This window comes from Podarcis raffonei, chromosome 2 (genome assembly GCF_027172205.1).
Source record: "Podarcis raffonei isolate rPodRaf1 chromosome 2, rPodRaf1.pri, whole genome shotgun sequence".
Classification (NCBI taxonomy): Eukaryota; Metazoa; Chordata; class Lepidosauria; order Squamata; family Lacertidae; genus Podarcis; species Podarcis raffonei.
Window position 1 is genome coordinate 36,814,069 of NC_070603.1, and position 144,179 is coordinate 36,958,247.

At 44.3% G+C, this 144,179-nt stretch overlaps 1 protein-coding gene, 1 long non-coding RNA gene and 1 other non-coding gene across 5 annotated transcripts in view; 2 read left to right on the plus strand and 1 right to left on the minus strand.

Moving 5' to 3' along the window:
• Positions 1-7,034: 7,034 nt before the first annotated feature.
• On the minus strand, positions 7,035-73,859 carry CYGB (cytoglobin). 2 transcript variants are annotated; one of them, XM_053376021.1, is made up of 4 exons: positions 73,231-73,859; positions 35,684-35,915; positions 33,540-33,671; positions 7,035-8,024 (listed from the first exon to the last, which is right to left on the minus strand). In XM_053376021.1, the coding sequence occupies exons 1-4, from the start codon at positions 73,371-73,373 to the stop codon at positions 7,950-7,952; spliced, it is 582 nt and encodes a 193-aa protein (XP_053231996.1). In that variant the 5' UTR covers positions 73,374-73,859; the 3' UTR covers positions 7,035-7,949. The 2 variants fall into 2 exon arrangements, with proteins under 2 accessions (XP_053231996.1, XP_053231995.1); XM_053376020.1 differs by having other exon boundaries at positions 33,508-33,671.
• Positions 73,860-138,318: 64,459 nt separating this feature from the next.
• Positions 138,319-144,179, plus strand: part of LOC128407535 (uncharacterized) — a 9,333-nt gene continuing 3,472 nt past the window's right edge. For both annotated transcript variants that reach the window (XR_008328825.1, XR_008328824.1), the window contains exons 1-4: positions 138,319-138,394; positions 138,703-138,798; positions 139,851-139,994; positions 142,533-142,588. This is a non-coding gene — a long non-coding RNA (uncharacterized LOC128407535). The remainder of the gene's footprint in view (positions 138,395-138,702; positions 138,799-139,850; positions 139,995-142,532; positions 142,589-144,179) is intronic.
• Positions 139,694-139,774, plus strand: LOC128409687 (small nucleolar RNA R38). The gene has a single exon (XR_008329298.1). It is a non-coding gene; the product is annotated as a small nucleolar RNA R38 (small nucleolar RNA).

A 144,179-nucleotide genomic window follows, 5' to 3' on the forward strand; every position in this document is an offset into this window, starting at 1 on the left:
GGGGAATTTCAATTCAGTTCACATTCAAGAGCCATATTTCGAAATTCACACTTCTCTGAATTTTGCAATGCAATTAGCCAGCCAAGTAATGTGCACGAAAATGTGCGCACAAAAAGTCAACTGTTAGTGTAAATGACATGCAAATATGCATTATGTTAGGGGGAATTGCTTTGCAAAAAATGTGCCTGTTAGGAGAAAGCACACTAAAATGCTGGTGAGTTTTAACCACTACACCACACTGGATCTCCTTTGGGTTTGATCCCTTGGATACATTCCTTCTGCTTGCCTCCTGATCTCCTGTGTCAATCCAAGAAGCGCCAGATCTCTTGTCTGCAGGCCACCAGCTGGGAACCACTGCTTTAGGTGATTGTTAGTGGTATGTCGTAGTGATATATTTTTTTAAAAAAATACAAATTATGGTCACCGTACTAATGTCTCTTTTAATGAACCACTCTGAGCACAAATGTTTGGGTGGAAAATGTGACACATATATATAAGCCGCAGTTGTTATCTGCTTTGATTTGTTTGCTTTTCAGTATTGTTTTGTTTTTGTACTACTGCGGTTTCTAATTGCGGCAAACAACTCTGAGCAATGTGAAATGCATGGGAAGAGCAGGGCAGATATAAATCTCCCAGATCAAATGAACCAATAAACATCCAGCCAGAAGAATTGTCCACTTTGTCGAGCCTCCTGGGCCCAGACATTCCACAGAGTTAGTGTTGCACAGCCCACGAGGAAGGAATATGGACAAGAGCTTGGGTTGTGCAGGGTCAATGTAGTGGCTAGCTATTAAGACTTCAGTCATCATTGACACCAGCTCCTCAGAGAAAGGACTGGAGAGGGAATTGAAGACAGATAATATTTCTCATCCCACATCATCATCTCACATCTATTTGTTTTTCCAGAATTCCTGTTTTTGTTCTTATATGCTTTTCTACTATCTCTTTTCTGGTCTTGTGCTATACTTTTGTTTCAATTATATTGTTTATTATGTTGTGTGTTGCTTAAAGTTTTTCTTATTTAAACAATCAAGCTGTTTATAAATGCTTTTAAATAAAACAAAAGAGATTAGGTGTGCAGAATCTGTCACCCTCCCGATGTTATTGGACTACAACTGCCATCATGCTTCACCATTGGCCATGCTGGCTGGGGTTGATGGGAGATGGAGTCCAACAACATCTGGCGGGACACAGATTTCGCCATACCCATTTTAAATGATCAGTGTGTTCAGGACAGCCGAAAGGAGGTACTTTTCTCACAGAACCCACCATTAAATGACAGAATACACTGGCAAGATCTAGTGGTGGCCATTAGCTTAGGTGAATTGGAAAAAAAATGATTAGGAAAAATTAATAGAGATAGGTCTATCAACAGCTTGTAAGTCATGAGGGCCAAGTGTTACTTCCATAAATTAGAGCAAATATATGGAGTGTCAATCAAAGTTCAGGGCTGTTGCTTTCATGCTCTGTTTGTGAGTTTCCCAGAGGCACGAAACCAGCCATGCTGGACTAGATACAGACCCTTCCTCTGCTTCAGGAGGAGGGGAGCGCGTTGCTACCTTCTTAAGGGGTTTGGCATTTAGGTTCAAGACTTAAAAAGTGGCTGTCATCCAAGCAGATCCTTCTGTTGTCAAGTTTCCTGCTCCTCCCCTCCCTCTCTTCCTCAGCATCCTTGCCCTTCTGACAGTCAATTATCCCTGGCTGTCTCTTTGGAAACAAACAATGCAAAGGTGAAAGGAAAGAGGGGTAGCAGCCTAATCTAGCAGGAGCAGCTGAAGGACTAAATAATTACCTTCTGTCACTTCGCAGCTGCTTAAGCAATTATGGGGTGGGGGTGGGATTGCCAAAGTGGGTTGGGGGGGCTGCCTCTTTAGGCTGCTGCATTGTGGTTGTGACTTAATATTGCACACAGAACAGGAAGGAAATAGCTTAACCCTTTATTCTACAAATCCATCCAGCTTTGACTGTTAGGCAGCCTGGAGTAGTGGTCAGCTGTTTGCCACCCATGCCTTTGTTTCTATTTTACTTTATTTTGGAAAAATATATAAAAAATGGCTTGATGGGGGAAAAAAATCTCTATTGTGCACAAAACAATGAAAAATACTTCAATAATGCACAGATAAAATCATCAAAATTTTAAAGGAAATGCAAAATTATGTATCTGGATGGGCTTGCTTAATTTTTTTTAAAAATTTTTTTAGCAGGTGTCTAAAGCAGTATAATGGGGAGCCTACCTAATGTCACTAGTCAGGGAGTTCCAAAGCATAAATGCTACCATACTGAAACGTCAACACCTTACGGATGTGGGCTGGACATTCTTTGGTGACCACTTGCAGCCGAGTAAGATTGTCTTCCATACACATGGTTTTAACCATGAGTCTGTAAGTGACTGTGGAGGCCAATTCTGGATCCACACGTCCTTACACAGTGGGGACATTGGTTTCCAGGCAGGAGTTGATCACAGTGTGGATTTGCCAAGTGTGCCTTCCTCTTAGCACGTTTCTCCCTTGCGTTCTGAGTTTGAGTGTCTTCAAAGCCCATGGCACCTTTGGTAAAGGCTGTTCTCCAATTGGAGCACTCGCAGGCAATTGTTGGTGTTTATATTACATTTTTAAAAATTTGCCTTGAGACAGTCTTTAAACCTCTTTTGCTGACCACCAGCATTACACTTTCCATTTTTAAGTTTGGAATAAAGTAGTTGCTTTGGAAGATGATAATCAGGCATTTGCACAACATGATCAGTCCAACAAAGTTGATGTTGAAGAATCGTTGATTCAACACTGGTGATCTTTGCTTATGGGCTGAACATTACATGGCACTTGGCATGCCTACAATATGTAGTATTGCACTCCATAGCAGTGACCAGAGGAGAAATGACCACTGGAAGGATCAACGCTATGGTGCATGTGCAGCAGCACAACCAGACACTTTCATCTGCCCCAGCTGCAACAAAACATGTCTCTTCTGTTTCAGTCTCTACAGCCACAGCAGGCGCTGTAACTCTCCCAACAGTCTGAGTGCCCTTGATGGTGCAATCTTCCATTGTCTCTTGAGACAGATGGAGGCCAACAATAATTGGCATGTATGGAGTAAACTGGTCCAAAGCTGGTTAACAGCTGGCTGGTAAAGAGTTCTTCTAGAAAGTTAAATATTATGACGAGGCTAGATGGGACCTGTAGCCAGGTTTCATCTTGCTCTCTGGGTGCCCCCCTCCCCAGCCATCAGCTATTCTGCAGGGAGAGGGAGAGGCTTTGACATTTTGCAGTTGGGCTCCTTTCTCTGCAAGAAGATCCATTGCAAAGAATATATTGCAATGAAATTGATCTTGAACTAAATGGGTTGTTGCCCTGCACTCTGCCCTGTGACTCTGGTTATGAAGAGAGACTGTTATGGGGCTAAACTTTGAAGAAGGGCTTTTGCATAGCTAAAGAGGTGGCCAAGTACGTGTGATGAGTTGCCACAGAAACATAATAGTTGGCAATTGTTCTGGAAAGGGAACTTGCCTCTCCTTCTCCCCTTCCCTGGCTGATGGGGATGTCATCAAGGTGTGAAAGATGAGTATTGGAACCAGGTTGGAGACCTGACTTGTTTTTAGTGAGGAACCAAAGCTATGGTATTGAAAGCACCCTCAGCTGATCTGAGAACAGGATCTGTTGGGTGTGTTGATACGGTGAGCCTCCCATCTCATGCTATATATGTGCAAATAAGCCTTATATTACTGAAACGCCATCAGTTTCCAGTTCATTCCAAAGAAACAAAACCCAAGGTCTGTGCTGGAACCCTCTCATCTCTTAGCAATTAGAGTGTATGTTACAAAATATTTCAAAGACCCTGGAAGAAGTTCGGGGGTGCATCCAGTTGTAAGATGCATAAACTCTGCTGCTTCTCTTCTGTTTTATGGCTGCAGAGATATGGGTCCCCACAAGCATCTGTCAAGTCCAAGGCAGAATGTCCATTATGTGGACCTTTGGACAAGCCTAATGTCAAGGGTTACCAACAACTTACTTACATGGTGTGCATTGTGTGCAAATTATATATATATTCCCCATTCTTCTTCCAAGGAGCTCACACATGGTCTCCCACCCAGACATTGCTCAGGGCCACCCCCTTTAACTTCAGCAGCCCCCTTGCCTTCAGACCACAATGCGGCTCATGACCAGCTGCATAAATTTATTGCGCAGTAAATAAAACATTTGGTTTTTCTCTAAAGTACCACACTAGTGGCAGGGACTTCCATGTTTTCTGAGCCCTCGTGTGTTTGACACCTGTGGAAATGCAATCACTCTCCCCCCCCCCCAGATACGACACACATTGTGATTGCTTTGTGGCAAGGAAGGAGTCACAGCATCTTCTGAATGTTTTGAGATGTTTGTGACAACAAAAGGCGCTGTTCTCCAACTGCATCGTTTTTAAAAAACCTTCCTTTTCTTTTCCTCTTCTTCAGCTCCTGTGCAGGAGTGCTCAGCTAGTGATATTCAAAACCACCACCAGAGAAAAGTGATAAAAGGGAAAGTGATGCTAATTACCACAGCAACTTCTTGCTAGTTTATGAAACATTTTCTTGGCTGAGCAACTGTTGGTTGCACTGGCTCATCTGACTTTCCAATCATTTGTCTGTAACAGGATAATGCTCTCGAAGGCTGAACAATTTGGTATGAATGTTAGGGACACAGTTGTATATTTCAGGTTTGAATGCCAGTTCATATTTCGCACCTGTTTTCATGGCAGGAATATCTATATATTTCTCACACACTATATCTATATCATTTATATTTATATGAAATAGCTGCCTTGAATTGTTTAAATATTGAAATGAAAGTCAGTTTGGAACCCACTCTGCAGAGATGACGCAAACCACCCAGCCTTTCAATTTCTCCAGCAAATGCCCTGACATCCGAATCACCCTGGGGCATTGTGGGAATCAATGGCCAGAACTGCAGTCCAGAAATGTTTGGAGGACCACAGATTCCCCATCTCCACTCTTAAGGATCAGAGCATTTGAAAATAATCATGTGCAAGCCTTGGTGTAGAATTAACAGTCACAATGAGTTAGCTGCTCACCCTTGGGTTTGAAGAAGAAGAGTTTGGATTTGATATCCCGCTTTATCACTACCCTAAGGAGTCTCAAAGCAGCTAACAATCTCCTTTCCCTTCCTCCCCCACAACAAACACTCTGTGAGGTGAGTGAGGCTGAGAGACTTCATAGAAGTGTGACTAGCCCAAAGTCACCCAGCAGCTGCATGTGGAGGAGCGGAGACGCGAACCCGGTTCACCAGATTACGAGTCCACCACTCTCAACCACTACACCACTGGGGTTACCTTACCTTACCTTACTATATGATGTTGCACTATATAGGCAGACTCAACAAACACAGAATGGTGACACTTATAACAAGGAACACATGTATAAAGATTAAATAAAACCACAAGACAGCATATTGGCAGCATACATTGTCATACAAATAATGCAGAGGAAAATTACAACAGGGATCCATCGGTACGTCGGAGAGTAAACAAGAGGATCTAGTACGATAAGGAGGAAAACGTTCACAAATCACTTTTCATAGCACCAAAAGCCTATTTTATAAAATACACGGTTAAATCATAGGTATTAATATTTATTTTTTTATACAGTGCCATTTGGGGGGTGGGGGGTGAATGGCAGTTTTAACAGACAATTCAAATGATAAAACAGCTTCCTGCCCCCCCGAGGGACCCTACTGTTTAGAACAGGCTTAGAAGGGATGGAGTTGACTGGGCGAGAGTCAGCAAAGAGCTACATCCAATTGTTCCCTTACCTTCTGCTTACATAAACGAATACCTAGGCTGCCCTTCTGCTGCTCTTAATTTTCTACCTCCGGTTTACAACAGACAAGATGATGTCCATACATAAGAGTTATTTTGCTTTTTGCTTTTCATCCTTGCTTGGCTGTTTCTTTCTCACGTGTAATAAAATCTCTCTCGTCAAAAGTACATAGATAGATATGGATATATTAGACAGAGAGACAATCACTTTCTGTTAATGGAAAATATAACAGTCAGGCTTTTTCTCATTGCCATTAAAAAGAGAGAGAGAGAGAGAGAGAGAAGCCAAGAGATGTTATGGGGGTTGGAAAATTACATTCTGAAGTATATTGCTTAAAAGGCTAACCAGTTACTGTGTATGTCTCTCTTCCAAAAATACTATCTTTTTCTGCTTTGAAAATTAACTTTAAAGTACATTTAGATTGTGGCATAGGATCATACTTTAATTCTGGATCAGCTTCAAATCTCAACTGCAAAGGTCATAGCTTTTGAATAAGGCTATTTTTAAGGAAGTGGCCTGCTAATGCACTTTTGTCCTTATCTGATCATGTTGTTGTTGCTTAATATGTAAATATTAATAAAGTGGCTTGCTGGTAGGATTGCCAGCTTTTTTTCTTTCTTCTTTTAACAACACCTGGTCTTGTGTCTTTAAAGAACAGACTGATTGGCAAACATGATCAGGGGACAATGTTCATCTCCATGCCATGAAGAAACATGTCACCTGCTGATTTTTGCAGATCGACTTTCTACTGAAGGCACAGGAGCAATCAAGCCAGGTGCTATCTCTCCCCCCCCCCCGGGTCAGATGTCAACCTTGATGGAATTCAGACATTGCACCATTCAAAATCTGATCAGCATGAATTAAAAGGAAAAGAATGAAATGTTGATTGTGGCACCGAGCCAATCCTGGTGCTAACTCTGAAGCAGTTATCCTATGCACAAAGTTCATGAAAAAATCCCATTCACTTCCATGGGAATTATTCAGCTATAACTGTCCATAGGGTCAAGGCCTTAATATGTGACTATGATTGTAATTCTATGCATATTTGATCCATACATGTGATAGAACTCAGAGGGCCTAGAGTCTGAGCTTAGAAGTATAGAATTGGCCAAAAATAATGATATATATTCTCTCTCTCTCTCTCTCTCTCTCTCTCTCTCTCTCTCTCTCTCTCTCACACACACACACACACACACACACACCATGAGAGAATGTCTTAGGCCTCGTGAGATGTCTAGAAATGCATGTATCAACATATTCTTTTAATATATCTCATTTGGTTTTTGGTTACACTCGCTTTACGTATTCAAGCTTTGGCTAAATCTCGTCGGAAAGACTCTCCTGTAATCTCATGACTCCTGGAGTTGGATCTGTGAGGGGGAGGAAACACTAGATAATACAAGACTCACGACAAAACAGTGAGCGTTGGAAACACTGTTGATATAATTCCAGAGAAACTCCAGCCTAGAGGAGTTAACAGCAGAGATAAGCAGGAATGATAGACAAGACTAGAATTTGACCCATAGTTAAGATTTTGCAGAATCTAGGCTATGTAATGCTGTGATCAAATGCATCTCCTAAGGACGTGGCTCTGAATGGATCATGCGGATACAATTCTGGACCTAGGTCCTGCAAGCACTTATGCACACGTCATCTAGTGTTCTGAATAAAACAAGGACACGGTTACTCATGAGTGGTGCGTGAGCACAAAAGTGCTTGCAAATGCTAGAGCTTTAAATTCTCACCTTAAGTACAAAAGATGGAAACAGACAGATTCAGTGCCATTTGATGGAATGTCCTCTGCAAGGCAGACAACAATTGTAAATCTCCAGAGCTATAAACATGTATGAGCTTTTAACAGTCTTGATCTATTTTATATTTATTTTTCCCCCTGGGGAAATTAAAGATATTCCCTCCCCACCCCCGTCACAGTGTACATGATTTAAATTTGCCTGTCTATACTTCGGGGAGAGTGCTTGTGCACAACCGGCCTTCTATAGCTTTGCTGGCCTTTGCTATAGAAATCATAAAGCACTTCCACTCACTAATATGTACACGGGATGTAATTAAAGGAGACAGATGTAGTTCTCTTGGGTGCTATCATGTTCCGGTGCCAGTTTTTTCCTCATGGAGACAGAGCATTTCAGGTCTGCGAGAGGGGCTCTGTCACTTTGCTGATGCTCCTGCCGCCGCCGTCACCGCCGTCACCTGGGGGCTCCTGAGGGAAAAAGCAACAGAGATAACCCGCTAGTGTGATTCAATTTTTTAGGTTTCCTCTTGATCAGGGAAGGTGATGGGATGCAATGTCCCTTCAAGCTAAGGTGCGTAAAATACAGTTGGTACCTCAGGTTACAGACGCTTCAGGTTACAGACACTTCAGGTTACATACTCCGCTAACCCAGAAATAGTACCTTGGGTACTTCAGGATGAGAACAGAAATTGCGCGGCGACGGCAGCGGGAGGCCCCATTAGCTAAAGTGGTACCGCAGGTTAAGAACAGTTTCAGGTTAAGAACGGACCTCCAGAATGAATTAAATTCTTAACCCAAGGTACCACTGTAATTTCAACACCTCAACATTCCATTAACACTTATAAATAAATGTTAATACCAAATCTCTCTCTGTCTGTGTATCTATATCCACACTCAATGCCAATAATCAATATAGGGCTGACAATATACTCTTACCATACGAAGAATCTATTATTGTCATTATTATCCATGTTATATCTATTTTTCATAAATTCAATCAATGGTGGCCATTAACTTCTAACATTTTCCCTCTCTTTTTCTTCCCTCACATAGTCGAACCAACTGTGAGTTGATGCATTTCTGCCACTTTCTAAACTTCAACTAGCCAGTAGTTTTGTTCTTTCAGTTTTGGGCTGCTAACATATGGACAGGTTTTCAGTTCCATACCAATTCCTTAAGTTTAATTTGGCCATGTAAATAAACCCCAGGAAATTATTAAAGGGTCCCAAGTTATTACACAACGTCATTATACATTAACATATATTAGGGCTGCCATATGTCTGGAATTTCCTGGACATAGCCGGGATTTGTCCGTCAAAAACAGTGTCCAGGTGTAATTTTCAAAAGTTGAAGTGTTGGTTTTTGGGTGAATTGTTGCAAACTTTGGCAAAAACGCTTAACAACTTTTGTGTCCCTATTTTCACTTTCGGAAATATGGCAACCCTATCATATATCACAGTGTGATTAATCTAGTCACTTCTTCCCAGCGTTCCATTATTATCTAATGTCTTTCTTTCCTCAAGGAGAAGGAGGGGTGAGGATGGCCTGTGAATTAAGATCTGCTTTAGAGATAATCTTTTGGGTAGCCCTGCCATCTAAGGCTGACCATGGTCCACGACTGAGGAGGACACCTCAGATGTGGCACTACACTTGTGGCAAAGGGTTGCCTGACAGGAAAACCTATTTTTTCATTCATTCCCACCCCCACCCTCACCCCTGGCCTGGCTTTTAAACTTAAATATAATTTAAAGTTACATTTCTTTTCATTGGGTGGTTTTTAATGCTGCCTTAATTAAGTTAATATTATGTTTTTCATGGCTTTCACATAAGAATGTAAGAAAAGCCCTGCTGGATTGGATCAAAAATCCACATAGTCTAGCAGTCTCTTCTGTGGTAAACTTTTCTTTTTTCTTAAATTGAAGACTGGTATAAAACACTCTTAAAGCAAACAACATACTCTCCAATATTTCTCTGATGAAAATAGGAATAATAATAATAATAATAATAATAATAATAATAATAATAATAATAATATCCCACCCATCTGACTGGGTTGCCCCAGCCTTCAGATGTCTTCTAAAGGTTGTATAGTTACTTCTGTAAATCCGGGATTGTCCCTGGAAAATAGGGACATTTAAGAGGGTCTGAAACAAGGGTCTGCTACTGTTTTTGAAGAGAAATTCCCAAACTGCGAACTCACAAACTGCAAACAGCACAGTCCTACACACGTCTACTCAGAAGAAAGACCCAATATATCTGTGGTATTTTTCTCTCCCAGATAAGTGGATAAAAGTTTGCAACTGTTTTCAGTGGCCTTCTCTAGATTTAGCACAACTTATGTACTATTTTACTCCTTCATTGTGAAATGCAGAATGTTACAAGTTCAGCTGGCCAATTTGTAGCACGGGAAGGAATGGCTTTAATCAACACATCATATATCTACAAATCATGAGGGCAAGTTTATTATGAATTCAAGCAAGAATATTTCCTTTTGGAAGGGAACTGGTGTGTGTGTGTGGTGAGGAGGAGGATTAAGGAACTCGCTGAGTCAATTAAAACTACAGGTTGATTGTTTTATTATATTTGGAGACTCTGGGATCCCTTGGGGGCTGTTGGCAAGAGATCTGCACAAGGGGAGAAATGGAATTTTCCATGCTCCATCTCTCTGTGAAATGAGAAGATTGATGCTGTGTAATTTCTGGTCATTAACCCGCTTTCTCTGTTCAGGAGGACAGAACAGGAAGTGCGTAGCTGCCCAAGCGCCACACACAAAAAACCCCATCTTTTTAGTGACTCTTTAAAAAACACACCAAAAAACGTTTCTAGAAATTATGCTGAAAGCTGTCCCTGGATATTTGCCCCCCATATTTCAAATATATGCTTGCTTCCTCGTCTATACCCTTTGATTACCTCCCCCCCCCTTCTATTTAATCCATTTGCTGCCAAACGTTGGGGAATTAATCTTAGTCCAAGCTGACAGTTTATATTAAGTGCTTCTCAAGATACACAATATTGCTCTGAGCAGACGAAAAAGAGACAGACGAGGCCAGTTCACATTCCTGCCCTGGTATCACTGCAGAAAACCAACCTTCCTTCCTTCCTTCCTTCCTTCCTTCCTTCCTTCCTTCCTTCCTTCCTTCCTTTCCTTTAAGAGGATGTCTAGAGGAAAAACCCCATTGACGTAAGCTATTGGAGCTCTGCTTTAATTGAGGAAGCCCAACCTATTTATGCTGGCTATGGGTCTGGCTTTTTACACCCCACTTTTTTCTCTAAGGAGCTTACGCTGGCATACATGGTTCTCTCCATCCTCATTCAATCTCCACAACAACCCTGTGAGGTAGGTAAGACTGAGAGGGTGCGCTTGGCCCCAGGTCACCCAGTGAGCTTCATGGCCAAGTGGAGATTCGAACCCTGATCCCTCAGGCTCTGGTCTGGCATGCCAACCACAATCCACATTGGCTCTCTATGGTTTTTGAAACTGCAGGTCCAACTCACGGTGTATTTATCATATGACTGAAATGCAGTGAGTGCAGGATTTCCATGGATGCCAATCAATAATTGACTGTTGGATGATCATGCTCATCCACTCATCTTAAACTTATGTCCTGCATAAATTAGCAATGAAGAGGGTGAAACTACTACTACTACTACTACTACTACTACTACTACTAATTTATTATTTATACCCAGCCACTCTGGGCGGCTTCCAACAAAATATTAAAATACAATAGTCAGGGCTGCCTTCAGAGGTCTTCTAAAAGTCTGGTAGTTGTTCTTCTCTTTGACATCTGGTGGGACAGCGTTCCACAGGGCGGGTGCCACTACCGAGAAGGCCCTTTGCCTGGTTCCCTGTAACTTGGCTTCTCACAGTGAGGGAACCGCAAGAAGGCAATTTGCAAGGTAAATCTAAATCTGCTGGGGGGGGGAAGCAGCTGAGGAGAGTTTCAGGGGGAAACAGGCTGGCTTTTCCTGAAAGGCTTCGCACATGCATTTGTGTGTAACATGTAAAAAGGTAAAGGTAAAGGATCCCTGACAGTTAAGCCCAGTCACAAATGACTCTGGGGTTGCGGCGCTCATCTCGCTTTACTGGCCGAGAGAGCCAACGTTTGTCCACAGACAGTTTTTCCAGGTCATGTGGTCAGCATGACTAAGCCACTTCTGGTGAAACCAGAGCAGCGCACGGAAACACCATTTTCTTTCCCGCCGGAGCGGTACCTATTTATCTACTTGCACTTTGATGTGCTTTTGAACTGCTAGGTTAGCAGGAGCTGGGACCGAGCAACGGGAGCTCACCCCATCGAGCAGATTCGAACCGCCGACCTTCCGATCGGCAAGCCTAGTAGTTTGCCCTTAATTCCTCCCAACTATTCTTTTGTGTCCGCCACTGTACAGTTCTTGGCAAATGCTCTGCAATCCAAACAAAGAACGCAAATTGGTATATTTATGCAATGCCATTTGCATGCTTTGTTTAATTTGCAGAATTTAGGTTTGCAGGTCAAACAGAAACAACTATTTTTAGTTTAGAATTCTAAGTACAAGCCTGAGAGCACTTGAATGTGACATTCTCTTACATGCCGCAATCGCTCTATTATACGCAACCCATCCTAACTTTCACTTTTTAGTTTTGTTCTTACTTGTATCTTCAGAGCAAAGCAAAATGGGTTCAGGACGACGCACAGCAGTAAGGTGATCCCCAAAACCTCCCATAACTGATGTGTCTATACTTGAGTTCTGGTGAGTATTGATTTTAACATCATTAGCAGACCCTCCAAGTACAGTGGTACCTCTGGTTACGTACTTAATTCGTTCCGGAGGTCCATTCTTAACCTGAAATCGTTCTTAATCTGAAGCACCACTTTAGCTAATGGGGCCTCCCACTGCCGCCGTGCCACCGCCACGCAATTTCTGTTCTCATCCTGAAGGAAAGTTCTTAACCCGGGGTATTATTTCTTGGTTAGTGGAGTCTGTAACCTGAAGCGTATGTAACCTGAAGCATATGTAACCCGAGGTACCACTGTATCCCTATTTCCCAGGGACAGTCCCAGATTTACCAAAGCCGTCCAGGTTTCTGATCTGACCCCAGATTCTCCTGCTTTTCCTTAGAATATCCCTGTTTTCCTTGGATAATTGTTGAAGGGTAATAATAATAATAATAATAATAATAATTTATTTATATCACACCCATCTGGCTGGGTTTCCCCAGCCACCCTGGGCTGCTTCCAAAAGAATTTTAAAATACAATAGTCTATTAAACATTAAAAGCTTCCCTAAACACGGCTGCCTTCAGATGTCTTCTAAAAATCTGGTAGGACGTCCCTATTTTCATCAGAGAAATGTTGGAGGGTATGGAGTTATGCCCAAGCCAAGGAGATAAGTAACTATGCCAACTTTATAAGACATTTGAAGGCAGCCCTGTACAGGGAAGTTTTAAAAAATGTTTTATTATATTTTTATATATGTTGGAAGCCGCCCAGAATGGCTGGGGCAACCTAGTCAGTTGGGAGGGGTATAAATAATAAAGCTGTTGTTGTTGTTGAATAGGACGCCCCTATTTTCATCAGAGAAATGTTGGAGGGTATGCAATAGGTTAACTATTTATTCTTCCCTTTAATCGGGGTTCTCAGCTTATGTTGTACTTGACTGAGGAAAGATGATTAAAAACACAACTATCTTTGGACCCCACCAGATTTCTTTTTCATTCATGGTGATTTGCATATGATTTGCCCATGATGGCACAGGGACACGTTTATATGCCATCCCATAACTCAAGCCATCTCTTGGGGATGCCCTAGCTTAGGACCTCCTGCATAAAGCTATCCATTGCATAAGATGGTCTACAAATCCCCTAATCCCAATAAACTGTACATGCAAACTGGGTTTGTTTTATTAAACGAAGTGGTGGTAAATCAATCAATCAATCAATCAATCAATCAATCTAAAAGTGCTGTAGGAGTTATGAATATCAGGCACCGGTCCAAATTCCAAAATGCTGTGCCTAATAATTAGATAATTTTGTGAACCATATGTGGTTCCAACCGAGATTGACGACTTGGATGACCATACTTGCTCTTGTCTCATGACAGGTTAGCGCAGCAAAAGGGGGAAAAAATAGAGAGTGCCTGCATATATATCGGCTTCTATGGTTTGGTTTGGTTTTTAAAGCAAAGAGCCCATCAGAAATGGCAGGCTGCCCTTGGACAGTAAATCAATAACAGTCCTGCAAACCAACATGACTACATAAAAGTGCTTTGGAGGGAGTGGGTAGAATGGAATGAACTACAACCTACGCAAAAAATGAAATAGAAGAAGAGCTCAGTAAGGAATACATCACCCTGATCTTTTATTCCAGGGGTGCCCAAACTTTTTTCAAAAGGAGCCAGATTTGATGAAGTGAACATGCGTGAGGGGGGCCAATCAAAGTTGTGGAGCTTTTTTTTAGGATTTTACCCCAGGACATATACTGCCACAAGGGCTGGATCAGATCGACTGGCGGGCTGAATTAGGCCCCCGAGACGGACTTTGGACATGCCTTTTTTATTCCCTGTCACTTAAGAAGGCCCACTTTACGTGCTCTCTATTTATTGATGCCTAATGCCAACCTAGCAGTTTGAAAGCACGTCAAAGTGCAAGTAGATAAATAGGTACCGCTCCGGCGGGAAGGTAAACTGCTCTGCTTCCGTGCGCTGCTCTGGTTCGCCAGAAGCTGCTTAGTCACATGACCCGGAAGCTGTACGCCGGCTCCCTCAGCCAGTAAAGCGAGATGAGCGCCGCAACCCCAGAGTCGGTCACAATTGGACCTAATGGTCAGGGGTTCCTTTACCTTTACGTTTAATCAGTCATCAGCTTAGCTTTCGGATGAATGGCTTTGCCAATCCAGAGCATGGATGCACATTCCTTGTCTGTGAATCCTCTTCAGCCCACTCTCTGTGGTTAGCAGCTCTGGGGGATGCACACTAGTACATGCAGCATTGCTAGCCAATAGGCAGGATGTCATGTGTGGGCAGAATATGCCTGGGATGCAGAATTTTGTGGCGGAGATGATAACCGCGTGAAAACATGTGATGCGAATTGACCTGATCCTAGCTGGATTCAAACCAGTGCTTTATATGAGAACAATTTTCAAATTGCTAATACAGGCTCCCTGGAGCCTTCTTGTTCCCATCCATACAAAAGTCCTGCTGGCCACAGCCATTCGGGAGAGCTTTTGATGTTAATCTGCTTCCTCTTTGTGTTGAAATTATACACAGGATGTGGTGAGGACCCCAAGGATTGTGTCTGCATATTAAGCACATTCATGTATGGAAACGCTCCCCCCCCCTTCAGCCTTACAGGGATAAGTGAAAAATCAGGTTTAACTGGATAGTTACTAATGCTGCACAGCTTTTTAAGCTTCCCTGATGGTTCCTTCAAGATGTTGTTGTTGACTCACTCACTTGTTTTGGCTGTACAATCTGTTATTGCATTTGCAGAAGACAAGATCGGGGACACATGGGGAAGGAGAACAAAACAAGCGATCACTTTTGAATTCCTTTGAGCCACTAATTCTCCTCTCCTTGCAAAAAAAAAAAAAAAAAATTACGGAGGGAATTCTGCTGCTGAAGGAATGTAACAGGAGCTCAGATCCTATCTGGGTAAGATAGGAATGACTGGAGTGCTTTGGGGATGTGGCAAAGAACTCTTGACCAAAAGCTATCTTCATCCTAGAGACTAACACTTAAGGCAGGCATAGGCAAACTCGGCCCTCCAGATGTTTTGGGACCACAACTCCCATCATCCCTGACCACTGGTCCTGTTAGCTAGGGATGATGGGAGTTGTAGTCCCAAAACATCTGGAGGGCAGAGGTTGCCTATGTCTGCCTTAAGGTTATAGAGTCACTGACTTGAGAAATCGTGTCCTCCAAATCATGGAGAGCCACGTGTTGCGGTGAGATCACCAAACTGCCTTCTTGCTGCTGGGGCGGGCCCGTTTGGATGACCTCCTTGCCTCATTGGTCGCCCCTTTGTTACTGGGGCAGATTTCTGTCGGTTGGGGTTTGATTGGCACATAAGGGGCTATTTAAGGGGCTACACGTGGTGAAGTACTTCCTCTTTCGCATTGTGTAGCGGATCTCCCACCCTCCCTCCCTATAATTTTAGGTTGTGTTTTTGGCCTTGCTATGCCTGTCTAGGGGTCGTCTGTTTTGGGAGCAGGGGTCTGGTAGGAATTTTGCCACTTGGCTGATTGGCTGGTGCTATTTGGTTTTTGCCTACCGTGTAGCAAATGGTCACAATTTTGTAAGGTTGGCAGTTAGGCATTGGTTCATTCTTTGGTGGAGGGGATTATGGATTGGCTGTGTCTGCCCCTCAATTTTGTTGCTGCTGCTAGGGAATTCCGTTAAAGGAATCCAGGGGCTCGGTTTGCTCTGTCTGATCCCCTCTCATGGATAGGGCCATGCCAGAGTTCCTGGGAACATCTGGGGTGAGCTAAGAGGCGGAAATCCACCTCTGTGCTCCCCCAGTATGTTTTCCCTTACTGACCTCTGGAGGTTCCAGTTGTCAGTCCTGTTCCTGCTGGTGCAGGTTCAGGTAGTCCGAACCAATGCCTAAGCAACCACTCACATGCTGTAATCAATAAAGTTGTGGCCAAATTAATGCCAAAAATCCTAAACAAATATTCTGTTTCCTGTGTGATTTATTTTGGAGGGGGTTTGGGGGTTTTCACACGCAAAAGGGTCAAAACGGCCATACACCTCATGCTGCCTTCAAGTTCATCCATAATAATCCTAAGAACACAGGAGGTTCTGCTGGACCAGACCAAAGGCTCATCTACTTCAGAGTTCTGACCCCATGACTGTTATCATATTGCTTCCTATACTGGAAGTATTTATTTCTGATATATATATATATATATATATATATATATATATATATATATATTTAATCATATACCGCTTGATTGTACAACAGCAACAACCTCAAAGCAGTACACAGCCATCATGACTAGTTGCCATTGATAGTATTCTCCTCCATGAATTTCTCTAAATTCCTTTTTAAGGCCACCCAAGCTGGTGGACAGGACGTGGGTGGCGCTGTGGGTTAAACCACAGAGTCTAGGACTTGCCGATCAGAAGGTCGGCAGTTAAAAAGAATTTGCCCACTAAGAGTAATAATAATAATAATAATAATAATAATAATAATAATAATAATAATAATTTATTTATACCCCGCCCATCTGGCTGGGCCTCCCCAGCCACTCTGGGCGGCTTCCATAGAAACCAAAAATACAGTAAAATATCACACGTTAAAAACTTCCCTGAACAGGGCTGCCTTAAGATGTCTTCTGAATGTCAGGTAGTTGTTTATCGCTTTGACATCTGCTGGAAGAGCGTTCCACAGGGCGGGCGCCGCTACTGAGAAGGCCCTCTGCCTAGTTCCCTGTAGCTTTGCTTCTCGCAATGAGGGAACCGCCAGAAGGCCCTCGGCGCTGTACCTCAGCGTCCGGGCAGAATGATGGGGGTGGAGACGCTCCTTCAGGTATACTAGACCGAGGCCGTTTAGGGCTTTAAAGGTCAGCACCAACACTTTGAATTGTGCTCGGAAACGTACTGGGAGCCAATGTAGGTCTTTCAAGACCGGTGTTATATGGTCTCGGCGGCCAACCCCAGTCACCAGTCTAGCTGCCGCATTCTGGATTAGTTGTAGTTTCTGAGTCACCTTCAAAGGTAGCCCCACGTAGAGTGCATTTCAGTAGTCCAAGCGGGAGATAACCAGAGCATGCACCACTCTGGCGAGACAGTCCGCAGGCAGAAAGGGTCTCAGCCTACGTACCAGATGGAGCTGGTAAACAGCTGCCCTGGACACAGATTTGACCTGTGCCTCCATGGACAGCTGTGAGTCCAAAATGACTCCCAGGCTGCGCACCTGGTCCTTCAGGGGCACAGTTACCCCATTCAGGACCAGGGAATCCTCCACACCTGCCCGCCTCCTGTCCCCCAAAAACAGTACTTCTGTCTTGTCAGGATTCAACCTCAATCTGTTAGCCGCCATCCATCCTCCAACCACCTCCAGACACTCACACAGGACCTTCACCGCCCTCACTGGTTCTAATTTAAAAGAGAGGTAGAGCTGGGTATCATCCGCATACTGATGAACACCCAGCCCAAACCTCCTGATGATCTCTCCCAGCGGCTGCATGTAAATGTTGAAAAGCATGGGGGAGAGGACAGAACCCTGAGGCACCCCACAAGTGAGAGCCCAGGGGTCTGAACACTCATCCCCCACCACCACTTTCTGAACACGGCCCAGGAGGAAGGAGCGGAAACACTGTATGACAGTGCCTCCAGCTCCCAGCCCCTCAAGACGGTCCAGAAGGATGTTATGGTCGATGGTATCAAACGCCACTGAGAGATCCAGCAGAACTAGGAAACAGCTCTCACCTTTGTCCCTAGCCCGCCGGAGATCATCAACCAGTGCGACCAAGGCAGTTTCAGTCCCATGATGAGGCCTGAATCCTGACTGGAAGGGATCCAAATGGTCCGCTTCTTCCAGGCGTGCCTGGAGTTGTTCAGCAACCACTCGCTCAATCACCTTGCCCAAGAATGGAAGATTTGAGACTGGGCGATAGTTGGCCATCGTGGCCGCATCTAAAGATGGTTTTTTACGAAGCGGTTTAATAACCGCCTCTTTCAGCAGGTCTGGGAAGGCTCCCTCACGGAGGGAAGCATTCACCACCCCACGAAGCCCATCGCCCAGTCCTTCCCGGCTAGCTTTTATAAGCCAGGATGGGCAAGGATCCAGGACACAGGTGGTTGGTTTCACTCGTCCAAGCAGCCTGTCCACATCCTCGGAGGTAACAGATTGGAATTGATCCCACTCAACTTGACTAGACAGAACTCTAGCACTCTCCCGCCCCGGCCCTGCTCCCACGGTGGAGTCTACTTCTTCCCGAATCTGAGCGATTTTATCTGCAAAAAACTTTGCAAAATCATTGCAGGAGAACATGTGGCCCGTACTGGGCCCCGATGTTGCAGGTGGTTCCGCTAAATTGTGAACCACCTGAAAAAGTCTCCTGCTGCTGTTTTCTGCAGATGCAATAGAGGCAGTGAAGAAATTCTTCTTCGCCGTCGCTATCGCCACTTGGTAGGCTCGACGTTGAGCTCTAACCTGTGTCCGGTCAGATTCGGAATGAGTTATCCGCCACCGGCGCTCTAGCCGTCTCAACGATTGTTTCATTGCCCTCAGATCCATGGAAAACCACGGGGCTGTCCAGGCTCCATGCAATTGGAGAGGGCGCTTCGGAGCCAAACAGTCAATAGCCCTGGTTAACTCCACATTCCAGCGGGCCACCAGGGAATCAGCTGAAAGGCCATCAACATGGGATAAAGCATCCCCTACCATTCTCTGGAAACCATTTGGAGTAGGAAGCAATGCCCTCACCCTGATCTGGCTTTGTGGCATCATCATGTAGCTTGATCTGGTTAGCTACATGCCACTCCTGGCTAGAGGGACGTGGGTGGCGCTGTGAGTTAAATCACAGAGCCTAGGACTTGCCAATCAGAAGGTCAGCGGTTCGAATCCCCGCGATGGGTGAGCTCCCGTTGCTCTGTCCCTGCTCCTGCTAACCTAGCAGTTCGAAAGTACATCAAAGTGCAAGTAGATAAATAGGTATCGCTCCGGCGGGAAGGCAAACGGCGTTTCTGTGCGCTGCTCTGGTTCGCCAGAAGTGGCTTAGTCATGCTGGCCACATGACCCAGAAGCCTGTACGCCGGCTCCCTCGGTCAATAAAGCGAGATGAGCGCCGCAACCCCAGAGTCGGCCACGACTGGACCTAATGGTCAGGGGTCCCTTTACCTTTAAGCTGGTGGACATCGCAGCCTCCTGTAGGAACGAGTTCCATAGTTTAACTGTGTGCTGGGGAAAGAAGTATTGTCTGTCTCAAATCTTCCAACATTCAGCTTTGTTTGATGGCCTGATTCAAGTATGATGAGAGATTGGGGGGGGGGATTTCTCTCTTTTATCAATATCTAGCTTTACCTTCCCAAATTATAAAGGCCCAAATGTTGTTAACACTTCCTCATGGGGGAAAGAGATTCAACACGTGTTTGTGACAAGATGGAACAAGATGGAAAACAGGATCTTTACAGCAACCTCTTGAGAAGCAGGAAAAAGCCTCATTCCTCTGAAAGGGGAAACAGGATGGTGACAAAACTCCTAGTGCATATTTGCACTTGGCTCCCTTTCTGAACACTCACAAGACCTGTCTACAAATGGGTAAAGCCTGGGGTGTGAGTGAGCCGCACTAGGGCTGATTCTCACTCCTTGCATACGCTATTCCTCTGATCTTTGTTCCACAGGGATTTCTCTGGTACTAACGTGGAATTTTGAGACATACATTGCTTGCATGCCCATCTGTTACTGCCTACAAAATAAATCTCTGACATTCTGAGGCCTCTTTTTCATGTCTTCCCAGTGCCCTTCTGCAAGGGACAAGGCGCAAGGAAAGGTGAATCGGGTTCCTTTTTCTCTTTTCTTTCTTTTCTTTTCTTTTTCAGCTGAGGTGCTGATGAATAACATGTGAAAACAGATGGCGGTTGCCATGACTTGTCTAGTGGAGCTGGGAGGGGCAGAGGCTAATTTTGAAACCACAAAATTAGATTGCTGCTTGATGCAAGGAGTTCTACGAGCATCAGAGGAGTCATCCTTGTTAGGTGAGGACTGAACCCCAAGACCATAACCCCAGAGGGGCTAAAGTATAATCTGACTCCTTTCCCTGGATCTCCAGCTAAGTCTACAGCCTTTTGTTTTTCAGAAATATAATCTAATATCAGTATTTCCCACTTTGCCCAATACACAGAAAGATATTGGGATGATTGGCACGTTCTCATTTTTCTAATTTTTTAAAATGGATTTTCATGGATTTTTTCATGGGATTATTTAATACATTGCCATGACATTCACAGCCACACTTTTGATTATATCTGCTTTCTAGGCATGGATATGAGTATTATTATTATTATTAATAATAATAATAATAGTAGTAGTAGTAGTAGTAGTAGTAGTAGTAAAGATTTATTTATTTATACCCTGCCCTGTGGGTGGCTCCCAACAGAATATTAAAAACATGATAAAACATCAAACATTAAAAACTTCCCTAAAAAGGGCTTCTAAAAGTCTGATAGTTGTTTATTTCTTTGACATCTGATGGGAGTAGGCGCCACTACCGAGAAGGCCCTCTGCCTGGTTCTCTGTTATCTCATTTCTCGCAGGGAGGGAACCACCAGAAGGCCCTTGGCGCTGGACCTCAGTGTCTGGGCTGAATGATGGGGGTGGAGATGCTCCTTCAGATATACAGGACTGAGGTGGTTTAGGGCCTTAAAGGTCAGCATCAACACTTTGAATTGTGCTTGGAAACATACTGGGAGCCAATTTAGGCAGTTTAGGGCTTTATGTGGCCGGAGGGCTCTTGGACCCTGTTGGAGCATTGGCCTCCCTCTCTAAGCCAAGCAGAATCCTCTCAGGCTTTAGGAAGGAGGCACCAGGGGAACATTTAGGGGACTCGACTAGTCCCTCTAGTCCACTGACTGCAACCACTATGGGGAAGTGTACTTCACCAACCTAAATTAGCCAAAGCATGCTGTATGCTAGATTGGCAAAGTGTTAAGGAGTCACTGAACACGCTGTAGCACCCACATTCTGCTCTAGGCTTGCTTCAGCTGTTCCCTATCCAGGGCCGTCTTAAGCATATGCAGCGCCGAGGTGTAAAGATCCATCCGGCACCCCCCGCGGTTGCCCAGTCCCAGGCACGCAGGAGGGCGGAGGTGGCCGGTCGGCGCCTCAGCGTCTCGCTGGCTCAGTCGCCCCAGAACTCGTGGCGCAGAGCCACCTGCAGCAGAAGAGCCCGCCGCGGCGCTCTGACTGACAGACGGGCTCTTTCCCGGACTCAACTCTTGGGCCCTGGACTTTCGGCCTAGTGCCTCTGAGAGCCAGCCGCCCGGGTGCCCCGAACCCCTACAGCCTATGGGTAAGACGGCCCTGTCCCTATCTCCAACTCTTTTGATCTTAATGCATACTTCCAACAACATGGGATATGTTTTGTTATGCCTTTTTGTGTCCGTGTCCCAGTTCATGAAAACAAAAAGCAGTGTTAAGAGTGCATGGAGGATGCTTCGTTTAGTATGCAGTTCATGTACAGAGGGTGTCATAGAGATCTGAGGGATTTCAGCAGAGCAAGAAAAGGTGTGTATATGTTTGCAGAGGCAGGGTGAATATCACCGGACAAGGTACCACGCCACTGCGCACAACACATCACCAAAGAGTTACATTTCCATCATACTGCTCCTTCTTTGTATGAAATGGGCTTTAGCAGGTTCTACTATAATTAGGAATGAACCAAATATGTGTAAATGATAATAATAATGATGCCTCGCTGGGCAACTGAGGATGGACAGTGAACACAGGTAAAAAGAATTTGCCCACTAAGAGTAAGGGCAGGAAGAAATGCCCTCACCTTGAACTGGCTTTGTGGCATCATCATGTAGCTTGATCTGGTTAGCTACATGCCACTCCTGGCTAGAGGGACGTGGGTGGCGCTGTGAGTTAAATCACAGAGCCCAGGACTTGCCGATCAGAAGGCCGGTGGTTCGAATCCCCGAGTCGGGGTGAGCTCCCATTGCTCGGTCCCTGCTCCTGCCAACCTAGCAGTTCGAAAGCACGTCAAAGTGCAAGTAGATAAATAGGCACCGCTCCGGCAGGAAGATAAACGGCATTTCTGTGCGCTGCTCTGGTTCACCAGAAGTGGCTTAGCCATGCTGGACACATGACCCGGAAGCTGTACGCCGGCTCCCTCGGCCAGTAAAGCGAGATGAGCGCTGCAACCCCAGGGTCGGTCACGACTGGACCTAATGGTCAGGGGTCTCTTTACCTTTACTCCTGTCAGTGCAGGAAGCATTGGCTGCCAGGCATTTTGGGGGTGTGGGGGTGTTATGACATCATTACATGAACTCCATGAACCCTGACTGGCTGGGATTGTGTAAAAATGGCACTCAAGAAACCTTTGATCATGCAGCAAACACCCCTCAAACAAGAGCAAACAAATGAGGGGGAGGGGGGAAACACATTACTAATATTTTTTAATGCTGCCAACCTTTTCATTGTTTGTTTAAATGCAGCTGCAATGTGCGAAAATATCCCAACCAAAGGAACAGGGTTTTGAAAACCCATGCAAAGCAATAAGGGCAGCCTCTTTCAATGGATGCCAGACAGAGTCTGGAAATTAGCAATCCTGATGGCTGTCAACAATCACAGTTTGTGTATTCATATGCAGGGTTCTTAAAAAAGTTGATTACCTATTTAACTACTTATTTCTAACAAAGTAAGATACTTCAGCTTCTCAGTACAGGTGATGTTTTGAGGAAATGTCTCAGATAAGTAATTTGTCTCAGCAGGTAAGTAATTTTAGTTGCATTGTTGGAATTGAGTCACAGCGCTGAACACCTGTTCAGAGGTGACAGTGCTGACTGAAAGCTGATTTGGAAGCCACCTTTTTCATTCATAAATTCATGATGAGTGATCAATATTCAGCTCTGAAGATCAAGAAGGGGAAAGCTATAATGGGGATCTGCTTATAATTTTCTGCAACACGGATTGTTAAGCACTTTGCACAATTAAAATGCTCTGTAATTAATAAATGCAGGCATCCCTCAAGTTTTCGGATAGCAGTTTCATGGGGTACCAGACTTTTTGGCATTTTAACTCTAAAATTAAAGTTGTAGTTGTTTGTTTAAGTGTTTTGTTTACTTACTAGATCTATGTATCACTTTTTAAGCTTGGACAGTTTTCAAAAAGTGTACATTGTACAGTATCAATTATTAACATATCTGAAAAACATAAATAAAAGTAGATGTAAAAGCAAATCAAGCCACACAGGGAAAAAGGAAAAAAGTCGAACAAGCCATATCCTTAAAAGTCCTAATCTCCGAAGGTCTGCTGAAAGAAAAACATAATAATAATAATAATAATAATACAGTGGTACATCGGGTTACATATGCTTCAGGTTACAGACTCTGCTAACCCAGAAATAGTGCTTCAGGTTAAGAACTTTGCTTCAGGATGAGAACAGAAATTGTGCTCCAGCGGCGCGGCAGCAGCAGGAGGCCCCATTAGCTAAAGTGGTGCTTCAGGTTAAGAACAGTTTCAGGTTAAGTACAGACCTCCAGAATGAATTAAGTACTTAACCCGAGGTACCACTGTAATAATAATAATACGCACAAGGACATGACAGAGTCCAGAGGCTTTTGCTGAAAAAGTATTGCACTTTGAAGAAGACAACCTAGTGAAATTGTTGTCTGCATATCTCAGTAAATGGATCAAAATCAGTATTTTAAGTTGGGCTCAGAAATAAAACAGTAACCAGGGCAGATGTTCTAGATTCAGGTAGGTAGCCATGTTGGTCCGACGCAGTCGAAATAAATAAATAAATAAATAAATAAATAAATAATAAATTGTCCAGTAGCACCTTAGAGACCAACTAAGTTTGTTCTTGGTATAAGCTTTCGTGTGCATGCACACGAAAGCTTATACCAAGGGTAAATGTTGAATATGATTCTAGTACCTAGTGCCCATCAATAGTCAACCAGCTTATCAGGGAACAACAGGTGACCTGTTGACCAATTTGTGAATCGTGAACTCCCTAGAATTTGTTACAAAATCTGATAAGAGTGGCCGAGGTTTTATAAGGGATGCATAGAAAGTCGTTGGCAGGCGAGTTGGGGCAGAAATTGCTGCTGAGAGTTTTAAAACCCATTATGACACACCATTCTATAAGAGCTGCCAAATACTAAATCTTCTCTCATCTCATCTAATGCTGCCATATGTCAACCGTCAATTTCAAAGATTGAGATCAGATCTCTTTGGGCATCAAAGACACACAGGAAGCATGTGGGGAATATATGGAAAATATTTGAGAATTCAAAGAGTTGGAATCCATCTGTCTCGAGAGACAATGGAGTCCGCCTCTGAGGGCGAAGCTAAACTGGTGGAGAATCACAGCACCCGCTGTGACTGCAGAGATCGGAAACTCATAATTGCTGCCTCACATGTTATTTTTGCTGCATTAGCAGCAGTGAAATGATCTCTCTGGGATGCAAGCCTGGGCAGTGTATATGGAGGTTCTGGGATGCCCAGATGGCAAGACACGCCCCACCCCGGACTCACTAATGTGGTCCAAAGGAAAGCAGAGCAATACATTGGGCACCAGCTTGGCTGCCGGAATTGCTGGAAGGAGGAGGCATACAAGGCACCTTCCGACTGTCCACTCCAGATTTGTGTAGGGTTTACTCATTAGCCTTTTCTTCTCCCCAAGATTTCCCGCAATTACAATTTCCAATTTAGCTAGGATTATGTGTGCAGGGTTCCTACCTTGATCATGGCTGAACTGAATGAGCGAAAACCCAACTTTGTTTTGCACAGTTAAAACACTAAAGAGAGTGCTGTAATTTGCTTGAGTAATCACAGCCTATGGGTTCTTGGACAATCCAATTAGTTCAAGTCAAAGTGTGTTAGATTCACGCCACAAGAACTATGCAAGGCATTAAGCAGAGTAAACATGGCATGATGCAATCTGTGACTTATCTACCGAGCACAGAGTGAAACAGAAGAGATAAATGGAATCTGGTTTCCAAGAATTTTCATTTTGAAATGTCTGTTGCTTATGATATGAGAAAGAGTGAGAGAAAAGGCTTAGGATCCAGATATTAGACCTGTATGAAACATGGAGCAGCTGTCTCTCTTTGTGTGTGCTAAGGGAGTACCACAACTTGAGCCAAGGTTTTTTCGTCGTTTCTGCTCTTCCCCCCTACTTTTAATTCCATTGGGGTTTTTTAAAAATGCATTCCAATTTTTCAGTTTAACTTTTGTGTTTTCGTGATAAATCTGTGAATAAGTCCTAAGTCTTTCAGACAGCTTTGGAAAGGGAGGAGAACAGAAAAGAGGACAGTCCTTAATTTTCACCATCTATATATTTATATAGATATATAAACCCCAATTTTAATTTTGATAATGTAATACTTACAAACACGTTTTTGTACATGCATATGTTTTATCTTAGTGGTAACCTAGTGGCATGTGTTTTGCTTATTAGGTTGATACACAAGGGATGGCAGCTGTAGACATCTGGATTCTATTTAGTAACAATTAAGTCTGTAAAGTAATAAACCAGTATTATCATTTTTTTATAATGTGTTTTTGAAGGCTAGAATTTGCTGTAGCAACTTGGCCAGAAACAGAAAAAAACAAAATGGTCAAGTCTGACAGGCTTACAATTATTTTTTCCACCTGACTATTTATCTAATTCTGATGCCAATGTGCCTAATTTTTGAGATTCCTTGACCTTGACGTCTTTCAGGCACCAAGTTTAGGTAGTAACAGATAATGTTGTTGTTGCTATGTGTGCCTAACTGGTCATCTGTGATGAATTCCTAAGTTTAATTTCAATGTTCTCATGTGGGAGCTGCCTATCCACAAATAAACTGGCTAAACCGTACTACTGAAATGGACTTTGCAGTGCTTTGAAGCCATCTCAGAAACTTAAAATGGTACAGCCACCAGGATGCTAACAGAGGGCAGAAGGTCTGAACCCATGATACCAGTTTTGTGCTAGTTGCATTTGGCTATATCAGAATGCTTACACAAGCCTTGGAGGCCCTAAATGGTTTAGTACTGGATTACCCAAGGGAACACCTGCAGCCATATTACCCTGCCCATAATCTAAGAACCTCATCTGTGGTCCTGCTTGTGTGTCCCCCAGTATTGTCAGTTAGACTGGTAAGCACATGGGGCAGGGTCTTTTCATTAGTGGCCCAGTAATTGTGGAACTCTTCCAGTTCACATTTGTTCTGTCATTCAAGAAGGTATTAAAAACTTACAATTTTCTTATTTCCTTAAAGAATGTTGGCGATCTAATTCAGTACCTCTCTTGCCTGTATCTACTCCATGTTCCATACACTGCCTGAGGTTCTGTTGTTCTGCGTATGGCTTTGTGAGGGCTTGGCCTGAAAAGCGATTAATAAATAACTGGAATTATAAATACCGTAAAGAATGTTCAAATGACTTGGTCATGGGGCCCATTGGGCAGTTCTTTCCCACAAAACCAGCCCCCTCCTTCTAGTGCGTTGTTAATTCCATGGGAAAGACCTACACAGTTGTTCCCCTGAAATACAGCTGGGTCTCACATCTAATGGGTACCCAAATCTCAGCTACTCTTGGATTCTGGAACCCTGCTGAAAAACTACAGGAGTCTTCTGGCAACACTCAATATTCTCTTTACTTAAAACTTAACATGTCAATAACTTCTCGGGTGATGGATGAAATGTCTTGGAGGTCCTACATGTCAAGATAAACTTTGTGTGTGAACATTTGAGGGAGCCTGCAGAGATCCTTGATATCCCGTTGTTTCAAACCCTTCTATCCCTGCTGTGAGTTTGGATGGAATTATAACAGGTTTTCACTCCACAGTTTTTCTTGGAAACATCTCAGCAGTGCAAACAAATATTCCATGAGAATATGGCGTTGGTTCAGAAGCACACTGAGATTCCCAACTAAATCCCCATAATGTTTTGGGCTGAGATCCTTTGCCCTTCTCTTAGTTCTTTATGGATTCTCTTGATATAAGCCTGGATTGGATAGTCTTTGAAGGAGGTACAGGAGTTGTTCTTGCGTCTGAAGATTGCAACTCTGCCTTTTCACTGGTGGCAGAGAACCCTAGAAAAGGACAGTCCCTATTTGCACTGGAGTCCATCGTTAGCTAAGCAAAGATGTTTAGAATTCCAGGTGGCTTGCTGTCAGGGTTCAGGTTTTCTCAGAGAATGAGCAAGGTGAGCAGGACTATCTCCACACTGCCAGTGACTCTGAACAGCCAATGGACCCAGATACCCCTGCCCTAATATTAAAGGTTCCCATACCAGCTGCCAGGGTTCCTGGACATGTCCCGCCATCTCTCCCATAGTCACAGGAACAGAGGTGATGAGGAGCCAAGCAGAAGCTTCAGCACCAACACCAAAGTGCCCCACTAGCTGCATGTGAAGCTACTCAGGAGGAAGACAGGAATCACTTGTCTGGATAAGGGCTTGGCCAAGAGCCAGGAAGGGGTGGAGCCTCCATTTCCCACTCATGAGCTGCTTCCTTGCTGAAACAACAGCTCTCATCCAACAGTTCACCTTCAGAACCTGGGGAAATGGACAGTTGAACACAGCTTTTCATTCTTTTTTCATATATAGGAATATAAAAATGGCAAAGCGGGGTCTTCTGCATCAGTATTCTGTTTGCTGTGATGGTCACTTACACATTGCCAAAATAGAAGAAAGGCATTGCCAGAAAAAGAAGAAGGGCAGAGATTTGCAGAAATAGAATATATGCATTGCCAAAAATAAGAGGACAAAGGAGGACAGAGATTTGCATAAAATTTGCATTTGCTAATGTGCAAATTTAGAAATAATTACTATAATTTGAATAGAAATGAGATGATAAATCTGTGTTGTTAAGAACATAGGAAGAGCTGTGCTGGAGGCAGACCAAGGGCCTATCTAGTCTTAGCATCCTGTTACTCACAGTGGCCAACAAGAGGTCTATGGGAAGCCTCTGGGCAAGACAACAGGACTCCAGACCCCAGCAACAGGTATTCAGAGGCATGCTGCTTCTGATTCTGGAGGCAATACAAGGACATCATGACTGGTAGCCACTGGTAGCCTTGTCCTCCACAAATTTTTGATGAAGGAGCACTCAGGCATCTGAACCCTTGACCCATCTGCCACCTGCAGTGACATACCACCCAAATACAGATTTTCCTCTTCATAAGCTGTTTGAAATAAAAATAAAAACAGCTTATGGAACAGATGTCATTCAGTTGTCAAATTTACTTTAATAATCTCCTGAGGACTAGAAATTTACTTAGAATTAAAAGATGGCATTTACTTCCCTCAAGAAAATCAGCAGAACCTTCATAAATACCCTGAAGACTGCATGCTCCATATTTTTGCCTGAACTGGGAGAGGCAAAATCTCTCATAAATATTCTCTCAGAACTGCTGGCTGAAATCAGTCATGGTGTTAATGACTTAAGTTAGGAATTTCTGGCTCTTTGCCTCAGAGAGAAGAGAGCACTTCCAGATATCATTGCTTCATTTATCACAGACTTCCATATCGTTCTGAATTGGAGCGCATGGCCTACTCTGGCTCAATGTCCTTCAGCTCACTAGACTATTTTATGTAAGCTAGCACTGGCCTCTCAGTGCCCTTGTCAGGCTGAAATTGTAAAGCTGCCTTTTTCTTCCTCTTCCTCTTCCTGCAGTTGCTCCCTGCTATGCCCTAGCTCCTCTAAGAGAACCATTTCCTTCCAGGGATACGACACCGACGAATGCTCACTATAGGACCGCTACTTTGCAATCTGGACACTGGATCTAAATTTTCAAGGTTGCCTTCAGATGACCCGTTTGTTCAGCATTCATCCTGATTTGTTTGCACAAAGTTTGCAGGGAGGTTAGATGACGTCGACTATTTATTGAGCATTCGGCCCGATTTGTTTGTAGAGAGGTTATAAGATGTTGCGTCAGCACAAACTTTCCAGTGCATTTTCCCATCACAGAACAAGTCCATTAATTTGCGGAAGTGTTTTCTGTGTGCGCAAAACCCTTCTGAGCATTTTAGTCTATAATGCATCCTTGATAGCGTAACTATGAAAGCCAGTTTGTTTCTGTACTAGCAAAAGGGGATGAAATCAGAGGACTCCAACCAGATTGATGGTATGGTTCCTTCTGACTTGAGCTGATCTTGAAGCAACCCAGGTCAGCGGAAACACTTCACACTTCCATTAGCTGATGCCTTGGAAGCAAGCACCATGTTTCCATGCAGTCAGTGTCAGCGTGCAAGGTCAGCCGGACTTAGGTCACTTGAGGCGCTTTCAGTGGACAAAAGTTAATGCAAGTGGAACAGTCCCCACACTCTTAGTTAATCTGCTGGAAGGACATTCCGTCAAACATTTGTCCTTCTGTTGCCTGTTTTGCTGCTAGAGATATAATTACAGTAAACAACCTTTCTTCTCTACTACTTTATCCATCCAGATCAATATTTGTATGAAAGTTGATGAGGATTTTTGGTAGGTTCCAGATTTGCAAGCAAAGAGAGTTAAGATCCCTATTCTTGTGTGAAACAAATAGCTAGGTAGAAAAGGCTAACCTCGAAATACAGAAATGAATTATCTGCGACCCTGAGAGGAGTGGTTTGGAGCCCAATTTTGTGCAATTTATCAGATTATCCTTGTATCGTGTAAACCCAAATTTACAAAGAAAAGCATTGAGATTGGTGTTGTTTGAGAGTAAAGTCATGTGGACTACACAAATTAAATGGGAATGCAAATAGCTGCAAATACACAGTAAAGTCATGCCTCATGTTACGTTTGCTTCAGGCTGAGCATTTTCAGGTTGCATCCTGCGGCGATCCGGAATTACCGGAAAGGGTTACTTCCGGGTTTCGCTGCTCGCACATGTGCAGATGTACAAAATGACGTCACGCGTATGCACAGAAGCAGCAAATCGTGACCCGCGCAGACATGGGTTGTGTTCCTTTCAGGTTGTGAACGGGCCTCCAGAACGGATCCCATTCGCAACCAGAGGTACCACTGTAAATTCCAGTGTGGACGAGCCCTATATCATTTGCAACTTTCTTATCACATTCTTGGATTACTGCCTCTCTTTTAAAGCAAAAAGGATAGCAGCAATCAAAATACAACATATAACGTTCAGCACCCAGGATTAACATAATATATAATGGGTAAGAAGGGTTTCCTTTCCGACAGATAAATGACCCCCCAGAACTGCTTTTCATGTATATGCGATTTTATATCATTTTATCTTGTTTAGAGCTTTGAAATTTTGTAATTGGTGTTTTTGCCTTGGCACTGGTCAGGCGTGTGTGTAACACATACACCCACAATAAAACAACTTGTACTTGTATGCCACTCAACTGTAAATAAAACCCTGTGTGTGTGTCATTAAAATAGTTAATCAAGGTCAAGGTTAAATCAAGGTGTGTTTTTTTTTTAAAAAAAATCAATATATGAATAAAAACAACCGCTAAAAATATATATTATAAACTAAAATTACAGATTAAAATGCACCTTAGCTTTATGGGTTATATTCAACACTCAACACAGTATGACTTATCTATTATTAATATTAATATGCCTTTTCTCCTGGGTGGGACTGAAGCAAAAATATTTTGGGGCAAAGGTAGAGAGAACCAAGGGTTCTTTATCTCCACAGAGAAAAAAAGCCAGTTCTTCTGTACATTCTCTCCAAGATATTACTGCTTTGCACACGTCTTTGTAGCATAACCTTGTAACATGTGAACTCAGAAGTAAGTCCTACTGTGTTGAGTGCTGTTTACTTCCAAGTAAGTGCAGACAGGGCTGCAGCCTTAATCTGGCTTTGGCTGTGAATAAGGAATTGCAGGATTGTTATTCAAGAAATAATAACCCAACTGATGTAGTAGATGCAGAAACACTATTTTGGTATCTCCTGCTTGTGTGACAATGTCCGTGTGCATTCAAGGCATCCTTGCCATTCCTATATAACTGTCAGAACAAGCAACACCTTATTTCCTTGATGTCTTTTTGACTTTGGACTCATCCACACTTCTCCTTATCCCTCCTCTTTCCCCATGGAAAACCCGCAGTTTACCACTGAATTACAACAAACGTCATCCAGGTTTTCTGCAGAATGATGCCTGTCCTGATTCAACAGTAAAAAGCAGATTTCCTGTGGAAAACAGGGCGGGGGGCAAATGAAAAACCTCTCAGACCATGCTTGGACGAGCCCTTCCTTTAAAGCCTAGCAGTTACTCACCCTTATTATAGTACAATGAAATGCCTTGCATGCTCATTTTATTGTTCCTGGGGAGGGGAGATAGTCCTTCACTATTACAGTGGTACCTCGGGTTAAGTACTTAATTTGTTCCGGAGGTCCGTTCTTAATCTGAAACTGTTCTTAACCTGAAGCACCACTTTAGCCAATGGGGCCTCCAGCTCCCGCCGCGCCACCGGACGACGATTTCTGTTCTCATCCTGAAGCAAAGTTCTTAACCCGAGGTAATATTTCTGGGTTAGCGGAGTCTGTAACCTGAAGCGTCTGTAACCCGAGGTACCACTGTATTGCTAAGGAAATGGCAGTCTTGTGCATCCATCTGGTTCTGTTAACAGGTAAACAGAAGAGACTTACTTCTGTTGGGTCGTTAGTCAGCAGCAATTGCTCTCTTACGGCACAACATCTACACAGATATTGGTGAAGGAAGTCTCCTGGCCTGCGATTTCCTTCCCTCGGAATCAGCCAAAGAATGACACACACCACCATTACAAACTTCGTCCCTAATTCCTGCAGCTGCTTTACATACTTGCCTGGCTAAACACCGAGTTTGCCTTCTATGAGCTGCTGAGTCACTGCTGAGGCTGGGTTGCCTCTGGGAGAATATCCAGAGCCTTGGCAAATCCCTTTCTGCATCAATCTGTCTGACTAAGCCTTTGTTCTAACCCAGTATGAATCAAGATCGGAGAGGGAATCCCAGCACGCTCTTCTAATATCCCTGAGCTCTTTATGAAAATAGGCCAGAACTGACACTCTTCGCCACCTAGACAGAGAGCTGAGGTGAATCACAGGCTTCAACAATTATGCAAGCAAATCACCGCCAATGAAGAAGAACAAAAATATCTCTGGGCTTGGAGAGAGACGAGGCTGGATGATTCAACAACGTGCAGGAGCTGCCTTATTATCTATGATTTACAGGCTAGGAGGAGTTTTGCTGTTGTTGAAAGGATGGTTTAATATTGAGCTAGGGATCTATCAGAGGAAAACTCAAGAATTTTAGAATCAACCTATGTATGATTTATATGCTTTCTTCATAATTAGAGACCAGAGACAGCACTTCCTCCTGGGTAGCCTGTGATTAGTAGAAGCCTTGCAAGATGTTTTAGTGATACCATGCCTGAGTTTGGGAAGCTCTGCAACTCTGTGGGATCAAACTGAAATCAAAGAGGGCCATAGCTCACTGCTGGGACATCTGCCTTGCATGCAAAATGTCCTAAGTTCAATTCCCAGCATCTCCACATACGACTGGGAGAGATTCCACCTGAAATCCTATAGAGCTGCTGTCGCTGAGTGCAGACAATACTGTGGTAGATGGACGATGGTCTGACTCAGTTTGAGGCAGCTTCCAAGAGCTAGCCATGATGCTGATGAAGCAGACGGGAGCCCACAAATGTTTATGCTGCAATAAATCTGTCCTTAAGGTGCCACAAGACTCCTTCTTGTTTTATGGATTTGGACATCCTGGCAGCTTGCCATCAATAGCAAAACGGTGGGGTCTAAAAGCCACCGCTGCACTACAGCTTCCCAGTCTGTTGACGTGCGTTCCCAGTGCTATACTAAGTGCTGATTTTGTACAGCAGTGGAAAAGCCGAAGCACAGAGAACATATGGAAAGAGTCCCTCATTAAAATGGTTCAAATATCAGAAGGGACAGTGAAGAAAACTGGCTAGCCTCCCTATGAGGACTGCCAAGGATGAAAGGTTAAGCATCATACTCCTCAGAGCATGTGCAGTTCACAGTCCTTGGGAGTGCATCAAAGCACTTCTGAATTCTTTAGATAACTGCATGCCTTATGGGTAGTCGGTACGAGATTACATTCAATCTTCTGCAATTAGGTTGCTCACAGGCGAGTTAGACCACATTGTGAAATCATCTCTGAACTACAAAGTGTTTTCCCAACTTTACCCTCTTCCCCTTATTGCTGTGGCAGAATCCTCGTCGTTAAGACTACTGAGCCTAGGCTTACAAATCTACTGGGAGCGCAGAGAGGGGTGGCATGTAGTGAGAGCTCAAAGCCTCAGAGGAAACCCCCAGCCCTCCCCAGCCCTGTTTCCCTGGTCTGCTCACATGGTGGAGTTTGGATACTGCACCCAGCCCACCTCCTTGTACGCGGCAGTCACGTGAGTGCAGATGAGGCTCTTCATCTTGGCCCAGGCTCTCTGGACCTCTGGGGAGGTGAATTCATTGGCGTAGTCTTCGGCAAGCACTTCCAGTATGACACCAATGAGAATCTGGGAGGAGAAGAAGTGGCAGTAATAGGTTAAGAAAGAGCCCCCCATATTTCCCCCTAACAAGAAACTTGTATCTATCTTTGTTGTGTCTCCCTGCCAGCGCAATTCCAATTTCTTCATTGGGGGTCTATGCTGTCCTTCCATATGCTGCTGACCAGGGCATCTTACCACATTTTAATTTCTTGTTTGGTTCTTATTTGTTTTGCTGATAATGTGTTTATTTATTAATTGCCTTCCGCACGCACATTGCAAAGCGATGTACAAAATATAATAAAATGAGCAAATAGATCGTTCTGGCTCACTTCCATTCTGCCTCTCAAATACCTCCCACCTTGATACCTCAAGTGAATTCATCTTAATCTATGTATACATCCATGTATACAAAGTGGAAGGAACCACCTCTGTAGAGGAAAGCAGGGCAGTTCAAAACTAGCACAACTGGCATGAAAATAAGAATTTAGTGTCCAAAGTCCATGCGAACATTTAAAAAGGAAATAGCTCCTGAGCGTTAGTGGAGAGAAACCTTAATCAAATGCTGATGACCACAGAACATAATTATAAATTTCTTCCATGATTGGAACTAGAATGGAATTTTGGAACCCCAAAAGAGTTAGATCAACAAACTGGGACTATCCCAAATTCCTATGCTTCTGAGAACCCACAACAGACTGTATCAGTGAATTTGTCTTAGTTGTTTTTGATTTGTATCTTCTGATGCAGTGTTGTACTATCTGAGTCCTATGTTTCTTCTACAAGTGTTTTTCTTCAGTTTTTATGTTTATATTTAATTATTGGATTTATTACATTTTTCTATACGTATACCTTATTGAGACATGCTCTTTGCAATACAAGTATTTCTTAAAATACATTTCCCCTGCCTATTTGCCAGAATTTTATATAGGCCACATCTGCACAAAAGTTTAATGTGCATTCAGAGCTCACTTGTGCCCGTATGCTTTTTCCTGGAGTTCACATGATATCCTCTTCATCCACATGCCAGCGCGCTTTTTTTTTTTGGCATTGAATTAGCATTTCCCAATCGCTGATAATACGACAAGGGAAATAAAGTCTTGCAGAATTTCACACTTTGCCCAATGGTGGACATAAACAATCACATTGTGTCTTCAGATGAACTCATGAAAGGATGGAATGTCCTGGCTGTCGACAAAAGAACATAAAAAAGCCTGTGGGGTCAGGCCAGTGGTTGACCAGGTCAGGCATCCTGTTCTCACTGAAGCCAGCCAGATACCTGTCAGAAACCCACAAGCAAGTTCCGAGCATAAGAGCACTCTCCCCACCTATGGTCTCCAGCAGCTGGCATTCAGAAGCATTATTCCTCTAGCAGTGGAAGCAGAGCAGAGCCAACGTGGCTAATAGCCACTGATGACCTTCTCCTTCATTAATAATAATAATAATAATAATAATAATAATAATAATAATAAATTTTATTTATTTATCCCGCCCCCCCCCCCCGGCCAAAGGGCAGCTAACACCAGTAAAATTACAATGGAAACATAATGGGGGGACAAAAAAACTCCAATTTAAAATACTGCTTAAAATGCAATTTAAAAAGCAGCCTTATTTTAAAAGTAGCCCATAAATCAAAACCGTAAGGGGAGGGAAGACATCAGGGTCTCAACACCTTTTTTTAAAGCCATCACGGCCTCCTGTGGGAGTGGGCTTCATCGTTTAAGTATGCACTTTATTTTTCAATTTTTATTTATGCAAATTTGATCCTTTGCAAACGGATGTATGTAATTTAAAAACAAAAAAGGTGTGTGTGTGTGTGTGTGTGTGTGGAATCACTAGCTAGCCAGAATCATAGCTGTCAACTTTCCCCCCTTTTTAAGGGAAATTCCCTTATTCTGAATAGGATTCCTCGCAAGAAAAGGGAAAAGTTGACAGCTATGGCCAGAATGGGCAACCGGCACAGAATCGCTGCTTTTTATCTGCCCTATTTGAAGTATTTCCCTGTTATCCATGAATGAACAAAGACTTGGCTTTCTCTTTACCTTAAAGTAGAATGGTTCGACTTTGTGCTTGACAGCATGCGCCTTGCCCACCAAGGCTAGAACGGAGGAGACCTTTTCTGAGTCGTAGATGTTCTCCACCACACTATTAATTGCCCCCATGACCCGCATGCCATGTTTACGCAGCTGTGGACTCCTCTCCATCTCTAGCGGGTCCTCCATGTGCTTGAATTGGCTGAAGTACTGCTTGGCAGACGGGAAGTTGACAAAAAACCTGTACGGCGCAGTTAAGAAGAGAAAGAAAATGGGAAAGCTAAGTCAACCTAAGAGATGTATGTTGAGTGTAATTGGCCCCCATCTGCACTATATGCTTAAAGCAGCATCATATCCGTTTAAACAGTCATGGCTTCCCCTCAAAGCATCCCAGGAACTGTTGTCTGTTAAAGGGACTACCTGCATACCAGGGCAGTGCTGGTGCTGAACTCTCATTTTTTTTTATTACCGTATTTTTCGCTCTATAAGACGCACCAGATCACAAGACGCACCTAGTTTTTGGAGGAGGAAAACAAGAAAAAAAATATTCTGAATCTCAGAAGCCAGAACAGCAAGAGGGATCGCTGCGCAGTGAAAGCAGCGATCCCTCTTGCTGTTCTGGCTTCTGGGATAGCTGCGCAGCCTGCATTCGCTCCATAAGACGCACACTCATTTCCCCTTACTTTTTAGGAGGGGAAAAGTGAGTCTTATAGAGCAAAAAATACGGTATATATATATATCCCATATTTTTCACTCTATAGGACGCACCCGACCATAAGACGCACCTAGTTTTAGAGGGGGAGAACAAGAAAAAACCTCTCCCTCTCTGTGCAGCGCCCCTTCAGCAAAGCGGCAGGAGAAACGGAGCCCCTTCCATTTCTCCTCCTGCTTCGCTGAAGGGGCGCTGCGCAGATAAGGAAAGCTGCGCAGCGCCTCTCCAGCGAAGCAAAGCCAGGAGAGCAAGAGGGATCAGTGCACACCGACCCCCTTGCTCTCCAGCTTCAGGGATAGCCACCTGAAGCCTCCAGAGCACTTCACGTTGCTTTCGCTGAAGCCATGGAGCCTGCATTCACTCCATAAGATGCACACACATTTCCCCTTAATTTGTGGAGGGGAAAAAGTGAGTCTTTGGACACGTCTTTTTGGAGGGGAAAAAGTGCAAAAAATACAGTATTTCAAAAACACATATAGCAGAAATGTCAATGCATATCACTTATTTCATTACCTTTTAGAACAAAGAAAAAGAGAACAAAAAAGAGGGAAACATATACTAAGAATCCACAAGTACATGGGCATATAACATCAAAATAAACAGAAACATTTAGCTCAATTTATCTCTCTCTTTGTGTATGTCTGTCTACTCCATAGAGAGACTTAGAATATAATTGACATAACCAAGGGAGGCAGTTATGAGTAATTCTATATAAATAAATGATGTACTGGGATACAATTTTTATTTAAATCACTTATCGTATGATTAATAAATGGCTACCTGAACAGCAGCTTTACTTCTTTGTACTTTTAAGTGATATGTGTCCCCCCACCCCGATACCGCTATAAATAAAAGCTTTTTATACTGTTCATCTAGAGTCCGATTATGTGCATCCTTCCAATTCTGGGTAATAACCAAGCATGCAGCAACAAACATGAAAACAACTAAGCCCTTTGGGCATAAATTACATGTTTGGTCAGAAGATATAGAAAAGAAACACATCCCAGGTTCATAAGGGACACCAGGCCCCCAAATAATATTCATTTCTCATAAAACCCATTTCTAGTATTTCGCCATCGGGGTAAAACCACCATAGGTGCAGAACTCTGTAGAAATATAACCTGATTTTGAGGCCAGTAGGAGTCAGGTAAAAAGAGAATTCAATAGGTGTTTTTAGAGACTCCTAAGAGTCGCAGGTGGCACTGTGCGACTGGACCTAACAGTCAGGGGTCCTTTTACCTTTACCTTTAAGAGTCATCTAACTCAGAGACTAACTCAGTCGCAAGTGTGTGTTCATGTGTGCATAATTATTTCTACTGCCATTACATGAGATAAAAAGTTATAACAAACAAATTAGCATTATGACCCTTGTCCCATCCTTCTTCCAGAGGGTCCAAAGTCTTATTTTATTTATTATATGACTCTGGGCTTTCTGGAAATGGCATCTGACTCTTTATAGCTGCTTTACATATCACTATTTGGGTATATTTTTAGTGTGTTTTATCAAGCACTTGTTGCACATAGCAGAGTTATAGTCGCTGTAAGTCTGAAGGCAGTACGTATGCAAAATTGCCCAGGATAAAGCATGAAAGAACCACAGCTCAGTAGCTATTTAATCACAGATTGGCAACTTTGGTTTGCACATTTAAAGTTGATTGGGAGGTTTTGTGCAACAAACCTGCTTCACCGAAAGACTGTACTTGTTGCGATAAGGGAATTGATGGGGAAATGCGTTTGAAAGTGTGGGAGAGCACTGGCTTCGATGCAAAGTCCTCCCCACACAAACAAATCAAGAGGAAAACTCAATAAGCAGGTCACATTGAAGTGCCTATCGCCTAACCATCTAATCACAATCAATGCTGAATAAACAGGTCTCCTCTGGAGGAGCCTTGTGTGTTGCATAGGAAGGCAACCCAGGAAATGTTAACCACTTGTCCCCTGAAACCTGATTGTTTGCACATCAAACACCTGCCTCAGCTCATTTCAGCCTGGCACAGACTGAGACAGATGTCTACACAGGCCATGCATGTCCCTTCCAATGTCACCTCAGCTCTCTGAGATCCTGGCTCACTGCTCCAGCCCCCTTGTACACACACAACACTACTGAGAAGCAGACTCATTCCCCCTTTTCTTCTGCTCTTCCCACTTGGCTGAATCTCACGCAGGAGGTTGCCAGGAAAACCGTGTGAAGCCGCGAATGGAATAACCATCGTCCTTGCTGCCTTCCCTAGACATCTGGGATTTATCAGCCAGCCTAAAATAGGTTTTGATGTGTGAAGAGTGTGTGGCAACAAAAAAAGGAAGAAAAAGTCTAGAGGGGGTGGGGAGGAGGAAGTCATTTGTAAGATGAAACAGAAAGGGAACCACTTCTTTTCTGTCTTCTTTTCCCTCTTGCGTTCTCTTTAGCCTTTCTCAAATTAAATCCAAATGCCAAGTCTACCAAGTTTGCTTTTGACAGGGAAGTGGGCGCATGCGTTAAGGGTCTGTTTACTCTTGGGCTGCTTTTAAACTCCCAGGTGCTTCTACGTGGGGGCAAATGGGTCAGTACAAGCCTGCCCAGTAAACAGCCTGGGAGACTTTGGTCAACAGGCGGTCTAGAAAAAATTTACCAATTAATCATATCCTGCAAGCAAGGACTCCAGTTCGACAGCCTACCTCAGTTCCCTCAGGGAGCTAGGCAACCCTGATTCGGAACCCTCAGAGTTGGCCATTATTCAGGGGAAACAGGTAACCAAGCAATACAGTGGTACCTCAGGTTACATACGCTTCAGGTTACAGACTCTGCTAACCCAGAAATAGTACCTCGGGTTAAGAACTTTGCTTCAGGATGAGAACAGAAATCGTGCTCTGGCGGCGCGGCAGCAGCAGGAGGCTCCATTTGCTAAAGTGGTGCTTCAGGTTAAGAACAGTTTCAGGTTAAGAACGGACCTCCGGAACGAATTAAGTACTTAACCAGAGGTACCACTGTATAGGCAGACTCCTTCACAAAATGAATGCCTAATTTATACCTTTCTGAGAACTAAAAGGGCATTAAAAGCATGAGCAGTGGGTGGGAAGATGCCTTTCTTCACTATTGAGGATGGGCATAAACAATTCTGGGTTGAGGAAAAACTGCATCTTTGGTGCTACAAATGGGTCACTGTGTATGTAGTTTATGAGAGGTGGTGGATGGATGTGTTCTAATTGTCTACAACTGAGACCTGGAACAAAACGCTGCAGCACAGGAGATGTTGACCACTCCATTCCATTCCTGCTCTCTCCTTGCTCCCAGTTTTCCATTTCCCCCCTAAATAGCTAGCCAGCATTCTGTGTCTAGTGAGCATACATGGTCCCCATTGAGCTGTTTTGAGGGCTCCATGCTTACGAGTTATGTAAACTTCGTAGCACTCCCAATACCCCTCCTCCCCTTGTGCTGGGGTTATTTTGGATACATAAGCACTCATGGCCTGAATGCTGGAAATCTGACCCCTTCATCAGAATCCTTGCTATACAGGCATACTTTGTTGTAGTAGTAGTAGTAGTAGTAGTAGTAATAATAATAATAATAATAATAATAATAATAATAATAATAATAATGGCTTTTCATTCAATTGGGATTATTTAATACATTGCCATGACATTCAGGGCTCATCCACACTTTTGCTTATCTCTGCTTTCTAGGCAGGGAAAGAGAGGTTTTTCTTCTTCTTCATCATCACCATCACCATCATTTATTTATACCCTGCCCATCTGGCTGGGTTTCCCCAACCACTCTGGGTAGCTTCCAACAGAACACTAAAAACAGAATAAAACTTCAAACATTAAAAACTTCGCTAAACAAGGTTGCCTTCAAATGTCTTCTAAAAGTCTGATAGTTGTTTATTTCCTTAACATCTGGTGGGAGGGCATTCCACAGGGCGGGTGCCACCGAGAAGGCCCTCTGCCTGGTTCCCTGTAACTTCGCTTCTTGCAGTGAGGGAACCGCCAGAAGGCCCTCAGAACTGGACCTCAGTGTGCAGGCTGAACGATGGGGGTGGAGACGCTCCTTCAGGTATACTGGACCGAGGCCGTTTACGGCTTTAAAGGTCAGCACCAACACTTTGAATTGTGCTAGGAAACATACTGGGAGCCAATGTAGGTCTTTCAGGACCAGTGTTATGTGGTCTTGGCCATGTTGATTTCAACTTGGGATGGGTAGGAGGCTTTTAAAAAAAGAATAATCTCATGATGGGAGAAAACAGCCACATGAAATCAAGCTTCAGAAAAAAATATATTATTGTATATTGCTGCAAGCTTTTGCAAATCTAATATTTGCTATGGCATAACATGCACAGTTTAAACTGATAAAAAGCAGATGCCGGAATACTGATTCCACCGAATTCTTTCTCTGATTAATTCCATTCTAAGCCTCCTCTTTTGTGTTTCAGGACATACATCTGGACAAACATGGACAATATGTCCTTTAAGACTATTCTGACTTCCCCTGGGCCCTTTCCTCTCTAAGCATTTTGGGAACGTGATTTTTAGGCCCAGTCCATTGAGAAACTCTTTGACCAAGGCACTTTGAAATGAATGGGGCTTAAAGAAAAACTTTGCTGTTGCACAACAAGTGTGTGTGTGGTGGGGATTTGCTCAGGAGATGTAGATTTGTGGGCTGTCCTTCTAATCAACAGCAGAAGTTGGGAAATAATCTCATTAAGGTGCAAGATTGCCACAGGCATTGGGAATGTGTTACAGGGTTCTCTTTTTGAATCAGATATTTGTTCAATATGCTGGAGGAGTGAACTCATTATCTAATGTTTTGTCAGGGACTGTAGTTTGACATCACAATAATCTCTCCAGCATTATCCCAACGCTTCCAAGTTTATAAATGGGTGAACTATATTTGGCAATCTTGTTTCTTCTGTCAGTGCATCTGGAACCATTTAGGATGGATCCTAACAAGTGTGTAACCTGAGGAAAATTTAATCCATGAGGCTTTCAAAACAAAGGTCCATAAAACATTTTCAAAAGCTGGAGGCATTTTATGATTCTGACCACTATGTGGAACTGGGCACTCGTTACAAAATAAAACATCTGAACATATTAGCTTTAATAGATAGATACAGTGCTTTTTTCCTTAAAAAATATGTTTAGGGGTTCTCTCATCTTCACTCAAGAAAATCACCATCTTATAGTTCAAATCGGGGGAAATAAATACAGTAAATGGACAAAAGTACAAAGATTCACAAAATGTTTAGGGGTATGCGTACCCCTGCGTACCCCCAGAAAAAAGCACTGGATGGATAGATAGAAGATAGATAGATTAGATAGATGATAGATAGATAGATGATAGATAGACAGATAGACAGATAGAAAGGTAGATAAAGTTAGATAACAAGTTTCTAGTCCATAAAGGATTGTGAAGATAACTTTGGCAATGCCTGGTGAAATCATAGAGCCTGGGAGATATGTATGCACAGAGCTGGCTTTCTAGTGGTCAGGGGTAAGTCTTTCGTGATTTGCAAATTTCTTTGCTTCTTATCAAGGCTTTTCGAGACGTGTCCATGAATAAAATTTTGCAAAATAAAGAAATAGATGCACATTGGTTAATTAGATATCACAAAATTCAGCTCCCTCTTTGGCACAAAATCTGAGTAACGTTGGCACAGAACTGTTGCTTTGTTTATTGATTTATATTTAGCATCACAACCCTGCCTATATCAAGCTAACAGGACATGTGCGTCGTGAAAACCTTCTCCAGCTTCAGATACACTGCTGGGATAAGCCTCCAGGATGCTACAATAGCTTTATTATTGGCAACTCTAAATCAAGGTAGTCAGAAAAAAGATCTAGAACTACTGGTAGATTTCCAGATGAATACCAGCATATTGCCAGGGATTTCCCCCCACACACACAATGAATTGACAGCTGCAACAAAATGACCCCCTCCAAAAAACCACAAAAAACCCTGTAATGATGTTAGTGTGCATTAAACCGCTTTTGTAAACCACCTTGTGAGGGCAATATGCCCCTTAAAGGAGGGCAAGCAATGTTGTTGTTTAGTCGTTTAGTCGTGTCCGACTCTTCGTGACCCCATGGACCAGAGCACGCCAGGCACCTCTGTCCTCCACTACCTCCCGCAGTTTGGTCAAACTCATGCTGGTAACCTCAAAAACACTATCCAACCATCTCGTCCTCTGTCGCCCCCCTTCTCCTTGTGCCCTCCATCTTTCCCAGCATCAGTGTCTTCTCCAGGGAGTCTTCTCTTCTCATGAGGTGGCCAAAGTACTGGGCCTCAGCTTCACGATCTGTCCTTCCAGTGAGCACTCAGGGCTGATTTCATTAAGAATGGATGTGTTTGATCTTCTTGCAGTCCATGGGACTCTCAAGAGTCTTCTCCAGCACCATAATTCAAAAGCATCAATTCTTCGGCGATCAGCCTTCTTTATGGTCCAGCTCTCACTTCCATACATCACTACTGGGAAAACCATGGCTTTAACTATACGGACCTTTGTTGGCAAGGTGACGTCTCTACTTCTCAAGATGCTGTCTAGGCCTGTCATTGCCCTTCTCCCAAGAAGCAGGCGTCTTTTAATTTCGTGGCTGCTGTCACCATCTGCAGTGATCATGGAGCCCAAGAAAGTAAAATCTCTCACTGCCTCCATTTCTTCCCCTTCTATTTGCCAGGAGGTGATGGGACCAGTGGCCATGATCTTCGTTTTTTTGATGTTGAGCCTCAGACCATATTTTGCGCTCTCCTCTTTCACCCTCATTAAAAGGTTCTTTAATTCCTCCTCACGCCATCAAGGTTGTGTCATCTGCATATCTGAGGTTGTTGATATTTCTTCCAGCAATCTTAATTCCAGCTTGGGATTCATCCAGCCCAGCCTTTCGCATGATGTATTCTGCATATAAATTAAATAAGCAGGGAGATAAAATACAGCCTTGTCATACTCCTTTCCCAATTTTGAACCAATCAGTTGTTCCATATCCAGTTCTAACTGTAGGTTCTTGTCCCACATAGAGATTTCTCAGGAGACAGATGAGGTGATCAGGCACTCCCATTTCTTTAAGAACTTGCCATAGTTTGCTGTGGTCGACACAGTCAAAGGCTTTTGCATAGTCAATGAAGCAGAAGTAGATGTCTTTCTGGAACTCTCTAGCTTTCTCCATAATCCAGTGCATGTTTGCAATTTGGTCTCTGGTTCCTCTGCCTCTTCTAAATCCAGCTTGCACTTCTGGGAGTTCTCGATCCACATACTGTTTGAGCCTTCCTTGTAGAATTTTAAGCATAACCTTGCTAGTGTGTGAAATGAGTGCAATTGTGCGGTAGTTGGAGCATTCTTTGGCACTGCCCTTCTTTGGGATTGGGATGTAGACTGATCTTCTCCAATCTTCTGGCCACTGCTGAGTTTTCCAAATTTGCTGGCATATTGAGTGTAGCACCTTAACAGCATCATCTTTTAAAATTTTAAATAGTTCAGCTGGAACACCATCACTTCCACTGGCCTTGTTATTTGCAGTGCTTTCTAAGGCCCATTTGACTTCACTTTCCAGGATGTCTGGCTCAAGGTCAGCAACCACACTACCTGGGGTGTACGAGACATCCATATCTTTCTGGTATAATTCCTCTGTGTATTCTTGCCACCTCTTCTTGATGTCTTCTGCTTCTGTTAGGTCCTTACCACTTTTGTCCTTTATTATGGTAATCTTTGTACGAAATGTTCCTTTCATATCTCCAATTTTCTTGAACAGATCTCTGGTTCTTCCCATTCTGTTGTTTTCCTCTATTTGTTTGCATTGCTCGTTTAAGAAGGCCTTCTTGTCTCTCCTTGCTATTCTTTGGAAATCTGCATTCAATTTCCTGTATCTTTCACTATCTCCCTCGCATTTTGCTTGCCTTCTCTCCTCCACTATTTGTAAGGCCTCGTTGGACAGCCACTTTGCTTTCTTGCATTTCCTTTTCATTGGGATGGTTTTCGTTGCTGCCTCCTGTACAATGTTATGAGCCTCCATCCATAGTTCTTCAGGCACTCTGTCCACCAAATCTAAATCCTTAAACCTGTTTGTCACTTCCACTGTGTATTCATAAGGGATTTGACTTAGATTGTATCTTACCGGCCCAGTGGTTTTTCCTACTTTCTTCAGTTTAAGCTTGAATTTTGCTATAAGAAGCTGATGATCTGAGCCACAGTCAGCTCCAGGTCTTTTTTTTGCTGACTGTATAGAGCTTCTCCATCTTTGGCTGCAGAGAATATAATCAATCTGATTTCGATACTGCCCATCTGGTGATGTCCATGTGTAGAGTCGTCTCTTGTGTTGTTGGAAAAGCGTGTTTGTGATGACCAGCTTGTTCTCTTGACAGAACTCTATTAGCCTTTGCCCTGCTTCGTTTTGATCTCCAAGGCCAAACTTGCCAGTTGTTCCTTTTATCTCTTGCCTCCCTACTTTAGCATTCCAATCCCCTATAATGAGAAGAACATCCTTTTTTGGTGTCACTTCTATAAGGTGTTGTAAGTCTTCATAGAATTGGTCAATTTCAGTTTCTTCAGCACCAGTAGTTGGTGCATAAACTTGGATTACTGTGATGTTAAAAGGTCTGCCTTGGATTCGTATCGAGATCATTCTATCATTTTTGAGATTGCATCCCAGTACAGCTTTCGCCACTCTTTTGTTGACTATGAGGGCCACTCCATTTCTTTTACGGGTTTCTTGCCCACAGTAGTAGATGTGATGGTCATCCGAACTGAATTCGCCCATTCCCGTCCATTTTAGTTCACTGATGCCCAGGATGTCAATATTTATTCTTGCCATCTCATTTTTGACCACCTCCAACTTACCTAGGTTCATGGTTCTTACATTCCAGGTTCCTATGCAATATTTTTCTTTACAGCATTGGACTTTCCTTTTGCTTCCAGGCATATCCGCAACTGAGCGTCCTTTCGGCTTTGGCCCAGCCGCTTCATCAGCTCTGGATCTACTTGTACTTGCCCTCCGCTCTTCCCCAGTAGCATGATGGACGCCTTCCGACCTGAGGGGCTCATCTTCCAGCGTCATAACTTTTATATGCCTGTTGTCTTTGTCCATGGAGTTTTCTTGGCAAGGATACTGGAGTGGCTTGCCGGTTCCTCCTCCAGGTGGATCACGTTTGGTCAAAACTCTCCACTATGACCTGTTCATCTTGTGTGCCCTGCTCGGCATAGTTCATAGCTTCTCTGAGTTCTTCAAGCCCCTTCGCCACAGCAAGGCAGTGATCCATGAAGGGGGGGGGGCAAGCAATAGGTTCCATTAACTATTCTGGAGAATCCGATTTTGGAAAGCACAGCATAGATTTTCCAGGTTATAGTGAGAAAACCCACTGACTTTTGGGAGTTGGTGCCAGTCTAAGCACCCATTTCTTACTTCTCCCATAGATGCCAAGTTAAGGTGTACCCTTGTCATTTGTTTGAGCCACATTTACCTGTTCTGTTGGGTAGCTATCCAAGTGCATTGGGTACTTAAAATTGAAAAAGCAGAGAGATGATATATATCTAATCCACCCACCCACCATCTTTCCTAGTATGAATGCATAAGCTTGCTCTACCTCTTGTTGTGTGATATGTGGAAGTGAAGTACCTAACTTGCCTTTTAATGCAGATTTTCTAGGGACCCGCTAGCCAGTCTGAATATACGACAAGGTGCAATGGATTCTCCCTCGCATCCCCATCCTTCCTCTGTCTATCCATCTCTTGTGCGAGCTCTCCTAAAGCCTGGCACCAAAGAAAAATGTGGACCGTCTAAGCAACAGAAGGGCTGTTTCTGTTTCTGCCAGAGTGCTAAGCCATTGCAGTTGACCTATTCTAGACAGATGCTCGTCCTTTTCATAACACTGTTATCGTGATTTCAGCAGCCTGGGCTGCTTTGATTTATCAAAGGCTTTCAGAGACGCTTGTCTCAAAGAGCAGAGGCCACCACTGTGCTCTGAAGTAATTACCAGCCTTACAGAATTTTGTCCTGTGTAGTCATTTCACCACCATAGGCAACACATCCCACTAGACAGCATAATAGCCCTCGAATTCACTCAGTGGCCATTTCCAGAAGCCCAAACATCCCTTGATTCATAAATCTAACTTTTCACTGGCTCTGTAATCCCTGCATACTGACTATCTGTTTAGTGTTCAGGGATGTGAATTGTGCCTGCGGTGCAAAAGACGTTACAGCAATTTCTGTAGCCTAAGCCAAAAATGATCTGATCTCATATTCAGAAATCCCCATCCCTGCTCCCCAAAGATTTTGCTGGAAGTCTGATTGCATTTTGCACATTCTCCCCTTTTCTGTCCAGTTTCTTTTGGGCAATATTTTTATGTGCTGGTTCTCGCAACTTGGTACAACAACCCGCCTGCAAAGACACAGAGCTGGAACAGATACTTCCTTTTGTGCTTCCTTTCTTGCCTAGATAAGATAACCCTAGAGAAGTTTCTGCTAGTGATTCCAAGACTCTCCACAGGAGTTACAGTTCCCAGAGCTCCTTAAATAAGAGCCATGGGAGGAACTAAGCAGGTTTGAAATTTATTTACAATTACATATATAGTGCAGACGTTGGCTGAATCACAAGACAAGGAGACGGTAAAAAATTCAAGCAAACCCTTGAAACACGTTCTATGTGCAAGAGAGTTGCTCTCCTACAAAACCATGGCTGTTCATCAAGTTCACAAGTACCACAACTCTCTTCAGATTTCTACGACTTCTTTCTAAATCAGCCAATTTCATGTCAGGTATGTATGAAAGACAAATAAACCTTGCTAAAATACATAGATAGTGGGATGATAGTAAAGTTAACTCTATTGTTTTGAGTTGGTATGTCCTTGACTGTGCACTACTTCTGTGTTTTCTTTCTTTCACTCTGCTAACTCATTCACCTCCAATTCCAATGTTTACTTCCCACCCTTCACAATACTTTGGACAAGCTTTGGGTGTTTCCTGTGTGTGGAGGGGGAAAGCTTATCTGTTTAAATGTATAAACATTTTCTTTTTTTAAAAAAACCCTGCCAATCATTTTCTTTATTTCTTTTCACTGGAGGCATGCTCCTGGCTGGTGATGAGTGGCTTTGGGACTGCCGCAAGGGCCAACCTGTTATGTACTGAAGTTCTCACCCTGGGCCAGCAGGGGGATACTGTAGATAGTTTTCACTCAGGTCGACATATGCAAATAAGGGATTGAAAGTGACATTCAGTGATGGGATAATTACAGAAAATGGTTACTGTTGCGTTCTAGTGGAGCTCTAAATAAGCAGGCTGGCTGAACCCTTCAGTTCAGTTCTGTTCTGGCCTGTGAATAAACAAGAGCTGTTTGAAGAATCGCTGTGTCATCTGATATGTTCACCCACAACTTAACACTAACCAATTAGTGCTTTGCACAACTGGATGAGCAGGGGCGGGGTGCGGGGTGGGAAGGTGGCATTGTCGTACCAGCCAATCACACTCTCTGTCATTGACTTGTGCAGGAAACAGGAAGAACTGTAGATGTTTTCAGTTCTAGGAAAAAGGAGCAGGTACAGACCCACTGCAGGCTCACCACTCAACCTATTCGTTTTTGTAATTTCTTCCCATATGCCTGATAAAAACAGATGACATGAGATCAACTTTGGCCTGTGAAAACCTGACCTAGAGCTGATTTTAGCCTTGTGAGAATTAGATTGGATCGGGTGTCATGCTCATGACTGAATATAGTATCTTTAAAATATTCATTGCTTCCTCCTTAGTGGTTTTCCTTCCTTTTCTGTAATGGTTTTGCAAAGTTAAGGGAAAGATTAACCTCCTAATACACACTAAATTAAGTCAAAATTAATATAGGTTTGTCATGTTCCGCTGTTACGAAAACTGCCTGGTATTTAAACACAAACTCCACTGAAGGGAGAGGGAAGGTATTCCCTATATTTTATATTTAAGTAAATTGCTCTGATAAATTGTTTTCTAAAGTAAATTGCTCTGCTTTGATAAATTGCTTTTCTAAATTGCTCTGTTAAAATTGCTTACTATCCTGCTTTGCTGAATTTGGAAGAGGCCCACTTCCTCTTTCTGCCGGCTAGCAGAGAGAGCAGCGGCTTTGCGAAGAGGCCCACTTCCTCTTTCTGCCGGCTAGCAGGGGAGGCCCATTTCCTTTTTCTTTTTCTCTCAGCTAAGCAGAAACTGCAGTTGCTTTCTGCACATGCTCTCTGCTGCAGTAACGCAAGAGAGGAGCACACGAACAAGGGAAGGAGGTGGGCTTAGCTAGTCAGATAGCCATATGCCATATAAGGAAATAAGCTTAACCTTGCCAGCTGATTGGAGGGAATTGGGGAGATGGACATGCTCTCAGGTATAAAAATGCTTGTTTACTTGTATCGTAGTAGCCAGTCTTTGGAGAGGACTCCACTGGCTGCCTCTGCGCAGATCTCAATAAATCTCTTTTCTCTGACCAAGAAGTCTCTGGAATTGTTTTTCCCCTCTGGCCACGGGGTTGGCGGACCGCCGGACCTCTGGGTAATTCCAAAGTAAGGCTTTATTTGGTGCGTTGGCCGGGAAGAGGTCCCCACCCCCAGCCGAGGGGCCAGACTCGACCGGGTGAGCAACCAGGACCAGCGCTCGCAATCTCCAGCGCGCACCCTGCCAGTTCGTAGGGGGAGATCGCCACGCTGTGCCTGAGCCGAGACACCCAGTCGGGGGAGAAAAGAGGACGGCCGAAGGAGGGGTCCGCAGCGGAACAGGTAAGCCCTAAAAGGGCGTGGTAGGAAGCCTGATCAGCTTCCCCTGGCCGTGAGCAGTAGAGTGCCGCCAGAAAAGGGATAAAGGGTCTGGCTGTGAGCAGTAGAGTGCCGCCAGAAAAGGGATAAAGGGTCTGGCTGTGAGCAGTAGAGTGCCGCCAGAAAAGGAACAAAGGAACTGGCCGTGGCAATAAGGTGCCGCCCCGCCAGACGGGAAAAGGGAAAAGGGGAAACAGAGGTGGCAGTAGAGTGCCGCCAGTAAGGTTGGGGAAAGGGGAAACAGAGGGAAAATTATTTTGGTGTGTTTTGTGTGTTGCATGTTGGAATTATATTGGGGTGTGTTTTGTATGTTGCATGTCAGATACTCCAGTGGCTGAATTGTCAAGTGTGGGCCGGGGCTTAGCGTCCCCTTGGCCGAGCGATTGCAGGACTGTGCATTTCTTGGCAACGCGAGTTCGCCAAGTCACAGTCTGTAGTGGTTGAAGTGTGAAAGGATCTTAAGCCCGGTTAGGAGCGGAGTATCTGAAAAATGGGGTCCGGAGGTAGTAAATGTACCCCTTTGCAATGTTTCTTGAATAATTGGAAAGCAGCTACGAAGCATGATGATTGGGTTCAAATTGAGAAGAGAGAGGATGAGGACATTATGTGAGGTTGATTGGCCCACCCAAGGAACTAATTGGCCCTTGGAGGGCAGATTTAATTTGCAACTAATCAACCCACTATATCAAAATATCTTGAACGTCCACCCAGACCAGATCCCTTATATTTCTACCTGGAAAAAAAAAAAAATCAATGTAGAAAAGAATCCACCGTGGCTGAAAGCCTGCCGAGGCGACGCCCCACAAAATACAATTTGTGCAGTCCGACCGGCAGGGAAGTCAGAAAGGCCCCCCGGTGATATCAGAGCCGGAAGGAGAAGAAGGAGAAGAGGGGGAAGTCATTAAACCGCCGCCACCCTATGCTCCACCAACTGCCCCTCTAGCGAATCCCCCAGGCCCAGGGCCCCAGGACCAGGGAGGAGCCGGCCCTCAGCCTGAACCCTCCAAGGTTGATGAATTAGAGAGCAAAGAGGAAGAGGATGATGAGGAGTTTATGAAGGGACTAATTGAGTTAGCAAAGAAAGGAAAAATGTGGACACAGTATCAGACAATTGAGATTGCAACAGTATGTACAACCCTATGCGAAAGAAGTGGATGTTAGTTCCCATTTGTTGGCAGCAGAAGGATGTTCCCCAACACAAGGGAAGAAATGGCAGAAGAAATGGATAGAAGCAGCAACCAGGGCGTCCCTCTATAAGTCCCATAAGGCACAGAAAAAGGTGGGACTGCAATGATGCCTCTACGCAGAGTGTATGACCCACCAGGCCCCCCAGGACAGGGTGGGGAAGCACCACCACGCACTTATACAGTCCAACATGTGCCTTTTTCAAGTGCTGATGTGTGCAATTGGAGAAATTAGAACCCTACCTTTGAGGAGAACCCAGATGATATTGCCAACGCCCCATTATAAAGGCTGCCTTTGTAGCTCAGGCAGCGTCCGATATTCGCCGGGGAAAAAAAAATCCAGAAGCATGAGGGGTGCATCGGCCATGGGCTGCAATGGATGTTGAAGTTAGCTCAAACCACTTACAATCAGAGAGATGAGGAAGCCCAGAGAAAAAAGGAGAAGTATCAAACAAAGAAGTTGATGGCATTACAGGCTACCACACCCACCCCTCAGGAAAGAGGAAGTGCCCGGGGAGGAGGGCGAAGCCGTCTCGGACGGAATCAGTGTGCCATCTGCCGACAGGAAGGGCACTGGAAGAGAGAATGCCCTATTCTATTATTAGGAAGAGATTTGTTGGTAAAGTTGCAAGCCCAAATTACTTTTAAGCCATCGGGAGAAGCCACATTGTCCATTATGTCACTTGGGGAACTGGTTGTGGAGGCACCCCTGAGGGAGTACTGGCGCCTCATGATGGTAAAAGAAGAGGAGGGACCCATCCCCGCCAGTATTCTGGAACAAGTAAACCCCCCAGGAATGGCAAAGAATATCCCACCAATAATCGTGAAGCCCAAGCCATTTGTCAATCCTGTTGCAGTAAATAAGTATCCCATCCCACGAAGGGCGGCTGAAGGAGTATGGGTGCATCTAGAGCGACTGCTCCAACATAGGATCTTGAGGCAATGCCAATCACAGTGGAACACCCCTTTGTTACCAGTGAAGAAAGGAAGCAGGCTATTATCCTGATACCAGAGCCAAAGAACCGTAGGGAACTCTGTGGCTTTCTGGGGTCTGCAGGATTTTGTAGGATATGGATATTTAATTACAGCATCATTGCCAAGCCTCTACATGAGTCAACCAGAGGAACTGAGAGAGACCCCTTTGTTTGAGGCACAGAACAACAGCAAGCCTTCGTGAATTTGAAGAAGGCACTACAGCAAGCCCCAGCGCTTGGCATCCCAAATCCTGAGAAACCCTTTATTCTATTCGTGGATGAGGACCAAGGGACAGCGAAAGGGGTTTTGTGCCAAAAATTGGGAAGCTGGCAACAGCCAGTGGCATACCTATCTGAGCGCCTGACGCCTACAGAACAAGGCTTACTGCCGTGCATGAGAGCAGTTGTGGCAGTAGCCACCCTACTGAACAAAGCAGACAAATTTACTTTTGGCCAAGACGCCATTTGTGTGACCCTGCATGCAGTCCCAGCTTTGCTTGACATGAAGGGTACCTATTTTCTCTCCCAGGCTAAAATGAGAAAATGTCAAATGTTATTGCTGCACCCGCGTTTGAAGTTTCAGGTCGCCACCGCCCTCAACTCAGCTACCCTGTTGCCGGTAGGAGAAGGTGAGGAGCAGATGCACGATTGCATTGAAGTAATGGATGAAGAATATTTTAGCAGGCCTGACCTCAAAGATGAAGCAAACCCCCACTGGCCTTCATGGTTTGTGGATGGAAGCAGCTTTGTTAAGGCTGGACAGCGAAAAGCAGGCTATGCAGTGGTAGCCTTGGAAGACCTTGTTGTGGATTTCACTAAATTGCCCCGCTGTGGACCATACCGCTACCTGTTCGTGGCGATCTGCACGTATACAGGATGGGTTGAAGCCTGGCCTACCAGAACTGAAAAGGCATTTGAAGTAACCAGGTGCCTGCTTAGGGAGATCATTCCCCGCTATGGACTACCTAGGTCAATAGGATCTGACAATGGACCAACCTTTGTCCACTCAGTTTTGCAATAACCCCCCATGCTAGTCAAAATGTGCAGTTTGATAATTATGTGCAGTCATTCTCCCGAGATTTTCTTTCCTTTTTTTTAACAGGTGGACCCAGGCCCACTGCTGTTAAAGTTCCTGACCTCACCCCTTGGGTCCACCACACTTAAGTGAAGAAGGCTATTTTAGATTGGACAGTTACACCAAATCCTGATGATCCTCTGAAGCTAACCATCTCCAGAAGAGCGCCAGACGACTGGACAAGTGGATGGGAGGGACGCCCGCGGGCAGCGTCCCCAACGTAGAGACTTTTTTCCAGCAAATTCTGAGGCACCGCCAGGACTTTTGATATTGGGGCCAGAACTCTTTGATATAGTCACTCCGTATGTCAGGCCTCTGCAAGGGTGGATATATATTCCTGTGGGTATATGTTAATATATGTAGAGGGAGAAGCCCCTTTCGGATACAGTGTGTTGGGAAGAAATCATGAGAGTATTAAGCATCCACAAGGACAGGTGGGAAAATTGGTTAAGATAATAGGCTCCTCCTTAGAGAGGTGGGACACAACCTCCCAAGAAGCAAGGCAGCTGATAGAGCACGAGTATCAGTGGGCCCTTCAGCAATAAAATAGATATGTCCCAGATAATAATGTCAGCATTTCAGCCACCATTGATCACATGGAAACAATGATAGCCAGGAACCCGCTGAAAACTACAGGAGGTGATCTATGGGGTTGGTTATATTCTTGGCTGCCTCATGGCAGTTGGCTCAGGCATATTGTGGTATTATTAGCAGGGCCGCTGTTAATCCTTCTGCTTCTTTGCCTCTGTATACCCTGCTTCGTGCAATGCTTACAAGGTGTGATGCAAAAAGAATCATGGCCCTTATTGCTCTTCCCCAGGATTATAAACCCGAGAGACCAGGACGAACCTAGGAGATAGGTTGTCCCAAAAGAAGAGGAGGGAATGAAGGGAGAGGGAAGGTATTCCCTGTATTTTATATTTAAGTAAATTGCTCTGATAAATTGTTTTCTAAAGTAAATTGCTCTGCTTTGATAAATTGCTTTTCTAAATTGCTCTGTTAAAATTGCTTACTATCCTGCTTTGCTGAATTTGGAAGAGGCCCACTTCCTCTTTCTGCCGGCTAGCAGAGAGAGCAGCGGCTTTGCGAAGAGGCCAACTTCCTCTTTCTGCCGGCTAGCAGGGGAGGCCCATTTCCTTTTTCTTTTTCTCTCAGCTAAGCAGAAACTGCAGTTGCTTTCTGCACATGCTCTCTGCTGCAGTAACGCAAGAGAGGAGCACACGAACAAGGGAAGGAGGTGGGCTTAGCTAGTCAGATAGCCATATGCCATATAAGGAAATAAGCTTAACCTTGCCAGCTGATTGGAGGGAATTGGGGAGATGGACATGCTCTCAGGTATAAAAATGCTTGTTTACTTGTATCGTAGTAGCCAGTCTTTGGAGAGGACTCCACTGGCTGCCTCTGCGCAGATCTCAATAAATCTCTTTTCTCTGACCAAGAAGTCTCTGGAATTGTTTTTCCCCTCTGGCCACGGGGTTGGCGGACCGCCGGACCTCTGGGTAATTCCAAAGTAAGGCTTTATTTGGTGCGTTGGCCGGGAAGAGGTCCCCACCCCCAGCCGAGGGGCCAGACTCGACCGGGTGAGCAACCAGGACCAGCGCTCGCAATCTCCAGCGCGCACCCTGCCAGTTCGTAGGGGGAGATCGCCACGCTGTGCCTGAGCCGAGACACCCAGTCGGGGGAGAAAAGAGGACGGCCGAAGGAGGGGTCCGCAGCGGAACAGGTAAGCCCTAAAAGGGCGTGGTAGGAAGCCTGATCAGCTTCCCCTGGCCGTGAGCAGTAGAGTGCCGCCAGAAAAGGGATAAAGGGTCTGGCTGTGAGCAGTAGAGTGCCGCCAGAAAAGGGATAAAGGGTCTGGCTGTGAGCAGTAGAGTGCCGCCAGAAAAGGAACAAAGGAACTGGCCGTGGCAATAAGGTGCCGCCCCGCCAGACGGGAAAAGGGAAAAGGGGAAACAGAGGTGGCAGTAGAGTGCCGCCAGTAAGGTTGGGGAAAGGGGAAACAGAGGGAAAATTATTTTGGTGTGTTTTGTGTGTTGCATGTTGGAATTATATTGGGGTGTGTTTTGTATGTTGCATGTCAGATACTCCAGTGGCTGAATTGTCAAGTGTGGGCCGGGGCTTAGCGTCCCCTTGGCCGAGCGATTGCAGGACTGTGCATTTCTTGGCAACGCGAGTTCGCCAAGTCACAGTCTGTAGTGGTTGAAGTGTGAAAGGATCTTAAGCCCGGTTAGGAGCGGAGTATCTGAAAAATGGGGTCCGGAGGTAGTAAATGTACCCCTTTGCAATGTTTCTTGAATAATTGGAAAGCAGCTACGAAGCATGATGATTGGGTTCAAATTGAGAAGAGAGAGGATGAGGACATTATGTGAGGTTGATTGGCCCACCCAAGGAACTAATTGGCCCTTGGAGGGCAGATTTAATTTGCAACTAATCAACCCACTATATCAAAATATCTTGAACGTCCACCCAGACCAGATCCCTTATATTTCTACCTGGAAAAAAAAAAAAAATAAATGTAGAAAAGAATCCACCGTGGCTGAAAGCCTGCCGAGGCGACGCCCCACAAAATACAATTTGTGCAGTCCGACCGGCAGGGAAGTCAGAAAGGCCCCCCGGTGATATCAGAGCCGGAAGGAGAAGAAGGAGAAGAGGGGGAAGTCATTAAACCGCCGCCACCCTATGCTCCACCAACTGCCCCTCTAGCGAATCCCCCAGGCCCAGGGCCCCAGGACCAGGGAGGAGCCGGCCCTCAGCCTGAACCCTCCAAGGTTGATGAATTAGAGAGCAAAGAGGAAGAGGATGATGAGGAGTTTATGAAGGGACTAATTGAGTTAGCAAAGAAAGGAAAAATGTGGACACAGTATCAGACAATTGAGATTGCAACAGTATGTACAACCCTATGCGAAAGAAGTGGATGTTAGTTCCCATTTGTTGGCAGCAGAAGGATGTTCCCCAACACAAGGGAAGAAATGGCAGAAGAAATGGATAGAAGCAGCAACCAGGGCGTCCCTCTATAAGTCCCATAAGGCACAGAAAAAGGTGGGACTGCAATGATGCCTCTACGCAGAGTGTATGACCCACCAGGCCCCCCAGGACAGGGTGGGGAAGCACCACCACGCACTTATACAGTCCAACATGTGCCTTTTTCAAGTGCTGATGTGTGCAATTGGAGAAATTAGAACCCTACCTTTGAGGAGAACCCAGATGATATTGCCAACGCCCCATTATAAAGGCTGCCTTTGTAGCTCAGGCAGCGTCCGATATTCGCCGGGAAAAAAAAAATCCAGAAGCATGAGGGGTGCATCGGCCATGGGCTGCAATGGATGTTGAAGTTAGCTCAAACCACTTACAATCAGAGAGATGAGGAAGCCCAGAGAAAAAAGGAGAAGTATCAAACAAAGAAGTTGATGGCATTACAGGCTACCACACCCACCCCTCAGGAAAGAGGAAGTGCCCGGGGAGGAGGGCGAAGCCGTCTCGGACGGAATCAGTGTGCCATCTGCCGACAGGAAGGGCACTGGAAGAGAGAATGCCCTATTCTATTATTAGGAAGAGATTTGTTGGTAAAGTTGCAAGCCCAAATTACTTTTAAGCCATCGGGAGAAGCCACATTGTCCATTATGTCACTTGGGGAACTGGTTGTGGAGGCACCCCTGAGGGAGTACTGGCGCCTCATGATGGTAAAAGAAGAGGAGGGACCCATCCCCGCCAGTATTCTGGAACAAGTAAACCCCCCAGGAATGGCAAAGAATATCCCACCAATAATCGTGAAGCCCAAGCCATTTGTCAATCCTGTTGCAGTAAATAAGTATCCCATCCCACGAAGGGCGGCTGAAGGAGTATGGGTGCATCTAGAGCGACTGCTCCAACATAGGATCTTGAGGCAATGCCAATCACAGTGGAACACCCCTTTGTTACCAGTGAAGAAAGGAAGCAGGCTATTATCCTGATACCAGAGCCAAAGAACCGTAGGGAACTCTGTGGCTTTCTGGGGTCTGCAGGATTTTGTAGGATATGGATATTTAATTACAGCATCATTGCCAAGCCTCTACATGAGTCAACCAGAGGAACTGAGAGAGACCCCTTTGTTTGAGGCACAGAACAACAGCAAGCCTTCGTGAATTTGAAGAAGGCACTACAGCAAGCCCCAGCGCTTGGCATCCCAAATCCTGAGAAACCCTTTATTCTATTCGTGGATGAGGACCAAGGGACAGCGAAAGGGGTTTTGTGCCAAAAATTGGGAAGCTGGCAACAGCCAGTGGCATACCTATCTGAGCGCCTGACGCCTACAGAACAAGGCTTACTGCCGTGCATGAGAGCAGTTGTGGCAGTAGCCACCCTACTGAACAAAGCAGACAAATTTACTTTTGGCCAAGACGCCATTTGTGTGACCCTGCATGCAGTCCCAGCTTTGCTTGACATGAAGGGTACCTATTTTCTCTCCCAGGCTAAAATGAGAAAATGTCAAATGTTATTGCTGCACCCGCGTTTGAAGTTTCAGGTCGCCACCGCCCTCAACTCAGCTACCCTGTTGCCGGTAGGAGAAGGTGAGGAGCAGATGCACGATTGCATTGAAGTAATGGATGAAGAATATTTTAGCAGGCCTGACCTCAAAGATGAAGCAAACCCCCACTGGCCTTCATGGTTTGTGGATGGAAGCAGCTTTGTTAAGGCTGGACAGCGAAAAGCAGGCTATGCAGTGGTAGCCTTGGAAGACCTTGTTGTGGATTTCACTAAATTGCCCCGCTGTGGACCATACCGCTACCTGTTCGTGGCGATCTGCACGTATACAGGATGGGTTGAAGCCTGGCCTACCAGAACTGAAAAGGCATTTGAAGTAACCAGGTGCCTGCTTAGGGAGATCATTCCCCGCTATGGACTACCTAGGTCAATAGGATCTGACAATGGACCAACCTTTGTCCACTCAGTTTTGCAATAACCCCCCATGCTAGTCAAAATGTGCAGTTTGATAATTATGTGCAGTCATTCTCCCGAGATTTTCTTTCCTTTTTTTTAACAGGTGGACCCAGGCCCACTGCTGTTAAAGTTCCTGACCTCACCCCTTGGGTCCACCACACTTAAGTGAAGAAGGCTATTTTAGATTGGACAGTTACACCAAATCCTGATGATCCTCTGAAGCTAACCATCTCCAGAAGAGCGCCAGACGACTGGACAAGTGGATGGGAGGGACGCCCGCGGGCAGCGTCCCCAACGTAGAGACTTTTTTCCAGCAAATTCTGAGGCACCGCCAGGACTTTTGATATTGGGGCCAGAACTCTTTGATATAGTCACTCCGTATGTCAGGCCTCTGCAAGGGTGGATATATATTCCTGTGGGTATATGTTAATATATGTAGAGGGAGAAGCCCCTTTCGGATACAGTGTGTTGGGAAGAAATCATGAGAGTATTAAGCATCCACAAGGACAGGTGGGAAAATTGGTTAAGATAATAGGCTCCTCCTTAGAGAGGTGGGACACAACCTCCCAAGAAGCAAGGCAGCTGATAGAGCACGAGTATCAGTGGGCCCTTCAGCAATAAAATAGATATGTCCCAGATAATAATGTCAGCATTTCAGCCACCATTGATCACATGGAAACAATGATAGCCAGGAACCCGCTGAAAACTACAGGAGGTGATCTATGGGGTTGGTTATATTCTTGGCTGCCTCATGGCAGTTGGCTCAGGCATATTGTGGTATTATTAGCAGGGCCGCTGTTAATCCTTCTGCTTCTTTGCCTCTGTATACCCTGCTTCGTGCAATGCTTACAAGGTGTGATGCAAAAAGAATCATGGCCCTTATTGCTCTTCCCCAGGATTATAAACCCGAGAGACCAGGACGAACCTAGGAGATAGGTTGTCCCAAAAGAAGAGGAGGGAATGAAGGGAGAGGGAAGGTATTCCCTGTATTTTATATTTAAGTAAATTGCTCTGATAAATTGTTTTCTAAAGTAAATTGCTCTGCTTTGATAAATTGCTTTTCTAAATTGCTCTGTTAAAATTGCTTACTATCCTGCTTTGCTGAATTTGGAAGAGGCCCACTTCCTCTTTCTGCCGGCTAGCAGAGAGAGCAGCGGCTTTGCGAAGAGGCCAACTTCCTCTTTCTGCCGGCTAGCAGGGGAGGCCCATTTCCTTTTTCTTTTTCTCTCAGCTAAGCAGAAACTGCAGTTGCTTTCTGCACATGCTCTCTGCTGCAGTAACGCAAGAGAGGAGCACACGAACAAGGGAAGGAGGTGGGCTTAGCTAGTCAGATAGCCATATGCCATATAAGGAAATAAGCTTAACCTTGCCAGCTGATTGGAGGGAATTGGGGAGATGGACATGCTCTCAGGTATAAAAATGCTTGTTTACTTGTATCGTAGTAGCCAGTCTTTGGAGAGGACTCCACTGGCTGCCTCTGCGCAGATCTCAATAAATCTCTTTTCTCTGACCAAGAAGTCTCTGGAATTGTTTTTCCCCTCTGGCCACGGGGTTGGCGGACCGCCGGACCTCTGGGTAATTCCAAAGTAAGGCTTTACCACAAAGATTACATAATCTAAAACTGCTGGGTGCTTAACACTTAAAATACACACCAACTATTTTCATCCACTACCCATGTAAGGTTTCTCAGTCCTGTTTAGCATTTGCTTTTGCAAAATTAAATTTAAGATATTGAAATCCAACTTTGCTTGCTATATTGGCCAGGCAATTATTGTTTGGCATTCCAGCATTATATGAGACACTGCAGGCTGTGATTTAGAGAAATTAGAAGCCATCCCTGTTAAGTTTGTAGAAGAATGGCTCCCATTCTTAACATGCCTTAGCTCTTAGAAAACATTTTGCAAACTCCCTCTAAGATTTACTTGCAGACGTTTGTATTAAGTATTAATGAAGTTTCTATTCTTAACAAAGAACACCCATCTTCATGGTATGTTTTATATGTTATATTTCTGCTAACCAGTGCTGAATACAAGAATTTGGGAACTTTATAGATCTCATTTTTTTTTTATTGTGTAACTGTTTTGCACATTTTTCTGCTTTTTCTTTTGTAACTTTATTATGAAACAACAACGCAAACCCCCAAATAAAGCAAAATTGAAATAAGAAAGAAAAAACACAGAAGCCATCCTAGAGCCCAAATAAGCCAACAGTCATCTTTACTAGTAAAGCTTTTTGGTCAAAGTTCAGTCACATACCGTATTTTTCGCTCTATAAGTCGCACCTGACAATAAGATGCACATAGTTTTAGAGGAGGAGAACAAGAAAAAAAATATTCTCTCCCTCTCTGCTCAGCGCCTTTCCAGCAAAGCCAGAGGAGAAACGGAAGGGGCTTTTTCCCCCTCCTGCTTTGCTGAAGGGGCGCTGCACAGAGAGGGAAAGCTGCACAGCGCCTCTCCAGTGAAGCGAAGCCAGGAGAGCAAGAGGGATCGGTGCGCACCGATCCCTCTTGCTCTTGCTCTCGCTCTCCAATCCCTCTTCCTCTCCTGGCTTCAGGGATAGCCTTCCAAAGCTTCATGAGTGCAGCGGGAGCGCTCCCGCTGGGCTCAGGAGACTTCAGCGAAAGCTGCGCAGCCTGCATTCACTCCAGAAGACGCACACACATTTCCCCTTACTTTTTAGGAGGGGAAAAGTGCGTCTTATAGAGCGAAAAATATGGTAAGTTTCTGGTGCTTTGCTTTCTCCAACAGTGAGATCCTTCTCAACCATGGAGCCCTTCAGTCAGATTCCCAAGTACAAATCTGGCCTGTTAAATTATTGTGAGATGAAATTAATGCAAAATGCAGAGACTTTCAGTTTCCCCAAGGGAAGAGGTGTTATGCTTTCTCACAGTGAAGGTTCTCCTACATAAAGCTACCAATTACATATTTCCTCATTGCTACATAGCAATGAAGTTCAGGGTTTATCGCTGCCTGGACAATCACAGCTTCTGAGTGAATGTGTGCACAAATCAACCACTTGTGTGCAAGACTGTCATAGAGCACACACAGGTTGCATGTTAATTCCTAGGTAGAAGTGCCTTCCATGTGGGGTGTCCTTAATGCTTAAAGCAACAGTTATTACTCCATGATCACGGGCAAGTCACTGTCTTTCTCAGCTTAACCTACTTCTTATCCAAGGTTGAAGAGGTTTTAATGACGGGATAATGGATTGGATAACGGATTGGATAACTTCTCTCTCTCTCTCTCTCTCTCTCTCACACACACACACACACACACACACACACACAGAGCAATTAATCATGAGCCTCTGAGGTGCCACAGTATTTGGGGCATCTGTGTTGCTGCAACTTGAATAAAATGGTCACCATTTGGCAATTCGACTCAATTCAATTGCTGTGAGGATGGATGAGATAGTGAAGTCCTAAAAAATGCTGTTTAAATATCCTAGAATACTGATAATATACACAAAGAACTTTGCGTATCCCACAAGCATTGATTACTGGGGTGATATAATACTATCACACAACCTTGCTGGGAGTTTTTGCCCACGATGGAAAGATTTGTATCCCAACTTTGCCATTTTAGGTACTGCCTGTGATTTTAGTTCTAAGACTCCAACTCCTTAGGCAGCTCTTCCACCAACGAGCTCCTCTTACAGACCACAAACTAGCATTGAAATCAATGGTCTTAAGTGCATCTAGCTCTGAGCTTGGACTGCAGCCAAAATGTTCTTCCTAATGTTTAATTTAAAACTACTGCCCTCTAATTCAAACCTGCTGCCTGGAATATCCATTCCTTGTATGTGATGAACAGTTGTTCCCTCTCCACCTTCAGATTTTGAATGTTTTATTAAGACTGCAGTGTTCAGTTCATATGGCGTTGCCTCTATGATAACGTCTGCATATGGTGTTCATCATTGTAAGTGTGTGATAAGCTCCCTAAAGAAAGAGCCTGGAGTGCTAGGCCCTTATTGGCTAAAGGAGTTTTAAGGTACAACTCAGGAAGGCATCTCTAGCTAATCAGGAGCGGCATGTAGCTAAGCAGATCAAGCTACATGGTGATGCCACAAAGCCAATTCAGGGTGAGGGCATTGCTTCCTGCCCTCACTCTGAGTGGGCAAATCCTTTTTACTTCTGTAAAATAAAAAGTCCCGTATTTTGGTTCATTCCTAATTGTAGTAGCCACCTGTCATGTATGCTTTAGATAAGATGTCTGCATTGAAGGGTGTTGAACTATAATAATAATATAACAATAAGTTATTATTTGTACCCAGCCCATCTGGCTGGGTTTCCCCAGCCACTCTGGGTGGCTTCCAACAAAAGATTAAAAAATACATTAAAATGTCAGACATTAAAAACTTCCCTAAACAAGGATGCCTTCAGATGACCCTTGGGCTCCCTTCCAACTTGACAATTCTATTATACTATTTAAGAGGGCATATCTGAGCCAGGATGGTACAGCAGGTAGGATGTTGGACTGAAGAGTGGGGAGAACTGGGTTCAAATGTCCATTTAACCACAGGAACGTAGGAATGTGCCTTACACCAGGTCAGACTATTGGCCCATCTAGCTCAGAACTGTCTGCATTGATTGATGCCAGGGGTCTTTCTCAGCCTTACCTGGAGCTTGAACTCAGGACATTTTCCATTTAAAGCAGATGCTCTCCCACTGAGCTACAGCCTTTAGGTAAGCCATGAAGCATACTAGACAATAACACAAAGGTCATATTCTTCAGCTGCTGATTCTATTTCCCAGGGACAGTCCCTATTTTCTGGAACCTGACCCTGGATTAACCATTGCCCATATTATGTCCTTATATCCCTTTTGCCATGCGGAGAAATGCTCCTAAAACCTTGTCACTATCTGGATAATCGTGGTTCCTTATGGATACCTTGAAACTTCTGTTCCTTTAGTAACTTTGGGTATGGGTTTGTTGCTGCTGCTTTTGGGGTATATTTCATAAGCCACTAGCCTTTAGAGCAGCCTTTCTCAACCTGTAGGTCCCCAGATGTTGTTGAACTACAACTCCCATCACCCCTAGCTAGCAAGGCCAGAGCTCAGGGATGATGGGAGTTGTAGTCCAACAACATCTGGCGACCCACAGGTTGAGAACCGCTGCTTTAGAGGCTAGGAAAATTAGATATAAGTCAGGGAGCTATAGCTCAACAAGATTTGGACAGACCTCGAGTAACTCTGTGGCTGATAAGGATTTGAACCCAGGGCCTTAGCACAGCACCATGCTGCTTCTCTTGTGATCACTTATGGCCTGCTCAAATGCAGATGATACAGCGAGTGACATGGACCACAAATTCTCCCAAAATTTGTACATCAGTGGAGCTGTTGAATTATTTACTGGTGAGAGAGCCAAGCTGCAAAAGCCAGCCGAATACAATTCTGAGTACTGCTTTTCTCCTCGACGTGCCTTCACAACAGCCTCTCCACATGACCTAGTTCTCCAGGAGGGAAGCAATGATCAATTATCCAGCTGCAAAATGTGCAGGCATGAGACGAGTGAGGGAGCCAGCTGGGTGAGAGAGCTGCTATCACACAGGTACTATTCGCTTCAAACCACATGCATCCTGCTTTGAGGGCACACATACGTTCACCAGAGTAGCTCCAAAGTGAAGGGGAAAGGGGAGGGGAGGTTAGGAAGGGATCTGGGAAGTCTTCCCTAATTAGGATTTATTTGTGCTCTTTCCTTTCCCTCCCTCTATCCTCTCCCACTCTCCTCCACCTCAGTCTCCTTCATTGGCCTCTTCCTGTCATACAGTGACTTATTAGGACTGCATGGGTGTGTGAAAGGACTCTTTACGAAACCCCTCCAGCATCTTGGAGGAAAACAAACGGGATCTTAAAAAAATAAATAAGTGATAAATGATGTACACAAGACCAAAGCAGAAAAGAAAATCAAAGCAGCCAGAGGCAGGTTTATAGTCCAATGGAATGGTTTCAAAAATTGCCAGTTCAGGGGAACAAGGCAACCATCCAAGAAGTTGGCTAAGCAGGACATCCCTTTGCAGAAGCTAAGCTGATTCTTCCTCAATAGGGCTTCTTCTTCCATGTATTGAATCCTTCTGGCTTTAATAATGCTTTCTACCAATTACCTGGGACGCAAGGTTGGGCAACAGATCTATCTATACCTGAATCCTCTATTTAAATAATGTTGCTATCTTGGCTCCTCTCCAGTCTGTGAAACATGGCTACATTTGACATATGCGTGAAGCGTCGCTGGGGCTGGATCTAGACATATCAAAAAAAAAGTTTCTGGTGTCACAGTGTTATAACACATTTAAAATGCTACTAAGGTAGCTGAGTCTCGGGTCTCCTTCAGGAGATGATGGTGCAGTTTAGTTGCAGAGAATGCACAGGGTTGCCATCGTGGGGGCAAGCAGAGCAGTTGCCCTCTGCTTCCCATTTACGCCACAGTACCAATTCCGTTTCTAGTTGATATAAAATAATTCCAACCAATATCCTTATAGAATAATATATCATGCAGCTCTTTTTTCATTTAAAATTACATCTGTAAAAAGCAGGAGTTTGGGATGTTACTGAAAGTATTCCAATGAATTCATGAACATCAAGAGTCAAGATGCATTCAGTGAGCTCGTTCACAGAAACACAGAATTGTAGAGTTGGGAACAGTGGCGTAGCATGGGTTGTTAGCACCCGGGGCAAGGCAAGTAATTTGCGCCCCCTAACCCTAACCCCCAGATGTTGCGCCCAGTGCGGCCGGCCCCCCCTGCACCCCCACGCTACGCCACTGGTTGAGAAGGACCCTGAGGGTCATCTAGTCCAACCCCTGGCAATGCATAAACCTGCCATGAACAAGTAAATTGCTCCCACTTCGCTCTACTGTGCTCCCCCTGGCTTATGCTGTGGGAAAACAAGCCATGATCCCTGACTTGGCTTTATGTCTGAACTAGGGATTGTGATTTGTTTTGCTCCAAACAAACTTCAATCTGCAGTCAAAGTTTGTTGAGAGACAACAATAAGTGAGGGATCGTGCTTCATTCCTCCCCAGAGCAAGTGGGGAGGGGAAATGATCCGGCTTGGTGTGTGGATGATAAAATAGTAACTATGGTTTACTGTGGTGTGCTAACTAGGCCAGTGACTATAGGTATAATACCCTAGCCCAGTCCTTTCATAGTGTGAGTGATGGGTGGGAGGATTTCAAGGCAGTACGAAAAGCAGGAATGCCAAGTAAATAAAGTTTGGAAAGAGAAAGGGTGAGAGAGAAAAAGAAGAGATTTTCTCAGTTGCATGTATGCCTGCAAGACATTTTCCGGAGGTGGGCAAAAGTGGAACACTGAAAGCAACTTCAACAAACAATGAAAAGAATAGTGCCTGTTTTAGAACTGCTATAAACTTACTACAGTGGTACCTTGGTTCTCGAACACCTTAGTTGCCGAACAAATTGGCTCCCGAACGCTGCAAACCTGAAAGTAAGTGTTCTGGTTTGCAAACATTTTTTGGAAGCCGAATGTCTGAAGTAGCTTCCGCTTGGGTGCAGGAAGCTGCTGCAGCCAATCGGAAGCCGCACCTTGGTCTTCGAACAGTTTCAGGAGTCAAACGGACTCCCGGAACAGATTAAGTTTGAGAACCAAGGTACCACTGTATGTGGATGCCCATGCTCAGTCGTTTGTGTTCTTAGGATTTTTATCAGTATTAACATGTTATAGGAAGCATTGGTTAATAAGACAACACCTGCTTATTGTTTATTTCTTTTCCATTATTCTCTACAAACTCTTTGATAAGAAATGTCTCTGCTGCTTCCATGTGCAAGAAGTAGAATTACGAAGTGAGCCTGACTTAACACACTGAGTGTGCGACCCTGTACTCTCTATAAAGCCAGTTCAGGGCCCTTAGCATTGTGGCATGAACACTGCTCCACTGGCAGAGATGAAGGTATGCCAGCAGGACGACAGCTATTCCAGTTATGTGCTGGCATAGATGTTCTCCCGGCAATGTGCCGCTAGCGGAGTTGGAGGAAAGATGCATGCCAGTGGTGAGTGCAGACACACCTCATCGAAAGCCTCTTTGTTTCCTTGATGTGCCCACAGAAAGTGCACAGTTCTACACCAGCCCCGGGTCTGGCATATTTTGTTCCCTCTCACTGTCCGTGTGAAGGAAAGAGAAAAAAACTGGCTCCAGCAACATCTCCCATCTTGCCAACAGTGAAACAGGAGGCCATCAAAGCATGGTAGGATCACTTCACCCTACCTGTTTTCCCTTGCAAACAAACGGTGCTGTTTGGCAGCAGGCTTTTGTTAAATTTCATGGAAAGATATATTGGTTACATTGCCAGATGTATTCTTTTCAGTCTGTAGACTGAATGGCCTTGCTGCACCATTCACACATCAATTCCTGCCTTCATCTATTTTGAAGGTTGTTTTTGAAGGCCACTGTACTCTTCCAAGTTGTTTGCTCTGGCGTAATCCCTATCTAGCTTTACTTCAGAGCAACTAGTCTAAAGATATCAACCTACGTTTTCATCCAAGTATTAGTTTATTAGGACCATTCAGACTGAAATACTGTTTAATAATATTAATAGTATTGTGAATTCATTGAACATGGTGACAGAACACAATTCATGTGTTAATATATTTTACTGTACTATTAGTAGTAGTAGTAGTGGTAGTATTAGTATTAGTATTTATATGTTCAGTTTATAACCCCGCCTTTCATCAGATTGATCTCAGAGCAGATTACAACATGAAACCATCAATAAAAATCCCAAATGCAACAATTAAAACCATCCAATTAAACCTCCCTCTCCCCTGCAAAAGTATGCAGCAGGGAATAAAATCTGGTACCTTAACTCAACACTCATGAAAAGCCTGGGCAAATAAGGCGTGTTTTTAACTGGTGCTGATTTACTACCCAGGAAAAATGTGAAAGGCAACGGGACTACTGCAGGTCTAAATGTTTTATAGATAGTAGCCATGCCCAGTGCCATAGTGTGGCATTTTTCTAACTGAAGTGGAGGCCCTGTTCCTGCAGCACCAACATTATAAAAAGCCTTGCTGCACCATTCACACATCAATTCCTGCCTTCATCTATTATCCAGTGTGCACACATACAGACATTCACGATGCCACCAGAAGCAGGTTTCTTGACCCTGCTACCTGGCAGGGCCAGCTCAGTGTATACCTTGAGATGTTTTTGACTGGTGGTGAGGGCTGCATTGGAATCCCTGCCTGCTCAGCCTACTTCAGCTAGATGAAAAAGCCCTTCAGTATCAAACTACAGTGGTACTTCGGGTTACATACACTTCAGGTTACATACGCTTCAGGTTACAGACTCCGCTAACCCAGAAATAATACCTCGGGTTAAGAAATTTGCTTTAGGATGAGAACAGAAATCACGTGGTGGCGGCGCGGCAGCAGCAGGAGGCCCTATTAGCTAAAGTGGTGCTTCAGGTTAAAAACAGTTTCAGGTTAAGAACGGACCTCCGAAATGAATTAAGTATGTAACCAGAGGTACCACTGTACAGCATTTGATCAGCAGAGGTAACAGTTTCTCCCCACCCCAAACCAACCAAAAGATGGATCTTTTGCAGTTGCCATTTGGCAAATATTCAGGTATACCCTGATATTGTGCATGGCTCATCATATGTTCAGTCTGTGCTTCAGCCAGGGTTTGGAAGCCTTGAATTGTGAAGACACCTCAACACTTGGATAGTGGTCTGTTCTGGAGTCACATTGAATGCGTTCGCAAGATCAAGATGCACACAGAGATTCCTGAAGAAACCGTTAAAATGGTTGGCCTTAGTTGTGGAACACACACAACTTCAGCTTTCTTAGAATTCTGTCACTTGGAATTAATGGGCCTCACTTTGTAACAATAACTATTTTTGGAATTGGATTGTAGGTCTCTCAAACTTGAGAAAACGTATCTGTTTTTAGCAGGATTTATTATATTTTGAGCCATTTCTACTGTGATTTTCAGTGTCAAAGGTACAAGTCTTGCGAGGTAAGCTTGGCTGAGGAGTACTGGTTCAGCTCAAATGTTGTGGCTGAGCACCCGAACATCTCTCTGCTCTGTCACATTGCCGCATTTAGCACCTAGCCATACATTGGAAAGCAGAAAATCCTTTCCTGACTATTGGTTTCTAGTTAGGAATGGTTTTCCTGTTGACACAATGACCCAGAAATAACATTGCTGCTGTATGTAGGAGTTAGTCTTGTGAGCGGTAAAGGAGAAAATTATTTTTTAAAGCTCCTCTTCTATATCTGAGAAATCTAAACTAAGAGCAGATTATCCCCTGACGCAAATTTTTGTTCCTTCTCCTTTCCCCACTAAGTGATGTTTAGATCTGTTGAGCGATATCACGAACAGCAGTTGATGATCACTTAATCTTTCTTAAAACGCTGTCGTGTGGACCCCTGCTTGGAAATTTCAGCTTGAGCGCTGTAAGAAACAAGGTACGCGACAATGCGTCTGTCTTCCAGCTCCATGGCTCATTCTTTTGTACCATTATTCCTTTTCTCCGACTTCCTCAGCTAAGTTGTAATAACATTTTGCAGCTGTTTTGTACAGGCACTCAACGAATCCACTGTCCATTCTCTACAAGTATCAACTGTTACCTGTACGTGCATTATGAATCTAATTGCCATTGGTTTGGCATAATAGCAGATCTAAAGAGGTAGGGACACTGCAGCAATCTGCCATATTCAATTTCTCATGTGGATATTGTTGTGCCACTGGTGTGGACACTAATCCTGGACCTTCCTGGTGTGGCATTTTATCTCCTTTACTTTCCTGTGGGGGGATTATGCCTAAATAATTGGCATATGGATGTTCAATGGAGAGGGGAAACACAAGAGGCCGAATGAGCATCTGGGTACAGATATCCATCAACGCTGCATTCTGATATGCATTCCGACACACAAATAGCTCAACTAGTTATGTGTAACTACATGCAGCTAGAGCAGGATTGGGCCATATATGGGTTATGAATCACAAACAAGCAAAACAATGTTTTTTTTTCACGTATGGCTCATACTTTCCAGGATGAAGCAGGTGCATGTGTTTGCTTGCCGACCCACTTTTGATTTCCTTCTCATATGCGTTTATGGTTTCTCACATGCGCTTATGATTTGAGGCATATCAGCAACATGGAATGGAAATTGCACAACTGGCACATGTATCTGCACATCCACATGTGTCGGCTCACTCTATAAAGTGCCCTTGTTTGCATGACGGTTTTTTCAAAAGGAGGAAAAAGGGAAGGAGAATTCAGAAAAGCAAGAATATCTAAACAAAATTTAAAAATATTCCTTCCAGTAGCACCTTAGAGACCAACGGAGAATATCTAAGATACTACTGATCTAGGCAACTGAGAGCATGAGGTCTTCAAGGTGCACACAAACCACCTCTCAAAATTCTCCATCCTTATTTGTGGAAAATGTTCAGGGAGAAATACTGGCTCAGATCTAGTATGGGGAGGAGAAAAAGAACAGAGGTTTCACACATTCCCTAGCATTCCCTCCACTGTTCCTTTTGAAAGAGCCTTTAAGGGGAGCTCAGTGTTTTTGCTCTCCACAGGGCAGCTGAGTTTACTCTTTCTCGCTGCTCCTTGCACATGGCAAGCGGGTAATCTGACATCTTTACTATAAGCATATGCTTCGGTTTTGCACTCCACCACAAACCACACTTCTCGTGGCCAGAGGGGATCTGTATTGCTTCCTTTGCCGTCTGTCACACATGGATCTGCATTTAATGTCGACCTGCCATATTGAAATATAAAGTTGACCTGCTGCTGCTGTAACCGACTTCAGGTCAGCGAAAACCAGCTGCCTGATAAGAATCTAGGAATCCAGAATCTAGGAATTTGGAAATGGAATACTGGGTCTGCCCTACTGTGGCTAGGTTGCCCCAGCAGGATAGTGTTATGTATTTTATGGCCTGTGGATCATGGCCCCAAATCGGTAGAGCATGAGACTCTTAATGTCAGGGTTGTGGGTTCGAGCCCCATATTGGGCAAAATATTCCGGCATTGCAGGGGGTTGGACTAGATGACCCTCGCAGTCCCTCCCAACTTTACAATTCAGTGATTCCATGTTTGAAAGATGGCTGTTATGCATACCCAGGAATCTGTGTAAATTAAAAAGCTGGCATGTCATTTTCTGCTACCAGTATGGGATATACTGGTATGTATGAATGGGCAAATATATCTTCCTGTAATCTGAGTGTGCTTGGTGTTTTCATAAGGCGGGAACCTGAGGCTGTGAGTCAGCGAGTCAGCAGCCCAGAACCTTGGACCCTGGACAACTGCACAGCAAGAGGGTTAAGAACGACACTGCTAGACACACACACACACACACCCCATTTTGTCGAGATGCAAGGCCACTGCTGGCCCTCCTCGATCCTGTTGCTGCTGCTGCACTGCACTGCGCTGTCTCTTCCTCCCACCTCAGGTGTACTTTTTACACTCCTGCATCAGAACCTTGCCATGGGCTGCCCCATGTATGCCCACTATGGCATATATGGATGACCAACCCATTGCTTACTATGACAGCGATACACAAGAGGAAAAAGCTTGCAGTGCCCCAGATGCAAAAAGTGGAAAGGTTGTTAAAAAAGAGAGAGTAGGATTTGTTTTTCTCAGGAAGAGCTCTACCCGAGAGGTTATCAGAGGGAAATGATTTTAAATTATTGATTAATGATTATTATAGACAGATAAAAAAGGATCTGCTCTACCTGATTATTTTGCGGATAGGTTATAATAATATATAAGCGTCTTCGCAGAAATTGGTACTTGTACAGCTGATGTGAAGGGAGATGGGAGATGAAATATTCTTGAAATATGATTGGGTTTAATTTTATTGAATGATGAAATGAAAGTTGGAAAAGCTAATGTGCTTGGAGCAGCAATGGACGGAGGGAAAAATAAGGAACATCTGGGAGGGGGTGGGAAGTTAGCTTTTAAATTTGTATTAAATTTGTATTAATTTGATGGCAATTTTTAATGGAAAATCAACAAAAAATAATTGGCAAAAAGTGGAGCAGGATGATGCCCAGTACTGGGAAAGATATACCCACATGTTATATGGCTGGGAGCAGTGGTTCAAATCCACCCTGGAGAATTTGTGGAATAGTTACAACCAGAGCAAAGGGTTCCACACTCTGCAGCTCATGTACGGCTGAGGCAAGATGGGAGCAAAAGAGAGTTTTGACATTGTGCCCATGACGGGCGGTGGGGGGTTTCATCAGCTCTGACAAGGACACCCTCACCTGGACGTCAGCTGATATGGAGGCCCAGATCACCAAGAGGTCCTTGGATACAGAGTTTGCCACTAACAAGTACAGGAAGGGCTACCTGGAGGAGACCTGCGTTGAGTGGCTGCAGAAATACTTGGACTATGGGAAGGAGGTTCTGCTCAGGACAGAGCCCCCGGTGGGGAAGGTGACACAGCAGGAACTTCCGGGTGGAAATCTCTCATCTGCCAAACCCCTAAAGAGATCGGTACCACCTGGAGGAAGGATGTGGAGGCTGTGGAGAACGGCCCTTTATCCAGGGACATTGCTCCCAATTCTGACAGGACCTACCATGCCTGGGTCAGCATTGACCCCCAGGTCAGAGACTGCTACCGGTGCCACATGGAGCTTGCTGGCCTGACGAAGCCACTGGTCTTGGCCTGGGAGAAACCTGCCCATGTGGGGCTCACTGTGGGAACTACTTTGGGGGTCTCAGCTGCTGTCCTAGTGATCATCTTCATCACCGTCAGGAATCAGAAGGCATCAACAAGTAGCCAGGGACCCGAGAATTCCACCAGGGTATGGCGTCAAGTTGGTGTGTGAAGTGAGTCTGGAGGGTTTGCTGTAGGGGAGAAATTAGGCTTTCTTTCACCAGGGTGTTATATGTGTGACAGAGGCTACTACATAGGGTTGCTCTGTGAGAGAGCAAGTGATAGGAAAAAGCACGGTGGCAAATTTTCAAGGCTGTGAGGGTGTTTTAAAAACAAAACAAAAAACAAAAACAAAAGTAGGCTAGTTTTTCTATTTTATGAAGCTGTAGATTTTGTAAATGTTAGCTATATTATTATTATTAGAATTTATATATCGCCCTATACCCGGGGGTCTCAGGGCAGGTCACAGAATAAAACCATCAGCATTTTATATAAGCATCAACAGTGCATTTAACTTAAGATATTTAGCAGGCAAAACTTTTCATGTCATGGATATGAAGGGATATGCTTTGTTTCAAACGATGTAACTTGCATAATGTATTTATTTTTATGATAAGTAAGAAGAAAAGGGTAATTCTGTGTGAACTCAAGGGAGCCATTTCTGGATATATGGGTATTTTGCTTCAAAGAGAACTTGCGTAAAGGTTTGGGATGCAGTTCTGTTTTTATCCCATTTGGTCAATTGCAATGACACTGTTTATCTCTGTAAAAGATTGTAGACCTTGGAGGGTGTTTTTTTTAGCGAAGGACTATTCTAACATCATCTCCAGTTTCCTACAGAAAAACTCTGATAGGAAACTTTAAAGGAGGGGAAAGGTGAAAAGGAAACATCAGCACACATTTGAATAGATATGCGCAGCTGTCGGGCAAAGGTCTAAAATCTTCCTCATTCTTCATCAAGCTCAAGTCAATTAATTACAAGACTACTCCTTTAAGAAGTTCTGCAAACATTTCAAGCAGCTCAGAAGACAGTAGGGTTAGAGCGAATCAGTATGATAAATGGGTGGGTGAGTGACTATCTCTGGAGGCAGGTTCACTTACCTACACGTGATATGGCAGATCTATGATTGGATCTCCCAATGTTTGCCTTTTTAAACTTAAAAGCAGCCATGAGAGGCCTTGAATTAGACTGGAACACAGTGTTGCAAGAGGGGGTTAATCTTTCCCCCTGTATAACTTCCCCACTTAACTCTCTCCCCCAGGCCAAACTATTACAGGCCTCAAGGAGGAGAAAATATTGGTGCCCCTGCTGTGTTTTGAAGAGGGAGTTCTGAATCCAAGCCCAGAGAGGCATTTTCAATTAGCTCCAAAATTGCTTCTTGCTGTTGCCTCCCGTCTCTAACCAGCATCTCAGGCCTGATTTCCCTTCCTACCTGCAATGATTTCTCTCTCTCTCTCTCTTTGTGCATTTGTGACATGCCCAAGAGAGTCCTGGGCAGTTTCAGAATAACAAAACAAGGCCACTTATGGAAATAACACTGAAGAGACATTATAGCTGGGGGAAAGCCACAAACCCCATGACACTTACCTGGGGGCTATTTACAAATAGGGTTTCTCACTGAAGTGTATAGGAGTAAAATAAGCTAAATACAAATGAACGGTTTTCATGGCTTGGCTGGTGAGAACCCACGTCTGTTTTAAACCTATGCTTCTCGTCTTATGCGTTCCACCTGGATAGCCCCATATAAACACACCTGCCTTTCGGATAGATTTCTGTGACTCTCAATATCCTCTGCTGTGTAACCATTCAAAATATTGTGCAGCCACCTTGCATTTAAGTGTTCCTGGACCTCCATCCCTCTGGACCGGCAACCTTCATGCCAGCCCCAGGAGACAAGTTCAGCATTATCTTTTATACTGACATTGCACCCCAGCTGATGAGCAGATGGTACTGACAAGCTTCGGCAGCCTTGTTTCGGATTTATCTTGGCTCACAAGTTGCTTTATTTCACCCAGGAATCTGGTGTATGCTTAATTCCATTAGCAAAAAGCTAAATCAGAACCACAGAACAGAATCCCTTCTTTCGACCCTCCCCCTCCCCTTTGCACCCACAAGGATAAGATGACTTTTCTGGCTGAAATATTGATTCTCATCAACTACAGCAGCAGAGGTATTCCTCCTGCTATTTCCCCTTCTCTGGTATCTTGAAATCAAAAGGCAGTGAAATCATTCCCAGCCAGAACTGATCAACTGGAGGGAAACAGTTGCTGCCACCCAGCCCTTGATCGATTTTGCTTGCATATTTATTTATTTTTTGGCTTCTTGTGTGCCATTGTAAATACCTGATCAGTACGGAGACCCCAACGTCCTCGCAGTTGGCGTAGACTCTGCTCCATGTCTCCTGAATCACCTTTTTCTCTGCGTCTGACATCTCTTCGCTTCTTTCCCATCTCTCAATCTCCATTTCTCCTTGGACTTTCTCCATGAAAAACAGCCAGCAAAATCTTCCAGGGAAGCCAGGAGGAAAGAGAGGGGTTTGTGAGAGTCTCTCTTTCTCTCCGTGTGTGTGTCTTTTTTGTGTGTGCGTGTGTGTGTGTGCGTGCGGGTGTGTGTGTGTGTGTGTGTGTGTGTGTATCCAGCAAAAAGAGATAAGGTGTTCTGTTTGTGGGTGGTGTGGCTGATACTGTTCCTGGCTTCCTCTCACTCTCTCTCTCTGTGTATGTGTGTCTGTCTATATAGAAAGAGAGGTATGTAATAAGAGATAATCAGGGGGAGAGAGAGAGTGTGTGTGATCAGATTTCAGATCTTCCAGTGCAGCCCCTTGCTGTGGTTCACTTCAGCTCAGCGTGTGTTTGTGTGTGCGTGTGTGTGTGTGCGTGTATGACTCTGAAGGGGAACTGACAAAAAGTAAAATATTCAAAGGCATTGCAAGACCAGCCTTTTTACCAATGTGTGAACGTGAGCTCACTTTTCTCTCTCCTCCCCCCGCCCTCCCTCTCCCTCCTTCTCCTCCTCCTCTTCAGAGTGTGTGTGTGTGTGTGTGTGAGAGAGAGAGAGAGAGAGAGAGAGAGAGAGAGAGAGAGAGGTGCTCTTCAGTGTCAAATTCTCCTGTTTTGAGTATTTTATGACTTGAGATTTCTCCTTTTTTTCCCTCCTTCACCATTTGTAAACAGCTCAGAGAAAATGGAGCATCTGAAGTGAGCAGTTAAACTTATCCCAACAGCTGGCTTAGCTGAGATAGAGCTTTCTGATTCCCACCATATTCCTTAGGAGATTGTTTTTATCAACAGCAGCAAAAATCCTTGCTACCCTGTGTCTTTTTTGAAGGGGCTGGGAGAAGGCGCTATTAAATAAATGTTTATCTTCCACAGAATCTGAATTATACCCGGCTTCCAAGGAAATGTTTCTAATTATAAAATATTTCCCTGCCTTCATCTAAACTGTGAATCAGATATCGGAGGAATAATCTGATTTTAAGCACGTGTGAGGAAAACATATTTGTGGATTCACTTATTAATAATAATAATAATAATAATAATAATAATTGGAAAGCATGGGGGTGGTTTCCAGGCAAGGGTGGAAGAGTGGGTTTAGAAGCAAGGACAAACATTTCCGCTGTTTGGTGGTGGTGAAAATGCTGTGTAGATTTTTTTGGTTTAATTCAGCCTGCATGTGTGACATTTCAACTCATTTGAGGTAAAAATAGTGGTGTTCAGTCCCCTTGCAAGTGTGTAGGAATAGACAATACATCAGAAGTTGGAAAGAAATAGATGGAAAAGGTGCAAAAACAAAACCCTCCCAAAAAGGATAGTTACAACACCATGTTAGTCTTTTGCAGCAAAAACAACCGAGAGTCTTGTGGCACCTTAAAGAGAGTCAGTGTGGTTTAGTGTTAGAGTGGGTTCTGGGAGCCCCGGGTTCAAATCTCCACTTGGTGACCTTGGGCAAGTAGCTCTCTCTCTCAGCCTAACCTACCTCACAGGGTTGTTGTGAGGATAAAATAGGGAGGAGAATTATGTACACAATCTTGAGCTCCTTGGAGGAAAGTTGAGGTATAAATGTGACAAACACTTAAAAATATTGTGGCATATTACAGTCCACTTCATCAGATGCATAAAGCGTCATCCTGAGCAGCAGTCAGAAGGGAAAAAAATGTAGGAAAGCGCTGTTGCAGAAAAATGCAGATGATGATTATATCATTAGGAGTAACCACTCCAATAATTTTAAGATCCAGTTAACTGTTGATAACACAGACATCCTGGCATTGGTAAACAGGTATATACATCAGTAAATGAATCCATGCATGTTATTAATGGACTTCACTTCTGCATAGCAGAGGAAGAGTACAGCTTTCTTCCCTCCACATCACCAATTACAATGTCTGGGGTAAGAAGAACCTAGTGTGGAGTTCCAAGTCCGGAAATAATCTAGGCCTGTTGGATTATTCCAACAAGACTACTGGATGCCCACAAAACCACCACTGTCACCATTGGTCTGCATTATCTCCAGACTGGAACTTAGCCAGTTCACAGGAAGCACACAGCTTAAGGCTAAACATTACTATTAATCCTACTTGCACTGTCATTCTTTCGAACTGCTAGGTTGGCAGAAGAGCAGAGCAATGGGAGCTCACCCGTCGCAGGGATTCGAACCGCCTACCTTCTGATTGGCAAGCCCAAGAGGCTCAGTGGTTTAGACCACAGCACCACCTGCTGTCTCCTACCAAAGGTCACCCATCAGGGTAACTGAAGCTGTTTCAGTTCTGTGCTGAGGCATGAGGCCAGATAGGAATGGGCTCATCCAGCCGGACATCCCCGCAACTGGCCAGCCACCACCCTCTCAATCACCTTGAATCAGCTAAAGGATATTTGCAACAGGGTGGCAGCTGTCCACAACCTTGGGGTCCAGGGAGGGCCTATTGAGAACGGAATCAGTCACTGAGAAACTGGATGGGGAAAGAACCTGGGGGAAACAGCATCTTTCAGATAACCTTTCAGATCAAAGCAGGTGTCTGCATAAATCTCTGTCTTTAAACAACCACCAGCAAATGCAGGTGAGGCTTTGGTGAGTTTGAGAAATGTATGATGTGAGATATTCTCTCTGCACCACCACACACACAGAGAGAGACACACACAGAGAGCAAGACGGTCTTAAAGAATTAAAGTGACATCTTGGAAACACAAGGTTTAACAAATGAGTCTGTGGGATTACCCAGCCAGCAAAATTTGATCCAACGGAGGATGAAAGATCACAAGAGGCTGGGCGTTCTATGAAAGCCCAGGCAAATCCAGGGTGATAGGAAATAATTGAGGAAATCCTTCATGCAGTTGATTGCCATGACAATAGAGCAAAAGCATTTCTTATGCTCCAGAGGGCTGTGGGAAAACTTTTATTTCTCAAACTTTAATAGGAGGAATAGATGCCTTGCAATGGGAACTGAAGCAACTATATAGGGGGGGAGGTGGAGAGACAAAGTTGCACATACTCAGTGTAAGTTGCCCCTTACAATGAGGGGGTGGAGATTGCCATCATTATTTGCCAACACTGCAGCAACAAAATGCATGCAAAATGAAGCACTAATTGTTTTGGATGGGTGCTCCTGCCAGGGCTCTCATGGCAACTGACAGACTTTCAGGAGACTTAATGAAATCAGAGATCACTTTTGAAAGAAATTTTCTCTTCACTTGCAGGATATTGTTGCTGGCAAATATTACCAGTTGTACCTCTTTCCTCATATCAAGCCACAGTCAACAGTTGTTTGAACAAAAGGCCACTTGGGCCAATATTCAAAAGTGCAAGTTGACACAAGCTATGAGTAGATGATTTGCACAGAATGAACCCTGTGACAACATTATTAGCAATTCTAAAAATCCACATTTAGGCGTTAACTTTATCAGGCCAGCCAAAATGTTACAAGATACCATGCGATGTTTCAAGTTCTCCTGAATTCTTTATCAGGATAGATGGTAAACGAAACAGGGCACTCCACCCATAGCTTCAACATCAGCCAACTTTCCCCCTCACTCCTCTCTGTCGTTATGTTTACCATCTAGCCCAAGGAAGAAATCTGGAGAACTCTAGAACTTGCACACTATGTTTTGTAACATTTTGGCTGGCTTACTTAAGACACTGCTAAAATGTGAATTTTGGAATTTTCCTTGCGGGCCAACTTGGCAACCTTTTCTTTTTGAGTTAACATTAGTAACGGTATCACTTTAAAAACAGGAGGGTCAACTGACACCTATGACGGAACAGATCAATGACAGAGGATCTTGGCAAACAAAATATTGCAAATGATTTCTCAGTATTTTAGAAAATGTGCACTAGTTACTCCCTTAGAAATTTGTGTTGAAAAAGTATTAAGGGCACATACTGAACCCTAAAGTGATTTAATAAATTGGATTGCAAGTTGTGGACATAAGTTTGGCTCTCAAGCTGACTAAAGGAGAATCAGCTGGTAGCTGGGTATTTTCCTGAACAGGATTAATACCTTTATGAATATCGTTCTCTTTCAAAATGGAAATTCAGTGGTATCTTGGTTTACAACCATAATCCGTTCCAGAGGTCTGCTTGTAAACCAAAACAGGTTGTAACCCAAGGTGAGCTTTCGCCAATGGGGCCTCCCCCCAAAAATTGGTTGTACAGTGGTACCTCAGGTTACATATGCTTCAGTTTACATACGCTTCAGGTTACAGACTCTGCTAACCCAGAAATAGTACCTCGGGTTAAGAACTTTGCTTCAGGATGAGAACAGAATGGTGCTCCAGTGGTGCAGCAGCAGGAGGAGGCCCCATTAGCTAAAGTGGTGCTTCAGGTTAAGAACAGTTTAAGGTTAAGAACGGACCTCTGGAACGAATTAAGTACTTAACCCGAGGTACCACTATAATCCCCAAAAAATGGGTTGTAATCCAAAAAAAAGGGACACTCACTTCTGGGCTTGAAGTGGTTGTAATCCAAAGCAGTTGTAATCCAAAGCGGTTGCAAACCAAGGTACCACTGTAAGACAATTTCAAGTAAGACTAGTTTCTGCCATGAGTATCAAAGAAACATTTGAGATGAACACTTTATATTATTGGGCTCTACTTTCCTCAACAAATATTGTGCAAATATTCGTAGGTATGTCCACAGTAAGATCTGTTGATGTTCTAAACAGTCACTTGGGCCAGACAGCCAAATGAGGAGATGTGAATGCCAAGGAAAGGGCATTTGGAGGGTAGGACTCAAACCAATGGATTCAAGTTACAAGGAAGGAGATTCCAACTAAACAGCAGCAAGAACTTTCTGACAGCAAGAGCTGTTCAACAGTGGAACAGGCTCCCTCGTGTGGTTGTGGACTCTCTTTCATGAGAGGATGGATGGCCCTCTGTCATGGATGCTTTAGTTGAGATTCCTGCATTGCAAGAGGTTGGACTAGATGATCCTCGGGATTCCTTGCAACTCTATGATTTTGCAACTCTATGAACATGGCATTATGACTGGCTGCCCATTCCTTTGTTAGGGAGTTTTGTTGCTGCCTCTTCATCAGAGCTAGTTGCTGGGAGATGGTTTCTCAATACACACAGATCTCCCTTCAGTGTTTTGAACAGGAAAGCCATTCGAAGAGGACACAGCCAAGCTAAAGGGAGCAGTTTGGAAGAAGAAGAAGTTTGGATTTGATATCCCGCTTTATCACTACCCGAAGGAGTCTCAAAGTGGCTAACATTCTCCTTTCCCTTCCTCCCCCACAACAAACACTCTGTGAGGTGAGTGAGGCTGAGAGACTTCAGAGAAGTGTGATTGGCCCAAGGTCACCCAGCAGCTGCATGTGGAGGAGCGGAGACGCGAACCCGGTTCACCAGATTACGAGACTACTGCTCTTAACCACTACACCACTGGCTCTCTCACACTGGAAGGAGGCAGGGATCCTATTTTGTAATGAATCATAGAATTATTTTGGGTTGAGTTGGAAGGGACCAGGAGGGTCATCTTGTCCAACCCCCTGCAATGCAGGAATCTTTTGCCGAACATGGGGCTTGAAGTCACAACCCTGATATTAGGAGTCTCATGCTCTACTGACTGAGCAACTGCATAAGGGGGAGAAGAGAGCTGTGCTGAATATATCAGGGTGGGTTTCCTAATAAATGGATAGATCCTATGCAGATCTCAGTGGTAGATCAGATGCCCTCTACAGATAGCTTTGTCCTTAGAAGGGGGTGGCAGTGGGCAGAGCCCCACACTCTCCTTCACATTATTGTTTATCATGACGAGGGATAATGCCAGACAAGAGCAGACAGATGCAGAGAAAGGGAGAGATTGGTGAGTTAGTTGAAGAATGGAAGCTATTGCACTGTGCAGAGCCTCTTCCTGGGGAATCTGTCATGGGATAACAAATCTGTTGCCTTTTAAGAATATCTGAGGGTTGCCTCCATCTGTGCTCCACTTGGATATTTGTAAGGAAAGCCATTATTACAAAAGCACAGCAAGTCCTGAAATCTGAGAGAAACAGTACCGTTCAAAATTTAAGTGATTCCAGGAAGGGGACCCACAACTTTAGAAATTACTGGAGGGAATGGAAAGGTTAGGCTCCATTCCCAGTTCAGAAAAACACTGAGAATCGAAACCCAAAATATTGTTTTACAATTTTAAGAGGCTTTATTTGCATTCTTTGTAATGCCTCATAATAACTACAGCAGTATGGGCCATTGTGTCCTGGCATGACTATTGAATCCACAGTCCATTTCAATTTCATTTTTCACAGGAACCCCGTTGTGTGTAAAAGCCACACCTGGAAAGAACTACAGGTGCTTCTGGGAAACAACTGGATGTCGACAAAGCAGAGTTTCCACAACTGTTAAGAACCTGTTGGTGGATGAAGGATATGAGACCATCAGAGTGATGGAAAGTTGGCTCTCTCTGTGGAGTTTTGGCGAGGAAGCGACAGAGCAGCAGCCTGCCTGCTTTGTATGTGTTTGGCATAGCCTGGACATGCACTCCGCTAGGTACAAGGCACCGATGAGGCACACTGATAAAACAGCATCAGGATTTATTCATCTATAACCTCATTTGAAGTAAATCCACAACTGGGTTTGTTTTGGTCCTGCTCGCTCTGTTCAGTGAGATTGAGGAGGGGAGGGAGACAGTGGGCAAAAAGGAAATGAGGCGAGAATGTGTACCTGAGAATGTACACACAGGTGTCCGTCTGTCAGACTTGGCAAGGAAAGGACAGATGCACTAATGCCCATTTCGACTCTGGTTCTTCACCCACCAGTCCATCTTGTTAGTTTTCTTTCCCCTGGAATGCTTCCTCTGTGTTTTTGTTAACTTCCTCTTTGCTGCCTCGTTTATCTTCTTTCCCTATTTGTCTCACTTGTTCCTTTCTATGGGTTTTTAATTAAGGCCCCCTGCCTGTTTCTGTCACTCTCCATTCCCCTCGTCTCTCATCTCCATTTCCCTGTATTCCCCCCTCCGCCTCCCTGCCCGCTTTCCATCTCTGGCTTCCACGTCTTGCCCCTTTTAAAAGCAACCCGAGCGTATTCTGCCAAGGTTGAGCCTAGAGTGGATTGGAAATGACAGGAGCCTGACCTGCTGCTTGTCAGAGAGCAAAGGGATCAGAGTCTTGTCAGTTTCAAACTGCTTTGGAAGCAGACAAGAGCGCCTTCCAGCTTTAGCACAATAGTAAAAGATCAAGTGCATTACAGGACAACCTCCATTTTCGCTTGCTGCTGCAGAAGGTGCTGAAATAGGCTTGTGGGTGATTGCAGTCCTGCTGCATACCTGTAACAAGCTCCCTTCTCCAGACTTCTGGGGCCATTCCAGACTGTCACTCAGGGGGAAATTGAGCACATGCGAGAAGCCAAGTTACAGGGAACTGGGCAGAGGGCCTTCTCAGTAGTGGCACCCTCCCTGTGGAACCCCCTCCCACCAGATGTCAAAGAGAACAACAACTACCAGACTTTTAGAAGACATCTGAAGGCAGCCCTGTTTAGGGAAGCTTTTAATGTTTGATGTGTTGCGGTATTTTAATATTTTGTTGGAAGCCGCCCAGAGTGGCTGGGGAAGCCCAGCCAGATGGGCGGGGTATAAATAATAAATGATGATGATGATGCCATCAAATTCAGGTTGCCTAATGAAAGCATTCATCTTGATTTCTTTGCAGTGGGATACCTGTCCACATCTAAGCGTTAGTTAAATCTTCTCCCCCATGTGAATTAGACTGGAGCAGTCCACACCGATGTGTATTTGAATTTGTATATGAGGAGTAACTTTGGTTTTTCCTGTTCATGCCAGTAGGCATTCCCTTGTGTGTTTGTCAGTTCACAATTTTGCAGTTTTCTGGTTTTGTGCAAATCTGAGGGATCCAAAGAGAAAAAATAAGCAGAAGGCTATGCTCCTCCATTGCAGAGGAAATAAGTTATGAGCGCAATGGGAAAAGAAATGAAAGCAACTGTAACTTCTCAGCGCATACTTTTCCGATAGCTGCATAACATCTGGGGTGGAAATTTGGTGATATGATTTGCTGGAGCTGCTTTCTGGCTTTGTGCAAATCTGAGGGATCAGAAGAAAAAAAACACATAGAAGGCTACACACCTCGCGCAGGAAGCATTTATGAGCGTGGCTGTAAATGAAAGCATTGAGGAAGTGATGGGTGTGCCAAAGGGGCTTAGCAGAAAGTGATGATTAACCCACCCACTCCAAAACACTGAAACAAATCAAGTTGACATTTTGGAGTCTGATTTCCCACAGCTTATTGCATGGGTAGGCAAACTAAGGCCCAGGGGCCGGATCTGGCCCAATCTCCTTCTAAATCTGGCCCATGGACAGTCCGGGAATCAGTGTGTTTTTACATGAGTAGAATGTATCCTTTTATTTAAAATGCATCTCTGGGTTATTTGTGGGGCATAGGAATTCGTTCTCCCCCCCCCTTCAAAATATAGTCTGACCATAGCTGTCAACTTACAGATTTGAAAATAAGGGGCCAGCAGCCTTGAAAATAAGGGACCAGCAGCCAAAATAAGGGACCTGCAGCCTCACCTGTTCCAGGCACTCCAGTCTTCCGGTCCTCCTGCAGTCTGGTCAAACTCATGCTGGTAGCTTCGAGAACACTGTCCAACCAACTTTGTAACCAGAGGTTCAACTGAATAGAATCTGAATCACATGCACCACAAGGCCTATGCAGCCTCAACTTAAGATGGCTCCCCGGCCTGGCTTTGCACTGCAAAGTTTGCAGCAGCACGTGCAACAAAATGGCGTCCAGCATTCAAAAAACCCCTCAGCTTGCATTAACTAGCCACACACAAGGCATGAAGCTCCACCCCCCCAGTCGTTCTTAGACTTCTTATTAGGTGAGCAACACAGCCAAGCAACACAGTTGGAGCCTCCTTCCTCGCTGGCCGGCAGGGATGGAGGGAGCTAGAGGAGCTGCTTCCTTTGAAATTTAAGGGACATCCATCAATAAGGGACAGCAGCGGGACATGGCGCTGGAATAAGGGACTGTCCCTTCAAATAAGGGACACTTGACAGCTATGAGTCTGACCCACCACATGGTCTGAGGGACGGTGTACAGGCCCACGGCTGAAAAAGGTTGCTGACCCCTGGATTATCCCATAGCCCTGATTTTACATGAGTAAAGCAATGAGCCTGGTGGTGTTTGAGGGCAACGCCATGTGAACTATGCAAAGTAAATGGGAGCACAAAAGTTACAAGCACAAGTGTGGATAAGCCCAAAGTTAGATGGTGTTGCATTAATGCAAGTGTTATCCTACATTGCAATGCATTTCCCCATCACTTTCCTTATCAAAAAAGTCTGATCTTTTGGGGAAGCAGGTTCATCGCAAAAGACCTCCCAGTAAACTATAATTTCACAACCTGAATTTGCCAGTATGTAATTGAATCCCACCTGATAATAGTGACAGTCTGGAAACACCCTTTGTGAAAATGAGTCAGGTTGAATGATCAATAAACACATCTTCTGGAAGTGACCTTGAGCTCTGCTTTCGTTTCTTATCTCATGCTCTCCTTTCCCTCCTATGTTTCTTCACGGTTTGCTTGCTGCTCAGGTTGCTTTTAAACATGGTGTCTCTGGTTAAAGGAGAGCTGCCATCATTTTACCCTGGCTCATCTTCTGGGTCTTTAACCACAGTATGAAAAATTCAAGAGTTATACCCCTTTGCTGTATCCTCACGGCAAGAAAACCTGTTAGATTTTTGCTAATCATATATCTGTTATAAAGGGACAGAGCCCTATTCAGCAATCATTATGTACGTATTTACATTTGTATACCGCCCTTCCTCTGAAAATCACAGGGCAATTCACAACATAAAAATACAAAATGAGAACACAAATTACATTATAAAAACAATAACAATAACAACAACAAAAGCCAATAACCCCCCCTCCCACAAACACATTTAAAAGGATGTAGAATGCTAATCAGTCAAAGGCCTGGTTCAAGAGGAACATTTTTGCCTGGCACCTAAAGATATGTAATGAAAGTGCCAGGAGAGCCTCCCTGGGGAGAGCAATCTACAAATGGGGAGCCAACTCAGAAAAGTCCCTGTTCTGATGTTGCCACCCTCTGGAACTCTTATGGAGGAGGCACGCAAAGAAGGGCCTCCAATCAGGGTCGGATCTAGGTTTGATGAGGCCCTAAGCTACTGAAGGTAACGGGGCCCTTTATATGTCCAGCTGTCCTTTGTCAACAACAAATTGTCACTGTTTTTTGTGTTGAATATATGCTATATGGTAATTTATGGACCTAATAGGTATCTAAAGCTATTTGCACATAACAAAATGTATTTTATCAAAGTAATTGTTGAACTGAAATACAATTAAGAAGTATATTTTTGGAGGGCCCCAAGAGAGTGGGGCCCTAAACTATAGCTTGTTTAGTTTATACGTAAATCTGGCACTGCCTCCGATGATGATTGCAGAGTCTGGGTCTGCAGAAAAATGCAAAGGCTGTTTCTTCCTGTGCCCACCTTTTATTTCTGGATTAGCAACTGTGGGTCAGACACCACCATTCAAAGGGTTTTTGGCCAGAGAATGGAAAGGAGTGCTGTCTGTTGCTGTTTCCTAAGCAAGAAACTTCCACCAGCAAGAACAGGCATTTACCCTATTTTACCTTTGTCCCGAGAAACTGGCTGGGTCTTAAGTTTCATTGAACGCTTCAAAGCACATAGAGCAAATAAAAGTAATCAGAAAATGAAAACAATACAACACCTTCCTTGTTTATTTTTTAATAGCCGTTCTCCTGTCTCTGATTCCATTTGAGTTTCACAGAACCCCTTTGTAAGGCAGAGTAAATACAAGGCAAAACAAACAGAAATTCGTTTTGAGGAGTGCATCCCAGGTCAGGAGTGGCCAAACATCTTGTTCTTTAAGTCACATAGGATCAACTGTGTTGACACGCTGGCTTGTGCTGTATTAAGATAGCACACCAAGTTGACCTGAAGATCCAGCAGGGTTTTAAACTCTTTCAGAACTTTCTCCCTCCTTGTAAACAGCAAGCATATTCTGGGCCCTCTTTTTTGGGTGCCTGTCTCCCAGGGTGGTTTCTTGGAGAAGGTAAAGGGCAAGGAAAGAACAAACATCCCTATCTGAAAGGAAGAAGATGGAGGCAGGGGCAGCAGGAAGGCAGCTGCAAGGATTTGGCATTTTCCTAATCTCCCTCTTCACAACAGTGTTGTCAGAAGATCATTTGATATCCAGACCCCCATCCTTGCTCCAGCTTGACTGCAGTAAGACGATAAGCAATTTCCATTCCCAGGCTCTGTACCTTGGCAGAAAGCTGACACTCCCCCCCCCCCCAGTGTTTCCCCCCCTCCCAATGAAACTTTACTTTTTAATGAATTGGGTCTGAACATGGTAGGGGTTGTTCTGAGAAGCCAGATGGCTAATATCATATTCATGTCATCTTGCGTTTGGCCCTGGCACTTGAAGCAAACACTGTCAAGGATCCTCGCTCAGGTTCAAAGCCTGGCCTCACTTCATATTCAGATCATGCACCTGATGCTCCCATAAAGATCCATTGATTCATATCTTAAAAGCAAAAAAAAAAAAACACCCTTCAGAAGCCATTAAGTCTGGCTTTCCGTGTGCTTTTTGGTCTCTCAAGGTCTAGTGCAGGCAGCATTAGCTAGGCGGCTCACATTGTGCGCCTTTGAACTCGGGGTGCCTCTGTGTCAGTCAAGCCTGTTTGGAATTGATATGCTCTCTATCCAGGCTCAAAAGTGTTTCATAAAGTTAAGTTTACGGAATGTCAATGAGACAGAAATATAGAAGCCCATCTCTGTCTCTGAGAGCAGGAGAGGTGGTGGGCTTTAATTTCATTCTAACCCATCTCCAGCAACCCACCTCTGCCCCTCCAATACCTTGTTCTTTTAGTTCCTGCGATTTTGATTGTTATTATTAAAACCATACGTAAGGAAAACGCAGGATTGTCAGGAACCCAGGCACCACACGGCATGCGAAACTGCATAGTCAACCCACAAGCATATATTCCCAAACCCTGCTATGGATTAGAACCAAGAAATCTCTCTCTCTCTCTCTCTCTCTCTCTCTCTCTCTCTCTCTCTCTCTCTCTCACACACACACACACACACACACACACACACATATCCATTGAAACTTTAGTTTTTAATGTAAAGTCCACCCAAACTGACCCACAACCCAAATAATACCAATAATTTGTCTCAATGTGGGTGGATGGTGAGAGATTGAATGGGATCAATCCAAGTACTTGATCAACCAGACCCTACTGATACCAGGAATAATCTAGTTGAGGACAGATCTAGAAAAGAACACGTCATCTACAGTGCCTAGCTGAAATCATCAAGGATCTAAAGCCCATTTGATGCTTGCCTCTCTGCGACCTAGGGTGGTCCTTATTTCAATATGGCCTCCTAAATGTAAATAGGTGCTCACCAGTAAAAACAGATTATGTAACAGACACACAAATACATATAGACCCAGATGCAAATAGTGTCCTCACACGTACTCAGAAATCACAAATACAGCACCTAATAATGTGAGCCACAACATCAACGGTTCATTCACCTGGTCACCTTCCAAAATGATATATACAAACTGTCAGCAATGCCCTTCTGCATTCCACATAAGATAAACAAACCAGTACAGTGGTACCTCGGGTTACATACACTTCAGGTTACAGACTCCGCTAACCCAGAAATAGTACCTTGGGTTAAGAACTTTGCTTCAGGATGAGAACAGAAATTGTGCTCTGGCAGCACGGCGGCAGAGGGAGGCCCCATTAGCTAAAGTGGTGCTTCAGGTTAAGAACAGTTTCAGGTTAAGAACGGTCCTCCGGAACGAATTAAGTACTTAACCCAAGGTACCACTGTACCTACATAAAAGTCTAAAAGAGCACAAATCTGACATCAGAAATGGTAATATTCAGAAGCCAGTAGGGGAACATGTCATCCTACCAGGTCGCTCTGCTTCTCCCCTTAAGGTGGTCATCCTTGAACTAAGGAACTTGAAAGAGCAGCTACAGCAAGAATCTGCTGAATTGCAACTCATCAAGAAGTTCACTTCTATTCATTTGGATCTGAATAAGGACAGTGGTTTTCTGTCCCACTCCAAAGGTTGATTTATTCAGCACTGCTAAATTTATTGCATTATCCTCAGTTACTACTACTGTAGTCAATGTGTTTATTTTGTATGCATTCAGAGTCTAATTGAATGAGAAGGTAGCTGGTTCTTCTGAATTGAGAGAACTGGTGAGGGTCCTGGAAATAAGGAGCAGTGCAAGAGAAACTAGGAGGTAGAAGGTAAGAAAGAAGGGGGCAGAGGGATGCAGATCAAAAACCCCATCTATACAAGACAATGAAAAAACAAAGCTTGCAAGCATTTGGTCCTTTGGAGGCATGGGAAAGCAAGTGAGCAGCATGTTTCTGCCTGTGATTTAATTTGAGCGCCCTGTAAGCCACATTGATAGGAGTACAGTGGTACCTCGGGTTAAGTACTTAATTCGTTTCGGAGGTCTGTTCTTAACCTGAAACTGTTCTTTACCTGAAGCACCACTTTAGCTAATGGGGCCTCCTGCTGCAGCCGCACGATTTCTGTTCTCATCCTGAAGCAAAGTTCTTAACCTGGGATACTATTTCTGGGTTAGCAGAGTCTGGAACCTGAAGCGTATGTAACCTGAAGCGTATGTAGCCCGAGGTACCACTGTATTCGTATTTTCCTGTCATGGGGCTGCAAATTGGCAGTGCCAGAAAATACCAGATTATTGAGTGTTTTGTCCTTTCTCTGAAGACTTGTTGGTTTTTTGTTCAGCTTCTTTTTCCAGGAGTGTTTGTTTTGGGGATACAGGCAGCAATGTGAGGGATACAATGTCGGTGTGGGAAGAGCAAGGGTCCATGGCCTTGTGGGGAATCACAACAGCAGGTGCCAGGCAAAAGGAAGAGGCAAGGAAAGGCAGTGAAACAGCGTCTAAAAGATCAGCTGGCTGGCACAGCACCAGAAGGATTTGCAGATTAAAATGTGCATGTGTGTGTGTGTGTAGGGGGGTGGTATTAGAGGAGGGGAGAATAGAATGCGTTGTGTAGTGTGGAGAGTAAAGCTGGTTTGTTTGTTTTTAAGACTTGTGCTCACCCCAAGAGAAGAAACCACATATCCAAGTAGAGAGGGGACAGGACAGGTGCTGTAATAGATTATGGAGGATTTCCTAAAACACAGGCGGAGAAGCAAAACAAACAAACAAAGAAAACCCAGTCCCAGGGGGTGGGGTTGGGGGATTCTCTTGTGCGTGCAGAATAACTTCCCAGTGGATAACGTTGATAGAAAAGTGATTGCCAGATGACTTTAGGCTTGTTTTAATGGAACCCTCCTCTCACCTGGAAGTCTCACCTGTCCCTTATTCTGGAGCATCACCAGTTTACAGGACATGATGCTCTTATAGTAGCTCTGATTTCCTGAGATGTCGAACTCCCAGGTGCAGCTCTGTGAAGAACTGAGTATATTCCAGGCATGTCAGAAGAGCTGGGAAGGCGTTACCAGAATCTGGAGTCTGCAGACAGAATAAAGAGGGGAAATGCAGAAGGCCATTTCCTTTCTCTGCTCATAATTCAGGAGGGGGACCTGTGGCAGATCCCATTCCGTGCATGCAGAAAGGTATTGGGTTCAATATCTGGCATCTTCAGGGAAAACACAGGTGAAATCCCTAGAAAGCTGCAGCTAATATCAAGCGAGATGAACTAATGTCCTCATTCCTTACAAGGCAGTTTCGTAGCCTCGTCTTGCACAAAAACAGCAGGAAAAGTCCCTAGACTCGGGCAGTCCACTGACAGACTGACTAGCCCACTTCTCTCCTAGAGGCTGGAGGTTTGTGTCCTTATTTGTGCCTTGCCTATTAATTACGTCTTATCCCCCTCTAATCTTCTCTGAAAGCAGTCATGAGTGCCTGCAGGTGACCGGGTAGAAAGCAGCCCTCCCACAGTGGCTTTGCATGCCAATCTCCACCCTGCAGCACTGGTGAGTCAGAGTCAGGCGGAGGGCAGTGGAGCTATTCTGCCCTTATGCTCCCGCGATAGTGATGCCCCTGGTTTGGTAATGGGGGAAGAATCATGTGCACCACCATCTTGGTCATCAGCACCTTGGCATTTCTGCTGCGCCGGCGCTTCTTCAACAAAGTCGAACCGTATGTCCTTCCTTCCTTCTTGTACTGTAGAGAAGCTAGGGTAGTAGATGGTCAGATCTCAGGGAGAGTGTCTGTAGGAAGGATGCCTGGCTCATAGTGATATGTGCCTCTCTTGTGCTTTTGTTTTGCTCTGATAATTGCTCTGTGACTACAAAGAGGACTGATTCACAATTTTTTAATTTAAACTTTCCTTTTTACCTCTGTATCCTGTTTGTTGAGGCTGCAGTCTTAGCCCCACTTACCAGGTGGAGTAAGCCCCACTGCAGCTAAAATTATTCTATTTATTGTGGAGCTTCCCTCAATCATAGAAGGATCACATTGTATGTTGCCCCTATTTGAAGGATCTCACTCACATCAGTAAAAGGTCAGTGAGATGTGGGAATAATTCCGCCAGAAAGGATATCTGTGTGGCTGTTATGTAACACATCTGAAACTGAATCCAGGTTCTACTGCCCTGGGGGGACTCAGTGGCAGGGGTCCTGTGGAAATTTGTCCCCAACCCACCACACCCCGACTTTAAATTCATAGGATCAAGATCTTGAATTTCCTGGTGGGCATTCTAAACAAACTTTGGTCTGTTGGTTCAGGACTGTATTATCCACCACCTTTGGGTCCTTTTCATGAGAGTGTAGGTTATGCCTTTCCTTTCATTTCAAAAACACGTGGAACAAAGAAGTTAGGAAGAGACGTTAAGGTGAACAGTTTGACCGCAAAGCATCTTTACACCCTTGCACCGGTCAATAAAAAATATGATTCAATTTTTCTTTGCTTATAAATAATGTGAATTGGACTGGAGGAGAAATAGCACCGTTTGAGCAAGGCTGGATGCGGTACTCTATGGATGAAGACACTTAATCGCCCCATACCTAAGATGGAATGTTCCGCAAGGCCTTTCCTCCTGTGCCAAAACATCAAGTAAAACCCTCCAGATCCCACTAAAGATAGCAAGGCCTTAGAGTTCTCTGTCAGGCCGGAGGAACACATCCTAAAATGGGCCTCCACTTTTAAGTAGTTACCTTCCAAGATTCTTCAGCGGCTGGCAGACCTTGCCTTTTCAGTAAGAGATGGGGGTTTACCGGTATTTATTTATTTTGCCTTGTTTCAATTGTATGTATTTACTTTCAAATATATAATCAGCCTTTCCAATGTAATTTGAGCCTCACGTCTTCATGCCACACAGTAATGAATAGTATATATTGCGTCCTCTTCAGGATCCCAACCACTGTGTTCTATTGCCCACTCCCAATTTTCCATTTCCACCCCCCTCCACTGGCAGAGGAAGGGGATGAGGGGTGTGTGGACCTCCCCAGGTGTCATCCCTGAGGGGGGTGACATCGCTCCCCCGCCCCCCTGGGATGCTCATCGCCCCCCCCGGGCAGATTGCCCCGCCCCCAGGTTCACAGCATGTGACCGCTCCGGGGGCTGGATCAGCTAGCTCCGCCTCTGCCCCCCTCCCCAGTCAAATCAGTGTCTTGTGCCCACTGACATTGCTCAGTCCTCTGTTTTGGAACATTGCTCCAGTTTTTCTTTCTTTTTTACAAAAGCTTGGAATTCCTACAAGCCTGCTGATATGGCCTTCTTCTGCATAGATGGTGCCATTTTGGCTGCATGAAGATGAGATCTCAGAGAACTGGGTTTGCTATTAGTAAATCATTTTGCAAGTCAAAGGAGGGACAGGATAGGGAAATGTGCCAATTGTTGAATTAATCATTTTTTTCTTTTTCAAGCTTATTTACCTCCCAGCAACCTTGTACCTAGCATCACTTAGGAATTTCAGGAATTCTAAGAAGCCGAAAAACCAAAGCAGTTTTATAATCGATGGTTAAAAACATTGTAGTTTTGAAATGTTTGGTCCGCCATCTTGATTCAAAATGGCATCCAAACATAGGCAAAACCTGGCTCCTCAAACACAGGAACCATCATGCAAAATTTGGCTAAAAGCAGTGCTGTTTTGAAAGGTCCACTCCACCTTTTTGATTCAAATTGGTATTCAGTTGTCTCCAAATACAGATGAAAATCTGCTCCTTGATATCAGGAAAGACCCTGCAGAATTTGTTTACGATATCTTAAGAGGTTTCCAAGTGCAGGGCAAAGAAGCAATGTTTCATTATAGTAGATTTTATTTCGGTTTGCTGGGATGTATCATTACAAGATTTCAATATTCCCAGGAAAAAAGAACAGATTCATTAAAAGCACATTTAAATTACATTTCCCCATCCCCAAAGAATCCTGGGAACTGTAATTTGTTAAGTGTGCTGGGAAGTGCAACCCTGTGAGGAAAAAACTATGATTCCCAGGGATCTTTGGGGGGGTGGTTAAGTGTGTTTAAAATGTCTGGTGTGTATGCAGCCTAGATTGGAGCTGGGGAGGCTGCGGCCCACTAAATGTTCTTGGACTCCAACTTCCATCAGACATAGACAGCATGGCCAATTGTCAGGGATGATGGGAGTTGTAGTCCATCAAATTCTGGAAGCCGCCTGCCCCCCCCCCCCCGTGGGCAGGAAGAAGTAGCACAAAATGCTGTGTAATTTTCTTAAAATTCTCCCTTGAAGTTCTAGCTTTGGTATCTTAGGTCAGCAGTCATCCTCTGAAGAACCTGACAACCAAAGTCTCCCTTGCACATTGTATAGACAGGAAGGATGTAGGAAGTGGTGTCCCCAAAGACCTATGCTTTTCAACTTGTTCATATATCACCTGGATGAGCACTGAGAGAATCAAATTTGCTCAAGGCAGAATACCCCCCCCCAATAAATAAATAAATAAAACCAGAATAATTGCAAAGAGCTCCAAAAGGATCTTTCCAAACTGGAAATAAAGGTAAAGGTAAAGGGACCCCTCACCGTTAAGTCCAGTCGTTGTCAACTCTGGGGTTGCAGTGGTCATCTCCCTTTATTGGCCGAGGGAGCCGGCGTACAGCTTCCGGGTCATGTGGCCAGCATGACTAAGCCACTTCTGGCAAACCAGAGCAGCACACAGAAACGCCATTTACCTTCCCACTGGAGCGGTACCTATTTATCTACTTGCACTTTGACGTGCTTTCGAACTGCTAGGTTGACAGGAGCAGGGACCAAACAGGGGGAGCTCACCCCGTCGCAGGGATTCAAACCGCTGACCTTCTGATCGGCAAGCCCTAGGGGCTGTGGGTTAGACCACAGCACCAATACATTGGGGTGAAATGGTAGCCTTTCAATTCCCCCAAATAAAGTAAGTGGTGGTGGCTTTTCTTATTATAAAATGATATTGGGGAGTTAAGGCTACCATATCACAGCTGCATGGATGTTTTGGGTTGTTTTTCTTTTAAGTTTTGCATATGATCAAAAGCTTTGTATCTCAATGGTCTATGTCAATATTTTGGATAATGTGTTATCCACATGCTCTCTGTAAGGTCATATATGCAAGATAATTGATCATTTTGTTTATAGTGAAATAATTATTTTTTAAAAAATCTATTAGGACAAAATATACTTACTTGACATATACCCGAATTGGGTCTGAACCGGCAGTGATTAACCAACACTGAGACCTTGAGGTCATAGTGAATAGCTTGATTCCATATTAGGGATCATTAGGAAAAGAATTGAAACGGAAACTATCCATGTCCTAATGACATTATATAAATTTGTGGCGCAAACCACACTTGGAATACTACAGTTCTGATTGCTGAACCTCAGAAAGGATATTGTAGAGCGGGAAAAGGGTTCAGAAAAGTGTGACCAAAATCATCAAGGGGCTGGAGCAATTCCCCTGTGAGGAAAGGTTAAAATGTTTTAGGACTTTGATGCATGATGCAGAAAAGGGGGGTAGAGGGTTTTTTTCTCCTTGTCTCATATTACAAGAATTTGGGGGCTATCCAAAGAAGATGGACAGTTCAAGACAGACAAAAGAAAGTGCTTCACACAACACATAGTCGAGCTATGGAATTAGATCCCACCAGATGAGATGGCCAGCAACTTTAATAATAATAATAATAATAATAATAATAATAATAATAATAATAATAATAATAATTAATTATTTGTACCCCACCCATCTGGCTGGGTTTCCCCAGCCACTCTGAGCGGCTTCCAACAAAGATGAAAGATACACTAAAATGTCACATATTAAAAACTTCCCTGAACAGGGCTGCCTTTAGATGTCTTCTGAATGTCAGGTAGATGTTTATCGCTTTGACATCTGATGGGAGGACGTTCCACAGGGCGGGTGCCACTACCGAGAAGGCCCTCTGCCTGGTTCCCTGTAACTTGGCCTCTTGCAGTGAGGGAACCGCCAGAAGGCCCTCGGAGCTGGACCTCAGTGTCCGGGCAGAATGATGGGGGAGGAGACGCTCCTTCAGATATACTGGACCGAGGCCGTTTAGGGCTTTAAAGGTCAGCACCAACACTGCGAATTGTGCTCGGAAACGTATTGGGAGCCAATGTAGGTCTTTCAAGACCGGTGTTATATGGTCTCGGCGGCCGCTCCCAGTCACCAGTCTAGCTGCCGCATTCTGGATTAGTTGTAGTTTCCGGGTCACCTTCAAAGGTAGCCCCACGTAAAGCGCATTGCAGTAGTCCAAGCGGAAGATAACCAGAGCATGTACCACTCTGGCGAGACAGTCTGCAGGCAGATAGGGTCTCAGCCTACGTACCAGATGGAGCTGGTAAACAGCTGCCCTGGATACAGATTTAACCTGTGCCTCCATGGACAGCTGTGAGTCCAAAATGACTCCCAGGCTGCGCACCTGGTCCTTCAGGGGCACAGTTACCCCATTCAGGACCAGGGAATCCTCCACACCTGCCCGCCTCCTGTCCCCTAAAAACAGTACTTCTGTCTTGTCAGGATTCAACCTCAATCTGTTAGCCGCCATCCATCCTCCAACCGCTTCCAGACACTCACACAGGACCTTCACCGCCTTCACTGGTTCTGATTTAAAAGAGAGGTAGAGCTGGGTATCATCCGCATATTGATGAACACCCAGCCCAAACCTCCTGATGATCTCCCCCAGTGGCTGCATGTAAATGTTGAAAAGCATGGGGGAGACGATAGAACCCTGAGGCACCCCACAAGTGAGAGCCCAGGGGTCTGAACACTCATCCCCCACCACCACTTTCTGAACACGGCCCAGGAGGAAGGAGCGGAACCACTGTATGACAGTGCCCCCAGCTCCCAGCCCCTCAAGACGGTCCAGAAGGATGTTATGGTCAATGGTATCAAACGCCGCTGAGAGATCCAGCAGAACTAGGAAACAGCTCTTACCTTTGTCCCTAGCCCGCTGGAGATCATCAACCAGTGCGACCAAGGCAGTTTCAGTCCCATGATGAGGCCTGAATCCTGACTGGAAGGGATCCAAATGGTCCGCTTCTTCCAGGTGTACCTGGAGTTGTTCAGCAACCACTCGCTCAATCACCTTGCCCAAGAATGGAAGATTTGAGACTGGGCGATAATTGGCCATCGTGGCCGCATCTAAAGATGGTTTTTTAAGAAGCGGTTTAATAACCGCCTCTTTCAGCGGGTCTGGGAAGGATCCCTCACGGAGGGAAGCATTCACCACCCCACGAAGCCCATCGCCCAGTCCTTCCCGGCTAGCTTTTATAAGCCAGGATGGGCAAGGATCCAGGAGACAGGTGGTTGGCTTCACTTGTCCAAGCAGCCTGTCCACATCCTCGGAGGTAACAGATTGGAATTGATCCCACACAACTTGACTAGACAGGACTCTAGCACTCTCCCGCCCTGGCCCTGCTCCCACGGTGGAGTCTACTTCTTCCCGAATCTGAGCGATTTTATCTGCAAAAAACTTTGCAAAATCATTGCAGGAGATCATGTGGCCCGTACTGGGCCCCGATGTCGCAGGTGGTTCCGCTAAATTGTGAACCACCTGAAAAAGTCTCCTGCTGCTGTTTTCTGCAGATGCAATAGAGGCGGCAAAGAAAGTCTTTGAGGCTTCAGGCCCCGCCCTGGGCCAGGTAGGTAGTAAGCGGCAAGAGCAGGGCCCTCAGACACTCACACAGGAGAGTCCTCCAGGGCAGCAGAGCGCAGCAGTCCCTTTGAGGCTTCAGGCCCCGCCCCGGGCCAGGTGGTGAGTGGCAGGAAGGAGCAGGGCCCTCAGACACTCACACAGGAGAGTCCTCCTGGGCAGCGGAGCATAGCAGTCCCTGTGAGGCTTCAGGCCCCGCCCCAGGCCAGATGGTGAGTGGCAGGAAGGAGCAGGGCCCTCAGACACTCACACAGGAGAGTCCTCCAGGGCAGCGGAGCACAGCAGTCCTTATGAGGCTTCAGGCCCCGCCCCAGGCCAGATGGTGAGTGGCAGGAAGGAGCAGGGCCCTCAGACACTCACACAGGAGAGTCCAAAACTTAGGTTTTGAAAGAGGATTAGACAAATTCATGGAAGAGAAGTCTATCAACGGCTACTAGGCAGATGACTATATTGTACCTCCACTGGCAGAGGCAGTGTGCATCTCTGCAAAGCAGCTGATGGGCATTACAAGTGGGGAGAGTGCTTCTGGACTCGCTTGCAGGCTTCCCACAGGCATCAGATTGGCCACTATGAGGACATGATGCTGGACTCAGTGGGCCTTAAGGATGATCCAGCCATAGGTTCTTGCTATGTTCTTATTCTGGCTTTTAGAATAGAGCAGGGCTTACTAAATTTGTGCCTGAGGGCAGCATGGTGCTCATGATGTTTTCTCTTAGCGCACATGAAAGCTCTAAACCCCCACAACGCTGCCCCGTTGGTCATGAGGCTGCGAGGGTGGCTATATTTGTCTCCCTTGGAATGTGTGTAGAGATGAAGGAGGAAGTTGGAAGAGTGATGTTCTTTCCCACTTCTTCTTTCAGGTCTGTGTGGGTTTTACTCGGCTGAAACACACATGTTAAAAGGAAACAATTATCTAAGGGCCTCTAGGTATCGTCTTTATTACACAGTCAGGATTAGTTGTTCTGATGCTGCTGTTTGGGTTGTCACATGCAATCCTGCTCTCAGTATGGTTTGTCACATTGCCAGTGTGGTGTAGTGGTTAAGAGCGATAGACTCGTAATCTGGGGAACCGGGTTCGCTTCCCCGCTCCTCCACATGCAGCTGCTGAGTGACCTTGGGCCAGTCACACTTCTCTGAAGTCTCTCAGCCCCACTCACCTCACAGAGTGTTTGTTGTGGAGGAGGAAGGGAAAGGAGAATGTTAGCCGCTTTGAGACTCCTTCGGGTAGTGATAAAGCGGGATATCAAATCCAAACTCTTCTTCTTCTTCTTCACTTCGAATCAGTGCATATCTCGTTGCATCCTGCTGAAATCTCACGACATTTTATACACCACAAATATTCTTGGTTTTTTTTCTGCTTTTGTTGTGCTATAGCCCTCAGGATAGCAATATGTGGTAGCACTGGCATCAAAGAATGAAGCAAAGCAGAATAAAACTACCACTAATGCACTAGCAATGTATCAATAACATGTTGCAGAATATACCTGCAACAAAACAGCAGTCTGGAGGGGCCCTAAGTCCAGCACAGCCTACTTAAAAAACAACAACAACCAAAGCAACATTCTGTTATTTCGGTGCACTGCGACATTGCGGAATACAACCCTGGTTACAAGGCGCCTCTGCAGAGAGTGCAGCTGTTCTCTGCAAACAAGAATCTCTCAGCTCAGGGACATGCAAATCTATTTTTCAGCCAAGCCTGGAGTCTGGCTGAAAGTGGGTAGGTGAAATTGACATTTAAAGAGCCGTAATACCTCAGCCAATTATCATCCAAAATTGGGTATAGTTGAGCTCAGTTGCATAGATGAGATGATAGCATGTTCCCTTCAAAGGGAAATTAAGGTGCAGCCGCCATTTGTGTGTTTCACAGATTAACAAGCGAGCGGTTAACTTGGGATTTTTCAGTTTGCGTGTATCAACAAAATTGGTCAACCAGGAGGTTACAGTGGTACCTCGGGTTACATACGCTTCAGGTTACATACGCTTCAGGTTACATATGCTTCAGGTTACAGACTCCGCTAACCCAGAAATAGTACCTGGGGGTTTTTTGGAAGCCGCCCAGAGTGGCTGGGGAAGCCCAGCCAGATGGGCGGGGTATAAATAATAAATTATTATTATTATTATTATTATTATTATTATTATTATTATTACCTCAGATTAAGAACTTTGCTTCAGGATGAGAACAGAAACTGTGCTCTGGTGGCGCAGTGGCAGCGGGAGGCCCCATTAGCTAAAGTGGTGCTTCAGGTTAAGAACAGTTTCAGGTTAAAAACGGACCTCCAGAACGAATTAAGTACTTAACCCAAGGTACCACTGTATCAGTTTTCCTTGCAGTGCTGTGGCTAGTTAAATAGCAAAGCCCACTGAAGAAGTTGTTACTTGGGAGTACCGGGAAAAGGGAGCGTAGAGCTGTATGGTGAAGCCAAGAAAGAGGGAATTCAGTGGAGAGGAAAGGTTGGTGGAACGTCTGTTTTGCATGCAGAAAGTCCCAGGTTCGGTCCCTGGCATCTTCAGGTAGGGCTTGGGAGAGATGCCCTGGCTGAAACCCTGAAGAGCTGCCGTCAGTCAGCATGCAGACAATACTGAGCTACATGGACTGATGGTCTGACGGTGTAAGGTGCTTCCCTATATTCCTATATGGGCCTGTAGCTCATGAGGAGGCCTTACGTGCACTTTTCCATCCTTCTTTCTTTGTGTGAGCTTCCACAAATAGTTTGCAGGGTAGCTGTGATGGGTGTTAGCAGCAGCTAGCATTGGAACTTTATCAAGTTGAACGTGTGTTCACATCAGAGATCGCAGATTGTTTCTCGTTGCTTCTTTGCCCCTTTTTATTTTCTATTGATTTTTTCAAAATTCTCTCTTCCCAAGAACTCAATATACATGGTGGGGCCTGGTCCTAGAGATTTGGGGAGCTGCAGATTAAGCCAAATACAGTTTCTGTACAGAGTCTAGAAATCTCTGTTTTCATTCTCTCTCTTTAAAGGAATTCCTGGTCTAAGCCCAAATATACCGTATTTTTCGCCCTATAGGACGCACTTTTTCCCCTCCAAAAATGAAGGGGAAATGTCTGTGCGTCCTATGGGGCGAATGCAGGCTTTCGCTGAAGCCTGGAGAGCGAGAGGGGTCGGTGGGCACCGACCCCTCTCGCTCTCCAGGCTTTGCGGACCTCTCCGCAAGCAGCAGGAGCGCTCCCGCTGCTTGCGGAGAGTTGCCTGCATGCCGAAGCCTGTGCGGGCTGAGATCAGCGCGCCCAGGCTTCACGGACCTCTCCGCAAGCAGCGGGAGCCAGCGCTGGGCTCCCACGGCTTGCAGAGAGCTGCCTGTTTGGGGGCTGGGGTCGGGGGAAGCTCGGGCCTCCCCCGCCCCAGCCCCACGCCTGGGGGGGAAAAATAATTTCCCCCCCTTTATTTCCCCCCCAAAATCTAGGTGCGCCTTATGGGACGGTGCGTCCTATAGGGCGAAAAATACGGTATCTTGTGGGCGGCTAGAATCCAGTCCCCTGCCCCCACCAGACCAAAAAAAGAGAGGCATTTTGGGGAAATCCAGCATGTTGGAAACATTTTTATTCAGAAAGCCCTTTTATGAACAGTTTCTTTTCTAATTTTAAAAGCTGGCTTATACGCGTATAGGTGTGTATATTAAGAAGTAATTAAACGGAGTTCAGTATGCAGTGAGTCCCCAGCAGATTCCCCCAAGACAAGGCTGCTTCCAGGCAATCTGTTCATTGAGTCTTCCTCCTGATCTGTTTTGCTAGGAGATTAGGCAACAGTAGCTATTTAATGGGCATTTACTTTCGTTTGCAGCAAAAAATGTCACCCACCCTTTGTGGACATGCCCAAAGATTAAGGCTTTCTGGGAGATGATCTATAATGAAATGAAAAAGGTATTTAAATATACCTTCCTGAAGAAACCAGAGGCCTTCCTCTTGGGCATGGTCGGCCAATTGGTGCCAAAGAAGGATAGAACTTTTTTCATGTATGCAACAACAGCAGCAAGAATACTTATTGCAAAGTACTGGAAGACACAAGATTTACCCACCCTGGAAGAGTGGCAGATGAAGGTGATGGACTATAAGGAATTGGCGGAAATGACTGGCAGAATCCGAGACCTGGGAGAAGAGTTGGTGGAAGAAGATTGGAAGAAATTTAAAGACTATTTGCAGAAATACTGTAAAATTAATGAATGTTAAAATGATGTTGGTCTGAAAATAAGCGGCATTAGCAACAAAGTTAATAAGAATATGCAAAAATGGATTGATAATGGATGAAAATATTGAGTTATAGTATGTTAAGATATAGAGTTAAGATAAATGAAAGAGGGTAAGGATTTGTTGATTTAATTATGTAAATGGGAATACAAATAGGGGAGGTGTGAGGAGGTCAAGGAAACAAGCTAATGAGTTTAAAGATAAAAAAATGGATTTGTTTTTAATTTTTCCTTATTTATTAGTTTCTTTTTTGCATTTTGTATTTTTATTCTTCTTTTTTCTTTTTTCCATTCTATGTATCTTTGTATGTTTTTTATTTCTTTCTTTTTATATGCTTTCTTTTTATTTTGTAAATCTTTGTTTTTTGTAAAATCTTAATAAATATTTTATTTTTTAAAAAAATGTCACCCACCCTTTGAAGTGCATTTTTTCGGTCATTTCCTGTTTTCCTTTTTGTATGCTGCTTTGGGAACCAGGTGATGGAAACAGGAGTTATACATCTTGAAAATAAATAATGAACTTTGGACAGCGTTTTAGATCCGAGTTGCCAGGCTCAATCATAAAAATGGGCCGGCAGAACATGTGCAGGCAATGTATCCAAGCCTCAGAAGCAGAACTAGGAATAGAATCTCACTGTTGCCGACACACTAATGTGTTTTCCATCTGTATGAAGCGCAGCCCGCTATCAGTCACACAGTCAAGAGGCATATTTCTGAAAGATGAGCAGGCAGCCAAGCACATCTCCTATTAAGCGAAGAGTGATGTAACATAGAGCAGTGATCCCTCTGCAACATAAATGCCTGAGCTTCTTTTGTTGCTGGTACATAACAGAAAAGTGGCAAGTAGCACTTCAGTCAAAGGAGGACTGATGAGCATCATTTCAACAAGCGGAAGGACAATTAGGGGACATCAAGATTCTCTTGTGCATTTGACCCTCTTCAGATCCTGCGGTCTTTTTATATCATGTCGGCTTTGGGTGTTTCTCATGGACTTGGCATCAGGTCTCAAATTTCTTTAATGCACACATAGAATGTCTGCAGCTTCAGACATTAGAGCAGCGGCTCAAAAACAGCTGTTTAATAAGGTAAAATAACTTCTATATATCTATAAAAGCCTGCTCTCATGGTACTGCTACACTCTTTCAACAGAAATAAAGGCAAAAGAGAGTTATTCAGAAAGGACCGGGCTAAATTCTCTGCGGCTCCTGTTGGGTTCTTGGAATGAAGTTTGCAAACAGGGATGCAGGTGAGAGGGGTAAAAGTTGCCCCTTCATCTCAATACTAGGGTTACTAGGTTCAAATCCCTGCGATGGGATGAGCTCCCGTTGCTCTGTCCCTGCTCCTGCCAACCTAGCAGTTTGAAAGCACGCCAGTGCAAGTAGATAAATAGGTACCGCTGTAGCGGGAAGGTAAACAGCGTTTCCGTGCGCTCTGATTTCCGTCACGGTGTTCCGTTGCACCAGAAGCAGTTTAGTCATGCTGACCGCATGATCCGGAAAGCTGTCTGTGAACAAACGCTGGCTCCCTCGGCCTGAAAGCAAGATGAGCACCGCAACCCCAGAGTCGCCTTTGACTGGACTTAACCATCCAGGGGTCCTTTACCTTTTACCTACCTTTACTAGGGACAGCAATCAGGTTTTTCCTATTTCCCCGTTGGTGCCACCCAGGATTCTACTTTGTTTTCTTATTCTCCTTAGTGGAAGAAATCACTGCCATTCACTCTTAATGAGGAAAATTAAAGCACTGCATTGGCAGACACTGTTGCAATGAGGGCAAAAACTGTCCTTAACCCCTGGCATGAAACTCATCTTTCCGGCTGTTAATCGTGTTATAGGAATTCTAAGGTCTTACATAGAGAGAGAATAAATGTTCATAAGTGTACAAGGCAAACACACATGCATAAGTATAGTGTCTGAAACAGTGCAGGAGAGCAATCCTGAAGCCATTTTGACTCTCCCAAATTTACTTCAAATATTTCCCTGCAAGGAGGAAGGAAATGGGAAAAGCTTTCCAGTTGTCTTCGGACTGTAGGGGCTTACACCTCCGTTTGCAAATACAGTCTGGCAAGCATCTGTTAAGCTGAGCAAACTATCAACATATAATAATAATATAATAATAATTTTTATATTCCGCCCTCCCCAGCCGAAGCTGGGCTCAGAGCGGCTAACAACAGTAAAAATAACACAGTTTACATAAAATCACAATCAATTAATTGAAATACATTCTAAAATCAATTCATTCTAAAATCAATTCAGAGTCAAATTAATGGCAACCATTGGGCTAGAGTTCTATGAAGGTTACAGAAGGAGGGGGTCAGACTGTGCCTTGGCCAAAGGCCTGGTGGAACAGCTCCGTCTTGCAGGCCCTGCGGAAAGATGTCAAGTCCCCCAGGGCCCTAGTCTCTTGTGACAGAGCATTCCACCAGATCGGGGGCACGGCCAAAAAGCCCTGGCTCTGGTCGAGGCCAGCCTAACCTCCCTGTGGCCCGGGATCTCCAATATGTTTTTATTTGAAGACCGTAAGGTCCTCCGTGGGACATACCAGGAGAGGCGGTCCTGTAGGTACGAGGGTCCTAGGCTGTATAGGGCTTTAAAGGTTAAAATCAGCACCTTAAACCTGATCCTGTACTCCACCAAGAGCCAGTGCAGCTGGTATAGCACCGGGTGAAAGTGATCCCACAGCGAGGACCCCGTAAGGAGTCTCGCCGTGGCATTCTGTACCCACTGGAGTTTCTGGGTCAGTCTCAAGGGCAGCCCCACGTAGAGTAAGTTACAATAATCCAGTCTGGAGGTGACCGTGGCGTGGATCACAGTGGCTAGGTCAGGGCGAGAGAGGTAAGGAACCAACTGCTTAGCTTGGCGGAGATGTAAGAGATTCAGGAACTAAAGTATTTACCATCACAAAAGAATGGCCAGAGTGCCCAGGTTGAGCAATGATTGACCATTATCAGGTATCCTGGCAGACAGGTTTTCTGCTGTAGACCACCCCACTGTGATGTATGTATAAGGTTTTAGGGGGTGGTCTTGAGCTACCGGGGAGGCAATTTCAAAAGTCTGCGTAAGAGCTTGCACACCATTGTTCGGGGTTCCTCTCCTCCCTCCTTGTGGGGGCGGGGAGTGGAGGACCCTGTTGCAACAGTTTAATAAAGATCATGCTTACTAGCTGCTTTGCTTCTCAATATTCTCTGGCTGACCTCTGTTATTTTATCCTACCGATAGAGCACCTACATATGGACTCTATATGGGCTCTTGGATACCCCATAAGGGATAAGGAAGCAGTTTTTTCTTATATCAATCCTTTGCGTCTTTCCCTTCATTGAGAGCCTTTGACCATTTTGCTTCCCCAAAAGCCCAGAAATGAAGATGCTTGAAGTCTCCACTCACATGAAGGTGTGACACCTCTGGGCTCTGGAAAGTAACAACCAATCGGAATGGTCACCTATTGATTCCTCTGAAAAGAAAGGAGTAAATTATCCTTGCTGGAGAATTGTAGAAGTGTGTTTTATAGGCATATAACTAAGGGGTCTAGATTCTAGAGTTTTGCATTTTCAAACAACTATTCTGCAAAGCAATTAAATTATACGCAACACTGTACACTGTTAATCAACTGTCTTTTGTTTTCCAGTTGCAACATTGGGATTTGATGGTAGGGCTGTGCATGTAGGGTGACAAAAGAGTCACAGGGCAGTTGTTCTTAGGACATAGACTCTACCAGAGAATAGGATATTGTGATAAAATATTCAGAAGATATGTACGATTCTGCGGGGATGGGCTCTCCAGATGTATCCTGTGCTATAGGGAGCCTTAGCAACAAATATTTGTGAGCATCCACCATTATAGAAGATACTAGGAAGGATGCTGCCTTTGAAATGTCAAATCTCTTTTCCATATGAACAGTTAAGAATATATAAGGAGAACAGAACAGAACTGCTATTATAAATAACTGTTCTTGAAGTAAAGCAAGCTGGCAGACTAAATATCTACATTAGTCTCAGCACTATATCCTGTGGTAGGTGGAATGTAATAATAAAATGTCTGCTTTTGCACCATGCAGATAAAAAAAGCCTATTTTCAGAATATAATATCTTATTTGAAATCAGATAATAACCCCTCTAGTTTCTCTGCATATCTATTAGCATTCTAGTTTATTGCCTTAAGTTGGTAGGAACACCTTAGATTTATCACTGATTTTAAATAAGAAAGAGTAGCCACCCCTTCCATTCATCTTCACAGTATCTCATCTTCTGTGCATTTTGCTCGGCAAAGAAGCAAACAGCTGTATATTATGTTCAGGGACAAAATGTCAGTCAGATGTTTTGCCCCACTAGCCAAATACCTCATCACTATCCATAGAAGTGATACCTTTGTGTCCAGGGCACTTTTAGAAGGTAGGCTGGAGTCAGGTTGCAGACTTTTCAGCTGGTTGAAGGTGATATCACAGAGGCATTGTTTGCTGTGCTCTACACACTGAATGATTCCCACTTATAACTCTGGGAAAGAGGTTTTGAAGATTGTTGCAGGCTTCCCCCCAAAACCCTGCAAAACCTGTTTGGCCACATAGGAAATGTGCTTGTGGGGATGAATCATCTAGCAAGGGCTATGAGTCTTTTATCAAACCTTGAAATCTGTTTAGAGGTTTTCTTTATAATTAAGCGGCATACAAATGCTGTTAAAAATACTTTCTTGGAAAGTACTCCTCCTTCTTCAGCCTTACAGTGTCTGCAAAGTTCTCTCTCTCTGTGCACCACTTTTTGGTAAGAGAAACATAACATGACAATATCCCATTTCAATAAAATGAAATCAGTTAAAAGAGCAGTTTAAGATAACTCGCAATTCACAAACCATACCAGAATGAGGTGAGAAACCTCCAGTGTAAATATTCCACTGATGGTGAAAGAGAGTTCACCATCTCTTTCAAATAAAAAGTTTAATAATAATAATAATAATAATAATAATAATAATAATAAGAAGAAGAAGAAGAAGAAGAAGAAGAAGAAGAAGAAGAAGAAGAGGAAGTGTTAGGGAGTGTTGGGAATCAAAGATAAGATTTGGTCAGCTTGACATTAAAACTCCAATTTTAGAAGGCAGCAGGGAAAATCAGCTTCTACTTGTTATGGGTTGTGTATAATCCGGAAAGCTCTCCCTTCTCCCATCCTGTTTACAATACATAGCTAATTGCCGATCATTCTGATTTGTGTATCCCCAAGGGCTGTAAGGGAATTTCCAAGTTCCTGGCCAGACTTAACTATTGAGAGGTGAAAAATAGTGACTCTTCCTGCAATTATTAATCTGAATGAGCATGGGGAATGGAAACCTCAGCCTGTTCTAAGCTTTGTGGATTGGCTTTTGTCACAAGCCCTGCCACTTCCCAGTTTCTTTGACTTTATATTTTAATCCTCAAAAAGTTTGGATTGGTTCATATCAAAACAAGGCGAAAGTGGTTGTCCTTTTTGCAGTCTTAATGCTGTATCAGTTTTTTTAAAAAGGTACAACAAGACCAGCAGATGCCTCTTATGGTGTTGAAATTTACATGGTGTGTGTATAAGTGTACATATCTGCCCAAAAGCAGCCCCAGGTCAGAGATGACTGGGAAACCATGTGGACGTTGTGCCATTTTGGACGTCTGAAATTCCTTGATCAAAGCACTTTAGGAACATGTAAGCCTATGAAGTCCTGCTTGGTTGTTCTACACAAGTGAAGCAGCGAAGAAAGAGACTCACTGCAGCCGTCCTTTGTTTGCTAAATCTGATGATATGGGCACTTTTGCTTGTTTCCTGCAATATAATATTGCATTCCGTAAGAGTTTGTTTAAAGGAGATCATGGAAGAGATTTAGGTTTTATGAAAGAGACTGTCTAGATTGCTACAGTATGCAAAGAAAAGAACTTTATCTCCAGAGTGTCCCCACCACACTGTGGCACGTGATTGTTCCAGGTTTTTAGAGGAAAGTGCCTATCTCACAATTGCCAGTAAATAGTTCTGGAGGTATTTCTCTAATTTAGCACTTCATTCTTGTATGCTTCCTATTCTAGTTGTTGCTGTTTTTTCAAAAAAAAAATTCAGAGTAGCCTGTTTTAAGGTTTTGAATCCAGGATTGTCTGTCTCCTTAATCCTTGTAAACAAAGGCTGATGAGAAGGAGAAATAGCTTTTGCAAACAGATAGAAGTGGCGGAAGAACAGGGCTGACAGGAGTAATTTTGCTGCCTGAGGCAGAGGACAAGATGGTACTCTGTCTTCCATGTAACTGAAGCCAACGGAGAGGTAGGGCTTGCCCACATGTGAGTAATATGTTGCTGCCAAGATACTCCTTTTACCATTGAATTTGCTTTTAGTGGTCCACACAATGTTCTCCAGTTACAAAGCCAATGTTTTCTGGCCATACCAATGGGAGCTTCAGTGTGTTGGATCAATCCTGCTGAAAGTTCAAGTCTGTGGCTCAAAACGAGTGTGTTGCAGGAAACCCGCCCCCCCAATCATTTAGTTTGTACAAACTCGACACACGCACACACTCACACTCACACACACATGACATACGCAATGTTTCTGTTATAAATTCATAGAAAATCAACCGTACATCGGATCTACACCGTTCCACTTTATTTTGCTCAATGAAGAAAGGACTATCAAAGGGGGAAGGTTTGATACATGGTGGCCATAATCCCTTGAGCGTACCAACACGTACTCAGGAACCCTACCCAGTTGGCATGCCAACCATGATGGTCCCAGACAGAAGACCATCAAGGCCACAAAGAACTTGCATATGGGAGTGGATTCAGCATGGACTGAGACAAAGGACAATGATCAGCTCTTCCCTCTGGGGGCAGGATACTGCAAACTCCCCTTTGTCCTCTGGAAAGTACTCATGGGGAGGGGGGAAGGAGGGACCAGCCAGGTGACAAGATACTCAGGTTACCTCCACAACTCCTCCCGTAACCCCTCCTTTTTGTGATGTATCAATGATGTAGTCATGATGTAGTTATGATGTAGTCTTAGGGGTGTAACATGGGGATTAAGGTAAAGGTAAAGGTACCCCTGCCCGTACGGGCCAGTCTTGACAGACTCTAGGGTTGTGCGCCCATCTCACTCAAGAGGCCGGGGGCCAGCGCTGTCCGGAGACACTTCCGGGTCACGTGGCCAGCGTGACATCGCTGCTCTGGCGAGCCAGAGCCGCACACGGAAACGCCGTTTACCTTCCCGCTAGTAAGCGGTCCCTATTTATCTACTTGCACCCGGGGGTGCTTTCGAACTGCTAGGTTGGCAGGCAACATGGGGATTAGTAGCTAATAAAAGTTGGGGGCTTCTTTTGTTCAGGGCTTCCATCTTGTTTCACCTGGTGGCAGGTGGGAGTCCTGTTGCGACAGTCTTCAATAAAGACCAAGCCTACTGGCTGCTATTTTGCTCTGGTATTCCTGGCTGGTGTCCTTGTTTTTTGTCCAAGGGAGCCCTCAGATTTCTCCATTAACAGTGGGATGGGGCTGGAGGAGGGGAGCAGCATGTGGATTAGGGCCAAGTACTTTGGGGCAAGGAGCTGCAAATACACAGTAAATGTTCAGCACATTTAATGGACAAGCACATCATTGACTATTCATTTAATAGTCTGGCTGTAGAATAGCATCCTACCATGCCACTGGGCAACAGGCCAGCTTAAGGAGTGATAGGAAGGCATACTCAGCTCTCTTCCTCCAAACCTCCTTGCTGCTGCCAGCCTCCCAGCACCTGCCACCTGAGGCACTTTGTCTCATTCTGCCTAATGCCTAATGGCAGGGCTAGGCCTGCTGAACCGGCTTGGTAAAGAACTTTCCCTTCTGTGTAGAATCAACTAGGAATTTAAAGTAGAAAAATTCTTCTTCTTTTTTTCAAAGACAAAGAACCTTACAGTTGATAAAGCAGAGGAAGCAAAAACTCATCAGCAACTGATCATCTGGAAAAGTCCTAGCAAAAGAATGATGAGAATGGGTAGTTTTTGATTACTTCTGACATTTGAGCTGTCATAGGATTTTCCAGTTTTATATTAAACCATTCAAGGAAAGGAAACATTTCTTTGCTCCAGGATTCCCCCCACCCATTGATTTCCATATGCATTTGTCATGGACCCATAATGAGTAATTTGTGATTCCTTAATGCATAGCAACAGAGCTCATCTGTGGAGAGGAAAGGATTATTAGGCAATCTGGCACAAAGGAAGGACTGGTTTAAACGAGTTCAATTAATGCTGGTGTGATAGGGGACATCCGGCTGTGCTCTCAGCATAGCGGATGGTCATGGTGCTATCTGTTCCTCTATGAATCCAGCAGACTGTGGAGCTTGTCCCCCCACCCCTTTCATGGACTCCTGTTATTAACATATACAGTGGTACCTCGGGTTACATACGCTTCAGGTTACAGACTCCGCTAACCCGGAAATAGTACCTCGGGTTAATAACTTTGCTTCAGGATGAGAACAGAAATCGTGCTCCGGCGGCACAGCAGCAGCAGGAGGCCCCATTAGCTAAAGTGGTGCTTCAGGTTAAGAACAGTTTCAGGTTAAGAACAGACCTCCAGAATGAATTAAGTTCTTAACCCGAGGTACCACTGTACTGCTATTTTTCTTTCTGTGAGCTTAACATGTGGGTCACAACTCACCTACCTAGAAATATACTTTGCCCCTTCTGAACCCCCGCCTCAAAAAAAATTCTGGTGCTGCCACTGGCCATGTTCCTGCCATGAAACAAACCAGTCTTGTTGTGTGCAAACAGCATTTGAGGCCTCAGGAGGTCAGTAGCGGCCAGCTAAAGGACCCCTGACCATTAGGTCCAGTTGTGGCCGACTCTGGGGTTGTGGCGCTCATCTCGCTTTATTGGTCGAGGGAGCCGGCTTCTGGTCCCCAACCTGAAGAAAGGATCTTCTGCTTCTAGTTGCTGCCTTGGAAGATGTATCTGAGTAAACTGAGGCTCTTTTGCTTTCTATCTTTCAGGGAAGGAACAGAAGGAAGCAAGCAGGAGGTTGGGTCAGATCCCCCTGCAAGGTAATGAAGGATGCTTTTATGCAAATCTCTCTTTCATTTCGGGGAGCTTTGCACAGTTGAAGTTCCTGGTGGATTATAGTCGTAATCAGTTTTAATGCAGCCATTTCTACTTTCTTTAGTTCCATGGTCTTAGTTAAAGATGGATGGGGCAATCCAAAATACACACAACTTTGTGGGAGGCTGATCTGGGTGGGGGTGTAACTTGAAAAAACCAAGAAATCTTTAATAAAAATACTTTTAAAAAAAGAAAAGAACATCACTTCCCCCTCCGTCCACTAAATGTCCAGGTGAGCAAAAGTGCCCCCTGGCAGGATCCATGTTAGCAGCTACAAGAGGAAGGTGTTGGAACAATTTGTTCCAGGGGCAGGGAGTGGAAGGAGCTAAGATCCACTGGTTTCACTGCTGTCACATGATGGCATCAGGCCTGATCTTGCCATTATCGCTGAACCAGCTCCAGGTTAGTACAGTAATCTTCTTGGCCCTCCATTCTGCCCTGGCCACTGTGTGTCCACCATTTTGGACAGGTGTTCATAAAGGCCGTACATTACTCACACAGAATTAGCTAAAGGATTGCAACTGGAAGGTTTTGTCTTACAAGGTGAGGATGATGAGCTGTAATGACAGTAAGCTACACAGTGTTTTGTTTTTTGTTGTGTTCAGGGAAACCAGAAATTAATCTCTGGTTCCTGTGCGAGTCAATCTGATCAGAGATGAATGGAAGAGAAAGAATAAGTACCAACACCAGCTGATGGAAAATTCACTGCCTTTTTGTAATACAATGGTAAGTGCGTCGTAGATATAGGGGCAGGGGAGAAGAGGGCCTCCAGAATGGGGTCAGAGTCCAATCAGTCTTGAAATTAAATACGGACTGATAAGTAGGGCTGCCATATGTCTGGGTTTCCCCTGAAATGTCCAGAAATTGGGATTTGTGAATGGCGTCTTGGCGGATTTTTGCCAAGTTGGCAAAATATCTGGGAATTCCCAGATGTATGGCAAGTGGGGTGGTGTTTAACAAACAAAAAAGGCGAATCAGATTTTCAGTTTTTGAGGTTTGGTTTTTGCTGCTCAACTCTCCATGGAACTCTGAGTCCCCTAATGATTCTTAAGCAATAAGTAGCAATGCATTTCTGCTTCAACCCAATAATTCCACTCTGTTTTCAAAGACCTTAGGAGCACAGGATGCTGCCTTATCCTGAGTCAGACTAACAGGCCATCTGGTTCAGTGTTGTTGACACTGATTACCAGTAGCTCTCCAGCATTTTACACAGGCCACTTTCCCAGTTCTACCTGCAGAAGCCGGGGTTCAAACAGGAATCATATGCATGCAGAACAGATGCTCTACAGCTGAGCAATGGCCCTTCTAGAGAGTCTAGAAATCAGTGGATGGATACTAGTCTAATTCAGAAAAAGTCTAGCCATTACATCTTTATAAAGTGAGAGATCACTTATTTTGTTTTTACTTAGGCTGCTGTCCTGTACATATTTAGGAGTAAGTCCCGTTGAACAGAATTGGATTAACTTGTTTAGCATTGCACTGCTGTTGCATTTAGCAACAAGTATTTTTTTAAAAAAATAGCCATGTTAGACCACTTGACAAAGCATTAGCAGCAGTAGCAGCTATATTTGGTTGCTAGTATCACAGCAAATTTCTGGAGCCCATTATTCCTCCACTGCCCATTCTAATACAGTGGTACCTTGGTTTACGAACTTAATCCATTCCGGAAGTCCGTTCTTAAACTAAAGCCATTCTTAAACTGAAGCGCGCTTTCCCTAGTGAGGCCTCCCGCTGCAAGTGCCCTTCCACCGTTTGGCTTCCATTCGTAGACCAAGGTAAAGTTCACTAACCGGAACACTACTTCGGGTTTTGTGGAGTTTGTAAACCGAATAGTTCGTAAACAGGGCTGTTCTTAAACCGAGGTACCACTGTAGCTTAAACCGGATGAAGTTCTGACTAATCCAGAGTCTGTAGGGAAAGGGTACTGCTCAAAATGATTCTGTGTCACAGTCTGCACATGCCTTTGTCATGTCCTCACATTTTGCTTTGCCTTTCAGGTTCACTCAGTCACCTCCCTGCTCAGGTCAAAAAGTGCAGGTGATGCCAAAGCCTCAGCTTGCCTACAGGAATGTTTAATGTCAAGCTAGTTACAGAAGTCCAGAATGGTGGGCTGGAGGAAGAAATGTTGAAGGCAGCCGGCTCTGTTTTAATAACTCCCTGTAACCAAGGTGGGCCACCTTTTCGAGTGAGGCTTGGGAAAGAGGAAATGAGGTCACCTTGGAAAACATGGTGGCTGAGAGGATATGGCACACCGTCTGGTAAAAGAAGTCACCTCCATGGTATCAGAAGCCACATGAAAGTCTCTGAGAGTGATCTTATCTCAAAGTAGTAAGAAGAGGCACCTGGAAGAAGGTTTCTCCATTCTCTGAATTCAGGGAGCTACACGCTGTGTACGGGGATGTTAATACCATTTTCTTCAATGGTATCCCCCCCCCCATAACTCTTTTGTTATTGGATCAGAACAGTAATAGCTAATTGATCGTGCAAAAGGTTTGACAAACTGGATGAAGTGTAGGTTGCATTTTCAATTGCACCCCACAGTATGATCACATGCTTTTGACAAAATGAAGTTATTCCAGATTTAGGCCTAAAGCATGGTTTGGTCTTACATGCATGAGCACAGATGGATTCTCAAGATTGCACATTCCCAATGTGCCCCCTGTCCCTCTCTCCTTGTACAGTACATGACAATTCTCTTCCTCCTTTCTTGGTCTGGGCACAAAATGCTAAGGTAAACTATGGTTTGGTCTTACACCTAGGTTCTCCATATCTTTCTTGTTTGGCTCTGAAACTCAGCTTCCTTATATATAGGAATGATACTTGATAATTACCTACAGAGATTAGCATTGCTCATTATGTTCAATGTATTGGTATGAATCCTATAAGTATTTAAACAGCAGTCACAGGTGTAAACCTGGCTTTGCAGTTTTCAAAACACACATACAGTTCAGCAAGTCAACTCCTGGATCATCTTATATTTCCCCCCATATCTTCAGGTAGCCTGTCCAAACAAAATTTAAAGCAGCAATTGTGGGGCCGTTTGTTGCTCACAACAGTAGCTGGCAGGATGCTTTAAACAGTGGGAGTGCACCCTCTTCATCATGCTTTGCTCCCCACAAAGGGGGATTTTGTGCAGCACTACAGAAAGAGTGAAGGAGATGAGAGTTCGGATTTCTTATTCTGGATTTGGAAATGCAACATGAGGAACAAGAGAAAAAACACCCCTTCAGCTCCCATGCTGAGGTTTCCACCAGCAGGCATACTGCAAGACATCTGGGGTTGCTCCGGAACCTAAGATGCTTGATGGGGGTGAAATGAGCTGAGAAGCTTGGTATTGTACTCTTGTCTAAACTGTAGGCTTTCTAGGGGAGATTGACCTTGGTGCAACAGTACAAATTGTGAACAGCATTGAAGGCAACTTCAAGAAGTGACTGATAGAAGTTTACCTTTGAGTTTCCTTCCGTGAGCTTCCCAACTTCTCCTTTAACTCTGGGCTTAGATTTTTTGTTTGTTTGTAATGACTGCAAAGTTCTTTTAATCAGATTTCCTTGTCCCTCCTGGAGCATTTAATTAAGTCTTTACAACCCCCTGCTCCATACTCCTAATGATGTTTTTCGGTCCGGAAATAATGTCTCTCATCAAGGGGGAGCAAAGTCGCTACTCTGTTGGGGCCTTTTCCATTTTTGCAGCTGATTACAAGCAAAAAAAGGAGGACACAGAAGGCACACCTAATTAGAAATAGATTGGGTGAAGGAGCCAGAAAGGCAATTGCAGGCTTTGAGGAAAGGCTATGCAAATGAGGGAGTAGAAGGCTGAGCTGTGAAGGCCGGACAAAGAAGTTTTATTTACATGCTGCAACAGGGTCTTTTCAAGCTTGTAGACTGGTACCCTGTGGCATCTTCTCTTATGTGACTTTTCTCCACCTCTCCATATGTTGTAGCTCTCTCACACTTTTATCTGCCTCATTGGTATTACATACACACACACACACACACACACACACACACACACACACTGCAGATTAATAACATGGAAAAAACATTATACAAATTAAGTAAAAGTGCACAAGTTTAATCTTGGCTATAGGTAAGAAATCTGCTTTACAGTGACCACTTCTAGTGAGATAGCTCCAAGGCGTTTTCTTAGAATAAGCTTCCTTATATAATCAGTTTGTTGATCAATTCTTTGTTGATCAATGTTTCATTTGGATTTTTGAGCAAAGTTAGTTTTAAAATCAAACTACAACCTGATGTGAACTAATCAATAGTGGTAATAAAAATATAGCTGTCAACTAAAATATAGATTGCCAATAACAGGCGTAAATCTACAACACTATCAATAGAACATGGAGAATTGCCAAAATGGCAAAGAAAACAGAATACCTGTATATAATGATAAGCAGCTTTGATAAATCTTGACTTCACGTATTGACTGCATGAAAATGAGTTCAATTTGTTAACATATATAAGCGTTTTCCGTTGTCTACTTCATAATCTTGTATTTGTAATGTTGTATAATCAGTATCTTTTTCTTCTTTTGTACTCCTGCATTTGAAAGAATGACTAAAAAGAGACGTGGAAAAAGGAGCAAAACATCTGATATTGCTCCAGAATTTTACATCCATTAAAAATTCATATGGACCAAAGGGGTGCTGTTTGAATCATAACTTATTTAATCTGTATCTGTCTTTGTGGATTAATTTATTAATCTGGTTGTGGGACTGACTTGCTTGGTCAACAGAATAGCAGAATAGCAGGAAAAGCCAGTCATGTGTGCTGGGTCTCTTCCACATGCAGCACTCCTTTAGAAGATAAATATCCCAAGACTTGGAAAAAGGCAGTTCTCTGCTCAGAGATTTCCATGGAAGTTGATCCTCTGGGAATTCTGCCCTGCGTTATTTTGTCCAGCTGTAGCCAGAGGCTGAGCTAATATTGGGTGGATTTGTAGATGAGAAGTATGTGATTAAGGGTTTCTGGCCCACCCTGAGCACTTACTGTCTGGGCTAAGATTTGTGGTCATCCCAGAAGGCCTTTCATGGGTGGGAATGGGAAACAGTTCCATAATGTTATATTTCCACCACTCCCGTCAGCCAAAACCACAGGCAGTTTCATGAGAAAAACGAAATTGATTCGGATGGGCCTGTAGGCCTCAGATGAGAAGCTCTCGCCATTACTCCATGTTCTCCTCAAGGGCCCTCTTTTGACACCCATTGGGCCTGTGTGGAATTCAGAAAACTTCAGTGAACTACTCCTAAACAAACAGGCCATAGCTACTAAGCATTCCACCACCACCTCAGAGGTCATTCTGGGATCAAATCAGAAACTGGGATGGCTTCTCTAAATCAGAGACGTCCCTGGAAAATAGGGACACTTGGAAGGTCTGCCAAAACGCACTATATCAAAGGACATTGCTCTACAATAGTGTGTGTGTGTGTATGTATATTAGACAAAATGGAATCCATTAGATGTGCATATTGGAAGAACTTTGCACTAAAAGGCTGCTGAATTTTCAAGAGGACTTGTTTAATTTTTAAAAAATGCAAACTGATGTGGAGAATTTTAAACTTAAGATTGGAAAAATGAGAAACTGAAATGGAGATATTTGCTTCTCTCAATCTGCACTGCTTTCCTGGTGCTGGAGCACTCCGGGTGAGTAATGCATATTAGATTGCCCTTCATCACTAATTAGAATTATTCCATAATATATTTAGATCAGGACATGTACACAGTCTCCAAGACCAGCATCTCTAGTCATCAATGCAGGAAATACCTTCACAGTTCAACTTCATTCTCGAACCCTAGCATGTTAATAAATCATCATCATCTACATATATCACCCTTCACCTGAGGATCACAGAGACCACCACTACACACAATGTTGTGTATCAAAAGACTATTCCAAATACATTGTCTGTGGAACTGTATGCCTATTTACCTACAAATAAGTCCTAATGAGTTACTCCCTTGTAATTGTATATAGGATTTCAGCCTGTGGTTTCCTTAGAGACAGTGCTGCTTACTTTAATTAGCATATGCTTCTCCACAGCTTTCAGACTAAAATGTAAATACTCAACCATTATTTAACAACTTGGAAAGTAAATAGGTAGAGAATCAGCATCCTGGGCTGTACATTGTGTTACCGGAAAAATCCGAGGGCTCCCTTAGACAAAAACAAAGACACCAACCAGGATAACTTGGAGCAAAACAGCAGCCTGTAGGCTTGGCCTTTATTGAACTGTTGCAACAGGGTATTCCCCTCACTTGCAGGAGAGAGGAAAGACACAGAAAAATGGTGTGCAAGACCTTATAAAAACTTTTGAAATTCCCATCCTCTAGGTCAAGCCCACCCTCAGAAACATCATGCATACATTACAGAAAGGAGGGGTTGAGGGAGGAGTTGTGGTGCTAACCTGAGTGTCCTGTCACCTGGCTGGTTCCCTTCTCCCCCTCCCCATGAGTCATTTTCAGAAGACAAAAGGTAGTCGCAGTTTCCTGCCCCCTGAGGGAAGATCTGATCATTGTCCTTTGTTCCAGTCCATGCTGAATCCACTCCCATATGGAAGTTCTTTGTGATCTTGATTGTCTTCTGTCTAGGACCATCAGGGTTGGCATAGCAACTGGGCAGGGCTCCTGTGGATGTGCTGGGATGTTCAAGGGATTATGGCTGGCCTGTATCAAACCTTCCCCATTTTGTAGTCCTTCCTTCATGGAGTAAAATAAAAGTGGAACAGTGCAAATCCGATGTATGGTTGATTTTCTATGAATTTATAACAGAAGTGTAGCGTATGTAGTGTGTGAGTGTGTGTGAAGTTTGTACAAACTGAATGATTGGGGGGGGGGTTTCCTGCTACAGTTGCAAAAGCAGAAACCAGCACAATGATTCCCACTAGTGGAATGGGGCTTTCCTCCCCTCTCCTCCCCCTACATCGCCTCACGCTCTCCCCAATTCTGCTCTGGAGGGTTGGGAGAACCCACAGAATAGTGCACGGGGAAGGGGAGAAGAGGAGATTGTTCCATTGGGAAAGCAGAAATGCTTGCACCAACGGAACAATCTCATTAGTCCTGTGTTGAATACAGCCCATTCAGAATGGCTGACTTTTTTAAAATCCCCACTGAGAAGAACAGCCTTTCTTTTTCAAAAGGATAATTTTTGAAGGTGGGCTTTTGCCTTGACCAATTGGGCTAGTCATGGCACCAGCAGATTTGGCAGCCTGTTTAAATTATCTTGACTAGCCAGCCTTTCTAATGATTATTTTGTATTCTTTTAATGGTACTCTAGGTTTTATTGTAGTTGCCCGTTGTCATACACCACCTTGATAGTTTATATGAGGATGGGGACTGTCAACAAACAAACAAATTGTGCTGCTCTGAATGTTTTGCTGTTGTGCTCACTTAGCTGTCCCAGCTGGCCATATTCAAAAGACAGAGGCTCTATCCTTTGCACTTGACTCTCAATAAAAGTTGCCACAAAGCTTCAAAAGCTTATCTTTGTTTTTTGCAACTCCATGACACCCTGGGCCAACGAAAGGCAGCCACTGACTGGAGGCCTTGTGTGTTGTTGGCTCTGATGTATGAACAAACTCCTGAAGAGAAAATAAAGGCAAAAGGAGAGAAAAAGGAATGTTTGCAGGCCTAGAATTTAGTGTAAAGTTCTGATATATAAACCCATCTGGCCCCATGAATCCAAAGGTGGGGGTGGGGTGGGATTTTGAGAGATAATTAATAGTGTGCACAAGATTTCCATTTGGGAAAGAGGCAGAGCTGCGAAAGAGATTAAATTCACCCCTGGTGGAAAGCCCGCTGAAATGACACCAGGACCGTGATTGGCCCCAAACATTTTAACTATCCCATTTAATGCTATTCATGCTCTAGTGGAGATGAAAATGTTTATACTAAATGAGAAACTCTAAATGCTTTGCAAATATAATAGAGTGTGAGGTTTATATGTGTTCTCATTTATGGGGATGGCTGGAGAGACACAGCCCTGGGCCTCGGCAGCCGCTAACTGTTTTCCTCAGTTCCCGTAAAAAGTAAAGTGGCTTTGGAATACAAGTGGTCAGTACTTATACGGAACCCAAAGCCTCTGAGGGAGAGGCTGCTGCTGAAGTCTGGCAAGACTAGAAAAACTGGAAAGGAAATGACTTCTGAGGAGGGTGGAGGGGACAGCACAGAAACCTGGCAGGGGCTTATCAGGGAATATCTTAGGCCAGGAGCAAAACAAGACAGAATGCCGATGAAGGTTAAGGGCCAGAGAGAGAACTGGGACCCAGAGCCAAAGGGCAGGAATGAAGTGGCAGGCCAGCTGAGATGATCATATTCCACTAAGTAATACAGTGGTACCTCGGGTTAAGAACTTAATTCGTTCTGGAGGTCCGTTCTTAACCTGAAACTGTTCTTAACCTGAGGTACCACTTTAGCTAATGGGGCCTCTTGCTGCCGCCACGCGATTTCTGTTCTCATCCTGAGGTAAAGTTCTTAAACCAAGGTACTATTTCTGGGTTAGCGAAGTCTGTAACCTGAAGCGACTGTAACCTGAAGCGTATGTAACCCGAGGTACCACTGTACAGAGATCTTCCCAGTAGAAGAGGGACTAGATAATGGGGCAAGAAGATTCTGGTAGAATCCAAGGAATAGATCCAGGTTGGGGGCCACCATCAGCTCTAGGCTTTGGAGGGTCCATGGACAAGACACCATACCCTCCAATATTTCTCTGATGAAAATTGGGATGTCCTATTCAATAATAATAATAATAATAATAATAATAATAATAATAATAATAATAATAAATAAGCTAAAATTCATGCCATGCTGTCCCAGCAAGGAAACTACCCAAAAAACCTCGCCATTCAGGAAAGAAGATACAGCAACAGGTTAGGAGAGCAATGGGAGGGACCTCACCATTTCCTCCAGGAACCATACCCTAGTTTTCATAGCCTTCACCACAAAGACCGCTACCACGTGAGAAATCCGTGGATCAGCGTCCACCAGTAAAAACTTTACTTGGTCCTCAGAGTTGGCTATTGATTTGGGAATAGTTTGTAACATCGCATCCCTGAAGGCCGAGTAGATGGGACAATACAACATGTAATGTGTGAGATCCTCTTTGGTTCTCATATGACAAGGACATATACGCTGCTCTACTGGGATTTTTGCATATCTGCCTGACAAATAGGCCGTAGGAATGGTTTGAAAACGGGCCATGGTGAAAGCTCTCCGAAGGGTGGGATTGGTGATATTCGCCAAATAATTGGCGCAGGTTTTGACTGTTTTCAGTCAGGGAAACCAGTGGGAGGACCCTGGGTTCTGTATTTTTGTGATATCTAACAGAGTGTCTCTCAATAATAATAATAATAATAATACCTCACCCATCTGACTGGTTTGCCACTCTGGGAAACTTCCAGCATATTTAAAAACATAATAAGACGTTAAACATTTTTAAAAAACCTTCCCTATTTAGGGCTGCCTTCAGATGTCTTAGGAGTCAGATAACTCCATACCCTCCAACAATTCTCCGATGAAAACAGGGACATTCTAAGGGAAAGCGGGACATTCTGGGATCAAATCAGAAACCGGGATGGCTTCTGTAAATCTGGGACGTCCCTGGAAAATAGGGACACTTGGAGGGTCTGAGACACTCCTTGCCACTTGTGTCAGTGTGTTGGCCTCCGAACTGCCATTACCGTTGGCTCCTTCTCCTCCTTGCTACTGCCTGCTTGGTTGCTAAAAAGAGAGCCAGCGAGGTAGCAGGGAGTTCTTCCTCACGGCCACTTTGGTCTGGGCTAGGGTGAGAGGCAGGTAAACGAGCAGAAGGAAACAGAACCTGGTCCAGAGGACTAAGTTCCTGTTGAGGTAGTGGACCTTCAGAAGATACTTGACTCTGCCGATCTTTGACCCTGGCCTTGATTGCTGGATATAAGTTACCCGAAACAAGGACCTTCCTAGGCTGCAAAAGCACTTGCTTTTCTAAAGGTGCTGAGCAGCTTTACTGCAGGTGCCCCTGAGCATAAGAACACAGTTAATACTCTTTTGCAAATCCTGCTCATTTCAAAGAGGTAGGTTTGCATGGGAGAACCTCCTTTGGTGCTGTCGTTGTTATTAAAGTATCTCTGAAAGTTACATTTCAAAAGTAAGTACCAAAATACTTCCGCAACTCAAAACTTAAGAATTAGAATTTTGAAAATTGCATGTAATTTCATCTCAGCTCTGTTTGATGCCTCCTCGTTTTCAGTGAAATAAAAGATGAAGGGTGAGTATATCCATACACCACTATCTCTCTTCAAGCCATGCCTGATTTGTCTTCATTAATTTTGAGACACCAACAGGAACAGCCCACGGTCTTTAAGATTAATAAAAAAATGTGGGATCACTGCCCTGGAGTGCAAGCGCTGTGTGTGACTTGGCTCACAAGTTGTCTAGGCTAAGACACAGCATGGGTGTCCTGTCTGGCTAGTGCTCCTAGCTGTCATCCAGAGGTTATTTCATTCACTAAACAATCTGTCTCCAAGGCCTTCCAACTCACCACCCAAATGCAGTTCCAGGAACATCTTCGAGCTTGGTTGTTATGAAAGGTTATCACACCCATCACAACAAAGCTCTCCAAGTTATGTGACGGTTGCCAGTTCTAGGTACAGGGAAGGAGCTTCTCGCTTCCTACAAATGAAATTGGTGATTGCAGCAATAAGAACTCGCTTGAAACCCTCTCCCTGCCACATGTATGGACTACAGATGGGACTACAACTCCCATCATCTGTGACCACTGTCCTTGGGACTGATGGGAACTGGAGTCCAACAATGTTTGGAAGGCCACAGGTGCTTCACCTCTTAGTTAGCTCATCCCCCTGCCTTCAAATGGAATTTCCACTTATGAACAGAGTCATTGTTCCTTTAAAAACTAGATGCCAAGAATGAGACTTGATGTCCATCTTTGCTCTTGTTAATACAAGGAGAGACTGGAGCTCATTAGCAGAGCACATTCATTGCATCCAGAATGTCAGTCCTGTGCACCTTCAGTTAAAAGGCTGTGAAATGCCTCTGTCCGAGACCTTTTGGAGAGATGCGGTTCCTCAGAGTAGACTATACTGGACTGGAAAGACAACTAAGCTGCCAGTATACAGCCTAAGTCCCATTTCTGCCAGTGCTTCAGCACTCCAAATGAAGGGTAAAATATATATTGACGGGGGGAATAAATATAATTTCCAGGTTCCCTAGCTTGGTTGTTGGGCTGCCTCCTTTTTGATTGTTTGGATTACTGGAAACAAGTTGCTGACACATGTTTTACCAGACACATTTGTGATGCATCATGGCCTACTTGCGGCTGTGTCATAAACTTTTCACTTACCCAAAATCATATCCCTTGCATGAATAATTACATAAACCATAGCTGTACACATAGACTAACCCTGACTAGTTGGCAAGAGGAGGTTTCTGAAACAACCTGGAATGTAAGTGGGAGTCCTTATCTCAGGATTAACAACCTCTAAATCTTGATGCTTGATCTTGGAGACAGATAAGGGACGCGGGTGGCGCTGTGGGTTAAACCACAGAGCCTAGGACTTGCTGATTAGAAGGTCGACGGTTCAAATCCTCGGGATGGGGTGAGCTCCCATTGTTCAGTCCCTGCTTCTGCCCACCTAGCAGTTTGAAAGCACGTCAAAGTGCAAGTAGATTAATAGGTACCGCTCCGGCGGAAAGGTAAACAGCGTTTCCGTGCGCTGCTCTCGTTTGCCAGAAGCGGCAAAATTTCGTAGCTGGTGGTGGAGCCTGCTCGCCGTTAAATTTCGGCATAACCCCTATCTACCGCGCTCCGTCCTACTTAACTTCGCTTATGGCCGCGTCTCACCGATATGCCTTCATTAGAGCTAGGTTCAATGTCTTTCCAACAAACGTGCTGAGACATAGATTCACTAAGGGCCAAGTCCCTTCTATGTGTGCTTGTGAAATGAAAACATCTGAATCTCTACATCATGTCATGTTTATCTGCCCTTTGTACAGCTCAGCCCGTGCTAGTATACTAAACTCCATAATCCAGCCTATGGCTGACAAACCAGTAGACCCAGTTACAGATAGGTAGCCGTGTTGGTCTGCCATAGTCAAAACAAAAAAATTTTTTCCTTCCAGTAGCACCTAACTGCTGAATTGCAACTCATTACCAAACTTAAAACCATGGAGAGACCTGGTCTGAACAAAGACATTGGATTCTTATCTCATTATACATGACATAGCCATTTTTCACCTTCTCACCCCTTGCTTTTTCCTGTAAGACCTATTGCAGTCGTTAAGAGTCGTCAACAGGCTCATCACAGCTATCTGCCAATCACCCATTCCCACCACCCTTCTGAGTAATACCCCTCCCCACCTTCTCACTATATAGAAGGATCTGGCAACTTCTCTTTCAGTGTATCTGAAGAAGTGTGCATGCACACGAAAGCTCATACCAAGAACTAACTTAGTTGGTCTTTTAGGTGCTACTGGAAGGAAAAAATTTTTTTGTTTAAACCAGTAGACCTACAGCTTGCCTGGGTTCTTCAAGATGTGGATCCTTATATTACCTTACAGGTTGCTAAATTCCTAACAGCCGTCCTCTCGTACAAGAGACGGAATGGAATGTTAGCTGATTATTGATAGTTATAAGAATTTTCTATAATGACATCAGATATTGATTTTAGTGTAGTGCCTAAAATTTTTAATCTTAATCTTAAACTTTTTTTTATGAACAGCTAATATCTGTCCTTGTGAGTTGTGAACTGTGTTATACTACTTGTGGTTTCTACGAGTCCGCTGTTTTATTTGAATTGTTTTGTTGTGTTGTGTTTCATGATGGGCGTAAAGCCGAATAAACATTTTGAGTTGCCAGAAGCGGCTTAGTCATGCAGCCCACATGACCCAGAAGCTGTATGCCGGCTCCCTTGGCCAATAAATCAAGATGAGCGCCACAACCCCAGAGTCGGTCACGACTGGACCTAATGGTCAGGGGTCCCCTTACCTTACCTTACATCTTGATGCTGTCAGCAAACCATAACAGCAAGCTTTCCACTCTCACAATATTATTGCTCCATTAAAATGACGACACTTGACGGAAGCCTGTTCAGGTTTGCAGCAAATATACTTGTGAAAACATGTTTTCTATGTGCACAATATAGCAAAGGGTGAGACTACCTCTCTTTCAGGCCTCTTCCACATGGACCATTTCTCTTGACATTGCCCTCTTTTGCTTTCCTACCAAGGTTGCTTCTGTGCAACCTGTTTATTGAGCCTTTACCCTGATTGATTTGCAGGAAGATTAGACAATGCTGGAGCATTAATCCTAATTTGCTTGTGGGGACATTAGATGACATTGCATCAAAGCAGGTGCCATCTCACTTTCCATTTTCCTGTCTTGCAAAAGTCAGTGGTTTTCCCGTCTTGCAAAAGTCTGATCTAAGGAGGGAGCTAGTTTGCTGTGCAAGATCTCCCAATCAGCTAAAATTGTGCAATGTGAGTTTGCCAATAGGTAATGGAATCTCATCCAAAAATAGTGACAATCTGGAAGTGGCCTTCAATCGTTACAGTTAATCCATTGCATTCTGGTATTTTCTGCGCTGCCATTCCATCTGGCTATCTGAAGTAGAGCTGAGTAACTACAGTCATACCTCAGGTTACAGATACTTACTTCAGGTTGCGCATTTTCAGGTTTTGCACTGTGCCGAACCTGGAAGTTAGAGCTTAATAATTATTTCACTATTAATATACTTCTTCTTAATTGTATTTCAGTTCAACAATTACTTTGATAAAATACATATTTTGTTATGTACAAATGGCTTTAGATAACTATTAGGTCCATAAATTACCATATAGCATATATTCAACACAAAAAAACTGTGAAAATTTGTTGTTGACAAAAGACAGCAGGACATACAAAGGGCCCCATTACCTTCAGTAGCTTAGGGCCTCATCAAACCTAAATCCGGCCCTGAATATAAGGGAATTAGTGTTACAGGTAGGGTGGCAAGTTCTGGCAATCCTAGTTACAGGGGATTTTTGCTGAACAAGACATACTTTTGTGAGTAACGTAATAGAATGATCTTTGCCATGGCAAAGGCCATTCATTGCTGGAAACTCTATTACTTTTGTCTACATTATTATTCCCGACTGGAAATTCAGGGAAGTTCCCTTGCAGCTCTCCATCCTCCACAAACTGTAGCAAATACAGTGCTTTCAAATGCAATTCCCCACTGTTTAATGAGACCTTACCTTTTGTTCATTAGAGGATTATTCACATCCATTCTCTCCCCCCACCCCACCCCCTTTTTTAACGTTCCCAGACATTTCAAAGCAAACAGCTCTTAACTGAAACTGTCTTTAACTTGCTTCAAACTTTCAACCACTGATTCCTTCTGATGTTTGTGTAACTCCATAATTAACTCAAGTCACTTCTAATTTGCTAAACCCGGCCAAAGAGAGCGGTATAAATGCAGATAGAGAAGTGGGCAGAAATGAGGATTCCTTAGATTCCAGTCTTCCCTGGTGACAAGGAGAAATGGGCATGCCTTGGGTGAAATTTGATTGACGTGAGTTGTATTAGTGAACCTGAAGGAGGAGAAGAACCCAAATCATCCCAAACTAAATATACAGTGGTACCTCGGGTTAAGAACTTAATTCGTTCTGGAGCTCTGTTCTTAACCTGAAACTGTTCTTAACCTGAAACACCACTTTAGCTAATGGGGCCTCCCGCTGCCGCCACGCCACCACCGCACGATCTCTGTTCTCATCCTGAAGCAAAGTTCTTAACCTGAGGTACTATTTCTGGGTTAGCGGACTCTGTAACCTGAATTGTCTGTAATCTGAATCGTCTGTAACCCGAGTGTCAGGGAACTGCCATCGGAGAAACAGGAGGTGAAAGGGCTCACATAGGCTGAGAGAGACTTATCAGCTGAGGAGGGAACCAGCAGGGGGAGAGGAAGAGCTCCAAGGGAAAGTGAGTCGGAGGGAGGGCTCAGAGACACTTCCAGCGGGGAGGTTTCAGGACCTCCCATAGGGACACCCACTCCTCGCCGGAAACTGTCACGCCGAGAGTCCAGAAGACGCGTTTCCGTTAAGGAACTTTTATGCTGGAAGAAGTTCCGTAAACGCCCACTGTCCGATTCTACGAGCGACTGATGGAGCCATGCTTAAGGAGCTCCGTCACAGACAGAGGTTTGTGGACTTAGCCAAACTCTGAGGGACTAGGACTTTATGCACAAGCAGCTCATCATCCCATCACACCGAGGTACCACTGTACTTTGTGTGAGGTATGTGTGCATGTGTGGCGATTTAGAAAAATATGGGGAGAAGTGACGTTTTCTCTCTTTTTAAAAATGTCTTCCAAAAACTTACCTGTTTTCTCCTCATATTGCATATGGAAAGCACTGCTTTGCGATGAAAAGAAGAGATTTGAAAAACCACTCAACATGCCTCCAGAGACGTCTGTTAGCAGAGCAACAGGCCATGGCCTTGCTGGCAGGCCACTCTCTGGGATCCATTTATCGCCTCGTCCAATATCCCCCCATCCATCAAGCTTCTCCTCCACCCTCCTTTCCGGCTCCAGCATTTCCTCCTGCTGCCTCTTCCCCTCCACCTGCTGTGCTGGGCTTTGGAACTCTCCTGCTTTCCATTAATAGTCTTGCTTTTCAGATAAACAATGATTGAGAACCATCTCAGAGTAGTAGCCTATAAATCAAACAGCTGCCACTTTTGATTTGGGAAGAGGGGAAGTTGTTGCATGGTGCGGGGAGAGAGAATACTGGAATGATGCAAAAGGTTACTATGGAGAAGAGACTGATTTAGAGGTGAAGGGGGAATGTGAAAGGGGGGTGATTTATATCAGAAAATAAAGAGTGGACCCCCCCAAAAAAATGAATAAAAAAAATGGAAGAGCAAATTGAGCCATGTGGGTAGATCAACCATTCATTCCTAAAGTTATTAGCAATTCGTCTAGAGGCATCACAAGACTGCTGGGGGGATATCAGATGGCTCCCACTCCCCTCCTCTTTGCATGGATGCGGGTGGCGTTGTGGTCTAAACCACTGAGCCTCTTGGGCTTGCCGATCAGAAGGTTGCTGCTTCGAATACCCATGATGGGGTGAGCTCCTGTTGCTCTGTCCCAGCTCCTGCCAACCTAGCAGTTCGAAAACACACCAGTGCAAGTAGATAAATAGGTACTGTTGCAGCAGGAAGGTAAACGTTTCTGTGCGCTCTGGCTTCCATCACGGTCCACTGCGTACCAGTAGTGGTTTAGTCATGCTGGCCACATGACCCAGAAAGCTGTCTGTGGACCAACACCAGCTCCCTCGGCCTGAAAGCAAGATGAGCACCGCAACCCCATAGGTGCCTTTGACTGGACCGAACCGTCCAGGGGTCTTTTACCCCTCTTTGCATTGTTACTGGCTCCTCCACTCCAACAACTTGTAGTGGAGGTAATGGCGATTTGCAAAAGATCTGCTGTCTTGAATTAAAACAATCAATGCCTTTCAACAAATAAAGAGGCAAAGACAATGCAGTAGCCGTAGTATTCATTTGTTTAGCTGTAAGCTGTAATAAAGAAAAAAGACATTCAGAGTTGAGCCAGAAATTTGGTTCTTAATTTCCTGACAGCCAATACAAAGACACATACAAGTTAACAGCACACATCTGATGTAACAAAACTTTCCCAGCAGCTAAAGTCAAGACAGATATTTCCCACAAGGATCTTTATAGGAAGGACTCTGGGTAATGTAGTGAACAGCATCAATTTTAGCCACCTATAATTCTATGTCTTAATAGGTTTTATTGGATTTGCTGGTTTTGTAACTGATTTGTAATGACTTTTTGTCAAATACAACAAATGATTGATTGATATAAGAGCATCTTGCTTCAAAGAGAATAGCATCTTGATGAACTTTCCAAGAGGAATTAGCTGTTGAAGTGGACCTTTAGAGGAGAAAACAATTTAGCTTGTTGAATAGAAATTTCTCAGTTAAATGTGGCAACTCTAACTCAGTTGGTAGAGCATGAGACTCTTAATCTCAGGGTTGTGAGTTTGAGCCCCACGTTCGGCACAAATATTCTTGCATTGCAGAGGGTTGGACTAGATGACCCTTGTGATCCCTTCCAACTCTACAATTCTGTTCTTGTGAACTACTTCAAAGTTTGGTAAAATTAATGCCAAGCTTCTCACAGACGTTACCAGCAGGTCTATCTCCTTTTTTCAGTCCACCCCTGGTCAGAGGTAATGTAACTGTATCAGCTGAACTTTCTGTTTCATAAAACTATTCAGTCCAGAGTCTAAAGTTACTCTGAGGGCTACCTACCAAAACTGTACTGCAACAGAACTTTTGCCTTCCCCTGAAGAAGCGGCGTGTGCAAGAGCTAGCTGGGAGCTGTTCCTCAGCAAACACTTCTTTCCGGATACTTGTTGCTCTGTGCTTGTAGCAACCGGTGTCCAGAACTGTATACTGCAGTCTGATTCAGGGTGATGGAGAGGTGGTCCTGCTTCCATTCATGAAAGTCCAGAGCCATTTCCTTTCCCAGCAGATGCAGGTCTTTCCAGAAGTGCTTGGAATACCAAAGTCAGAATGACTTATCAGCCTTTCTCAACCTGTGGGTCCCCAGATGTTGTTGAACTACAACTCCCATCACCTGTAGCTAGCAAGGCCAGAGCTCAGGGATGATGGGAGTTGTAGTCCAACAACATCTGAGGACCCACAGGTTGAGAACATCCAGCCAGATGGATTCTTGAAGATCGTGATGACTGGTCACCATAAACAAAGCCACTGTTTCTGGGTGAGAGGGAACAAGGCTGTAGCCACAGGATCCAGCTATAGCTTCAGAGGTGTGTTTGTTTCGTTAACCGGCTGTTTTAATTATGGGCAGCACTACTAGCTGTATATAGTTCTGCACCTTCGTAATAGCACCATGGTTCATTTTATACATCATTACTTCTGGAGCTCCAAAAGACAGCAATGATAAGTCTATGATAAGTCTATGCCAGATAGTTCTACAAATGATGGGTAGTTACTCTTTTTTAAAATTTGAAAGCTGGAATCTGGGGGTTGTGGTTCATTCTGCGGGACCAATTGCGCCCTTGGTGCCCGGAGGCCCTGAGTCTCAATGTAGGAGCAGCCAAGAGCCATTAGTTCTCATCTGAAAGCAGGTGGCTAGAGAAGTCGGGACTGAAAATCCTTCCTTCATACCACTCACCAAAGTACAGGTTCTATATCTGAACAAATAAGCAAATAATAATTCGTCTACTCATCCTCCAACTTATCTCTCTTTTTCCTTCAGAAGCGCTAAAAAGAAAACACAAGGAGCCCAAAGCCCAGAGCTGCCACGTTGTGAACCTGCCTTTCATGTTTCTTGACAATGTCAAGACATTCCCTTCATTTTTGTTTTCCCCGAACTGTCACGGGTTGTCGCATTCCTCCGCTCATGCCCTTGATCGAAAAACTTTACTGAGCCTGAAGAAAGAATATGCTGGTTGTTATTGTGTTTATTTATTGCTTTTGCTTCTTCTCCTGCTGGTTGTTATCGTGTTTATTTGTTGCTTTCCCTTTCCCTCTTGAGAGCATCAAGAATTACAATGTATGCTCATATAAACATAGCAATGTATGCCTCTGGCCCAATCCACTCCCGGCATGCAGCCCATGAGGGAAGGCAGTTTGTGGGTTGACCACAGAGCAATCCCATGTGCAAAAGGAGTTTTATAAACCGCTCTGAGGTGTTTAAAAACACACACAAAAAAACCACAATCAAGCAGTGTATAGATTTTATGAAATAGATAAGATAATAAATAACTGCAAGCAGACCACACTTCTTTCCAGGTTGCCTTGTTTCGGGGAAGGGGGTTCGGCAACCTGTAGAAAATTTTATGCAGCCCTTGGACTGGTTGACAAGAGACAATGTACTTATGTCATTGGTAAGATTTGCTGAGTGTCTATGCATAGTTTTTATTTTTATTTTGAATACACATATAAAAAAACCCCTGTATTTTCTTTTGCACGGTGTACATGCACCCAAACAGTTCCCAGAATTCCAGTGGGTTAGAGAGAGAGATGTGTTTTAAATATATGGTGTGGTTGTGACCTATGGCACGGTAACAATGCCACAGGGTGAATGCTTTCATTTTAAAGATTTTAAGAATCTTTGGAGGGTTACGAAAGGCCCGTTGTTCACAGATTTTACACAGCCCTATAGTTATGCCCCACTCTAGGGAGAGGAAGGATGGGAAGTGCATTCTTATGAGTGGGTTGCTGGCAGCCGTCAGCTTGTGTTTACAGGCGCCTCAGCCAAGTGCTTTCTCCTGGTGACCCTTTTATCCTGACTAAGCCTGGTTTCCTGTATACATGCTGCACATTTATCCTCTCCCTCTCTCTTTCTTAGCCCCCCTCCTTTTCTCACTCATCTTCTTGCAGGGCATACTGCTTCCTTCTCATTTTTTCAACTCTACCTGTCAATCAGGCTCAGCAGCACTTTTGATTATTGAACTGTAAGGTGTCGGACTGAAAGCTCACCCTGGCTTCCCTCGCTTATACCACACAGAGGGCCAAGCAAGGCATTCTGGGTAAACATGTCATGGTGGCCTGACGTTCCTGTTTTAAAAGGAAAAAGCTCCTTCAGGAGAACATAGGAAGGCAGCAATAGATTTGTAGTTAAGCGTAGCAGTAGGGCCCCCACGGAGTTGATGGTTTCCCCCTTCCCCCAAGTTCTTAGGATGCACCATTAAATTAGAGACTACCTTTGAAACATGGCTATAAGCAATGCCACTGCCACTGTTGAATTCTAGTATTTAATTTGTTGCATTGTTCCCGTTCTTCATTTCTCCTGCTCCCTTATTAAACAGTAGCGGCCCTGACAATGCATTTAATCGGGGCAGGTTTCCACAGCACAGCCAGTGGCACACAAAGGTTTTCATCAGACAGGAACAGGTCAGTATCGCACGGAACTTCATTCCTGCCAACAAGGTCAGATAGGATGCAAGTCTTTTATATGGCTCGCCACGAGATGCTGGTGACGCTACTGGGAGGAGTAGGATTTTGCAAGTGTGCAGAGAATTGCTTTGCTGAAGAGCATTACTTTGCTTACTTAAAGGTAAAGGGACCCCTGACCATTAGGTCCAGTCGTGACTGACTCTGGGGTTGCGGCGCTCATCTCGTGTTATTGGCTGAGGGAGCTGGTGTACAGCTTCTGAGTCATGTGGCCAGCATGACTAAGCTGCTTCTGGTGAACCAGAGCAGTGCACGGAAACACCGTTTACCTTCCCGCCAGAGTGGTACCTATTGATCTACTTGCACTTTGACGTGCTTTTGAACTGCTAGGTTGGCAGGAGCAGGGACCGAACAACGGGAGCTCACCCCATCATGGGGATTCGAACTGCCGACCTTCTGATCGGCAAATCCTAGGCTCTGTGGTTTAACTCACAGTGCCACCCGCGTCCCTCTGCTTTGCTACTTAATTCCCCCTAAAATATCCCCAACAGGATCTGGGAAGTCTCCATTGTGACTGACCACTCTTCTTATGTATAGGGAGCTATTAAAGTGATCTCATGCAGCAATACAAAATCTCTAGTGCCACCAGTGTCCTGAGGGCACCCTGTCTTCATCTTTCACCCTTTCATTTATTTATTTTAGAAAATTTCCTAATAATTTAATATTCAAAATAATCTCAAAGTGATATATAAAGTAGAGATCAAATGCAATGCAAAAGAACTCAAAATTATATACAAAATAGAACTCAAATACAAATGAAAAAATCCTGTTGGAGTAACAGCCATATCCCTCAAGAAAAGAATCCCAGCCCATCAGTTTCATATGATCCAGGTCCTGTAATTTCTGTGCTTTCCCAATATCTGGACACTATTTATTTTATTACATTTATCTCCCTCCTTTTCTTCCCCACTCAAGGTCTTCTAACCAAATCAGTCCAGAACTGTTTGGCTTCTCCAGGGTGGTGGCCTCATGCAGGCCAGCCTACTTAAACTGAATCTGGAGAAGACTGAAGCAATGACTACCTTTACACCATGGAACTTGTTAGGACTCCATCCTTGATGTGGTTCGGTCACCTCTAGACACTCAGCCCTCTGAGTCTGAGTGTGTTCATGAATCCACTGCCAAATCTCAACACCCAGCTTGTATCTATGTGCATAAAAAGTAGACTGCATCCTTTTCTTTCTACGTCATACACAAGCAAATATCACTGGTTCCTCGGTAACTTTAGGACTGGTCTACTGCAGGGCTCTCCATGGGGATCCCTTGATGAGGTTGCAGCCTACCTTCTGAAAGGCATGCTGGGAATGCATGACACCAGCCTCTGGCACCATCTTCTTATGGTTCATGGTCTCTCCAGGCTTCAGTGTCATTCACTAGGACAGTGGCTCTCCAATGTTTCTATAGCAGATTGCTAGCAATAAAATGTTTGCTTTTCCTCAAAACCCAGCCATAGGTCCCTTGGCATTGTGGCTGTACATGATGGCCCCAATATATCCACTGCTGGAAGATCAGCTGTCCATCTGTAAAGCACTGTCCGCATGACCCAGAGCTGAGCCTTGTCCACCATTGGACAGGCGGGCTTGGAATCAATGCGCTAGCAAAGGGTTCAGTAGGACTCTTCCCATTTTCTTGTTTCTAATGATAGGGAAACAGAGGACAAAGATGTGGGTTCTCCAAAGCTGAGCACCCAGCCAGAAGCCGATGATTTTCTTATTCAAATCCTCGAGAGCATTTCTTGGAACAAACAGCATGAATGAGCAGTGCTGTTATTCTCCCAAAATGGCTATGCTGAGTGATAATTGTCAGGGCATTATTGGAGGGGGAGGGGAGAGATAAAGAGAGGGAGAGGAGAGGAGAGGAAGGAGGATGCCACTTGTGAGTTATTCCCCTCTCTCCTTCACAAATAAACACAGATGCCAGAAAAGATCAGCCATCTCTGCACAATGCACGTCTTTCCCTCCCTCCCACTCGTCTTCTGCAGGGAGACTTGTTTTAGATGACAGCTGTGGGAAAATAAAGGGGAAATGCTTGAATATATGGAAGGCCAGGAGCAGCTGAAGATATTTAGACCCTCTAAAGCTACACACAGGGACGCTGGTGGCGCTGTGGGTAAAAGCCTCAGCGCCTAGGGCTTGCCGATCGAAAGGTCGGCGGTTCGAATCCCCGCGGCGGGGTGCGCTCCCGCTGCTCGGTCCCAGCGCCTGCCAACCTAGCAGTTCGAAAGCACCCCCGGGTGCAAGTAGATAAATAGGGACCGCTTACCAGCGGGAAGGTAAACGGCGTTCCGTGTGCTGCGCTGGCTAGCCAGATGCAGCGATGTCACGCTGGCCACGTGACCCGGAAGTGTCTCTGGACAGCGCTGGCCCCCGGCCTCTTGAGTGAGATGGGCGCACAACCCCAGAGTCTGTCAAGACTGGCCCGTACGGGCAGGGGTACCTTTACCTTTTAAAGCTACACACAGCACTTTCTATTGCCGGATTTGTTTTTGTTTAAAAAGGAGAGATGTGAGGAAGTCTGACATTGCTTGCCTAGGGTGCTTGAAGTTAGGTTGTTTTTTTGCCAAGCAAGCTAGAGGTCTTTTGCTAAACTCACACTTCCTGGATTCCATGAATGCCACTGGGAAGCCTGTCCATAGCCCTTTAGGTTAGTCAAAGTGGTTGTCTGCAAACCAGTACTGGTCCGTGAGCCATTGGCTGCTGGTCCACGGTAACTCCACCAAACTCCAAGTTGAGTGGGATGCTTCAGGGACTAAATATGCAACTCATCCCTGGCATGTTTGGAAAATTACCTGCCCACCACACCACATCAGATAGTTTGAGAAGCACTGCCTTAGGTTTCTTGTGATGGAGCTACTAAGCACTCCAATTTATCAAGCAGCTTAATTCTCTCTCCGCAGGGAACACTGGGAACTGTAATTCTTTAAGGGCGCTAGAAATCCTTAGTAGACAATTCCCAACCTCCTCAACAAATTCCGCTTTGAATGATTCTTTGGAGCAAACCATGACAGTTTTGCTGGTATCCATTTAAGGGTGTATTGTAGATCTGTCTGTATGAGATTACTCTGTGGCATTTAGTCATTTTTCCTTAGAAAAAAAATTGCTTCAAATATACTGCCTTTCAAGAGTAGTGTCCTGGAAAGACCTCTTCCATGACCCTTTGTATAACCTTACAAAACAAGTAATGTTAAATTGAGACCCACCTCCAAACAAAATAAAATAAATCCACATCATATTTTGTACAGATTGTATGACAAGACTGGACAGGACTTTGGAATTGTTATCTAGACATTCAGTCCAAATGGCTGTTTCCGTGAAGTTGCTAATTCCTTAGCGATGAGTTATGGTGCATTCATCCATCCATCCATTCATCCATCCATTACAGAATGCCTCGGGGATCTCAGTTATCCACAACCAATCCCATGAGGAATTATTCAGGAAATTGCTTATTAGGCTTTATGTCCACATCAGAACATGCTCTTGCAGAAAGTGAGGTCCAAGGCCCTCTGCAAGAACATATTGCCCTCCTTAGATGGTGAAGTGTCTGACTTCACTTATTGCGTGTCGAGGTCCCCAGGGCCACCCCAATAACTCACACATCACACAGAATTTTTGTTTAAGATTTTTGGCATAATTTTGGCCACAACTTTATTAACATACAAATTTGTGAGTGGTTGCTTAGGCATTGGTTGCGACTATCTGCCCCCACCATGGGGGACAGACTGACATTCCGCACGATGCGAAAGTCAGAATAGGGGAATACACTTGGGGGTAGCGACGGAGCAGGGAACCTGCCCTCACCCCAAATGCAACCAGGAGCTCATTGCTATGGCCCGAGCCCCCTTAACAGAGTGGACAAGCAATAGTTAGCCCCCAATTCCTTTAACGGAATCCCTTGCAGCAGCAGCATTAGAGGCGCAGGCACAGCCAATCCATGCCCCTCAACCAAACAAACCATAAACCAATGCCTAACCGCAACCTTACAAGTTGTGACGATTTGCTACGCAGTAGGCAAAAACCAAATGGCCCCAGCCAATCAGCCAAATGGACCAAATTCCTACTGGGCCCCTGCCCCAAGAGCAGACAACCCCATGACAGGCATAGCAAGGTCAAAGCGAACAACCCTAATTCTAGGGAGGGGGAGACGGGCAATCCGATGCACGGGTGAAAAGAGGAAGCCCTAGCCTCGTGCAAGGAGTTTTAGCATTTCTGGCTGTCAATCAACAAATGGCAACATTAACTTCTTCCCAACAACAAGGGAAGCCCCAATCGCATCAGTGGCCAACGATCAATTAGCCCGCCCCCAACTTTGGAGTGTCCTGGCGGCCCCCACCGCAACACGTGCTCTCCATGAAGGAGAACACGCTTTTCCAAATGTGGTAAGTCAGCTCTGCTACATGAGGGTGTGTGTGTGTCCTCCTGCTCATTCTGTTGAGTAGAAAGTCCTGCCCTGTGGTGCCATTGCATATGTAGCATCATACATGAAGCAGGAGCAGGAGTCTCTTTGTGATGACATCATTTGCACCACTTCCCCTCGTTCTCAAAGGCTAGTTAGCGTCTGCATCTGCGACCACCACCCTTTCTGCGCATCCAGCATAGAGCAGGCATCCCCAAACTTAGCCCTCCAGGTGTTTTGGGACTACAACTCCCATCCTCCCTGACCACTGGTCCTGTTAGCTAGAGATGATGGGAATTGTAGTCCCAAAACATCTGGAGAGCCGAGTTTGGGGGTGCCTGACATAGAGCAATGGAGAACAGAGGAAAGTGTGTGGAGGGGGAAGGAAAACACAAGCACCCTCCTCAAAAAAAGCTGCCTCTTTTCTCGTTTGTTTTCCCCTCCTCCTTCAAGGAGAGGAAGGAGAAACGCACCATTATTTCAGAGCGACAACTTATCTAACTGCCTGCACGCCTATCAGCTACTGGTTTGTTTGCTCGTTTGTTTGTTTTGTGTGTTTGAAATCTTTCCCAGCCTCACACATAAAAGGATTTCTGTGCAGCTGAGATAAAGGAGCTCGAGATGGAGGTGGTTGGGTTCCAGCCGGAATAATCCAGCCGGCAAGCCCAAATGGCTTGTCTCCTGCAGCTATTGATTCTGTCCCGGACTCAGCACTGCTCGCATGGCCATTGGCAGATGTTGTTGGGCTCCAACTCCCACCAGCCTCAGTGAACATGGCCAATAGCTGGGGCTGATGGGAGTTGGAGTCCGACAAGAGCTGGAGAGCCACATCACCTTGGTGCTATTCAAGTGTGTGTGTGTGTGTGTGTGTGAGAGAGAGAGAGAGAGAGAGAGAGAGAGAGAGAGAGAGGAATAGTAATGGTGGAGAGGAACATGGGCTCCATTACAGTGCTACCCTGGCCTAAACTGGTTTAGCTTTCAAGGTTTCCACAAAGGGACCAATCGGAACTTTATTTTTGGAGTATACTCAGGAATCTCAAACAAGTCTCTACTCAGTTATCTGATAGAGTTGTAATTCCCAAGATTCCCTGAGGAAATAACCTAAGGGTGCTTCCAGACTGTCATTATTTTCTGGTGGGATTCAATCATATATTGGGAAATTCAGGTTGCACAGCTAAAGTGCATTGGGAGCTCTTGTGCAACAAACTTGCTTTCTTTCCCCTGCCCAAATCAGACTTTTTTTTCTGCTGATGGGGAAATGTCTTGGAGAGTATGGGATAACAATTTCTTGAAGTAAAGTTGTCTATCCCTGTGGCAAACAAATTGAGATGAATGCTCAACAAACAGGTTGTCTGGAAGTGACCTAAATGGTTAAGCTTCTCCTTACAGACTTGATGTGGCCTCTCTCGCCATAATCCCAAATCCTGAAGTCCATAAGAGTATATGTAAATATCTGTTTGTAAAAAAAAAAATTAATGCACAGAAAGAAGGAAAAACAGAGACTGCATGAAGAATGGATGCATGGTTTTCAGAGAAAAAGGCTTTGAAATGGGGAATGAGGGTGGCTGCATTGCTTAGCATGCCTCTTCCTTTGTCTTCTTTTTCCAGGCCAAGCACTCTGCTCCAGCTAGACACCTCAGATCAAGAAGAGATGCCCCTGCTGTTTGAGAGCAGATGTATCCATTTAGAAACCTCCAGGCTACCCAGCCACTATGCTCCAGTAGTTTGGTTTCTCCTGACCTTGGAATCCATTCTCCCTCTGGACTGCTGCCTGAAGGAGCTGTCATCGTGGAGGTACTGAGCTCTTCACAACCCATTTACCCACTTTGGCCATATGTTGAAAGAGATGATCGCTGCAGGAAGGCTGTCCTGAAATGCTGCAATGCAATCCCAAGGCTCCAAGCAAGCCTTCTCTTTTTAAAAAATAAATAAACTGCAAGAGGCAGCACTCTGCGAAGGAGCAGGCGTGATACGATTCTGTCGGCTTCTCCTTTAGAAGGTCCCAAATTCAGTCCCCAGCATCTCCAGATAGGGCTATGAAAGATTCCCTGTCCAAAACCCTAGAGAGCCACTGCTACTGTAGGTGATATTGAGCCTATTTTCTTCTTCAGTTGGGCAACTGATGGGCAAAGGCAAAAACTAGGGGAAAGGAAATGGAATGGCGTTTCCAGATAAAAGGGTGTGGCTGGCAGGCATCCAGAATACTCCACATTGCAATATTTTGCTTCTGATACCCCTGGTACAGGTTACTGAACACAAAAGAGGAATCAAATATGCCATTGTAGGTGGAACATTCACATTGCAGACCTATTTGAGAAAAAGCCGATTCAAGCCCTAACCGTGAGTATTATCTTGGGCTCTGTGGCACTAAAATTGTTTCTGTGTTTTCTCAGGCTTAAGGAACATCCTCAAGGCTGATATGAGGCGACTTTGGTTGCTTGTTAAAAGTAATGGCTGCCTGTCAAGTGATGATGAGCAGAATAAATATTTGTATGTCAAAACATTGTTATCTTCCACCCTTGCTTCAGTTTTAAACATAAGCACCCCTCCAGATGACCTGTTTATTGAGCAATCGTTCTGATTTGCTTGCCCAAAGCTTATGCAGAGCTTAGATTACATCAAGCCTTTATTGAGCATTCAGGCTGGTTTGTTTGTGGGGAGGTTATATGACATTGAGCAGCCATCCTGCAACCATCCTGATTTGTTTGTGAGGTGTTTACACATCCTCCTTTTGGTCCAAATCCAAAGCTGCGTCTGTGTTAGATGCAGCTGTAGTTGTTTTGTTATTATTTAATGGATTTCTAGTCTGCCAGGGAAACACACAAATACACGTGCACAATCACACACCCAGTCCCACGAAGACACATTTTACACACACACACACACACACACACACACACACACAGGCATTGCAAGGTTAAAGGATGCGTCAGGGTGGGGGCAGGGGGCAGGGAACAAACAAGGCTGTGGGCTGGGAGAGGGAGGAAGATGGAGGTTAAGGGGAGGGTTAAAATTGTTATGCCAGGTGCTGGGAACAGGGAGAACTGGTGAGATTTAGGGATGAGAAGGGGAGAAAGAACATGCCTCTAGTCTAACACAACATCTTTAACAGTCTTGCAAAAACTTGTCATCTGTCTCCAGCCACAGCAGGGTTAGCCCACCCAACCTAATGGTTTCTCTGCAGACTTGCTTGACCCATCAATCTCTTAAGCATTGGATAAAATGGTGTACTCAGACAAGTTGCAAAATGACACCCCCCCACTTTCAAAATATTAATTGAGAATCAATTTTTACAATAATAAAGAGAACCAAGGAAATGTCTGGACTGTAGCATCTCCCTCCCCCCCCCCATCGTCCAGCCCAGATACTGAGGTCCACCTTTGAGGGCCTTCTGGTGGTTCTCACTGCAAGAAGCGAAATTACTGGGAACCAGGCAAAGGGCTTTCTCGGTAGTCACACCCACTCTATGGAATGCCCTCCCAGCAGAGGTCAAAGAGTTAAACAACCATATAACTTTTCATAGACATCTGAAGGCAGCTCTGTTTCAGGAAGCTTTTAATGCTTAATGCCCCCCCCCTTTCTTTCCCTCTGCATTTCTGTAGGAAATTGCCCAGAGTGGCTGGGGCAACCTAGTCAAATGGGCAGGATATAAGAAATATTACTGCTACTGCTACTACTACTAATAAATATAGCATCAAGGTCCAAGTATGAGATGGGGGGGCATATTTTATCAGTGTCCAGAATGAATGTGGTGGGTCTGGGCTGCAAGCACATGACCTTGTAGGAAAAAATCCCTCAGCCCCCAAGTTGAAAGTTTGTAGATCAGCGGCAGACCACCTGCTTGAGATGCAGAAGGTCGCAGGTTCAATCCCTGGCATCTCCAGGTGGGGCTGAGAAAGATTCCTTTTCACAAGGCATAATGCATAAAAGTACCATTAAAATGTAACTGTGTACCAATTTTCCTTCAGCGTTGCTACATTTTGAGGGTATGCTATGCAAAATCCATTTCCATATACAGTGGTACCTTGGGTTACGTACGCTTCAGGTTACAGACTCCGCTAACCCAGAAATAGTGCTTCAGGTTAAGAACTTTGCTTCAGGATAAGAACAGAAATCGTGCTCCGGCAGCACAGCAGCAACAGGAGGCCCCATTAGCTAAAGTGGTGCTTCAGGTTAAGAACAGTTTCAGGTTAAGTACAGACCTCCGGAACAAATTAAGTACTTAACCCGAGGTACCGCTGTATACAGTAATGTAGAATAGCCAAGTTTATACCTTTCTCTTGTTTGGTCAGATATGGATGAGTTGGTAAAGAGTCCTGCTTACAAGTGACTTTTTTATTTTTTTAAAAAGCTCAATCTAGATTTTATTTGCTTGTGATGTCCTTCAGCAGGGATGTAGTAAGACTGTTCATTTCATTTCCCCTTGAAATGTTAGCCAAGGGCTGCTGCTAAAAGTTTGTGTGTGGCTGGAGCACCCCCTAGTGGAAAAGTGTACTCAAGCTTCAAACAGCAGAATTTGGACAAAATATTCCAGAATCAGGAAAAAGTGCATTTCCAAATGGATGCACTGTATATCCTGAAGGGCCTGATTTGCTTGCCGGTTCATCATTTAATGCTGTCAGTGGTCTTCTTAACTGGATGCCTCAAATAGCTTCACTTTCCACTGCCATCTCTGCCTTACTTACCAAGTCACTTACAACATTCCTACCTACCTTTAGATGGGGCCAAGGCACACCTCACTATCCCTGTGGGGATGCTGCTGGGAGAGTGGGGAACAGCCTACCTATGCAAGGGATTCCTGTCCTGGATGCAATATATTATTTCTCTTGGATCTCCAATCATTATGAAGCTCTACATCCCAATTCCAACGCTGCAGGAAAGTTAAAGGCATGGAGATGTACAGCAATAATAATACAGTGGTACCTCAGGTTACATACGCTTCAGGTTACAGACTCCGCTAACCCAGAAATAGTGCTTCAGGTTAAGAACTTTGCTTCAGGATGAGAACAGAAATCGTGCTCCGAGGCGGCAGCAGGAGGCCCCATTAGTGGTGCTTCAGGTTAAGAACAGTTTCAGTTTAAGAACGGACCTCCGGAACGGATTAAGTACTTAACCCGAGGTACCACTGTAATATCAAGCCATAGGATAAGCAATACATGCTCTCGCTGGGATGAGGAACAGCCAGTGCTGCCCAAGTGTCTGCTTTAACCAACACCCTTGTGGCAAATGCAGTGTACTCCAGCCATTAAATTCTGTGTTATGTAATGAGTTCACAGTGCAGGAGCTAAAGCAAGCAAGGCAGGTGGAATGCTGTTGGGCTCCAGCTCTCATCATTCCTGGTCATTGGCCCCACAGGCTAGGGCTGCTGGGAGCTGGCAGGCCACACATATTCCATCCCTGAGCTTAAGAAATGGTACAACTAGGCAGTGTGAATTACAGTAATGGTTAGAGTGCTGGTCTCGGAATACCTGTTTCTGGAAGCAACAGGAGGGGAGAATGCTCTTATGCTTGTGAGTTTCCCACTGGCATCTGACTGGCCTCTTTGAGAACTAGAAGGATGCTGAAGGGTCTTTAGTCTGATCAAGTAGGACTCTTTTTATTTGTGAACGTTCCTTTCCATCAACTTGAAAATGAAACAAAGGCTACCCTGCCCAAACTGCAGAACCTAGTGCCCATTCACTGGAGAGTGCGCCCCCTCCACACTCATTTAAGTCCACGTTGCAATCACTGGGACTCACTCTGAATAAGCATGATTCGTTGATTTGTGTAGTAAGGACGTCTGTGCCTATACAAAGTAACAATTATACAAAATAATAATTGTACAAAACAGTAATTGTACAATTATGAATATTTAGTTTTTGCTAAAGGGAAAAGCAAGCTCGACTCTGATGAATCACACATGCTGTTCCTGTCAATTGAACCGCGGTATTTGTTTAGGCAGGATCATAAACGCTCTTAACTCAGAAGTAAGCCTCAATGATCTTCTTATAACAGGTCTTGATCTTTCGTTTTTAGTGCATTTAGGGTTTGCCCAAAGGAGGTGGCAAGTTCTGAAACGGCGGTGAGGCTGTTTTTCTGCAGGCTGCATTAATTAAACTACAGCTCAGTGAAAAGCATTCGAGAGTACTGTGTTTGCATCTGTACTGAAGCGGAGGATTTAAGTTCTAAAAAACTACATTTCCCGAAAGAGCTTTCGGTCTCCCCCCGCCCGCGGGAAACCTCGGTCAAAGTTTGCGCAGGCGCTTCTGCTTTCTCTTTCCTTGCTACCGGCTACAGAGGTGCAGTGATGGTGAGTAGCGCGGACTCTTTCCGTAGGATCCCTTGTAATCCTCTACGGCTGCCGTTTCTAAGCAGAAGTGAGCTTGTGATATGTGTCCCGGGGGCGCTTGTGCACAGCCAGAAACATTTATTTATTGGTTGGCTCCTTTCTGTCTTAGCTTTTTTGTGATTTTAACTGGCCCCCCCGACTCTACACGGGTTGTTGGTGCGTAGCAGGCCAGTAAAGCGAGCCTCCCCCCTGTAGGTTGAGAAAGACGAGTGTATTGATGAGTTGCACAGCCTTAAACGTTTTGAATCGCATCCTTTATTTTTTTGCAGGAGAAGAACACGAGAGGAGGGCGAGTATGGAGCCACTCCGGCCTGTACTTTACGAGCCCCTGGTCCCAATTGGAGCAAGTCGGTTGATTTAAAGGGGTGTGTATTTTGGGGTGCATATTGTACTGGTTGCAGAAAGTTAAGTGGAAAGAGCAGGGAATTGCAAAAGCTAACCATGGATTTGTTTGCATTCCTGCTTGAAATATACATAAGGTCTTTTTGTATAGGTAAGGTTGGTCGGGCATTCTTTTAAGTACAGTACCAAGAAGTTACAGATCCTATAAGTTCCTCTTCACTCCCTGTCCTCATGTATTTTGTGTGAAGGGTGTGGGGCCCCTTGTCTACATTCCTGCCCATCCTGGCTCCAATTTCATGTGGTTGGCAAGGAGAGTAGAAAAGAGGATGCAGAGAGAGAAGGGGATGGCCAACTCTTGGCTGCAGCTTGCTTGTTTTTGATTGCCAGTATGTGGTCCCCAACAAATCATTGTAAGATTTATTTGCAAGATGAATATTCTGCCCTCCCTTCTAAAGGAGCTCAGGGGAGAAAGCAACAAGTGATGAAACTTGTTCAAAACAGATGCAGCCAGTAGGTGCTGAAAAAACCACAGAAAGGGCACCTGTCTAATATTCAAGTGAAGGGAATTTCAAAGAGAAGGTGCCACCACACTAAATGCCCATGCCAGCAGGTCTCCTGATACGATGGGATCTGCAGGGGGCCCTCGCCTGCAGAGAGCAGTGATCTATTGGGTATATATACAGATACTGCTCTGATACAGAGTAGACACACTGAAATTAATGGAGCCAACTTAGTCGTGTGTTTTATTTTCTGTGGGTCTACTCTGTATCTGGCCAGCACTGGATACCTACCACCCCTTGAAGTTAGGGGGGAAATGCCAACCCCAGGTAGGTTTTGTGAGTTGTCCGCTAGATGTCGCCACTAGGAAGAGAAATGAAGTTGCTTTTACCATGTGCATTTTGCCAGCATTGTCTAGAGCTGAGCTTGTGATGATATAAAGTTATCCCTGTCTGAAAAGGGAATCTTTCTCATTGTGGAGTTGTCAATTCTGAAGCTCAGCTCTAGGGAAATCTGAAAGCTGCAGAATAGCTGAATTGTACAGCTGTCCCTAACCTTGCATTTCTCCTGTTCTCAGACTGCATGTGACTTTTCAAGCAAACCAGTCAAGAAGACGCAAAGTTTCTTTGTGTTGAGATGTAAACACCTGAGACCACTTCCCTTGAAAAGAAATGAAGCCTGTGTTAGCCACCATGTGGTTATCTGATTCATATGCACAATGGTAAGCGTGTGCCTGCAGTCTTGTTGGTTACTTGATTAATTTCTGTATGGTTGCAAGTATAAAATCCCATGAGCCTGACTGATCCAATATGAGACTTTGAGTTCTGTCTACACCTGCATGTGACTTCCTCAGAAGAGTGTGTACACAGTTGCTATTGTGGAATCCAAATTAGTACTTTTGCACACAGAAGGTCCCAGGTTCAAGCCACTTAAAAGGACCTTGTTTAATAAATAATGAAATAATAATAAAGTCTTGCAGTGGGCTAAAATGAGGAAGGCTACTAGAATGTGCAGATTCCTATGGGGTTATAGTGAATTTCTGAATGGCAATTGGAATGGATTAATCAAATGCAATCAAATGCAAAAACACACACTATTTTTTTATTATTTTGGGGTGGGTGGGGAACCATCTTTAAATGTCAAAAGATTGCCCTTCCAAATGGTCACTGGCATAGGATGTATCTTGTTAAATCTCTCCTCCTACCCTTGGTTGCATAAAATACCAAGTGCATTGTCAAGTGTTTGTAGGGGTGAGTGGGAGACTTTGACACACCTATCACCATTTTGTAACACTCTTGATTGCAGGTGAGGGTAGAAATGACTGGAGGTGATTGGGCAGCATACAACCTTTGCCCAACACCTTGCTGTGGCCATTTGGAAGAGCAGTAGTTTTCTGCTTGGTCATTTTGGCCCCTGAAAATCCCTACATAGGCAACACATCCCTCTTGACTTAATGCATTCTGGTAGTCACTTCAAAAATTCAGTATGTTCCTATGGCCAATAGCGTTCATTCAGAAATTCAGCATGTCCCTGAAATCTGCTCAACACCAGTCGGAATAAACAGTGCTGGGCTAGATGTACTGATCATCTGATTCAATATAAGATAGTTTCATGTTGAAATAGTTGTCCTTCATCTCCATTACATTGGTTTTGCAAAGTTGGGATTCCAACAAGCACTCCTAGGACATGTAAAATACTTTCTGGGCTGCATGTTTCTTGCAGTGTTAAGTATGCACACACACAAAAATGTAAGGGATTTTTTTCCCTGTAAAAGAAGGTGTGCTTTGTCTGCTGGACCACATTGTTTGAATGCTCTGAAGCAAGTAAAGATGAATTCACTAATATAGTGGAAATTTGATGCTGTTCTTCACGTGCAGTTGAACACAATGGCAACAGTTTGGTATGCTGCATCTAGCAGATTATCATCTAGAGTCATTCCTGGGGAAGAGTGAGGGTCAAACTAAACGTGACTTAGAGCACTTTTTTTTAATTCAGAGGGGTGGGGGGGTTTTTTGCGACAGCCTACAAATTTTTGTTGACAAAGCCAGGGGCTGCAGAGGAATCCAGATGAGGATTGGGAAAGAGGTTTAATCTTTTCCACCTTGCACTGTTTTCCCAAGTTTAAATATTTTTTTTAAATTGTGACATAATAGCTTTGTGTATAGGGTGGTTTTGAGGGGGGGGTTGGTGGGGGAATTTTCACTTGGAAAATGACATTGGAGGAAAGCATTAACCATCCATGGCCATGCAGTTGTTTTTGTAAACAAAGATATTGACAGTTGCAAGCGCATGATGCAAAAATGTGCTTAAAGTCACGTCTACTATCATCTGGAGCTGGACAGACGTGTCAGTGATGAATCCAGTTGGGGAAAGCAGATGTCAAAGTACTACTGTTTTTTAAATGCTCAAATATGTTTTGGAAGACAAGCTTTAGTCCTGATTCAGACACAGCGGTAATCTATGACTTGCTGCTATCCCATGTGAAGATGAGCTGTGGGTTTGCACATTTCCCCTCGCACCCCCATTATTTTGTGGCTGTGTGGTTATTATCTGCACCATCTCTTTTAAAGGAAGCATACCTTCCCAACTTCTTTGAGCATAATGGGAACTGTGGTTAGTTTAAAAGTAGATGCATCTGATCTCCTTTCAGCAGCAAAAGGAAGAGGGAGAAGTGTGCAAGCCCAAGACTTGCCATGGCTTGTTTGCGTCACTGCATTCCCTTGCAATATGTTTGCTGTAAAACTGGAAGTGGGCTTGTTGGGTGAGTAGATTGCAATAAGAAATATATGATAATTTGGTGTATTTGAAGTTCTTAAAATGTCCATTAGAATCCTGTTATGTGAACCTTAGTAAGCCAGAAATCCCAGTTATCTGAAATCGTGTGTACAACACCACCCCAACGTATGTTGAGCAGAATAACTTTGTGCCACAAACTGGAATGTCTGGTTTTCTAAATGTCTTGTTTATCCCAGGACTGAAATGAAGCTGCTGAATTCATTAGAATTAAATTTGGGTCTTGATTTAATTCCACATTGTCCTCATTTTGCCCAGAATAGATGAACTCTCAAAGACAATATCGTATTTTTTATCTAGTAACAAGATGAAGTCCTTTCCCTCCAAACTGGACTCTTGTTTCTTTTGAATAATAAATTGTCATGGGGATTGTGATTCAGTTGTTATTCAAGAAAATTGTCTGAAAGCAGTGTGCAAGTTTTAAAAGCAAAATGAAGAAATAAAATTGATATGTTTGGCTCCACAGGATGCAGACCATTTGCCTCTGGACTCAGAAGTACAGTTTGGAAACAGCTGCTCAGGGTAAGGAGCTCAGGGTAATGCTTATTCATTTGTTTGGCTTCTGACAAATTTGTTAATCCCTTCATGTCAGTGGAATGTGAGTTGCCAAGAACCAGACTCCCTTATTTCAGTGAAGCCTGAGAAGTTATGACTGGATGGGGTTTAGGTTTTGGCCTCTAAATTAAGTGTAAATGCTTATTTGTGATATTTTAAGCAATGCATGTGGTTGGAAATAATACTTGGGTCTTGCTAGTTGAAGTCCACCATTCTGTTCACAACATCACATGACTGAAAAATCCTGGGCAGGACTTGCTTGTTTGATAGAAATGGCAAGGGCTTAAAGGTTACCCTGATTTAATGCCTCAACATTAAGCCAGCAGCCTCCATATTTTAAACACTGTTCCATATTCAGATAATAATGTGACCCAAGCAAAGAATGGGGGAGGTGGACTTGAGGGTGTTGGCCTGGTGTATAATTGGTTGTGTCAGGCAGCCACATAAATTGAGGATCCTCCATTCTACCAGGCAAGGAGAAAACTCCCAGAGCGTCTGGAAAGTATCTCTTTGAAACACAACAATCAAATCCTCTTCAAGGGGGCAAAATCCATCCATCAGCCAACACCAAAGAAACGTTTGCACTTTAAGATCCTTTTTAATTCTTTGGAGAATATGGAAAAATCCTGAACTCTTAAATGGAGGCAGAAGATGCAATTTCATGATCTCAACAGGCGGTTGCTGAGAAACCAAGTGAAAAGTCATCACACCCTAAACTTTGCATATTTCAGAGCTGGTGCGGTGTAATAGGCAAGGTGCCAAACTAGATCTGGGGAGACCAAGGTTCAGGTCCTCAACTTGGCCACGAAACTGCCTGGGTTACCTTGGGCTGGTCTCTTTCCCACCTCACAGGGTTGCTATGAGAAAAAGGCCATGTATGTAGCCTTGGAGGAAAGATTGGATATATTTTAGCCACCGCAGGGAAACAGTTGAAGAACTTATGGCTTTTTTGTCTGTCACACTCCTCCTAAAAGCCTGTGATGTGAAGTTATCCCTGTCTGAAAACTCAGCTATGAGGGAAAATAAAGATGCACTGAGGCTTGCCCCCTTTGCCACCTCACAGTTGTCTTCAGTAGGAGTGATTTCTTTTGAGATAGGTGTGACCGCTGTATCCTTCCCGCAGCATCGTGATTCAAAATTCAGCCATTGGGCTACATTTTCCAGTAGTTTCTTTCTCTGGCATTGATTTGAGATGGAAGGGTTTCTGAAAGTGGGCCTTTCGCAACGCCAATTCCCTTTTGGAGGCTATTACAGTAGCCACAGGGAACTCCAAAGATGCCAGTCGAAGGGAGAACAATCTTTCGTCTAGTTTTAAAGTTTCTTGAATCTGTTAGAGATTCATACATCTGAAGCTGGTATCGGAAGCAAAGAGCTAATGTATGCTTGACTGGGAACAGGATAGACAAAAGTGAATGTTCCTTGTGCCAGTATTTTGACATAGATGGAGGAACTGCCTGGCCTCCTTGCAGCACTAAAATCATTGGAGCAAAAGAAAATGCAATTTTTCTACTGCCGCTTTTATTGTGTTATTGACTAGAAGGAGAGGCCTTGGCTCAGC

Excerpts from the sequence above, each read along its gene's own strand:
- CYGB (XM_053376020.1), bottom strand. The coding sequence starts at position 73,373 with ATGGAGAAAGTCCAAGGAGAAATGGAGATTGAGAGATGGGAAAGAAGC. Across the intron at positions 33,672-35,683 it reads TCGAACCATTCTACTTTAAG|ATTCTCATTGGTGTCATACT; the intron begins GTAAAGAGAAAG and ends TTCTCCTCCCAG. Across the intron at positions 8,025-33,507 it reads CAGTATCCAAACTCCACCAT|GAGCCCCCAGGTGACGGCGG; the intron begins GTGAGCAGACCA and ends TTTTTCCCTCAG.